Source organism: Anabrus simplex, chromosome 2 (genome assembly GCF_040414725.1).
Source record: "Anabrus simplex isolate iqAnaSimp1 chromosome 2, ASM4041472v1, whole genome shotgun sequence".
Lineage (NCBI taxonomy): Eukaryota > Metazoa > Arthropoda > Insecta > Orthoptera > Tettigoniidae > Anabrus > Anabrus simplex.
In genome coordinates, this window is record NC_090266.1 from 1037433408 (window position 1) to 1037576148 (window position 142741).

At 40.6% G+C, this 142741-nt stretch overlaps 1 protein-coding gene across 1 annotated transcript; it reads left to right on the plus strand.

Moving 5' to 3' along the window:
• Window positions 1-5491: 5491 nt before the first annotated feature.
• LOC136864663 (probable Bax inhibitor 1) lies at window positions 5492-68617 on the plus strand. Its single transcript, XM_067141956.2, has 5 exons — window positions 5492-5699; window positions 5908-6137; window positions 41892-42118; window positions 56436-56606; window positions 67702-68617. The coding sequence occupies exons 1-5, from the start codon at window positions 5653-5655 to the stop codon at window positions 67729-67731; spliced, it is 705 nt and encodes a 234-aa protein (XP_066998057.1). The 5' UTR covers window positions 5492-5652; the 3' UTR covers window positions 67732-68617.
• Window positions 68618-142741: the final 74124 nt, after the last annotated feature.

Sequence of the window (142741 nt, forward strand, 5' to 3'; positions counted from 1 at the left end):
CAAAAATTAAATATATTCTTCTATAATACCTTTGATTTCATAAAATGGGTCTACTATATTAGCAAGACGATATGCAAGTGAGTATAATGTTAACATATTGATATTTTTGGTAGTCTCTAGTCTGTGGCGCTGAACACTTCGAGTGTCAAGTGTTAAAACTAACATACCTTTCCCAAGCTAGCTGGCAGGTCGCCGTAAATTGCTGTCGGGGGAAGGCCGACAACTCCACACCGCTCCCAGGACAAGGAAGCTTCAAGTGCATGCGTCAACCAAGCGACCCTAAATTTCGCTGGGGTAGCTCTTTTCCGCACCGGCAAGGAATCTCAGCACGCTGGAGAACCTGAACTGCGGTAGTGCGAGCGGACTGTCGAGACAGCTGTAGTTGTCTTGGCTTAGATCTTCGCAATTTGTAAAAAAAATTCTAAGGCATAATTAGAAAATGTTAATACGAAGTTATTTACCCCAGCAGAACTGGGGGTGGATGGGGTTCGGTGCACGCTCCTTATTGGATCTTTATGTTTTCTTGCACATATAAATTATATGGATAAAGAATTGGAATCAGAAGTAAGACTCTTTACGGATGATGTTATACTGTATAGAGTAATAAATAAGTTAAAAGTTTGTGAGCAACTGCAAAAAGATCTCTAAAATGCTGTAAGATAGACAGCAGGCAATGGTATGATTAGATGGCGTATGGCTTTTAGAGCCGGGAGTGTCCGAGGACATGTTCGGTTCGCCAGGTTCAGGTCTTTTTGATTTTGACTTGACTCCCGTAGGCGACCTGCGCGTCATAATGAGGATGAAATGATGATGAAAAAGACACATACACCCAGCTTCCGTGCCATAGAAATTAACCAACGATGGTTAAAATTCCCAACCCTGCCGGGAATCGAACCCGGGTCCCCGGTGACCGAAGGCCAGCACGCTAACCATTTAGCCATGGAGCTGGACAATAGCATGATGATAAACGGGGTTAAATTCAGGTTGTGAGTTTCACTAATAAGAAGAGTCCTCTCAGGTTTAATTACTGTGTTGATGGGGGGTGAAAGTTCCTTACGGGGATCACTGTACCTAGATGTTAATATAAGGAAAGATCTTCATTAGGTTAGTTACATAAACGGTATTGTAAGTAAACTGTACAAATGTCTGCACATGGTTATGAGGGTATTTAGGGGTTTTAGTAAGGATATAAAGGAGAGGGCATATAGGTCTCTGGTAAGACACCAACTAGAGTATGGTTCCAGTGTATGGGACCCTCACAATGATTACTTGATTCGAGAACTGGAAAAAATCCAAAGAAAAGCAGGTCGATTAGTTCTGGGTGATTTCCGGCAAAAGAGTTGCGTAACAAAAATGTTGCCTAGTTTCGGCTGGGAAGACTTAACAGAAACGATATGAGCTGCTCGACTAAGTTTATAGGAAAAGGTGTTAGGTATTGGGATAATTTACCAAGGGTGATGTTCAATAAATTTCCAATTTCTTTGCTATCATTTAAGAAAAAGCTAGGAAAACAACAGATGGGAAATCTGCCACTTTGGTGACTGCCCTAAATGCAGATCAGTGGTGATTAATTGAATGAAATTTTTTCAATGCTACACCATTTCAGAATGAAGCATTATTGCTCGATGTCAGTAATAGTTTGGTTGTGGTGTGGGAAACTGAGACGGCGAAGAGGAAAGAGGCTAAATACGCACACGCGGAAGGATACTTTTCTTAGTTCATAAGTTAACTTCCACCGTAGTCGGGCACGTGTAGTTGTTAGTACATTTCTGAAGGGGCTTTGTCTACAGTGTGTAGTTTTCAGTACAGACTGGGATCATTGTCAGGAAGCACTCCTAAGTGCTAGCTCTTTTCCAGGTTTTTATTTTAGGAGAACCAGGATGGATTCGTTACTGGTACCAGTGAGACCGGCCGACAAAGACTTCAAGGCTGCAGTGAAGGACTTCAACGTGAGGTTGTGCTCCGAGGCGTCCCCGTCTTGTGTCTCCCGGCGCTGATGGTGTAAAACCTCTGGGGGAGGTACATCGACTGGCAGAAGATTACTATAATCGTTTTCCTTATAGCGATAGCGGAGCACATTGGAGAGGAGACGGTCACCGAACTTGTCCACGAGTTCTTTGGCTCGGCGGTCATCATCCGCTCCAAGGACCCAAGCCGCATCCACGTTTACGAGAGTTTGGTGTATCAACTCTTCCAGGTCGCCCGGCTACCATGTCTCAGCGAAAAGCCGGACGACACACACAGCCAGGTGGCAGCCACCCGGGCGTCACAGGCGGCAGAGGCACTAGCAGGTTTGCACAGAACCACGCTTCTTGGCTCCCCCTGAGCCGAGGACCGAAGACGACGGCGGCACTCCCGAGTGTCGCGACGGCACGACCCAAGTCAAACGGCTGCAGTTCACGAAGTGCACGCATTCCGACAAGACCGCCAATCAGGATCGTCCACCACCTGCCAGGGCCACCCATGGAAGGCTCACCACCCGGCGCAGACGAGGAAGGCGACCCAGACGGTGGAAGGCGGCACGAAAACGGACGCCCCTGGGCGTTCAAAGGCTGCTACGCAAGCTCGGCCTCATAGCGCCTTGTTCACGATGCAGATATAGATGTGCGCCCCACAGGACAGGGAACGCACCAGGTGTCAGCAATGACCAACGCCGCCGCCGCCAACCAAGAGGAGGGAGATGCCGGTGCTGCAGCGGGGCCACCTGCTACCCCAGGATCATCAGGCCGGGAGGAGGGCCACCAGGACGAGGCCTCTTCCCCCACCGAGAAGACACCCTTACCGCCTGGAAGCAGACGCCACCCGCGGACCAGGAGGAAGAAGATGATGCCGGCCCACCAGGGTAGGGCCAACTTGCCACGACCCAGGACTGCTCTCAGGACAGCAATTGACCATGGAGCTAATCAGGAGAGGTTCTCAGCGGGTAGCGGCAGTCACGTGAGATCGAAACGTCCCGCTCAAAAGCTCTTGCAGTGTTTCTGCTGCTTGTAGTGGGGGGGGGGCACGTCAGGACACGTGTGGGCTCCTAGTGAGGTGCAACCGTTGTGGGGGTGATCTCCACTACTCGGCCTGTGCAGCACCTAAGGAGGCGCCGGTGTATGCCAACTGCGCGGGGGTCACTCGGTCTTTCATTGCAGTTGCCTTCTCTACCACGCCATGGCACCGGCAGAGAGGAAGGAGGCCCGACGTCATGTTCCACCCCCATTCCGGAGGCCCTCGCCTCGGTGGGCCTATTCTCATTCTCCGGGATCGGAGAATGGATACGGGGGACCCTAAGGGAGCCGAGCGATGCGACAGGCCGTAGTGAAGGAGCAGTATTTGTCTGCGTCAAGTGCAGAACAAGAATAAGAACTGAAAATCATATTGAGAGCCTGCTGCAGCAAGAATTTAAAGTTCTGACATAGGCCTAAAGGCCGGTCTCCACTGTTTAACATTTAACACCAACATGTTAAATTTAACATGTTACAGTTGACATGTATATTGTGATTGTGTCTTCCAATTGACTTTGCATGTTAACTCAGAATGTTGAGTTAACACTTTTAACATATTGGCGTGTTTTCCGCTCCAAGTGGAAAACATGTCAAGTCAATTCGTTGTTCGTGCGATGTCGGCACAGCTTCGGCAACTTCCATGATGTTTCCATGCAAACACATAACCTAAACGACGCAAACGACGTGCTCCTCATGTAGTAGGATTATAATTACAACACTTCGCAACACTCCTCTTTGTTATAAGCTACAAATACAGTACACGCACGTGTGTTGTTCTCTCTGCACTATACTAAAATGTATAGTCAGAAATGGAGTAGAGCAAGGAGATTACTCTGGACTTAATTAATGATATAATAGAAAGGCCTTATTTGTGGGATGTCTTATGAGAGGAATACAGATATAAAGCGAAGAAAGCCGATAGTTTCCAGGAACTCGAAAATATCTATAACTGTTCCCGCGAGTAAATCGAAAAAAAAAACTAGCGTCCCTCCGCTCCCAGTACAGTCGAGAATTGCTGAAAGTTCAGTAAATTCGGTAGTCGGGAGCGGACGAAGTGTATACTTTAAAGTGGTTTGCTTTTGAAGCAATGAGCAGAGTGAGGGGAGAAAATGTGCCTAATAAAACTGCATTTCTAAATCATAACAAGAAGCAACAGTGGCAATAACAAAGGCCAATTCCTCTTCATCTGAGTCCATTGTCCTTATTTAAAAATACTAGACACCATCTAAATGTATTACCATAAATTGATATGATGAACTCCCTGTATATAAACAAAGGATGTCAAATCTAACATGTTTATTAAGTGTGGACACAATGTTAAATGAAACAGTTTTTGACATTTAACATGCTGATGGTGTCACCAGTTAACATTTAACACTTTTAACATTTAACATGTTGTTGTTAAATGTTAATCAGTGGAGACCGGCCTTAAGCGTTCTCTCCAAACCTAATTTTAAATCACTCTCCAAAATTTGTCTTTGTTACACTTTGCGTCTGCGCTTTTGTCTAATTATTCTCACTAAAATAATGAAAGCTGCAGCTGTAAGCATTTTCTTCCTCCTCACCCTATCCATTACAACCTCACATACAGCATGTTCTGTGTGAGTGTGTGTGGACTGAATAAGTTGTTAACAAAAAATTATTAAATTAGTTGAGAAATGTTACCAGTAACATTGTTTATGAACTTTATTAACTTTGTTGTAGGCTAGGTTTAAGCCATAAAAATAAGATAACTGATGGAGCCGTTGAGAATCCAACCGGTCTTCGGGCTGAATACTCAGCATACTCAATAAACCGGCGTCTTATTGAAAAGTATCACTGGCAAGGGCGCCCATACCCGGGGGCAAGGTGGGGCCGCCCCCCCCCCCCCACCTCTCAGGGAAAGGCAAAAATTTAGTCTAGTCAGTTTTCCTTTCAAGAAAATGATGTAAAAGTCAGTATTACGTAGAAGCGGTAGTACCGTTCCCCACCAGCAGGCAGGGAACACCGTGGGTCATTCTACCACAGAATACAAGTCGCCATTTATCTTCCAAAATATTAAAAATTCTACGTACCCCCATGGCTCCACCCCCCCCGGTACAAACTGTCATATGGGCGCTGATGATCACTGGAGCGGCGAAAGTATTGAAGAAACAAAGTTTACAACAACTTGTTAAATTTACACTGATAACTATAACTACTGGATTTAAGAAACAGGCTCCTGTAGTTAGTGTTTAGACATACCGAATGACTTTTAAGCTATTTCAGTTAATTTCTTTAGCTGCTACTAATGGCGACTGACTCCAGCGCTCTCACTTGGATAAAGTTGTTACTTGGAAGTAACTGCGTAATTCATCTTTTTGTAGTTATTATCGTTCAATCGAGAAGTAATTTAGTAATGTTCGCTACACATTTTTCATCTTGAATAAAATATGATAGAAAATTAACTCTTTTGCATAATGTTTCTTAAGTCATTCTGTGATAAATAACAAGTGTTTTCGAGAATGGCGCTTATCGTTAGTCAGATGTCCATGAAGACGTGTCCTTCCGGTGGTAAATATCACATCACGGTGAATGTGCTGATTCAGTTCTTTGCCTGATTGTGTGAAGTTGTGTTGTACTTTAAAGATATTGGAGGCGAGTTTCTACTAGTTTCTGGAATACTGTGTGATTTAGAAGCAAAATGGCAGCAACGTTGGGTAGTTTCGTGCGTACATTTAATAATAAGTTGTAAGTATCATGTTCGCTTTACCGATTTTCTCGAGTATATCTGTTGGAATGTGAAACTTTCCTTTCGATTACCTTGACATCTTGATTATTGCGTAGTTTAGTACGTGTAATTTACCATACATCCAATCCCCTTTTAATTGTGTCAGCACGTTTCGTCAATCTTTTAGCATCTTGGCGTATACATTAATTTTTATATTTTTATTTTTAGGGAGGAGCCTGTTCGTCAGCATTTGAAGAATGTTTATGCCTGCTTGACGTTTTCGACCATTGCTGCGGGGGTTGGAGGTTATATCCATGTGTTCACGGAAATTCTTTCCGCCAACCTATTTTCTGTGATTGCTGCAATGGGATTGGTCATGGCTTTAATGGCAACACCTGATAATGGGAAGAACCGAAAACTGAGGCTGGGTTATCTTCTTGGATTTGCGTTCTTTACTGGTACGCCTACGATTTGAATTTACTTACTTGCTGTCACTGTCCTTAGTCTCGTGCATGTTTTAGAATTAGACGTCTCGTGTTCTTGATAAGATCGCGATCGTTCTCGAAATTCTAAGCTGCTCGATAGCTGCAGTCGCTTAAGTGCGGCCAGTATTCGGGAGATAGTAGGTTCGAGCCCCACTGTCGACAGCCCTGAAAATGGTTTTCCGTGGTTTCCCATTTTCACACCAGGCAAATGCTCGGGCTGTACCTTAAGGCCACGGCCGCTTCCTTCCCAGCCCTAGCCCTTCCCTGTCCCATCGTCGCTATAAGACCTATCTGTCGGTGCGTCGTAAAGCAACTAGAAATTCTAAGTTTCTATAATACCTAGTTCTTTATTGGCGACGTCCGCTGCGTAGTGATTAACAATTAAAGAACACTGTGTACGAATTCATAGCCATATGAAGGCAATAAAGTACTGCACTTGTACTTAAATAAGGTTGAAGTTATTATTATACATTACTTTCCGTATTAAACCCAGTCAAGCAATGTAGATGCCAAACTTGGTTGGCGGTATAATTTTTCCTTCCGTAGCCCAGAGTTAATAACATTATAAGGAAGTGAAAATAATGCAGTCTTGCTTGGAATTCCTTTTAGAGGAGAGATGTGTTCATTGCGATGTCAAGGAACCCACCATCCCGCCCCCAGAAGTAAATTTACTTTTATAACCTAATAAGAGCAGCACCCACCATTGGCCATGGCTAAAGTAACTATAGTACGCGAACCTTTTCTTGAGCCCTGGGCTCCATAGTGCTGAATGGGAACTAGGGCTCAAGAAAAGGTTCGCATGGAGCCCAGGGCTCAAGAAAAGGTTCGTATACTATACTTGCATTCTCATGGGTCAATGTGAAGTCATTGCCATCAGTGCTGATAAATACGTTGCGTTACCAACTCTGGCTGAATAAAAGCACAAAGAAAAAACACCATGTAAAGGACACAATGTGAAATACACAACGGCAGTAATTTAATTTAATACTTGCGTTATGTAGAAGGGGATACAGGGCTGTGGCAGCATTGAGGAATTCGTGCACTCTCGCACATCCAGACCAATGTTGCTTCCACACGAAACTAGACCAGTGGTCTTGTCCAGATCCTATCGTAACCATCTGCACGGCAAGAACCAATCCAGACCAAAGGTCTAACCAATGTAACAATCACCACCAGCTATCAAAGTACCACTCATTAGTTCCTAAGTACAGAGGTTGGCAGCACTGAGTGCCTCGTGACAACATCCTTCCCGAGCGTGTAAACAAACGACAGTCGTTCTGCATGAAGCTGAATGTAGCGAGTGCTTGGCTACGGAAGGTAAACTTATAATAATTGGCCCTTTGAATGTAGGCCTAGGTGTTTTTTGTTTTATGATTGATGAGCTCCAGTCTGGTAATTGTATCATGCTTCAGGATCATTCCTGTTCGAGTGCCTAATTTCTCTCCCCAGTGTTTGCAGTTTTCATGCTGATATGTTGTGCCAAAATGTGTAGGCCAACGGATGTGAACGGAGAAGCATGAGGAGTACTATGTTTTTTATTTCCCTTATTGTGACTGATTTAGAAATTTGCAAATTTGTGCCTTATGTATTTTCGTTAAACAAGTAATGTACTGTATTGTCTTCATGTGTGTGTTCTTTGGGTCCTTCAACCATTATGTATTTTACATTGTTGGCAGTGGTATATTGTCCTGTTGAATGGCTAGTAGCCTGAAATATGATCAGTCTTTTGTGTAGGGTATATTTATTTAAAAATAGGTTAGGAAATTGATGCCCACATACACAAGCTAATCAAAGAAATACTGATCTGCAGCACATACCTACATAATTAAGAACGAGAATTCTTTGATATAAATTGCACTATCTTGAACCTTAGAGGCCGGTCTCCACTGATTAACATTTAACACTGTGTTAAATTTAACATGTTACAATTGACATGTATATTGTGATTTTCTTCCAGTTGACTGTGCATGTTAACTCAGAATGTTGAGGTAACACTTTTAACATGTTGGCGTGTTTTCCTCTCCAAGTGGAAAACTCGTCAAGTCAACAATTCGTTGTTCGTGATGTCGGCACAGCTTCGGCAACTTCTGTGCTGTTCCATGCCAATAGATAACGCAAACGACATAGTTACAACACTCCATAATACTCATTCTCTTTGTTATAAGCTACACATACAGTACGCACACGTATGTCGTTCTCTCTGCTGTATACTAAAATTTATAGTCGGAAATGGAGTGGAGCAAGGAGATACTCTGGACTTAATGAATGATATAATTGAAAGGCCTTGTTTGTGGGATGTCTCGTCAAAGGAATAGAGATAAAGGCAAGAAAGCCGACAGTTTCCAGGAATTGCGCAAGAAATCGGCTTCATTTTCCATATCAAATTCTAATCGCAGAGGCTTACAATAATTGAAAATCATCCACCTTTTTGATACTTTTTATTTGATTTTTAGCAAATTAATTAATTATAAACAGTACATGTTTCGTTCTTATTTGAGAACATCTTCAGCTGTTGGTTAGCTTAGGTGAATTACTGAGTTTTTAAGTACATTATTTTCAGGTACCTTGTTCCTCTTAAAAACTATTTGAATATAAATTGAATTGAAATGTTTTTAAGTTGGCTAACTATGTATCCATCCCATCTCATTTCACCCATTTAACCACCACATAGCTTCAATTTCAATTCAATTTATATTCAAATAGTTTTAAGAGGAACAAGGTACCTGAAAATAATGTACTTAAAAACTCAGCAATTCACCCAAGCTAAGCAACAGCTGAAGATGTTCTCAAATAAGAACGCAACATGTACTGTTTATAATTAATTAATTTGCTAAAAAGCAAATAAAAAGTATGATTTTCAATTATTGTAAGCCTCAGTTTCCAGGAACTCGAAATTATCTATAATTGTTCCCACGAGTGCATCACAAAAAAAAAATCTAGCGTTCCTCCACTCTCAGTACAGTCGAGAATTGAAAAAGGTTTTTTCATTGCACTCGTGGGAGCAATTATAATTTCAAGTTGCTGGAAACTGTCGGCTTTCCTCGTGTTATGCTGGTATTCCTTCGATGAGACATTCCACAAAGAAGGCCTTTCTATTATATCATTAAGTCCAGAGTGATCTTGCGCCACTCCATTTCTGGTTATAAATTTTAGTATAGTGGAGAGAGAACGACGCGTGAATGTACTGTATTTGTAACTATAATCCTCCTTTTTTTCACGAGAAGCACGTCGTTTAAGTTATGGAAACAGCACGGAAGTTGCCAAAGCTGTACCAACATCTCACGAACAACTAATTGACTTGACAAGTTTTCCACTCTGAGCGGAAAACACTTCAACATGTTAAGTGTTAACCTCAACATTCTGAGTTAACATGCAAAGTCAATTGGAAGACGTACTGACAACATACATGTTGGTTCTAACATGTTCAATTTAACATGTTGGTGTTAAATGTTAATCAGTGGAGACCGGCCTTTAGATGACAGAACTTTTCCTGTCGAAGTTCTGAGTTTTGCTATTTCACATAGCAGTTATCCTACAAGCAGAGACCCAATGTGAAGCGTTAACGTTAATTTTAAAAAATTCGTGAGTATTTAAGTGGTGAGCTGCTTATACTTCTATTCCTGATTAGTGTATTGTTAGGTTTTCGATGCTTTCATTACCATCTTATTTCCTATTCCACCTGAATTGATACTGGGAAAATACTTTTGGTGTTGTAAGGGTACTTTAATGTTCGTGTGAACACAGTTGTCCCCTCCTTGATTTGGTCCTCATCATAATACGGAACTTAAAAGTAATGAGCTTTGGCAAATTGTGTACAACGATGTAAATGACAAAATGCAAGGTGTGTTCCAAAGTAGGGCCTATTGCAAATTATGCAATATTATGTAACCACACTTTCTAGAATATGTAGAGATCAGACTGTATTCTGGGAGAATATAGCATTGTTCGTAGTACAGTCTGTAACCATTGCAAACTATCAGACGCATGCACACATTCATTTCTATGTTCATAGTAGCGATCATCACAGTTGCTGACTAATAATTTGTTCGTACAATATTTTCAAACTATTGGAAACCATTAGTAAACCGTTGGAACAGTTTCTGGTACTAGACAAAAAAACTTTGTCAGTGAGAATCACGATTGTGATTAGAGGAGAATTCTGTCAATTGTGCAGTTGAGGTAGTCTTGAATCGTCCTTCTGAAGTAGTTCAGGCGTATGAATAAAATCTATTAGTCCAGTGATTCAGATGAGCTTTTTTTTAAGCGAATAGAGTTCAAGTGAAGATGATGACTTAGAGCTGCTCTCAGAAGAGATTACATCAGAAAATGAAGGTTCTTTTGAAGATACGATGCGTAAACAGCCGATGTCGCCAACCACTACTATTTGTAGTGGAAAAAAGCTGGTAAGTTTCAAACCAGTTGCAAACCGCGCATGTGCATATGGATGATACATCAGTCATATACTCGTTCTACAAGCAAAGCTTATGCTGAAGGAATAACTGCTCTGTGAACTATTTTTACTAGTATATTTCATATGCTGGACTCCGTTTAAAACGCAGGCAGCATAACCTTACCAATTGCCAAAATTGTGCACACACTGGTCCTTTCATGCTAAGCTATGTTTGGATAGGGCTAAGGAGTACCACAGCAGGTGGGTTTGCCCTTAAGTTCCAAATTGCTACCTGTCCTGTACATGTTTGACAATATATATTTTTATTCATTGAAGCATAATGAGGGTACCAAATGGGTTATGAAGGGTTAAATAGTTGTGTAAATCTTCAGTATAGTGTTAAGCATTGTTACATTGAATTTTCCTGCTGTCCTCTGCATAATTCAGTTTACTGTGTTCTTGTAGCCCTATTATCTTCTTGAATGTCATGTTGTTCCAATTCAGTTAAAATATATGGCACTATATCCCTGATGGTCCTTGGCCTACCAAATGGCTGCCACTGAGCCCTAAAGCCTAAACATTACGAGATGACGTGTGGTCAGTGTGACAAATCCTCTTCGGTGTTATTCTTGGCTTCTTGGCTTTCCAGGCCGGGACAACTCGGCACACAAGTCTATACAGTAAAAAAGCAAATATCGCTGCCCTGTTCTTTTTTTAATGACTCTTCACTACTGCCAACTTGACTAGTTACATATTGAAATCACGAGACGTAACTGTCAACAAATTAACCTTGATGTATCAATAATCAAGGTTTCCTTATCCAAGTAAATGATCAAGTTTCATAATTGTCTGTTTTCAAGCTCAAAAATTAAGGAAATACACTCACCCTCACTAAATTTAATGTAATATATTTCTGCCTTTGTTTTGATATTCTTCAGTGTTTGCCTGGTGTAAATAATTCATCCCCTTCTTGAAATGTGCTGTTACTTGTTGGACTGGAGTGAAACCATGCTGTGATAATATACGTAAGGAAATATATTACGTGTACATGTTGTTGTTGTTGTTGTTGTTGTTGTTGGAGTCATCAGTCCATAGATTGGTTTGATGCAGATCTCCATGCCACCCTATCCTGTGCTAACCTTTTCATTTCTGCGTAACTACTGCATCCTACATCTGCTCTAATCTGCTTGTCATATTCATACCTTGGTCTACCCCTACCGTTCTTACCACCTACACTTCCTTCAAAAACCAACTGAACAAGTCCTGTATGTCTTAAGATGTGCCCTATCATTCTATCTCTTCTTCTCGTCAAATTTAGCCAAATCAATCTCCTCGCCAATTCGATTCAGTATCTCTTCATTTGTGATTCGATCTATCCATCTCACCTTCAGCATTCCTCTGTAACACCACATTTCAAAAGCTTCTATTCTTTCTTTCTGAGCTAGTTATCGTCCATGTTTCACTTCCATACAATGCCACGCTCCACACAAAAGTCTTCAAAAACATCTAATTCCTATATCAATGTTTGAAGTGAGCAAATTTCTTTTCTTAAGAAAGCTCTTCCTTGCTTGTGCTAATCTGCATTTTATGTCCTCCTTACTTCTGCCATCATTAGTTATTTTACTACCCAAGTAACAATATTCATTTACTTCTTTTAAGACTTCATCTCCTAATTTAATATTTCCTGCATTACCTGTCTTCGTTTGACTGCACTCCATTACTTTTGTTTTGGACATATTTATTTTCATCTTGTACTCCTTACCCAAGACTTCATCCATACCATTTAGCAGCTTCTCGAGATCTTCTGCAGTCTCAGATAAAATAACAATATCATCTGCAAATCTCAAGGTTTTGGTTTCCTCTCCTTGGATTGTGATTCCCTTTCCAAATTTCTCTTCAATTTCCTTTACTGCCTTTTCTATGTAAACGTTGAAAAGGAGGGGGGACAAACTTCAGCCTTGCCTCACTCCTTTCTGGATTGCTGCTGCTTTTTCAAAGCCCCCGATTCTTATCGCTGCAGACTGATTTTTATACAGATTGTAGATAATTCTTCGTTCTCGGTATCTGATCCCAATCACCTTCAGAATCTTGTACGTGTACATATGATGTACAAAAGTGTTAGTGTCATTACAAGCATCATTTAATACCGTATAACTCCGCCTCTGGACTTGTTAACTGACTGGATTCAGTTAGGAAGAGTCCACAAGGTTGTGCAGTAACATTGCATTCAGGGGTAGCCACTTGCTGAGGATTTGATTGTGCAATTCCACCAAATTGGTGGGATGCTGATGTTACCTGCTGTTCCAGCATGTCCCACTGATTTTCAGTGGGATTCAAGTGAGGCGATTTTGCAGGTTAATCGTGATGTAATAGGGTGGGGGAGTGTTCGTAAAACCAGTCACATGCGCCCAGCCCGATGAACTTTGCTGTTATCTTGAAAAATCAGGGTATCGATAGCATACTTGTGCAGATGTTGGCTAAGGCAACACCTGATCATTTAGAATGTTTAAATGAATATGCTGATTCATGTTAGTGTTCACCTCAGTAAGTAGGCCCAATCTGTGATACGAAACGCCGCTGAGACATCAGGTCCAACTCTGGCTTGAACCTGATCTTGCTCATATCCAGGATGAAATGCTTAATTTGGTCTTTATTGAACTCGACAACATGAGTCATTGGAATATAGGCAGAAACATGAATCATCAAGACCCCGTTACGTTCCGCCATTCAGCCGCTGTCCATATCCGATGATTTCTAGACCATTGAAGACGTGCAGCTTTATGTTCCTGAATGAGCAATGGCCTCTTGTGAGGTGACAGACTCCAAACGTTCTTTGCGTGCAGTTCCCGTCACACAGTTCTCTTGCTGACAGGTTGGGATGGACCTTCATTCACTGACTGCAGCAATTCCTGTCTGTAAGAGATTTTGATTCTCAACCCATGAAATGTTTCTCCAGTCTGTCAGACAGGATCTTTTTCAGGCCACAATTCTGACGTGTTTCGTGGCCAAGTGTTCTACACCAGTGGTTGTAGATGCATTGAACAGTCCGCTGCAAAACGCCAACAAATAGAGCAACTTCACACACCTTACAGCCATGGGCACGGTGAAGCATGATTGCCTCTTTTTTTTGCCACACTCCCATCCTTGCATCTACCCATGGTGACGTACACTCTCCGCTTGAAACATCAGTCTCACTGATTGCTACTGCCTTATGCTGATGTAGAGGCAGTGTGGATGCGGTTGAGCTCAGGACTAGTTTGCTGCGCCATCTGTACAGGCTTAATGATCCATCTGTGTGCACATTAGGGTGACTAATCTTCTGTCACCGGGCAAGGTGGGCGTGCGGCTGTGAGCTTGCATCCGGGGGATAGAGTTCAAATCCCACTGTCGGCAGCCCTGAAGATGGTTTTCCGTGGTTTCCCATTTTTACGCCAGGCTGTATCTTAAGACCACGGCCACTTCCAACTCCTAGGCCTTTCATATCCCATGGTCGCCATAAGACCTATCTGTGTCAGTGCAACATAAAGCCACTAGCAAAAAAAAAAAAAATTTTGTCCGTTAAGCTTATGTTCACCGAGGCATACGTAGCAGCCAGACATTGAATCTGCCATCAGTGCAAATGACAACAATTAACCCAAATAATTTCCTTTTCATGGAAATGGTTACAAATCACAAACACATCTTTTGCTGTAGCTCATCGTGTGACAAATGTTTTCTTTGAAATAGTTATTGTCATTCAGGAACCTTGCAGTAGCAAATAGTCTTGATAGACTAGCAACAACTGTACTTTCATGAATTTGAATAGAAAAGACTTGTAATTTTTGTAATACAGTTCTTTCACTGTTGTCTGACATGTCTGATACTTCAGGAATCTATTTGATTACTGGATTGTACTAATTTCATGAATATAGTCCTGTCATAGGATATAAACTTCATAGTTTTGATCTGTATTGAATTGCGATCACAATAATAATTATTAATGTCGTATGATCCACCTTTCAATAATATAGTATTGAAAAGGGTGGACCATCCGTCATTAATTTAATAATATAGTCCTGTCCGTACACATACAGTACAGCGTCTGTTATACATGGAGCTACCAAAACATCAAAAATTGTGGTTTTTACCATGCTTACAAACATGATAGATAATTCTATAGCAGGCTTCAACAGAATTTTCATTGTACTTATTACCTGCCACTAGATATGAAAACTTGCATCATTTTTGTAATATTTTGATGGTCGCTTAGAAAACTTCTTTTTGTACTGTGTTTAGTGTTTAAATGGCGCACAAGTAGAGAGGTTTTCATGCTTCCATTATTTAAACCTGCCCGCACAAAACATTGTATGAAAATTCGTATTTTAAATACTCGTCTGAATATTTGTTCTTTCTGATCAGCTCCAGTACTTGAAATGTGAGTTTTACTACTATCACTTGCATGCGAAACACTCATGTCCTGGGATGTACCCTGGGAAACTAGTTACCTGACCACTAAAGTTCAGCGTTCCCTGTTCGCGGTCGGTCGAGCAAAGGTAGTTGTGTAGTTAAATCCTACTTTGCTACAGTGTGTGACCTTGGCACTGGTCTATCTGAGCAAGCACACCCCATTTGGTCTGACTGATTCGCAGTAGCTGTGACATTTGCTACGACCATGGAACGGAGTCCTTTTCAATTTGCATTACGTCGCACTGGCACGGATAGGTCTAACGGTGATGATGGGATAGGAGTGGGAAGGAAACAGCTGTGGCCTTAAGGTACGGCCCCAACATATGTCCTGGTGTTAGGATGGGAAACCACGGGAAACCATGTTCAGTGGTGTTCGAACCCACTATCTCCTGAATGTAAGCTCACAACTGTGTGGCCCTAAACGCATGGCCAGCTCGCTTGGGAGAACAGGAGTCAAAAGACACTGTGAAAGCAATTTAGTAGTAGTAGTAGTAGTAGTAGTAGTAGTAGTAGTAGTAGAAAATGGTAAACATGTAGGATGTGTCCTGTAAACGTTTCCTTATTGACGTTCGCAACTTATTTACCTTATCATCATCATTTAGACACCTGTCTAAAATGTGGCTAATGCATTGTGTCCAAATATAGTACTACATATTTTTTTAAATTACAAAGATGCTTCAAAATTTACAGTTTTGGCAACTGAATTCAAAGATTTGTGTCAAGAACTTGTTCAGTTGAAGTTAACGTTCAAAAAGCACAAACAGGTGCACATAAAGCGGTGATAGAAGAAAAACTGCCAGAGCTGGGATTATATCCTGAACATATGAAGAAAATACTTGTGACCGATAAAGAAGCAAATATTGTTTAAAGCTCAAGAGCTTTACCACCATTATCCGTACATTGCGTACTGTCTAAACACAGTGCTTAGACATGTTTTCGAATACAAATTCATGGCGGAAAAAGTTGCCAGGATATGAGGAGACAGTCTACGCCGTCAAAACATCTTTTTTTAAAAAATAGTATGCTGATACGAATGAGAAACCAGTTGATATTTATTAACGAATCACGACTATCCCATTGCTTAGTCGATGAATAACAGCACAGAATATCAAAGACTTAACTCTGGTAGCAAATAATCCCTCCACATGTGCAACAGTTTCCACCCACGGCCCTGCAGTTGTTGGAAAAGCTGAATTAGGAAAATATTTCCTATTCCACCCTTCATTGTGGTAAGTGAAAGAAATTTCAGTTCAGCAACCTATATAATACCAATATAAATGGTCCGTTATTGGACATTATAAATTTTCCAGCTAACTCATTCTTGGTTGCCAGCGTTTCGCCCTCGTGTGCTAGGGTGGGCTCATCAGTTGGTACCTAGCACACCTACCAATACGCTGGCTAGTGCATACCGTGGAGGCCACTGCGTAGGCTAACTGGAGCCACCGGCAGTGCCAATGCACTAAGAGACTTTGTCTCATTATCAAAAATTGATGCCTGCTTGGCCATCAGATGATATAGATGTTGATTCCCTATGGCAACCTATATGGTGACAAAATGAGCTCACGTAACGCAGACAGATTGACACCATTCATTCATTCTGTACTTAAACAAAACAATCATGAATGGTTATCACGATGTTAATGGTCTGTGTCTGCTAACATGACAAGTTATCAGTGTGTTTACAGCAAGTTAGGTTTGCGTTTACTTCCAGCTGTAAAGATCAGTACATATTTTGTCATTTGCATGTTTCAAACATTTTATAGGCAGCAACTTCCTTTTCCTTGCTCATCATAACATCGTTCATACTGTTGGTAGATGAGCAGCAGCCCTAGCTCAGAGTACATACTGCTAGCCAATCCACTCAATGTCAGCCAAAATACCGCCAACTGTATTGAGGATCGAATGAGGGAGCAGACAAATGAACGAACTGGATAGTTTGCAAAAGTCTACTGACGCCTACGTACACACTGCAGGGTGATAGTTTCTTCAGAGTTTGTTTTTAACCACTTATCCATAATGGATTACACTCAGTAATAATGTGCCGGGAAAAATCTCTCAATGCTATCTTCTGTAAAATAATAGCCCACACAACTATTATGTATAGACAAGAAAAGACTCCACCTAATCAATACAATTTTATTATTGTAAGAATTAGCTTACAGGACCGGTTTCAACTTTTTAAGTCATCATTGGCTGTACATGAATACCTTTACATTTGTGTGAAGCATTAGTTGGTATGGCCTTTTCTAAAAGGAGATGCCATGGGGAAGCATCATGTCTAAGTGTCCAAATTGGGCATATTGAGTGTTAAATGGTTATATATTACAATTGAGGTGCTTAGGTATAGAGCTATCTCTTTCAGGACTAGAATTTGTATATAAAACCTTACTTAAGCTTAAATCTAGATTAGAAAAACATTAAACACATTAAAATACACAGTACATGTTAAAATCCCTTAAAATAATGAATATAAAACATTTCAAAGAAATTAATTTATGTGTTTTGCGTGTATCTATGTTCTCGTTTGAGTCCAATGTTGTAAATAATTTAGTGCTTGCGTTTGTAAGCAGTGCTGTAGTTCTCTTAGGAAGTCTTATTGTATGATTAAATGTCTTCACTTGTGTGTGTGGTGAAAAGCTTCTATTGTTAACAAAATTCCGTTATATAGACGGAGGTAAGAATGTGCAGCTGTGAGTGGAATATTATCTTCAAGTATTGGAGGAAGTTGTGGTCTTGGTTGTACGTAAGTATTTCTTGATGCAGAGTCTATGTCTATAACTCTATGCTGATATATATTATCTTGGAAGACGAAAATAAAGTATGAGGAGAGTTAAAAGCTGAAGGAATGCCTGTATGTGTTAATGTGTACTTACTATTGCTGTCGTGGTTGGGTTGCATTGGATTTGAGAGCTTGGTGTGTACTGTATTGCGTTCTCCTTAGGTTTGTGTCTGCTGCTGCGAGGGAATGGATAGAGGGGTAGGGAGTTGCTGTTGTGGGGGTAGGGCGGAGTTGGGCGTGTCGTTCGATGGTATTATTATGGCGTGTTATGTTCTGTTTTTTTATTACTCTGAGATAGTCATTTTTTAAAGCGGGGATGGCTTTATTGAAAATGGTACTGGTTTTTCTGTGATTTCATTTATATTGTAATTGGAATTGGCATATTGGTCCAACAATATGTAAAACTCTTCTGTTATATTGAGCAAGGGGCCTTTAGGATTTATATTTAATATTTTCATGTCATTTGCGATGTTCGTGAAACTGTGTTTATACTCTTCGGTGTCCTGGCCTATTGCGGAAAAATGATTTTTTTACGGCATTTATGTGTTCATTATATCGGATTGTGAAGTTTCTACGAGTATGTCCGACATAAAATCAAATCTCGACCAAAAACCAGATTTCAGATAAAAAATTAGATGTATGTTTTTTCAGGCGTTTGCTCTGTTAACCAGCATTTCGTCTTAGGTCTGACACTAGACTCTTCAGAGTGGGATGTGTCAGACCCTACCCACTGATGCTGGGGTGTATGCAGGTGAACTTATCAGAAGCCTTTTATGAGGCACAGTCTGATAACTGCATACGGGAGATAAAACTCCACAATGAAATCAATGCCCGCATAGCAATTCCAAATGGAAATTCTAAGTTTCCATGGAGGGAATAGGGATGTAGGCAGAGAAAGTTCACGCCTGATAGCGCTCGTGTACTACTGGGTAAGCGCAAGGCGATCGTCTTATGTTTCTCCCAGTCAGCTGCGAGTAATGCAGGAATGTGACAGTTTTCTGAGCTAAAGCGGACTGTATCTTCTCTAATTTTACTCGAAGACTATATTAATTAATTGTATAGGTATATCCCCTAGTATATTACGGATGATTTTCAGCGTTTAAGCGTTAAACAGCTGCAAAATGAGCTACGGACCAGAAACACTAAAACTAGCGGGAGTAATGAAGAATTAATTAGAAAATTCTAACATGCTTTATTATCCAAATAATGAATAGGAGTCAGCATGCCTTTTCCTAAAGATTACAATTACTTGAGTGTTGTACATCGATAAATATATAAATGTACCTCCACAAGACTTAAATCATGAATAGATATTTAAACACGCACTTGGTCCTTTTGGTTATAGACTTTGATTCATGTATTTTTTTTAAGGTTGATGGCTTACTTACATGAAACTGCAGATACAGCCTTTATCCACCACCAAAGGCATGTGAATATTTTTGAGTTTCCCAGTGCCGGTTCCTTTGAATATTTGACCATCAGCCATAAGGTGAAGATCATTATCACAGATTTTCATCTGACGGATAATTTCGTATTTAGAAAATCGGAAATAGATGGAGCACCTGTTTCCAACTACAAATCATTGTGTTATGCTGAATACAGACTTTTCAGCGAAAAGTTTGTTTAGTTTATAAAAGGTTAATTTCAATCGGGTGAAATTCTAAAATGCAGTGCTGTGAAATCCGAGTACACAAAACATAAGGCCTATAATGCAAAGCTTATTTTAGGAGTACCTGGTGACATTATAGGAAGGGAATGTGAACGTTTTGCTGGAGCAGGCCCCAAGGCATGTTGTAAGCATATTGCAGCTGTAAGCTACCCATTAGAGCACTTCCCTAAGACTGGTATTATTCAGTGTTCAGAAACATGCAGCCAAGACGTAAATCATGAATAGATATTTAAACACGCACTTGGTCCCCTTGCTTATAGACTTTGATTCATGTATTTTTTTTTTTAAGGTTGATGGCTTACATGAAACTGCAGATACAGTTTATAATTTATAAAACTTTTCAGTATCCCCGTACCAAACGGTTGAGGACAGTTAGCCCTATTAAAGTGGAATGTTTGCCCTTGGAACAAGTTTTGCTATTATAATCTCAGTTGCACCAGTTATAACTCTAGTCGAGGGATATTTCTGTCTAAAAGCAAGGGGGATGTTTTCAAGGGCATTTTCCCTATCAGGCCACATGTTCAACTCTTTAAATTGGCAGTACATGAAATCATTCCAAACATTAAATATTATCCCAACAGTAGTTTCATGGATTCCGAAGTTAAGGCTTAGTTCTTTGTCAGATTTGTTGGTCCTTAGATTCATAACTGTCAAGAAGAAACACAGTCTGGGTTCAAGAGGGAATATCTGTAAATAGTATCTGTTTTCTCCCAGAACAGCAAACACCAAATTACAAGGTTGGACGCCTACAAACCCTGTATAGCGCAATAATATGGCATCAGGATTACGCATTGTTTGCTCGACAACCAAATTACCTCTAGTATTTTTTGAGTGCTGATGTCTTTGAAAATGGGAGTCACAAATGTAACATTCACTTCTTCGGGTATATTCACAATTTCTTCCCGTACTTCAAAGGAGATGATTTCTGCATATTCCGATATTGTAGGCTTATCGTAGTAATCCGGCAATTTTCTGGTGTATGGTCTCTTCCTTGCTTTTGTTGTGTTCGTGGTCCACAGAAAAAGCGATGGAACAGTGCCCGGTTTTAATCTTGCTCTCTCACCTTTAAATACAAACTCATAAATTCAGTGGTAGTTATCAAAATGCCTAATCAGTTTATAGGTAGAAAATATGAATCATTTCCCTTCGTAAATCGTACTTACCCAACAAAATTTTCGTGAAGTCACCGGGTTGAAAATAATGGGAACACACTTTAATATTTTCGGTCAGGTTCTTCTCTCACCGAAATTTTTCTTCTAAGAGCATGTATCCATTTCTTCCTCATTTCTTTATTTTGTGAGAACTGGTGAAACGAAAATGGGCTTCCCTGATTTTTTCAAAGAGGAACACTGTAATAGCTCGGCATAGTCACGAAAATAACAATATAAGCAACTTAAATTCGTGGATATTTAGCGGCATGAGTACACAGGAGACAAATGAAGAGCGCATTACGCTTACCCAGTACAACAGCAGTGCGCTCTATCGGTGCTAGTTCTATACATCCCTATTAGATATTTTTCCACCAATAGAGCATATAAAAAGTCAGATAAAAAATTAGATGTATGGCTTTTCAGGCGTTTGCTCTATTAACCAGCATTTCGTCTTAGGTCTGACACCCGACTCTTCAGAGTGGGATGTGTCAGACCCTACCCACTGATGCTGGGGAATTGCTACGTGGGCATTGATTCCATTGTGGAGTTTTATCTCCCGTATGTAGTTATCAGACTGTGCCTCATAAAAGGCTTCTGATAAGTTCACCTGCATACACCTTAGCATCAGTGGGTAGGGTCTGACACATCCCACTCTGAAGAGTCTAGTGTCAGACCTAAGACGAAATGCTGGTTAATAGAGCAAACGCCTGAAAAGCCATACATCTAATTTATTTGATTTTTGATATGCTCTGTTGGTGGAAAAATATCTAATTCCCTCCATGGAAACTTAGAATTTCCATTCAAAAACCAGATTGACAAAAATAGACAAACCTAAAAAGGATTACGTATTACCCCTTTACTTTCAACAACGCACACATTTATCCCATAACTAACATCTTCAAAAAACATAACTTAAAAATAGCATTCAAAACCACGCACAATAGCATTAACACCTTACACAATACCAAGATAATCAACAGTAACAAGTACAATCAATCAGGAGTATATCATATCAGATGTAACAATTGTGAAACCAGCTATGTCGGATGTACCGGTAGAAACTTCACAATCCAATATAATGAACACTTAAATGCCGTAAAACATAATCATTTTTCCACAATAGGCCAGCACATCGAAAAATATAAACACAGTTTCACGAGCATCGCAAATGACATGAAAATATTAAATACACACAAGTGATGACATTTAAACATACAATACGACTTCCTAAGAGACCTACAGCATTGCCTACAAACGCAAGGACTAAATTATTTACAACATTGGACTCAAACGAGAACATAGATACACGCAAGGCGCATATATTCATTTCTATGAAATGTTTTATATTAATTATTTTAAAGGATTTTAACATGTACTGTGTATTTTAATGTGTTTAATGTATTTGTAATCTAGATTTAAGCTTAAGTTAGGTTTTATATACAAATTCTAGTCCTGAAAGAGAGCTCTATACCTAAAAACCTGAATTATAATATATAACCATTAACATTCAACATGTCCAATTTGGACACTTAGACATGCTTCCCTATGGCATCTCCCTTTAGAAAAGGCCATACCAACTAACGCTTGACACAAATGTAAAGGTATTCATGTACAGCTGATGACTGTTAAAAAGTCGAAACCAGTCCTGTAAGCTAATTCTTACAATAATAAAATTGTATTGATAAGGTGGAACCTTTTCTTGTCCGTACATATATGAACTATCAATACAGAAATGAAACTAGTAAATCAAGACACACAACTATTATGCGACAACGAATATGACCTAAGAATTGTATCTGCAAAATTTCAGGTAGAAACACAAACTTCTGTTTAGTTGAGGTTTACATTTATCTTTTCAATTGGTTTCAATTGGGTTTTCATAATGTGTCTGGGTATTTTAAGAAAGTTCTAGAGAAAGAGAACAGAGAAAAAAAACATGGCTAAAGCAGTTTAGGATTGGCAAGTTTAACAGAAGTCTCTGAGACTTGCATACTGATAAATAAGCTATGATTGGTTTGGGGGAGCCAGATTTAACTAAGATAGGTGAAGGGGAGGGGGTGTGACTGTCCACCTATGGCTGTCACTGAGCGAGCACAAGCGCTTGACTTGCAGAGAGTAGAAGGCAGGTTAACATGGACGATTTGATTGATTGTTACATAGTCAGCCATTGCAGTTCATTTTTTGCGTACCCGAATGATCCGTCTCGTACCCCAGGTTGGGAAACTGTTCTAGATTGTTAGTGAATGGCTTTGTGTTGTCTACCTATATATCTTCCAACTTACCGTAAGAGGAAGTGTAGTGTGTGCTGTGCTATCCTAGGTTTGGATTGAAATTTTAGTTTGTGCAGTTCCTTTATTTGGAAAAGAAATTAACTTAATCTCTCAAGTCATTTGTAAATTCAGCAGTTTGCTAGATTACCTAGTAACAAGACTGGCAGAAAGCATATGAGTTGTTGTTTTATGTGGTATTTTGTACAGAAGTAACATCTTGATCCATAAGAGGACCTGTATCAACGACTTGCATATGTCCGACTCGTTGGCTGAATGGTCAGCGTTCTGGCCTTCGGTTCAGAGGGTCCCGGGTTCGATTCCCGGCCGAATCGGCGATTTTAACCTTAATTGGTTAATTCCAGTAGCCCGGGGGCTGGGTGTTTGTGCTGTCCCCAACATCCCTGCAACTCGCATACCACACAACACTATCCTCCACAACAATAACACGCAGTTTCCTACGCATGGCAGATGCCACCCACCCTCATCGGAGGGTCTGCCTTACAAAGGCTGCACTCGGCTATAAATAGCCACACGAAATTTAAAAAAAACTTGCATATCATTGTATGCAAAAACAACCAGTAAGGTTTTGTTATCAAGGGCACAATATTGTGAGAGTTACCTCAAAGAATTCATTCTACCATGTGGTTAGAGATGCGCAGCTGTGAGATTTCATGCGGGAGATGGTAGGTACGATCACCACTGTCGGCAACCCTGAAGATGGTTTTCTGCGATTTCTCATTTTCACACTAGGCAAATGTTGGGGCTGTACCTTAAGGCCACGGCTGCTTTCTTCCCACTCCTACGCCTTTCCTGTCTCTCAGCCACCATCAGACCTATGCGTGTCGGTAGGACATAAAACCAATTGTAAAATGTAATTTTGTTCTGCTGGCCAGTATTTCTGATAGCATCATTGCACAGCCATGTTCGCAGGTGTAACGGCGTATCCGGTGAGTTGTCTTTGCTGCTACTTGACTGGATTTTAATTAATGTTAAGTTTGACAGTGGCTTTGACGGTCACCTTTTTGGCATAATGGAAGAATAAAGACGCTCTTGAAATAGATTGACCCATCAATGAAGAAACCTTATTTGTAAATAATAGAATTAGGAATTACGTTATGTCAGCTTGTCACAATGTATGGATAATTATATTTTCTTGTACATTTGTTTTACTTAGCACCGAGCTCGATAGCTGCAGTCGCTTAAATGCGGCCAGTATTCGGGAGATAGTAGGTTCGAACCCCACTGTCGGCAGCCTTGAAGATGGTTTTCCGTGGTTTTTCACACCAGGCAAATGCTGGGGCTGTACCTTAATTAAGGCCACGGCCACTTCCTTCCCACTCCCAGCCCTTCCCTGTCCCATCGTCGCCATAAGACCTCTCTGTGCCGGTGCGACGTAAAGCAAATAGCAAAAAAAAAAAAAATTACTTAGCCTCATGGATATTTCCTCATAGACCTTGAGACTACAATACATCAAATTCCATTATCATAGCTGTTCTCTTTCTGATTGTATGCATTTTCAAGATGTTAACAAATTAGTATTAGGCTGTTTCACATCTTCATATCAGCACATTAGGATGAAGATACAAAAATGGCCTATGTATACATTTCTTCAGTATTGGTTAAAAGTTAATCTGGGTGAAAGGAAAACTTCATTTTAATACGTGACAAATATTCCAAACATTAAAATCTTTGGGTGAAAATGTTTTTTTTTTTTTTTTTTTAAACTGTCAAGTAGATCCAAGTTTTCGTTCTATCGTAAATAGATGAAACCATTCACAAAATGTTTGGCAGACATATTTTGTGATTTGTAAGTTAATAATTCTGGAGAGCATATTTCTTATATCCTCACATGCATTGTTGATATGGTTTGGATTATATGAACTGCCACAGGTCCTGTAGCTTATGATAGCAGTATTGTCAACAATATGGCCCAGGCTCCATTCACTGCTCTGCCACGAGTTTTCCTCTTAAAGGGCAGAAACAAATTTATTTTGACAATAATCACGCATACGTATACCATCAGTCTAGTCAATGCTCATAATTGTATTAAATGTTTATTACCACATTACATCCCCTACATATTTCGAGAGCATCAATTCTCTCTTCTTTAGCGGTTATACAAATTGCCAAATATAGTCACATGGTTACAAATTTACTTAACCTGTAAAGCAAGTCATTCTAACATCTAGTTAAATTACAATTTGTGTTAATAATCGAACAATACTTACAATCCAGCCTTGTCAAAATAACTTCTATTCATTGTGCTAAAATAAGTATCTATTAAAACCTTCCACTCAGTTTTCATTTTCTGCCAAATGCAGCTTCCTCTGCTATCAACTGTCCTTGAGCCAACACCAACTAGATATGTGTCTATCCTCTCACCTCTGTTAGCTGTATGCATGTAAACACAATCCACCTTGCTTTCTGTTATTGTTGTAGGGCAACATGCAAACCAGTTGAACAAGTTCCAAACCGGGTCATTACCCTTATCTCATTCCTCCAACTGCAAATTTGGTTGTGTGTATTAGTCTTCTATTCACTGTCATCTATTCAAAATAAATTTTAAGTTGTCCTGTCTTCGACTTCCATGTTGCGGATAGCCATTGTGCACAGGCGTGCACAGATTTTTATGTCTTATGCGTGCACAGATTTTTATGTCTTAGTTGATAATCCTATCAAGTTTCATTGCAATTCATGCCTTCGATACACCATGTTCCATTTAAAGCTGCAGCAACAGAGAACTATTTTTTAAGTATGTAAATATTTTACAGCAGTGACTGTTTCCATTAACCTGTATCGAAGTAGTAGTCGATATCAACCAGTAGAATAGGAAGTTGGCCAGGACTTTCTGTTGACCTGTGTGGTTCTGAGAGTTCTGGGTTGTGAAAAGGATCAATTTTGTTATGTTAACTAAATCTATCAGTGCATTGAAAAGTGAACCGTAGTGACTCTGTCTGACATAACCAGAAGGATATGTTGAAAAATGTTGGCCCTAAAGATTTGAAATTGAAGATATACACAAGTTTAAGGGAAACCTGAATGCAGCAAGGTGAAAAGATAAGAGGGAAGTGTATGTGTTAACATTCACAATCCTCCACCAATCCTCCTCCTCCACTTCATGAATGGCAATGGCAGCTTTCTCTTTTGAGTGTATTGGCAGGGTCATCATATGGTCAGTAGTTAATGGTATTTTCCACTGAACATGGAAATGGAGCAAGAAACTATTTTTCCACTTGCTGAGCATGTTATTTTGAAAGCCTTCATTGTTCACTTGTCCTGTGGTGGTAAGATGTGGCATAGGTGTGGCGTCTACTTCTTGCCCAGAGCAATACGGCTGCAGGGGTTGCCATGCTAACACTGTTGGTGCTCCAATACCTGCAAGCCATCTGGCCGGGCAGCAGTCGTCTTGTCAAGACTTCATGGGCTGTATGTCCTACAGATTTTTTTTTTTTTAAAATCTAAATAGCTAAACAAATTTGCCCTCTTGTTTATTACTATAAACATCATGTAAATCTGTTCCCCACCGGGCTGGCCGTGCGCGTAGAGGTGCGCGGCCGTGAGCTTGCATCCGGGAGATAGTAGGTTCGAATCCCACTATCGGCAGCCCTGAAGATGGTTTTCTGTGGTTTCCCATTTTCACACCAGGCAAATGCTGGGGCTGTACCTTAAGGCCACGGCTGCTTCCTTCCAACTCCTAGGCCTTTCCTATCCCATCGTCGCCATAAGACTTATCTCTGTCGGTGCGACGTAAAGCCCCTAGGGGAAAAAAAAAAAAAAACTGTTCCTGTATAAAAAGGAAAAGGTAGAATATCTTTCAAGTGCTTGTTAACACATTCACTGCTAGGCATTCTGAGGTGATTTAAATGCCCTGTGCCAGAGATTTCTAAGGGAGGTGAACTGGTTTGACATAGTTACAAATAAGTGCATATAAAGAAAAGTAGCACACATAATGGCATGAAAATTTCAAGTTGCCTTCCTCCACCCCCAAAAAAACCTATGGCACAACAGCCCTTGAAGGGCCTTGGCCTACCAAGCGATTGCTGCTCAGCCCGAAGGCCTACAGATTACGAGGAGTCATGTGGTCAGCACGATGAATCCTTCCGGCCGTTATTCTTGGCTTTCTAGACCGGGGCCGCTATCTGACAGTGAGATAGCTCCTCAATTCTAATTATGTAGGCTGAGTGGACCTCGAACCAGCCCTCAGGTGCAGGTAAAAGTCTCTGACCTGGCCGAGAATCGAACCTGGGGCCTCCGGGTAAGAGGCAAGCACGCTACCCCTACACCATGGGGCTGGTAACTTACCTTCAGCAATATTTAAAATGAGCTGAAAGTGATTTTTAGACATAACATCATGAATATGGGAGTAGCAAACATGTTTGTTGTCCTATACATTTCTACCTTAGGCTTTTTTTATGATACCGGTCATAGTCCTAAAAAAATTCTCAACTTGTCCAGAGTAACATGCCTCCAATTATCCTCCATGCCGTATTTAGTAAATTGTCTTGCTACTGTGCTCAAAAATTGTTCCACGTATCTGTTAGTTTCTGTTACGAGAAATGATAGGTGAGCCGGTGTGAAAAACACGGAAGTATGCCATGCAAGTTTCATCACTAGATAATTTCATACCTGCGTTCTTTGAATAATTGGACATGTCAAGGTTAATTGGTGTCTGACCAGTCATCTGAATCAACAGCAGATATATCTTCCGAAAATAAATCTTTAAGTATTGCTAGACCTGCCTGATCAGGTTCAGCACTCGCAACTTCATCAGAAGAATCGCTATCACTTTTCTCCATACAAGGCACTAAATGATTTTCTGACTCAGTCACACACACACTTCTTCTAACATACCCCGTATATCGCTTTCCTGTGCAATTTACAGACCCTTTTACAAGAGCGCAAAGCTGCCGAGAACAAACACGGTTACTCAACAAGTGAAGATAGCGTGTGTTCGGATGTCAACAGGAAGTTACTTTACTAAGGTATGTGGTTCGCATGTTTATCGGTCGATTCATTGATCCTTCATTTTGAATCTGTGAAAGTTAGACTGCATTTGGGTGACATCTGTGGGAGGAACAATAAACTATTTGAACATGTGCAAAATATCGACGTGTTTGGCACTGCCAGCGCACTAGTTTTAAAACGCCGAACTGCGTGCTTGGCACTGAGTGAGTTAAAGGTCAGTAAAATTGTACTGCTTGAAAATGAGGGGAGGCATGATTGTTGGGAGCTCATCTCCTTTGGTTATTGTTGTGGGACAGTCCCATCCTAGGTGATAAAAATGCTGAAGTGTAACAAACCCATGCTGACAGATTTATTGGAGAACTCCTTTATAAGAGAAATTCCTGCACTCCGTCATCTCTTAATTGAAAGGATGGTAAATATCGCTGGTAATTTTTTCGGATAGTGGTGTTGTAGGAATTGAAGCACAGAAAGTAGCAGGGATGCTGATCTTTGTATGATCACTGATAATTACCTTTTAAACCAACCAATGTAAACTTTCATAATAAAATGTTTGTTATATTTTATTATGAAAGTTCACGTTGGTTAAATAGTCTGTTGGCAGTGCAAGTGAAATTTGCTCAGTGTAGCTGTATCTTGTGCTTTGTGAATAAATAACATGGAGTGTATTTTCATAGACTTAAAAGACCTGTAACTTGCAGGCTTGGTCAAAGGTTTAACTTAATAGCTTCCTGTATGTCGGACAAGGGTTTGATTGCCTGCTGTACAGTACAGTCTACTCATTAGTAAGGGACTGGAAGGGGGTGCACTTGACCTCCAATAACATAATTGAGCAGGGAAGGGAAGCTCCACCTGACTTCCATGGTTTCTCAACTTAACCCTTGATGGATGGTGGGATGGTACCAAACTTGGCAGGCCAATCCTAGTCCACATTCTTAACAGCAAGGCTCCTGCTTATAGGTGCATAATGCCTAGTATACATGTTATTACACAAAGAACCAATAGAGTTCATTAGAATACCCTAGTGTATTTCATGAAGAAACATAACTATAGTTATCCTTTAAAATGTTACTGTTTTTGTTTATTGCCCATCTGCAAAGTGAATTGTTAAATGAACAGAAAAGAGAAAATTACCTTGGATGACATTTTTGGAGAGCATTTATAGTTTTGTGTCCAGGATTATATCTTGGCATTTTTTGTGTCAAATGACCAGTATTCCAGCAAATGTATGTATTTTCATTAATATAACCCTAAAAAATATGTTTATAATTAAAATATTAACCCACAAATTAAGTGCAGATTCTTGTGATGGTTTTATCATTATTTGGTTAAGTATTTTGAAAAGTCTACAATAGGATCTCTTGGTTTTATAGATAATTCATTATTTTGAGAAATTGTTCCTTAGGTGATCATACCTAGAAATCGTTAGTAAGAATGTAAATAAAATTCCATGAACCTACTACGCTGGTGTAGCAGGGGGAGAGGTGATACTCCCATGTGGCTTGTCCCAGGTGGCAGATAGGGGTGTCGTAGCCGGCTTGCCAGCAGATTTGAACGAAATAAAATAGCTCTTGCGGACCAAACACACAAACCCCTGTGGGTGGGGGATGCAGACGAAGATTACACCCACAGTATCCCCTGCGTGTCGTGACAGAAGACCAAAAGGGGTGACCAAGGGTTGATCGAATTAGAACCATGGGACTACTTGCAATTAGTACCATCACTCGGAACACCACGAGTCGCCTTTACTTGCAAGTAGCACCACTATGTTGTTTACACAATAGGTTTGTGATTAGTAGCAATGGTGTGAATCAGGATGGATTTTACAGTATCTGTAATTAGTACCATTATGTGAGAAACACCACAAGTCTGGGTGTTGCCTGTGATTAGTACCACTACATGAGTGACACCGTGCGTCTGCGTTGCTTGTGAGTACTGCCCACTATGTGAGGATCACCATGGGATAGTAAGAGTCACTGTGATTATTACACCTGTGTGAGGAACACCATAGCTTTGCGTTGCCTGTAAGTAGTGCTGAAATGTGGGAAACACCATAGGTCTGCAATACATGTACGTATTGCACTACCTGTGAGTAGCACCATAATGTGTGGAATACGAGTCTATGCTACTTTTGATTAGTATCGCAACATGACAAATACCATGGTTCTACTTTACTAGCGATAAGTACCATTATGAGGGGCCAATGACATGGATCTTGGACCCCTTTAGACAACATTGATTCAGGATTTAGCAGTCCTTTGGTCAGTAATATTGTTTTAAGGTTGTTTCTGGGGATGTGGGGCATTGCAGATTGGGCCCACTGATTGTTTTAAATTCATATTCATCCATTCATTCTTCAAGTTTTGAATTTTGGTCAGTGGATGATTTTGTTATTACATTTCGTCTCATTTAATGCCATTGGGGGCCAATGAGCTTGATGTTAGACCCCTTTAAACAACAATCATATAATGAAATTCTCTTCAGTTTTGGCAATAGTAATTTTCTGCAGCAATAGCAACCATGTGAAGAACTCTTTAGTATTTCCTTCAGCAGAAGGTCAATAGATTATCCACATATCCCATGAAATATGCAGTTTTGCTGGGGTTTTATGTGCAATAGTACATTAGCAAAAATACAATCGCCTGGAGGCAATAGAACTGAAATATACCACAATTGGAAGGGATACTTTCATCTAGAAGTATTCAATTGATTTAATAATCCTAAACTCAATCAGGTGTGTAATTACTAGATGGCCAGGTTCTGTAAACAGTAAGTATTTAATAAATCCCATACCCAAGTATGGATTGAAGTGGGGATAAGTTGCTAAGGAATCTTGAACAGCATGTAAAAAGAATTTTCTGTTGGCTTGGGATTGTGATTCATATGTTGATAACTTGTGTTCATGTTGATTTCACGGAGTGTTTTAAAAGTTTGTTGAAACATAATTGCATCAGAGCGTGCTCAAATACCGCTTGGTTCTGCCACTGCCTTCTAGATTCGTATGGTTTGTAACTCTTGTCAGCTAACATTTCTTAGGATAAGTTTAAGGAAACTCAAGAATCTTCATGCAGTGTTCAGTAACAACTTCTTAAAATATAGATTGAATCGCCTAAAATTTGCACCCCAAATATTCTTGGAATGGAAGGAATTGTCTGTGTCGGGCTGAGTGGCTGAGACTGTTGAAGTGCTGGCCTTCTGACCCTAAATTGTCAGGTTCGATCTGGCTCAGTTCGGTGGTATTTGAACGTGCTCACATATGTCAGCCTTGTCTGGTACGTAAAAGAACTCGTGTGGAACAAAATTCCAGCACCTCAGTGTGTTCAAAAACCGCCAAAAGTAGTTAGCGGGACGTAAAATCAGTAATATTATGAATTATTTGTGCTGTTTCCATAAAACAGAAGTGTAACAAATGGCTTACAATTGTAGCCCATACACAGATTTTAATGATTTTTTTTAGGATGTGTTATTTTAGGAAGTTACATATTTTGGATGGTACAATGCCTATTGACATTAACAAATAACTTGGGTAGATTAAAATGTCGGTGGTGTTCTTTTCAGGATTCTAGTACAAGTAGTTTGAGCTACCAGTTGAAAATATTATAAATACAGACAATAGTCTGCTCCATTGAACTGCTTAGTCATGAGACTTACGTTCTTGTTTGCTTCCTTTACAATACACTGATTGCATTGAGATTTCCTAGACGGTTACTTTGTGGTAGTTAAGTAGGACAGGGTGGAATGTGGTATTTACCAATGCCAGAAAAAGCAGACATGTTAATGGTGTATTGAGAATGTAGGAAGAATGTTGTTCATTCATAGAGGTGCCAACTGTTACAGATTTCACCTTGCAATTACAGCATTACAGTCTTTTGTATGTATGTATATACTATATACTTGGGGACAAAACATGACGGCCTCGGTTCCTGGAAGCGAGCTGGAAGCCATCAATCACACCCTGCAACCTGCTGAGTTAATGAGTTCTGTGTGATCCGTGTTTGGTTTGGACAGGTTGCCAAACCACTTTCTTCCACACTCTCGTCAGTCTTTACCCTTTCTTCGTGTCGAGTGCAGTAGACAATTTGGCAACTCCGGCTACAGTAGACATAGTAAATTCTATAAGCCGCTAATAGACACTGGGCTGCCGCTGGAGAGTAGTGGTGTGAGGTGAGGTCGTCGTGTTTTATCCCCAAGTATACATATATATCTGAAGCAATCTCCCTTCAGTTTCGACTTAAAACTTTTAGGTTCTTAGTCTATCCAAACTAATTTTGAATAAATAAATTTACAAGCTACGAGGAAAGGGAAACGTAATAGAACTATTACCTGGAAAAGGAACAACTTATTTAAAATAGTGACATGTTTCATTCTTGAAAGATAATCAGATTCTGTCAAATCACACTCAGAATATATAGAAATGTGTAAATATGTGTTCTGTTTAAATCCTTGGAATTTGGAACTTACCCTAATGAAGTCCTCCCTTCTCTCCACTCTAGCAGAAAATGAGTTGTTCGGAAATTGTTGCTCTGTCGTTGGGCCGAGATCAACTGGCTAGTCTTTCTGTTAAACTTTTACCGTGCCATGCCCATGCCCTGGCTAGGTCATTGACATGCTGTATTTTATTTTTAGTGCTCCTGTTGTTGTCCTTGTCAAAATTGTTTTGTGAAGTATGCAGGATTTCTTAACGAGCATCGAATGGGCTGCCTATTATACTGGGCATTTTCCATTGTCATTTGGAGACAATTCTGGTGAATTTCAATTTATTACTTGATAAAAATAACATTGCGCTTCACATAATCACGTTGGCACGTGATGCAATATGTCAATCTATGCATTTGCTGAGTAATGGCATCTAACTGCACGACTGATTCACACGTGTGGAGCACGAGTTTTCAGAAGGCTTATCAGAGACCGATCATCTCACTCACATACTTCCTGTGAGGAAAGTGTTATAACATATACCATACTACTGCTTTATTGCACAAGACATGTAGAATAATCAGTTTTGACCAATTGTATCTCCTAATTTTTCCTGATTTTTGTTTTGTTAAATTGGCAGGTTAATGTTATATTATCGTAATTTAAATGGTTTTTGAAAACTATTTAGGGGTTGTTTAATGAAATCATAATGGGCTGGCTAGTTTTCCTTTAATTTTCTGACATTTTCATTTGTGTGAATGGCTTTTGTGGAACCATATTCATAGTAGTGTTATTATTAATACTGTTGTGTATTTGGGATTAAATTTATGTTAAAAATTTGATTCAGCAAAGTATGGATTAAATTAAATGATCTTGTAAAACATCTGGAGTGGCCAAGACTCTGCATAAATTCAGAGAATTTAAAACAGATTCTAACCCACTTTCCAGAACTAAGTCAGAGTAAACTCCTAAAGTGCTAATGCAGAAAATGTGTGTTTTTCAGACATTAAGTAGGGTGAAGTTCTTACTGTCATAGAGGTGCCAACTATTACAGATTGTCCGTAATTATTACGGATTTCACCTCACGATTCAGAATTACGGTCAAAGGGGAAATTATTACGGAAAAGCTGACATTATCAGGAAAAATTATTGTCAAAAGGAAAAAGGCTTGAAATGATGGAACATGTCTCCTAACTCACCCTAGTTTCAATGCTTGTGAGATGGCGACGATACTTATTCGATCGTGACTTCCTTTTGGTACCCATAAGCGTTGTAAAATTGTGAATGAAGGAGCTCAGGAGCTACTCTTCTCCACTATAAATCCTTCAGTAATGTTGTATTTGCTGTGTTAAGTGTACCTAATTGACAGAAAGACTGAGAAAGAAGTGAGGCCTACATTTAGCACTCTGCACTGGAATCTCTTATAGTTCAGAAGATGAAAATGTCATCGCAGTGGGAAGGATGCTTCAAGAAAAACTACACCGAAAAGCGGCTGCTGCGTGAGAAACAAGCTACAAGGAATGTCTTATCACAGAACTAACAGGTTGTGTGCAAGTGTTATTGTTTATTATGATATACTTTGGAATATATTGCTAGAGGGAAGGGCAAAAGGGGTGTCATCGAGAAGGGAGGAGCATGCCTTGGGCTTGACTCTTAATTTTTCTTGGGGGAGGAGGGCGATTACTGCTAATCCACTTCAAATGTTGGCACCTCGGCTGTCAGTTTTTTATAATGGGCACTCGGGTTTAGGCTTTAATTACCAACTAACCGATAGACCTATTGCCAAGTAAGTTATACCAATATTTTCTTTGTTTAATTTTGCATTAGTGTTTTAAGACAAATTGCTTTTCAAGTTCATTATTTTTTATTTGTGGTTGCTCCTGTTTTTTGGTCTGACTTTTGACCTTGAGCATCTGTGTATCTTCCTCGCACCCCATCCTCTCTCTGATAACGCAGTAGTCTGCTAACCTTGACTGATGGTTTTTGCATCATAAAGCAATTTATTCTTGTGGATCACAACTGTGATCCATGCGACCACTAGAATGACTTTTGATTTTGTTTTCTTATTACGGTGTCTAATCTCAGTTCATGTGCATATATCTACTGTTTTATGAGTTTATATTAATTGTTGGTATATAAGTACAAAATGGATGACTATGAGAATATAAATCAATGGCTGAATGAACCAGACAGTGAGGTACCTTATGGAGGGTGCAAGTGAGACAAATCACAGTGTCTGGTAATTTTTCAGGGATTGTTTATAAATGCATGCATAATCATATTCATTGAATAAATAGCATAGAATAACCTTATATTACAACTTTTCTTCGTGCAACCACTGGAGTGTTAAAAATATTCGTGGAAAACCACTTATCTGTTGGAAATGAAATTCTTGTTACAACCACATGTATTCATGGTGTAATACTCAAGGTATACTTTTTTCCAACCACCCCAAAGCAAGTTCTTATTTTGCTACAGCAACTTTTTCTCAGCCCAGCATAAACATACAACAGGAAACGTGGGCTTGTTTTGAAGCATTCAGTTGTGGTTATCAGAAACTACAACCACTGTAACCATACAGTGTGATACTGAATGTATGAAGAGTTATATTGATGAGAAGTTGTGGGATTAACAGCAGGCGGGTTTGTGAAATTGGGTACAGCGTTTCCGCGTTCAGTAGTATGCACGGCACGCAACAAACACAGCTTTTTGTTTACTTTGAACCTTTGATTTTATTTCCTTGTACAAATACTTCCAGTCATTCTCATAAGGACTTTGGGCGTTCAGTGCATGTTTACAAATGGTTGGCTTCCTGATTTTGAAATGTCACACTGTACAATTTTAACGTTTACTTTTATATCTTTACAATATTTGTCAGTATTCTTCGTCTGAAAAATCACTATGGAACTATCATCATTCATGCTATGACTGGCTCTAAATGTGGGACATTTTCAGACAGTCCATCTTTCTCCCTGTGGTAATCTTCCATTTTCTTAGGGTGTGTTTTTACATTGTTTCCAGAGTTTCAAAAGCATAGAAATTGACATATCAGCAAAATCCTTCATATATTCCAACAGTTTCTGGTGGGGGCTTTTAATTGTAGGGAATGCCTTATTCATGTAAAAATTGTGCGTTTTCTTGTATTGTGGCCAAACTAAAATAAAGTTCGATTTTTGAATGCCCTGGCCTCAAATGTTGCTACTTTCTTGGATGATATTTCTAATCATTCTCAAAACGCTTGTAAGTTCGCCTGCTGACAAGTGGTCTTGGAGCTTGAAGTCATGTCGTTAACGTGCAGAACATAGGCAGACTGCCCGGGGCGAGTGTACGTGGTGCGGCAACCCTTCACCCGGTTTCACCCCCTTGCACATTGTTAATCGTACTGTTCAGCGTGCACAAAACTTCCCATCAATATAAAGGCCACCACACACAGAAAGCTAAGCTACGCTAAGCAATGCCAAGCTGTGGTGTGCTATGACACGAATAAAAAGCTAAGCTAAACTACGCTAGGCAGCACTTTTATTGTCTCACTGTTGTAAATAATTACTCTCTCTGCACTACTGCTCGGTGGCTTGATTTTTTTTCGAAGGGGTTCGACTGGCTGAGATTGTGTAGGTGTGTGGGCGGACGGAACAGATTATGAATCAGATATGTGATAAGGAGTGTAGGTCATCACATTCCGGACTCTCGCGTTCATCTGGGTGGCTACTTCAGTTACCTCTTGACGTTGATATGTTTCCTGTCTGTCAATGTTTGAATGTGTGCTGTAAGGAAACTTAAGCTATTTATGCACATCCAAACGTATATTAAGAAATGACACGTCGAGATCTGTTTATGGAGAATGAGCATTTTGAACTGTCCTAGTCCTTGTGCTTCAAACGCAGTTATGTTTTTCATTTTATTAGTGAAATGTTTGTCTTAGCTGCAAAACATAACAAATCGAGACGGTCTTTTCTGTGTCTGTTAGGTCATCAGCCCAGAGGCTGGTTGGATCCTCAAATAGCACCACCAAAAGTTATGCGGTTATAAGGAAACAGCAAAAACCAATGGTCTTATTTTCTTATAACCTCAAATGAATTGCATGCATTTTAATTTATAATATACTCAACATATACATTCACTTATAATTTCATCAATTTTTAATATTTTAAAAATATTTTAAACATTAGTGATACTGCGTGCGTTAAAATGACAGCTCATCTTTTTGTAGGAATATAAGCAAACCAAACCCCATGGCACTACAGCCCATGAAGGGCCTTGGCCTACCAAGCGACCACTTCTCAGCCCGAAGGCCTGCAGATTACGAGGTGTCATGTGGTCAGCACGACGAATCCTCTCGGCCGTTATTCTTGGCTTTCTAGACCGGGGCTGCTATCTCACCGTCGGATAGCTCCTCAATTCTAATCACGTAGGCCGAGTGGACCTCGAACCAGCCCTCAGGTCCACGTAAAAATCCCTGACCTGGCCGGGAATCGAACCTGGGGTCTCCGGGTAAGAGGCAGGCACGCTACCCCTATACCACGGGGCCGGCTGTAGAAATATAAGGCAGAAGGAAATCCATTAGTTTGTGGAATCTCCACTCCATTTTTTCCTTTCCTGCCAACTTTACTCTCTTTTTGTCTCGTTAGTGCCTCCCTAAAACAGTCTCTCAGTCTTTTTGATAAGTTTTTAATTTCCTTACCTAAAACAATATATGCTATTATTTTACCTTTCACGTTCTTAGTAACTGTTGATATATTTAGGAATATGGCATACAGTTGCAGAACAGGCGCGTCAACAGTATCTGCTAAATTGTAAATGTGTGTAAAGCCATGTGAAAAATGTATTCTTCTCAAACAATTAGAACTGTCAAAATTTTGATTATATACTTAATTTATAAATGGTAGCCTACCTACAATCAATTTAAAGTACTGAACTTATTTCCCACCAGCAGTTTTCCTTATCAAATCAGGGTAGTAAATTGATGACATATCAGAAAGGCAGGGATATATTTTTACCTCAATTAGTCGTTCTTCTTTTGGCCCGTTATCCATTGTATTAAAATATCGAAGTGCTATACCAGAAGAGACTCACACGACACGACTAAACACACACGACAGCCCGCCAGACCAACTGCTCAGAAATGAAAAGCACATGCGCCAGGCCAGCTACAGCCAAGAAAATCGCCTGCCTAGCGATCTGTTTAGCTTAGCTTAGCTTAGCTTAGCAGCCTGTGTGTGTCATCGTACTTAAATGCATTGGGAGCGATATTTTTCACAACACCGCATAGCTTAGCTTAACCTAGCTTTCTGTGTGTGGTGACCATAACTCTTCATACATTCAGCATCACATTGTACAGTTAGTCATTGTAGTGTCTTGACTGAATGCTTCAAAACAAACCCAAGTTTTCTGTTCTATATTTATCCTGGGCTGAAAAAAAAGTTGTTTTAGAAAAATAAGAGCTGTTTTTGGGGTAATTGAAAATGATCGTAACTTCAGTATTACACTACGAATACATGTGGTTATAACATAAAATTTCATTATCATCGAACAAGTAGTTTTCTATGTATATGTTTTTAATTGAGCGGTTCCTAGAGAAGACTAAAAACCCGGAAATTATTTACTGCAACTATGAATGAATGAAAACCATAACGGTATAAGCGACATTTTTTTAAAATGAGTTAAGTGCAGGATGTAACTCCGGGAGGATGTATCTTATCACCAGCAAGGAGATACAAGTGATAGCGGTAATATTCTGCGCTCTAGTGATGGGTGGTATAACTACAAATAACATGCTTTATATGAGTGGTAAGATTTTTAAATGCCTTTTTCTCTGAATGACCAAAATGCTACTTAAACCGTTATGGTTTTCATCCATTCAAATAAGAGCATGAACTTCAAAAAAGATTTGTTTTAGATGCTATAATGCAGAATTAAACAAAGGAATGTTAAAGTATCAAACATTATATTTTAAGAAAAGCTAAGTCAACCTCATTAGAAAAATAGCTTTTTATTCAGGTTACATTTCCCACTTTGTTTTTTTGTGATGCGTTGCTTGTTCTGAATGCTACTTTAAATCCTTCCTTTTTGAAAAGTTAGCTATTTTGTAGGTATTTTTATTCAGAAAATTAATTTGGGTAAGGGTTTGTTTGTGTGCTTTCTTAGTTTTATTTAGCCGATCTACTTGGTTTCTACTGAGATTTGTTTTATTATATGTATTTTGTTAAAATCGGTTTGGTTCGTTGGTATAGTTATAGCTCTGTACCATCGCGTTCAGTCCCACTAATTAGTCTGAGGTTGGGTGATTAGAAAGCCGATTGTGTGAGATGTTTGTGTTGGTTTCCTGTATATCTTCTAAGACAGTTTCTTTACTTCTACTGATCATTGTCCCAAAGGTTGATCCATTTGTTTTAGTTTCCATGTGAACTTGATTGCGTTGTGTAAAGAGTTCAGTGTGTCTTAAGTTCTGAATTTGTGACATACACACACGTTATGTCATCTACGAATCTGCTCCACTGCATTATTCCTTTGGTGCTTTCGTTGGTTAAAAGTTTGTTCTAAAACCGTTTAACAATATGTTTGCTGTTATTCCCATTAATGGTAAACCCATGGCTAATCCTTCTTTTTATGAATATATTTTGTTTTATGGTTGTTTTTAAAAGGATTATTTCTTTTCTTTGTGTTGATTTGCTGTCTTTTAGATGTTTTCCTATAATTTTAATTGCTGTCCATCGTGTAGTGCACTATGTACTATAGCTTGTCTTTGTCGAATGTTTCCACATCGTTGGATTGGACGGAAAGGACCTGTACCTTGGCTAGCCTAAACAGATTTGACCAGTTTTAGATGACACTGTTTACAAGGATACATAGAATACACCAGATGATATGAAAGGATGTGTTACTGTTGCCTATGCTGAAATTTCAGATTAAATGCTGGAATGTGTGAATCACTCTGTACATGGCAAGCTGGAAGCTTGTATTGAAGCTGGTGATTGTCGTTTTTGAACACAACGTTTGAAGGCCAATATTTTTTCTTCAGAATAGAGAATTTGTTTATTCACTTTTTTTCTTAAGTTAGTGCTTACTCGGAGCAGACAACTGCTGGTATTTACAATTTTCATACTGCAATAGCTTGTAAAATACTTGTATTAGAATCCTTAAAAAAATTATTCTAATTTAAGCCTACTGGAATTTCATTTTTTAATATCAATGGGCATTGTTCCATTTGAAAAAATGTAGCTTTCTGAAATACACATTGTAATAAATATTAAAATCTGTGTAATGGCTACAATTATTAGCCTATGAGTACACTTCAGTTCTGTGGAAAGAACGCATCGATAGAATAACTCTGTATATTTAACAACTGTTGATGAAACTGGCTCTGAGTCTACCACTATGGCAAAAACTTGTTTATGGCAGTTTCTAGTATTTTTTGGAACTTCCTATTAAGTCGATAATGGGCATCTTCTGCTTTACCAGCCATATTAACTATGCAGGTGTAAGCCATGGTTTATTTGCTTGAATCAAGAAAAAACAAAGATATATGTTTGCTTACATTTGGGTAAGTATGGTACACAAGATATTACAGTGGAAAATAAAATATTTTCTCTTGCAATGACAGGAGAACTATCAGTTAATAGGTGGTCATCGTGTATTGTTGGCATTCGTAGCTTGCTCTAAAATTGGACATTGATAAAAGGGAGCAGAAAGAATTTTGAAGATGCCTTGTTGAGATGATTGTGTGTCTGGAATTTTCAGATTTTATAATGTTGTGGTATCGGAAGGCATCTCTCTTCAGTTTTGACTTCGATAATTTATAACTCTGGGGTTCTTCAGTCTGCTGAAATTAATGTTCAATAAATAAATTCATAAATTACCTGGGAAAGAAAGCTAACGGTAACAGATTTGTACCTGAAAAAGGATGATTGACCAGTCTGGATTTTGTTCCCAATATCAGTGCATCCCTTTCTTGTGTCAGTCAGTCTAACTTCACATTGTGTAAATGTGATACAGAACATAATGATTATACACGGTGAAAAATAGATCTACTTTTGGTAGAAATACAGGGACTTGTTTGTATAATATATTCCTCAAAGTCCAGGGTTTTTCATTTTCTTTCAGGGTTCCTGTTAGTTCTAGTTAATATCACAGCTTTTCCATGTGGCCAATGTAATTTTCCATATCCTCCCATACAAATATTCCTTGCCTGAACCATTAACGCTTAGCAAAATATCTGCGGTGTCACTAGATCAGAATAAATGAATCATTCCTTCATTAGTTGCAAAATGTAAAGTTTCTTCTTCCCTGTCTCTGAGACATGCCACAATATAAATGGCTCAAATATCTGAAACCCGAGGAATTTTCACAATATTATATGCAATGCCACTCATTCATTTATACAGTCAAGTTGTTAAGTTTATCACTGATCTCGTGACACCTTTTCAACACTCGATACTTTCACTTATGCACAGTTTCTGGAATGGTGAGAAATCTGTCCGATACCTATTGATTTGTTACAGTTGTAGACTTCATAAATCTTCGCTGCGTTTCATAGCTCAATAGCAGCTAACTTATCAAACTGATGTTAAAGTTTCGTAACTACTTCCTAGGTGTCGCCCCTCGCACTGCTTTGTTTTTGTACGTTAGATGTGTTCCCTAGACTGTTAGGTACATGCACCCAAGTAGTGAATCCTATTTGAGCATTCGTGCATCGAGAAATTGGAATTAGAACTAGTGTTCTTGTAGGCGTAGGTGTCAGTTTTGTAGGGTTTAAGAACAGTCGGAAGAATTTGAAAACATTTGAGGATTTCTAATAAAATATGCACATCAGCAGCACGTGTCATGCATGATCAAGTATGCACTAAGCCTTATAAACACAGTATCTATTGGTATTTCAAAATATAAACATTATTTGACCGCAGTATAGCAATAAATACTGCACGATTAACATACTAACGTGTTAGTTCTTGTAATGCAATATCGTTAATTAAAACCAATCTCATGATAGAAGTGTGTGTTCACTGCAGATGCATGTAGGCCTTTCAGTACTATGATACAATGTAATTATCTGTTATACTCAATTCGGCTACTGGTATCGGTGCTTCTATGGACACAAATACAGTCGCAGATACAAATGCAAGACTCGGTATATTGAATTAATATTTGATCAAGGGGCGATAGAAAGCAACTGGCACAGGATGCCGCCTGTACCCTCAACCAAACATATGGCAGTATTTGTTTAGCCTGAATCTCTTCCAATTCATCCTCACTACACATAAGAACATCAGGGTGGCGATGATAACCTTCAAAGTTCTAGAACGTTAATCATTGTCTAGAACTTCATCAAAAAATTTAGAAAGAATGAAAACGGTGTATTTAGCTGCCGTATACAATATGGTACTGATATAGTTCAGTCCAGATATAGTTCATGTGGTTGTAAAGAATAGATTTGTACAATTTTTTTTCTTTTCTGTTGTAGTTTTCCACATCAAAATCAAAGTTCAGCAGTATTATAATTTTTTGTTTCCTAATTTTCTGTTACTGCAATGTTTCAGTTAAAATATCTTTTTAAAGACTAAAAATGCAGTGACTGTTCTTGTCCTACCAGGTATATGAATGTTATTAGAGATTTGACCTTGTTCCATTATATTACTTTCTTTTTACAGGACTTGGAATGGGCCCTCTTTTGCAAGTTGTTATTGATGTGGATCCGAGCATAATTGTGACAGCATTTTTTGGGACATCCCTTATTTTTATATCATTTAGTGCATGCGCCATGCTGGCTGAAAGAGGTCGTTGGCTGTACCTTGGCAGTACTTTAATGACACTTTTGAGCACACTGGTTATTCTCACTCTTGCAAATATTTTCTTCGGTTCAACTCTAGTGTTCCAGGTCAGTATGAAATATTAACATTTGCCCAATGTCATTATCTTCGTGTATATACTGTAAATCGGGGTTACTTTGCACAATCTTTGAAAAACTTTTTGTGACATTTGAGGATCCAAAATGTATACACATGACTTATGTGCAGAACAAACTGATTTATCTCAAATGCCACTGCAGTGCCACAAAATGTTCTAAGACAGTGCAAAGTTACCCTGGTGTGTGGTAATCTTAGTGCACATTTATTTATTTTCGTGTGGGTTGGCTATATGTGAAATAATTTTGGGGAGTCTCTTCCATGCTGAACGTCATTCGGTTGAACACAGCCCTAGGTTTTTGCAGATTTCATGTTGTAATGATGAATGTTCCATTGTGGAATATAACTGCAGTACCCATCTCATACCTCTGGACCAAGTACACTGGGGTAATTTTCATCATGGACCAGTGCCTTGACAGTAGAAATGAGACCTCCAGTTCCTACAGTGTCATATGGAAAACAGTTACTGGACCTGTGATCCGTAGAATGCAAGTGACTGGGAGTGGGCTTCCTGTAGACTGATGTTTTGTTTTCCTAATTGATTGTTTTAATTTGCAGATTATTAAACTCGACTGAAGTACAAAAATATTTTATTCTAGAATTTTGTGCATAACAACAAATTATTTTTCTTTACTGTCCAAAAATTTTACAAGATAAAATTGTATTCTTATAAGTTTGGCAACATAGAGTACAGTGCTTCCTATAGACTTTTCTCACATAATTGTTCAATGAATGCAAAGTCGATGGTAATGATACCGAACATCGTATAGTCTGTAGAGTTGGTTTTTCTCTCCTGGTATTTGAAGATTTCCCCTTCACTGCAAAAGGCAAAAGTGGGGAATTCCTACCACCCCTAGTGGACAGCTACATGGAGGGTGAAAATAAACAGCTATAAAGAGCCATACTTTCACTTGCCTAGTATGCTTTGGTCTATGTAAAACAGCAAATTGTTTAATGATAACAAGTATTTTTTTTATATACCTTAGGCAATTTCCTTTTAAATATAAGATAGCACTGCTGTACTTCAAGAAGATAATGCTTTATTTAATCGCTGTTCTGTGTTTACTTACAGGTGCGAACTAGTTCATCTGATATGAAAGAACTGGTCATATTTGTGTGTACATCAAAAGAGAATACGAGAATGCAAAAACTTAGACCACTAGTTTCTGTTTTTCTGGGGAAGTACTATTAAAGTTACGGGATTGTCTGAGAGTGTAATAGGAAATATTTTACATGAGATGCACAAAGAACCCCCTCGCCAAAGCAATAAGATTTTGATAATTTTGGTTGCAACTCACGGCAACACTCATTTTAAGTCTGTCTAGACGAGGGTTTTTTCCACTTTTGACATACTTGCTTCCTGTAACAGTAAGCTAAATCTTGAAAATTAGTTCCTCTCTGTAGAAAATTGAGTGACATTGCATTCCATTACTAAATTGAATGCTTCAAATAGCCAGTTTTCAATGGAGCGCATTTATCATAGTCAGGAGGAATTTATTATATAACATGAAATACGGGATAGGAAAACAGGAAAGCCTATAATTCTGTCCGTTTCTTGCGCTGCTTAACTTGATCCATGAACTCAGTAAACAGAAGTGGACTCGGGCTATTTCCCTGTTTAACACTCCCTATCAATCTCAAACTCATTTGACTTGGTTTTGCCAATACAAACAACGAAGGAAATGCAGAAACTATCTGCATGCGTAGTAATAGCAGAGTCATAACTCATTCTAATTATTTCAAAATCACAGTGATAGTTATGCAGCAAATCTATGAGTACACATCAACCATTATCTTTGCTCCCTCTCCACACAGTTTAGGTCTCATTCTACCTGCATGGTTTAGCACACTAGTGCAATGCTAGCTCAAACCATTCAACATCTGATGAGTAAAGAACTGCTGAAATTCTGTGCAGGTATGGGTTTGAACAAGTTGAGAGAGATTGATATTTCTCCACCTGACAAGTTTTCAGCAGCTACAAGGAGCCAGTTTCTCTAATTTTAACGAGTGCTTTGTTCGTTCAGTCCAAGTACCTACCGTAGGAAAATGCTTAAGTTATTCCTTCACATGTAATACTTAATGCTAGCGCAAGCCAAAATTCGTAATTATTCATACAAATTCCTCCTCTCCTCTCCCCCCCCCCAACTTTTTTTTTCTTAATGGATTGTAAGTCAAGTGGAGTGGAATCTCGATTATCCGTTCCCAGAAACTACATTTTCCCAGCTTATTCGTTCAGTTTTAATGGTTGCATCAACCGTCCAGAAATGTTGGTCCCATCAACACTAAATTTTCAAACAGTAATTTTCAAGAAACTGTATCTAACCAAGGAACGGCTATGACATGCCTGTGGATCTTGCTGTTAACATAGGGTTGCCATACATCCTGAAAAAGCGGGATTGTCCTGAATTTAAGCATGTCTCGGCATCCTGATGGGATTTTTATAAATCCCTACATGTCCTGAATTTTAAAAATCAGAGCAAATTATTTAAAATTTTGCTCACATGGTTTTTGAAAGGGAATGGATTTTTTTTTGGTTCGTCGTCCTGAAGCAGTCCTGACGTCATGGTAAAAGGCTTGACCTACGCTAATGCTATCTACTTCTGCCTGGTAGCAGCGTGTTGAATAATGAAAATTATTTTGTATCCATGCTAGCTAGTAATAAATGGGTTCAGTTTTTAAAGCATTGTAAAGCTGGTGAACAATATATGAATTGCTTAAATTCACTCAGTTCTGTTTGTTTACCTGGCCATAATGCACGCGTGGAAATAATTTTTCTCTAATGAATTCACAATGGACAGATGACAGAAAGACTGAAAGAATGATTGGTGTCAGATCAGGTCACTTCTGTTTCATAAAATATCTTTAAGCAAAGGTAAATAAATGCTGTTTTTAGTTTTCATTTATTCGTGTAGCTGGTATTGTGTACGGAAACCTCAGAATCAGGAAACAGTGTGGTCGCAGCAGTTGGTAGGAGACGGTGCATTTTGACAACTCTGCTTGAACACTGAACGAGTTTCGTCAAATATTCATACTTGTAAAATATCTACATTATGTCCAGGGTTAGACTTTTGATACTTCAGATTGTATCACTGAACAGGTTGTCGATATTTCTCTCAGGGCACTATAGTCACTGGGCTTTCCGACAGGAATCGGAACTGCTCCTTCCTGACAAGAATCTAGTATTTTAATATGATTGGATATGATTGTTCTCGAGACCAGAACAGGTGTTGCACCTTACATGTATAAAGCCATGAGAGGTCTTGGGATTGCTTATTACTATTTTTGGTCCTACTATACGATGGGGGTTTTTAATGTTGAAATTGCCTTATACTCCCCCCCCCCCCCCACCCCCGGTCATTTTATATGTTCAGCGTATCATTTAAAATGTATCATTTCTCACTCGTACTGGCTTGTGCAGCAAATGTCTCGGATGCGCTTTCCAGTTCAGCTGAAGGTCAGAAATTTTGGTTTATTCGTGTACTTTTGATGATAGTTTTCCTCTTCCACTTTGCTTGTGGTTCGTGATAGATAGAAATTTTTGTATCAGATGTGCTTCATTTTATTAGATTAGAGAATAACTACTTGCCATTGATTTTTGTTTAGCTTTGTGTTATTTTATTCGATAGTTTTCGATGAGCTTGGGTGAACAAAGACTGAGAGAGTTGGCCGTGTGGTTAGGAGTGCACAGCTGTGAGGTGTTGGCAGCTCTGAAGGTGGTTTTCTGTGGTTTCCCATTTTCACACTGGGCATAGGCTGGGGCACCTAGCTCAACACAGGGAAAATAGGCCAATATTCATTCGATTGTTATATATGCTATAGTAATCGCCACGTAACGAAATACCCCAGAAAGTAAATATCGCCGCCCGATGCTCTTCTTTTCTCTTTTTTGTAATGGCTGATCACTGCTGCCAACCTGCCTGGTTACATATTAAAATCACCAGACATAACCATAACAAACTAACCTCAATGTAAACACCGATAATGTTTCCCGACCCTAGTAAATGATAAAAGTTAAGATGAAATAAATCAAGATATTCATAATTAAGTCGGTTTCCACGCTCAATGAGAAATTAAGGAAATAAACACCCTTTCTCACTCAAATTAATGTTACATATATCTGTCTTTATTTTGATATACAGTAGGCGTACTATAACCATATTCTTGAAAAGAGGGGCGTGTTAAACGATGCAATTTATTTAATAAGACTTTGCAGTGTGATTTTCGAAAGTTCCAGTCATCCAGTGACTTCCCTTTCTTTTGCGCGAACATTTCCTTCTCTCTTCAATACCGGTAACCAGTAAGGTTTTCAGCCTGCAGGCTGGTTATATCTTCACGGTTTTCAGGAAACATATAGGAATACTGATGTGCCAAGCTACGTGAACGGAAATTAGGTCAGGTTTCAAGCTCACTGCAGAATTGAATATTAGTTCTACTATCTACTTCTATCGTTTTCACATACACCGAGGTGTCAGTATTTCGTCCCGCAAGAGTTCTTTATGTACCAGTAGATCTAGGCATGAGGCTGGCGTATTTGAGCACTTTCAAATACCGCCAAACTCAAATCCGCCAACCTGAGCTAGTCTTACATTCTCTCCTTCACTTGCTTAAATTATAAACATTTCCTGCCTTTATTCTGATGTATGCATTACTATGACTGCATTCTTAAAGGAAGGGGAGAGGTAATATAGATGGTATAATCCGTTCTGCAAGTTCAAGGACTTACCACATAAGACATATGTCCTTCCTTTTAATAATAATGCTAACAGCATCCCACTAAGAACTTTTACGGTTTTTGGCATTTGGCATTTTAAACATATTTTCAGCTTACAAGTTGGTGTATCTCAAGCTTTCAACATTACAGAAACCAATGTACAGGAGCACTATGAGTCAAACATTACCAGATTTTTACATATATATTGGCTTAAATCGCATGAAGACAGGTTGTGAGGCAAGAATTGGATAGGAAAGAGGGCTAGGATTTAAAATGTAAATAAGCGTACAGACACAGCACTAGCCTGAAATGAAAATGACGGGGGTGGGGGGAAAAAAAAAACCACTCAGACCTGCCGACTGTGGGGTTTGAATCCATCACCATCTCCTGAAACCAAGCTCACAGCAATGTGATCAAACTGCACAGCCAGTTCACTCAGTTTCCTATGATGCGTAATAGGCCTACCACATGGGCAACCCACTTACCTGTATATGGATCTTCAATTCTTCAATTATACATGTATGCAAAAACATTATGTACCTTAGTAAGAGGTACTTCCCTAGTTGGTTCTGATTGGTGCACGTATAACAAATATGTTTGGGAAGAAATACTTTTATTTTATTTATTTATATCATAAAGGAGTCATGTTGTCATAGCAAAACGAATATGCAACGAAGAAATGAATCCGAAGAGATAAGCATTATTTACTGCATTAAATATTAGTTTATTTACATGTTAAGCGATATGTAGTAGTAATAATAACAACAAACGTGTGCAATAAGGAAAAAGGAAATAAATACAAGTAAATATAAATATAATTTACAACATTTAGAGCCATTCCATGGTCACTGAATTACAAAGCAGGGGTATGAATAAACAAACATAATAAACACGAATACTAATATTTAAAAAGCAAACAGCAAAGTCATCTCCGTACAAACCATGAAAGCCATTGGAAGGGTGGAAGGTGAAGGCTTCCACTATCCATAACGTTGGCACTTGGTGGGGTGGAGTGGTTAGCTCTACGCATGACCGCCTTTGCCCCCAATAGTTAACCTGGTACTCATTTACCATACGCAAAACATTCCTTCCAAATTACGTTAAACCCCTGTCACTCATTATTATTATTATTATTATTATTATTATTAATAATAAAGTATTAATAAATTGCAAATGGGAAATATCCCGGTGGCAACGGTCACTTACAGTAATGTGATAATAAAGTTAACGTAATTACCCAACTACAACAAACAAACAGAGTACAAGAAGCAGATATATGGAAGGAAAATATAACAAAAATTACTGCTAGTTTAATATTCTAAATCGAGCAACATCATATACAAATTCACACACAACTTAAGCATTTACAGTGCTTAACAATATGCCTTACAATATTATAGGTTGACCTTACTACTAGCTTAACATTATAAGTGATAATAAAGTGAAGTTAAACCGTAATTACCCTACAACAACAACATTACAACAAGCAAGAAATACTACTAATTTAACTTTCTAAGTCCAGTGTCATTATATACATATTCACACACAACTTAAGTATTTCCAGTAGTTAACTCTACAAATTACAATACTATAGATTGAACTTACTACTAGCTTAACACTATAAGTGATAATAAAGTTAAAACATACTACCCAACAACTACAACTCGAGTACAAAAAGGAATTCCATGGAAAAAAATATTACAAGAAATACTACTAGTCATCTAAATCCAGCATCATGTACAGTTTCGTACACAATTTAATTATTTCCAATACTTGCCACTATGGCTTACAAAACTATAGATTGAGCTTACTACTAGCTTTATGTTAGGAGTGATAATAAAATGAAGTTAAAAACATTGTTAATTAACCAAGAACAACAACAATTACAAAAACATGAGTACAGCAAGCACTTCCCTGGAAAGAGAGTACCACAAGAAAAAGCCTCCCAGTTTCACAATCGAAACCAAGCAGAAAATCACAAATTCAGTGCCCGTAATTTAAAACTTTTACTTTTCATTTTACACAAATGGTCTTCTTAAATGACTTGATACCAGAAGGGAATCTATCAAAGACCGCCGCAGGTAATTTATTCCAATCCCTTATGGTCCTGTTGACGAAGGAAAACCTGCCCACATCCGTATGCTGGTTTCTGGCCCTAATTTTATGCTTATGATAATTTCTCGATAAGTATGAGGGAGGTTCTAACCTATTCGTAATACAACTCCAAGCAGCCATTCCCGTATAGCTCTTATAAAAACCACACAGGCGAGTTCTAGTTCTTCTAGATTCAAGACTTTCCCAATTAATGGTATTCCTCCTATTCCCAGTTATGAAACGCATCGCTCTTCTTTGAACTTTCTCTAGGGAATTTATTAAACCCATCCTGTACGCATCCCAACATGCAGATCCATGTTCAAGAATGGGTCTTACAAAGTATTTATAAGGTATATTTGAACCTACTAGGGTGGTGAACACATAAATAAGAATTCCAATGAAAGTATTTTCCTTCTGGACCTTCATGCCAGACAGATGTTTTTTTTTTTTAAACAAATTTTTTTCACTATAATACGATTTATCTATAGAGCAAAACCGCTATGCAGTGTGCGTCTCATAGCAATCGAGATGTAATTGGTAATGTACTATGTATCTGTAGAGCCTATATATGACTTTACAATTACCTCTAAAGTGAATTTCAGCTGTGTGACAACGTTAAAAAGACTATGGACTTTGAGATTGGCATTCCTGAAGAGGGTTTTATTCTTCCTATATAAAGACCATGTAGCCACCTTCATTTCAGCCACATAAATATTCAGCAAAAATTGCAAAATCACGTTAGAGGACAAATACAATTTTTTAAGTAGAAATAGTCTGGAACATAGATTAGTGAGGTTGGACATCCTGCCCGTCATCATTCAGAAGTCGCTGTTCAACATACTGTACTTGTCAAAACTAGTAAGTTTCTATTTTACACAATAATAGTGAAATGTTGATGAAGACGACATACACCCAGCCCCCGTGCCAGAGAAATTAACCAACGGTGGTTCAAATTCCCCACCCTCTCGGGAATCAAACCCACACCCTGTGACCAAAGGCCAGCACGCTAACCATTTAGCCATGGGGCCAGACAATAATAGTGAAAAAGCATGTTCACTGCAGCTATTGTTGACTGGATATTTCTTCCCTTTAAAGAACAGTGAGTACCACGAATTAATATCCTGTTTTGTTGATTCCTGTAAACTTTGTATGTACGGTTTTGGTTCGCCAGTTCCTAGCGTATCTACTGAATGAAAACTTTGTAGACCAATGGATTCAGTTTTATGTTTATTGCCTTCAGTCGTCATGACATTGCTTTCAATGACAACAGTCGCTCAATTACAAATCCTGTCGAACCTAACCTAACCCTGCGACAATCGGTGGTTTTCGATGGATCAGTACCTAACCGGTCATTATAATTTGTTTTCGGTGGATCACAACCAAACCTGCCCCTATCAGTGGTTTTCGGAAGAATACAGTGGTCTTGTCACAAGCCAATACAGGCTCTTGATTGGGTATCGTGGAAATTAAACTCAATTTCGGTTTCATGTACATTACAATTTCTCTAAGATATATTGATAGTAATTCAGTCATGTACGACGACAATGTATTTCATGGTAAAGACAGCTGCCTCTGTGGATCAGTGGTAGAGTGACGGCCTCCGAATCCCAAGATAGCGGGTTCAAACCCGGCAGAGGTAGTCGGATTTTTGAAGGGTAGAAAAAAGTCCATTCGACACTTCATGTCGTACGATGTCGGCATGTAAAAGATCTCTGGTGACACATTTGGTGTTTACCCGACAAAATTAATTAAATCTCAGCCACAGACGCCCAAGAGAGTTTCGGTTTACTCGGTCTGCCATCTAGTGGGCCTAGAGTATAACGGAACGTCAAAATTGACGAGCAGACAACCAGATGGCGTCAACTTGAAATGTCTGAAATGTGTGAAAATGGGAAACCACGGAAAACCATTTTCACACCAGGCAAATGCTGGGGCTGTACCTTAATTAAGGCCATGGCCGCTTCCTTCCCACTCCTAGCTATTTCCTGTCCCATCGTCGCCATAAGACCTATCTGTGTCGGTGCGACGTTAAGCAAAAAAAAAATGTTTAATCAGAAAACCAGTGGGCTACTGTACATCTCCTGTAGCCTATACAAAATATGATGATTTTAAAAAAGCCTCTGCTGATAGAAAAAGACATTTTCAAAGATGACGGAGTTAGATGGCCGTGCGTTTAGGGTCGCGTAGCTATGAGCTTGCATTCGGGGAATGGTGGGTTCAAATCCTACCGTCGGCAGCCGTTAAAATGGTTTTCGGTGGTTTCCCATTTTCACACCAGACACGTGTGTGCTGTACCTTAATTAAGACCACAGCCGCTTCCTTCCCACTTCTAGACCTTTCCTATCTCTTCTATCCTTTTTGTCGCCATAAGACCTATCTGTGTTGGTGCGACGTAAAGCAAATTGATTTATATTTAATATGTGGGCTACTTATTGTGGACACAGGTATTTTTATATGTAATTCTCTCTATATATATACAGTATGTACGCGAGTTGTGACTCACAGAGAACTGTGGAAAACCATTAGATAGTGTATAAAATTTGAGTTATGTCAGTATTTTAACAGGCGTACAATGTTTACATCGTGTATTGGTGACAGAGTGCTGTCTCCCTCTCTCTCCCCTCCTCGCCCGCTCCTCCTCACATTGCGCCACAGCAGTTCTAGATAATTTCACTCCGATTGGACACTGATCCCCACCTGCACATCTATACTGCCCTGTAACTTGTAGATACACAATTCCCACAATTTTTAAATGTAACTTCGTTATATCTGAAAGGACGGGGCAATCAGAAATGTATTATTTCCGAGCAAAGTTATAACATTCTTAATCTCATGGAATGGTTCTTACAATGGTACAGTTAACTCCTCGGCTTCTCTTCTTTCTTCTTCTTCTTCATCTTCATCTTCCTCCTCTGATTCACTGCTTCCATGATGAATGACTAGTTCCTCCACTTCAGGAAGACCTCTCACCTCATTATTGTATAACTCTACAATCTTCTTCTCAGTGTGTTTCACTTCATTTCTCCACATCTCTGCTGTCACCTATAAGATATATTGAAGTATCACAACCTGACAAGTATATTATAAACTCCACTTGCCTATATCCAGTAAATAACATTTCCACTTGGCCTACCTGATCAAGAGATTCTTTCCACACAGCTGTAGCTCTGTCCAATCCGTGACCAGGTCTTGAAGCCACTGTTTTGTTATAATACTGTTTTGCCACAGACCATACAAATTCGATGGCATTGAAAAATGAGTGGTATGGAGGAAGTCGTAAGACAGTATGGCCTTCACTGTGCAGCATCTCGTCAACAATGTACCTGGTTTTAAAGAAACAGAAATATTGTTGTGCATACATGAAGTCAAATACACGAGTGTAAACAACTTATCTAAACTTATGTTTACGTGCTTCTGTACCCCTTTAAGTGACTTCGATTCATATTACACAACCTTTGCAGCTCATCTTTTGTAGCATTTTCTGGTGGAGAAACTCCATTCTGCCTTAACCATGACTGTAAATTAAAGGAAAAATAAAAATTAATTTCTGTAACATCATTAAACATCATTCAGTAGAAGGAAATATTCAGTGAAGTATAATTATCACTAATTGATCCTTCCTCCATTGTGTTGTTGGTTGATGCTCAACAAGCTTACAGTGATATGGTGCATTATCCACTACAATAACACAGGGTCCTATATTTCTTAATCCTATGATTAATTGCATTTTCACCCACATCTGAAATTTCTCGCTGTTCATAGCAACATGGTAATCCTGATTTCTTTTCAAGTTTGTAGCAAATATCAAATCAGCACCTGTAAGAATTTTAAGTTTTAGTATGAAGTTATTTCTTCTAAAAAAAGTATTCCCTAAAAATATGAGATCACCCCTCTACAAGGATAGGCCTATTAATTGATAAAAAAAGTGATTTCTGTTGAACGATACAAAAAGCTGTCTGATTTTAAGTGAAACCAACTACTATGTAGCAAAGTCACCTGATGATGAAGTCAATGAATTACTACTTACACTACTTTATCGTAACATCTCTCATGAATGTATCTCCATTAGTAGGCCTATTAGAAGTCCACGATCACTTGCATTAAAGATATAAGTATAAACACCCATTTCAATACCTTAGAACAAATGTAGTTGCTGCGAACACTGAACCTATATCAGGCAGTAAGAAATAAGAAGCTTGGAAGGTGTTTAACAGTCAGGTATCAAGCACTGATTCAGGTGGAGATTGTCGAATGCAGAATAAACATAATAAATAGGCCTACAATACAAGTAATTTACTGATACAAATATCCAGTAATATTATATGAAAATACACTGAGTAAGTTTTGATTGAAATACCTCTCTAAGGTTAATCATTGGCCTAAAGTGAATACCTGCAAGTCTTTAATAACCAAGAGATCCCTTAACAGTGGAGAAGTCAAAATCAAAAACCTCATACAGAGCTCAATGAGCGGTAAGTTATAATGCCACTTCCGATCTAGTGCCAGTCAATTTCAGTCAATCAATCACCATTGATCTGCACTTAGGACAGTCGCCCAGGTGGAAGATGTAGTTTCAGGGATAGGCCTAGTATTTTCTTCAATAATTGCAAAGAATTTGGAAATTTATTGAACATCTCCCTTGGTAAATTACTCCAATCCCTAACTCCCTTCTTAAAAAACAAAAACAAATATTTGCCCCACTTTTCATCAACTTTATCACTGTACTGTGATCTTACCTACTTTTAAAATACCACTGAAACGTATTCGTCTACCAATGTCATTCCACACCACCTATCCACCGACAGCTCGGAACATACCACTAAGTCCAGCAACTCGTCTCCGTTCACCCAAGTCTTCCCAGCCCAAACCCGACAAAATTTTTGTAACTCTACTCTTTTGTCAGAAATCACCCACAACAAATCGTGCTTCTGTCTTTTGAATTTTTCCAGTTCTCAAATCAAGTAATCCTAGTGAGGGTCTCATACACAGGAACTGTACTTAAATTGGGGTCTTATCAGAGACTTATGTGCCCCCCTCCCCATACATCCGTACTACAAACCCTAAATACCCTCATAACTATGTAAACAGAGATCACCTCACTATAATAAAATGAAGTAAAATAAAGTAAGAACATACCAGGTACAAAGCCATCTTTCGTTCCAGCATGAACAATAACCAGTCTTCCTCCCTCACACAGGTCGACGAATTACTCCTTGAACATCATGTCCAGATTTGTGTGGTTTATTCCAGGAGTATGTGGGTGACCCTGAAAGAGAAATGCACAATTGAAACCAAAGACACTTGATGAAGATAAATTATTCCAAGATTTTTTTATATAAAATGTAATATATAACATATATATTCACCATTCATAAAAATCCAAGTCTCATCCAAGAAAACAACAGGTTTTGGTTTCTCACTGTCCTTATTACGCATGTATTCCCTCAGAAAACAGGATCTCTTAAAACAAATGTCTTCATTTTCTCTAACGTACACATAGGGATCACCTTTACTCCACACAAACCCCATGGCCTTCAAAATTCATCTTAATGTTTCGGAGCCCTTGTACAAATAAGTGTCTTAATTTGCTTTCATGTGGTCGAAAACCTTTCTTACAGTAACGACTTCTCCTGTGGGAAGAAAAAAGAGTTACAAGGGACTCAAAAGAGCTGTATGACAATACATGCACAAAGCATTTCTGGGAGCTTATCTGACCTGTGTGCCAATTTCTATAAATAATGTTGCAATATATTCCTTATGAAGTCGCCTTACCTTTATGCAATTTATCATAAATAAACCTTGCTATCGCTTCCTTAGAAAAACTGTCTATGCCGGTCACTGGATGTTCACGCTTCCGGCGTTTACCTGGTGTAGAAAACTCAACTCCCTTCTTGAAATTTCCTATTACTTTTCGGGCTAAACCGAAACTACACTGTAAGAATACACACACAGAAATATATTACATACATGTCAACAGGAATACACAAAGGTTAAATCTACAAACCGTATCGAAGTCGAAACAAGACATGGTATAGGCCTAGGCCTACATGATCAGGTTAGGTTAGGTTCAGAATGAAATACTGCTCCATTTCAACTGATTGTCATTATGCCAGAAACTTATCATAGAAACAAGATAAAAACGAACACTTACCCCAGTTAATAATACAACTCTTGCCATTAGCTTCGTATCACTACGACTGATACCTTCTTCGTCGTCTTCGTGTTTCAATTGCTCGTAGCAATGTACAAGCATTTCTTGACTTGATGCTTGTAAAGGACGTAACCTTGGTTTCCTTTTCGGAGTTCTTACAGATTTTTCTTCCTTCTTAGACATCCCAATCGAATTCTGTTCGTATAAGTATGGGACGAAATAGGAACGTAATTAATAAAATGATGTGCTCATCATTTCACACAAACTATGTTATTAAATGCATTATCCGAACATGCCACAATTCTGCTTACCTGGTATTAGCCAGATAGATTTACAATCCCACAGAAAAAGAAAATATACTTTAAACATTCTCGCAAATGTATCGCTAGTGACTTTAAAGGCAATGCGGTGGCAACACGCAATTCACGCTGGAACAGATACTGAACGTTGCCAACGTGCCAGATTAACGGTAACAGTAAGACGTCGTATCGGCAAGTAGGGTCCCTAAACTGTATGGTTACCGACACTGAAAAAGACCCAACAGCAAGAAAAGTCACTATAAATCAAAACCTTAATATTACAGGGGAGAAAGGGTAAGGTTGCACCCTTAGGGTACGTCCTTACACGGGGACGACTATACAAACGTTGACAAATGCTGGTCATATCCAAGGATTGGCATGCCTAAGAGCAATCAGAAGCAACTTCAATAATGTCAAAATTCTAATTTTAACATTTTAAAATAAAATGTTCAAAATTTCCCACCTTTTTTACAATATATCACAGTTTCCTTCATAACTCTCTCACTGATTCACGGATAATTATGATTTTTTTTCAGAGTTTCCTCCCATAATGTTGTACTACAATCTGTACTACCTCATTCAGATCAATAGGATTTAAATTTGATTTTATATAACATTTTTATTTAAAAAGCTATTAATATTTTCTGGTACTCGGAATAAAAACGCGACAAAAAATCCAAATCGCAGTCTATGTTAATGATTGAGGTTCCTTTTGTAGCTGGAGTTTTGATACACACTTTAAGAAAGGAAAAGTACGAAAATTCTAGTAAACTTGGAATTTATAAGGGAAACAGTGATATACTGTTAAAAAGGCAGGAAATTTTGAATATTTTATTTTAAAAAATTAAAATTATTAAAATTCTGACATTATTGAATGTCTTCGGTGTTGATGGACAAGTTAGCATTCAGATTGGTTTAAAGTGTCATGATTATTGGGTAAAGTACCGTCATGTTGATACTGTGATTTTTGTGTATAGGAAGTATTCTGCTTGTATGGCCATACATTTTTTAATATATCTTATTTAATATTGCAGGCATATCTCTATGTTGGACTGGCCTTGATGTGTGGTTTTGTACTTTATGATACTCAACTCATAATTGAAAAGCGGAGGCATGGAGATAAAGATTTTATCTCTCATTCAGTAGACTTGTTCATGGATTTTATTGGCATCTTTCGTCGGATTCTTGTCCTTCTCACACAGCGGGTATGTATTTTTTAATTTATTTTATTGCGTTTTTAGTTATGTTTTGATGGTATGATTTAATCAACTTGCATATTCCTCCATTGTAGCTTTTACTATATTTCTAGTTGCTTTGGGAATGTGTTGAGATTTGCCCACCCAATATGAACCCTGTATTCTCATGCCTATTTGCCTGCCCAATTTTTTACATTTCAATGCAGAAAGACATTTTTAAAATGCACCTCGCCAAAAATGTGAAATGGTGCCATAAAGTACATGTCCATATTACAAAGACACAATTCATTGCACTATTTGACCTTGCACAGGGGACAGAGATTTTTCTCTTTACTGGTTCATCTTATTGAATCTGAAGGTATCCATTGGTGGGAAGCAAAGAAAAGCTATTTTCATATAAATTGGCTCTGGGTTGTCAATAGCCTGGTACCACACCACATTGCATGTGTCTCATGAATGCAAATTTTGGTGAAATTTGGTAATACAGAGTTGTATAATAATTTAATGTGGTCCCTGTGAGTTCTATTATTTGGATGAAAAATAACCTTAAAAATGTATTTGCAGGAAAGTATAGGCATGTAAAATTTTAAAAGTATATTTATACTCTGTTAATTACAACCTTTCATCTAATGGGCTGCATTTAATTTGAGGAAACAATGTAATTTTTTTCTGCATATTACACAGCTCCGTTCTGTGGAGTCAACTTTAACAACTGACCTATTTTTCAGTTCATGGAATTTTACTCGTCAAAGAATCGCTCTAATATTTCAGCGAGTACTTAACACCAGAGTGAGGAATAGCCCTATTTGGGAAACTCTTAAGGATTCAGTCTGGAGATCATCTTGGTTCTAAGTTGAGGTTGGATAGCGGGGTCCTAACCGGCTTGCCGGTGGACTTGAGCGAAATAAAATAGCTCTCGCGGACCAAACACACGACGCCCTGTGGGTGGGGGACGCAGACGAAGAATACGACCACAGTATCCCCTGTCTGTCGTAAGAGGCTGCTAAAAGGGGCGACCAAGGGATGATCGAATTAGAACCATGAGACTACCTTGTAATTAGTACAGTCACGGGGTGAACACCATGGGTCGCCTTTACTTCGGAGTTGTACCATTATGTTCAGTATACAATAGGTTTGTGATTAGTAGAAACAGTGTGAATCAGGATGGGGTTTACAGTACCTGTGATTAGTACTATTATGTGAGCAACACCGTGGGTCTGCGTTGCCTGTGATTGTTACCCACTATGTGGGGAACACCCTGGGATAGTAAGAGTCCCTGTGATTAGTACACCTATGTGAGGCACACCATAGGTTTGCGTTGCCTGTAAGTGGCATCGCAATGTGAGAAACGCCATAGGTCAGCATTACATGCGCGTATTACATTACCTGTGAGTAGTACCATAATGTGTAGAATACCGCGAGTCTACGCTACTTTTGATTAGTACCGCAACATGACAAATACCGTGGTTCTACTTTACTAGTGATAAGTACCATTATGAGGGGCCGATGACCTGGATTTTGGACCCCTTTAGACAACAAACATCGATTCAGGATAGTGTTTCAAGAGCGGTCCCCTTTGGTCAGTAATACTATTGTTTAACGCTAGTTTCTGGGAATGTGGGGCGTCGTGGGTCAGATCCACTGATAGTTTTAAATTCATATCCATCCATTTCATTCTTCATCACATTTTGAATTCTGGTCAGTGGATGATTTTGAACTTGTCATTACACTTCATACTGTTAGATGCCGTTGACGTAGATGTTAGGCCCCTTTAAACAAGAATCATCGGCATCTAAGTTGAGGTGACTTTCGAGCCTTTTGTCAGGTTCGTGGCTGAAAACTAGTTTTTGCACAACTGCAGTCATGTGAGATTGTGTACTAAAACCTCTTCGTTCTTCCCTGCAGAGTACTTATACAGTATCAGAATTTTTTTTCTTTTTACCTCTTCCAGTACATGAAATACTTCTAATATGATGCCACTGGAGAGCAAAACAAATTGTTTGAAACTTTTTACAAATTAACAAGTTACTATGCTTGAATTCCTGAACACACTGTACACTAGCTGTTAAAATATTTAATAATAATTTGTACAGGTCTTATACATTTATGAAATCTAACGTTTGTAATAATCCAGTTCTTACTATAAAAATGAGGTAATAATCATGAAATGCTACTCTACCATATGGTCCCAGTATGTTTCTTCTGCTCCCAGATGAAGCTAATAGGAAGTTACAGTATTCTTTGGTATTTCTGACTTTCCTTTCATCTACTATAAATGTATTGAATGCGTTGAAATGTACATTTTCTTCTACAATCAAGAATGCTTATTAGCCTTTGGCAAGCAGCCAGAATCACTACATATAAAGAATATGTCAATTCAGAGCACTGTTGATTAACCCCTCAGCACGGTGGATTTAATTGCCCGGTTGTCTGTGCTGCGGGTGAAGTTCTGAGCGTGGTATTTAAACTTTCTCAGATTTGTGCAAGGCTTTAATCAAAACACAACTTTTGTACTATTTACGGATTTCAAGAATATTTTCGGATGTTCAGAAAACTCCATTCTTTTGGAAAATATGATATCTTAACATAATTGTTGAGTTTTGTGTGGAACGTCTTGGAGCATCCCTCAACGCAGAGATACGCTTCGCAATCTGGACACCAAAACATTGTCTCGCAAAGTTTTCTGTTTGTAGCACACGACACATCATTTGGTTGGTCTACCGTTTCCCTCAGTTTGTAGGATTTTCTCAGGGAAATGCCTTTCAGTGAGATGGGGCACATTTTTGTCCAAGGAATGATGTCCAGGTACATTCCTTTCAAATGAACCCGAATGTTCCACAACCAGTGCCTTGATGACATCCAACCTAAATATCAAATGATCTGCTGGAGTTTCGGGTGAATTTCTCCAGCAAATGATCATTGCGTTTAGAATTGCAACATTTATTAACCTCCTGAATAACTTGATGTACCACTTCATCGTTTTCCTCTCTAAAAGATAGCCATAAAGTAGCTGATCTTTCAGATCGACTCCACCCATATGATCATTATAGTCGGCAACAGAAACAGGCTTTTCTTTTTCTTGACCACGTTTTGTTTTCTTTGTGACTGTTTCTGCCCCATGGAATATTGTAATCATTGTGACATCTTTATCACGGTGAGAACTCCACAGCAATAAAATAGCATAAGTTTTTGTTTTGCCCATTGATGTATTGTTTCAAATACGATATCTTTACCTGTGTATATTAAAAATGACCAAAGATAGCCTGAAGTTGACTCGCATAATTCGTACCATTTTATGCCAAATTTAGTGGATTTTAGAGGTATATATTTCCTAAAAGACAACCTACCCTGCCATAGGATTAGTGACTCGTCAACTCCGATGTTCTGTTCTGGTAAGTACAGTCTGGAACTTATTTTTTAGGTAGGACATAATCGGATAAATGTTGAAAAGTTTGGAGGGTCCTGATATGAATAAACTGCCTCATTGTTGCTGAAATGCATGAATTTACTAATTGACTCGAATCTATCATTCAAATAACAGACCCAAAAGTTGGCGTAGACAATAGTTTTTAGACAAATAGCTTTGTAACGTAGGCTTTTGTATTATACCCATTAACATTAAAGAACAATCGCAACTTATATCTTGTCCTTCGTGACTGGTTTCCAATCCCGCATTCTGGAACGAAGTGGTAATTAGCCCCTAGATCGGATTCTTTGCTCAGCATTTAAATTTCTTTCAAGAACTATTATTTCCACTAACTCGTCTCTAAAGAACATCTTAAAAGACATTTACACTATCACATTCCCCAACTGCTTCGTTTTGAAGTCCTGGGTTCCCTATAAACAGTTCTATTTGACCCATGTAATTAGACACGTTTTCCCATTGAAATGTATTAGCTGTACAGCTCTTATAATTTTGGTCCACCTTATTCACCTTATAAAAGTTGTAATCTTGGTTCAATACGGCCAAACAATGAAGTTGATTAATTTAAATGTATTAGCTGTGGCATGCGCATTGCCATTTTGCGCACTGTCACTCATCTCTGATTCCGAACAGAGGACTTCGCATACAGCGATGTCATCTACATCACTCAAATCACCGTCGGAATCTAACAAACTTTGCCAGACTGTTAACATCCTCTATTTCCACACTCGATAACCCGCACTTCCTTACAGAAATCATCTCCACTCACAACCGACAGAATGCAAGGCAGCGTGTGATAAGGAAAAGTTTGGGGAAAAGTCTCCGGAGCCCTAAATAGATAAAATGTATGATTCTGTGTTGACAGCCAGGTTCTTCCCTGGGAGGAAATTAATGTATAAAGTAAGAAGTGTGCATAGTAGTCAGATAGCAAATAAAAAACGGTGCTTTCCCCTGATGGCAGAGATAAACATTCTTTGAAATATCACTAATTTCAGTGACAAAACGCTATCAAAATAGGGATCAAGGTATATTCAAATAGATTCGTTCTCTTCAGCAATAATAAAATGCATGTCAAAATTCCTAAGGAGATGCTTGGTTTTATAACACAAAACCTTAAAATGAAATATCTACTTAAAAAAAGTACATAAAAAATCCTACAATTCTATTTCCTGTTATCTAAAACACATCTTCACTTCGTTTCTTCAGGAAAATTATTCAGTGTTAAAACCCTATAATTTGTGCACTGAATACAGCATTCCAATTTTTGAGTTTTGTTGAATGTTATTGTCTAAAACTGTTTTTGAAGAGTTCAAAATATTTTTATAACTAAAAAACAAAAGGTGCTTATAACCCTTCGTAGTCACGGAACCTATATGGTGAACTAATAAGGTATGTAATTTTTTAAGTAGATATTTCATTTTAAAGGTTTTACATGTTATAAATCCAAGCATCTCTTTAGGGATTTTGACAAGAGTTTTATTTTCGTTGAGGAAGACAAACATTTCTCGAAACATGTATGTTGGTGGTATGAATTAAATAATAGTTGTATTGACAGGCAGACCTTTATTAATCCTGTTTCTCACTGGTTGATTAATCTTTTTTTGGCTTACAATGGAAAAGAATGGTGATTCCTTTATTCTGTCAGGTGAGTTTAGGTGGTATCACTGTAGCATGAACGGGCCTATGGTCTTGTTCTTTTTAACAGAAAAGTGTACCTGGTGTTGTTGTTATACTGTTTTCCACTTGGGAAACTGTTAATCTCTTAACAGGGCATGACGTATACATTCGTACGCTGAATGTTACAGGGTAATGGACATGACGAATATATACGTACTTGTCTTTTACCACGAATATCTCCTGGGTACGACGGGCTACTTTACCGCGTCATGTAGTCTCCTGCACGATGGCAGCAAATTCCACGTCACACTTCTTGAAGCTTATTTGTTTTTATTTAAAACCGTGCGGTGCTACTTGTCCGCAGTAGGCCAAATATGGCAGCATCTAGTTCAAAGCATAAGTTCGAAACTCTCGAAGACTACATTTTTCAACACTTTCAGAATGATTGTGACGATTTATCTTCTCAGAAATCCAATGATGAGTGGTTTGATACAGATGAAGGTGGCTCAGAGAACAGGAATGAAGATCAAAGTGAAAATCATTACGAATCTGATGAAGGCGAAGTGCTAGACATGTTTCAACCTTTCCCGCCGCATGGGTGTTTCACATCAGAAATTCTTATTTTCTGGTGCTAGTGGTGTAAATGTGGACTTCGACGATGAATCCAATATCTTGTAAAATTTTGAACAGTTCATAGGTGATATGTTTCAACTTATTGCCGAACAGACCAATGTGTATGCTAAACAGATTTTAGAAGCCCATGCGAACTTGAAACCACGGTCATGAGCGAGAGATTGGGTGTATACAAATCCAACTGAGATAAAAACACTAATTGGACTTCTAATGCTGCTGGAGATGCTTCATAAGCCAGAAAACGGTACGTACTTCTCAAAACGGGAAAGAATTGCAACCCCTTACTTTTCAAAAATTCTCGGAGACTGCAGTTCTAGTGAGGTCAATGACGTAAATGACCGTGAAGTTAATGTAAAATCTTTCTCAATGTCAATAGCATGATGTGCAATTCGTAAATATTCCTTTCTTTTATTTGTTTTAATTTTAGGTGCTAATATATGAACAAAACACTCAAATTTCAACCAGGTAAATGACCCTGCAGTTAATTCAAAAATGGTTAAACATTTCTCTAAAATTAATTTAAACACCTTCATTATACTTTTTTGTATCACAGATGATATTAATGATATTACTAACTTTTCTTCCTATCCTGCCGTATAACAACCTGCTGAAAAATACACAGGGCAGGTTACACGAAGCACATCAATAACACCCAGTTGAGAGGTTAATGCATGGAATACTGAGGAAAACTAAGCTACTCATTTCACCTGTCTGTATTTGAGATGACTTACTTTACTCAGGTCTTGTAACTGTGTAGCATAGGGAATCAACGAACATCAGGCAGTGGACACTATTTTTTCAACACTGCCTTGATCTCAGGCCAAGGTCTTCCCTCCTTTTTCAGTGCCTTCCGCTTCTACGCTCCTTCAGGTGTTCTTCGGTCTAACTCCTTGTCTTGTGCCTTGCAGGATTAATTCTAGTGCTTCTCTGCCAATGTTGTTCATATTGCATCACAACATATGCCCAATCCATCTCCACTTCCTGAGGCGCACCTTGATGGATGTTTTAATTCTGCCCCACAGCTCTTCGTTGGACCTGTAGCCACCGTGTCCTCAGGATGTTCCTCACTCCTGTTCACGAAGGTCTCATGGTTCCTGATATGTTTTTTGAGAGCAGGACAAACTTGACACTCGTATTAAAAACATGCAGTATAGTGTTGGTGTGTAGCCCCCTAGCTCTCCAGATCGACCTGAGTATCGCAAGGGCATCTTTAGCCTCGTTGATTCTCTTTCTAATACTCTTCAAAGTTCTGCATCTGTTGCAACCATACTCTTCAGGTAGCAAATGTATTCAGACTTGTTTTATTTCCTCGTTGTCTAGGAACAATCGTGCATTCTTGCCGTTCTTAAATTGAATCTCCTTGGTCCTTTTGGCATTAATCTTGTCCTCCCTCTGCTGCTTCAACTCTCAGATCATTCAGCTTGGTTTCCATATCTTTAAAGCAATTGTGATGTTTGGGATATCACTGCATATTTTTAATTATTGAACTATGTAATTAATTGATAAGATGTGTATATTTAATCACTGATAGGTCATGTTTAAATTAATATATATAGGGTTTTTATCATCCATTTCAATCATCATTTCATTTCTTTGTATCGCGGCTATAACGTATTCTGAACGAACAAATTATTGGGTAAAGTATTTCAACATCATGCACATTTATAACTTGCAGTAAATTTTCCAATAGCCGTTGTGAGGTGACCAGAGTCAGCAGGCTAATTTCAGCCCAATTCCAGGAAAAGTACGTCATCTAGGTTACGAGAGACCTTACCCTCTCTACCTCATGAAGAGACAGTTGATACATTATTAACACCCACTTTTCAAACTCCGCTTCGGGACGCTTTATTTCAGCGGGAGAGTTCAGCCTATGTGAATGAACGTAATGAAGCAACGTGATGGATTCACAGCAATACATCGGAGAAGGGTTGAGACCTCGAATCTTACTGGACCATGTGGTATGGCTGATGGAAGGAGACTTTTGAACCGATATATACCACCGACAAGAGCTGGAGTAGACATTCAGATTCTTATTAGCATTAGCAGTCGTTTTCACACTCATACTCTTATTTTTACTCGTGAGCAGATTGTCACTTGTATTCGGACATTCTGATTCTCACTCTTGGAAGACACTCTTACTACGATTCTACGTCTGCACATCGGAGAAGATTTTAACTTAGTTCACTTCGCATCTGAGTATATTCTACTCAAAAGTTACTCTCATTGGGACTTGTAATCTCAATGACGAGAGGTAGTCAACGGGAGACCAGTTCTGACTAGTATAGGGCAGGAGAGCTTTTATGAATTTAGCTACGCTACTGTTCCGTAATACGGAAGAATACGAATGTATTCTCTCCATGAACATAACCCATGGTGGTTTTGCACTTAAAATTAGGACTCATTACGACTTTATGTAAGGAGTACAGTAGGAAGTGTTAAGGACAGGAAATGTAGACGTAGGACTGGAATCCAACGACAGAGAAGGCAGCCGGTACGAGATCCACATATCATCAGCTTCAAGACAAGTCTACATATGGTGAGCTTATGGCATAAGTTACTGCAAGTCTTCGCGCAACAGTTCATTTTAAAAATTAATTTCATTCAATTTTTTTTTGCTTCCGTAAGTTCAGATTTCGTTAACCCGCCGTTACGTCATGTTTTTCATCCTAATAAATAGCTGTTTTAATTTGTATTTCATGAAATTATTATTAATGATCCTTAAATTCCAAGTTAGTGTACTTAATGATTTGTGTTCCGTTCACCTCACCCCTGGGAGTTTTTGAGTCTCGTTACGTATTATTATTATTATTATTATCAACTTTCGTTTTCAAGCCATAAGCTTGAAGACTGGTGCCCATGGGATATTGTTTATGGAGAAACAAGGAGATATCTTTTATTTTAATATTAAAGTGACCCGCCACGTTAAAATTTTGTCAAACATCTGTGGGCCAAGTGGGTACGTCACACAATTAGATAGCGGGCACAAGTCGTCGGCAGCATTTATCTCCTGGCTTGTCCGTTCACATTGTATGCCAGTGTCCATTCATCGCCTTCATCAGATCTAATGCCAAAAGAAACTGTATTGGTGATAAGACAATACTGGGATGAGCACTGGTAGCATCCCCTGGTTCTGAACTTAATACGTATAATGTTGTACATCTCTTGACAATATTAGCACATTCAGGTCACAATAAATGGCCACATTGTTGACTGTGGAATCAGATTTAATTTGGCCACCGGTAGTTTGAATGTACCTGTCACACAAAAACATGCATAAAATAACAAATGCAGATGATTCAAATTTTACATTCTTGCCATAGAAGGTTAACTTACCATTCTTCATTCCTTGAAGACTGCTGGCTGTGATACAAATGTTTCATTTGAAATAATTTCAAAAAGTGCGGATTCATGTACTCAAAACATAGAGTTCAGGCGGTGAGTGGACTATAAATTTTTTTGTACTTCTGAAACACAGCTGTATCCATGAAATTGATATATATCAGTTTTTTGCTATTTCCAATCACTAGAACCTGACGTGAAACCTTGCACTCGCTTACTTCAATGGTCTGCTCATTTCGGTAACTTTCACTGTTGCTATCCCTATCTTCGAACTGATTCCTTTTCTAAATTGCCATGATTGCCATCTATAACAATGTATACAAGCGCTTTCATTCTCTCATTACCATGAAACTGGTTCTACTGCATACTGAATACTGATGAAAGTAAACGGTTGTTCAACAATCCCAGTGTCACGTAGAAATACTGACAGCATTGTTTACCAACAGTACATGCCTTTAGTTCCTTACAGTGTGTATTGTTAGAAATTATATTGCAAAGGGAATCTGTATATAAAGTAACATATCCTGACTGACTGATTCATCACAGAGTCAAAACTACTGGACATAGACATGAAATTTTGGGGCTAATTTATATTACATTAAGGGAGGATTTTTGTATATTCCTTTGCTAAGGGGGGTTAGAATAGGGGTGAATTTTTAAAATGAGTGTGTCTATATCAGAAACTCTACAGTTTGACTTGAAAATTGGTACATGGAATCTCCATTAAAAATAAACAGTGTTTTTTGGAAAAAACACGGGGGGGGGCGGCAGGGGGTAAAAATGAGTGAAAATGGAGTCGAATCACTTTGAGGATACATATAACCAGTTCTGTGTCCCATTTTCCAAACTTAGCTCTGCCAGTAGCCTGGTCATCTTGGCCCCAAAAGACAATACCACATGTGGTTTGCAAAGGGGTTCTGGGGTAAATGAAACCAAATTTTTCGATGAGTTTTTATACTTTAGGGATTTTCAGATAGTGTCTTAGTGCAGTACCGAGAAACGATTACTTTTTATCAAATTATGAAATTCATGTGAGCTAAGCTGCGGTTGGCAGCTAGTCTAACATGTGAAGATAAGGTAGGCACTGCATCATGGCGAGCCGAGCTTGTCATTTTATTCATGCTCCCAAACACTGTGCATGATCACAGCTCACCATGATACAAATCGGTTAATGATTTTTCCATGTGATCCCAAACTCATTCGTGTCTTTTCACATCTTTTTCCTCATGACACAATTGAACACCTTGGAAGTCAACAGATAGCATGTACAGCAAAAATTAGAGCTCTGTGAACTGTTCCATAATTGAATTGTCTAGATTCTAAACCCTCTATGGCAACTTTTTTCAGTATTGGGTTTATTGCACACCCCAGTTTTTCCCATGAGCATATGAATTGAGGACCCGTAGGAGCAAAATCCACTATCTTCCGATAATTACAATTTAGAATTAAGGCTTTTTGCTTATGGGTAATTTTCATCCATCGCTCATTCTTGCATCTTGACAGAGCGGATGTACTGCTGGGTTAAAATAATGTAACAATTAATAACTGAAGGAGTTAAACTGAAATTTTTAAAAAATACTTTGAGATAGGATAAAGTTAATGTTGCTTTTTAATATGACTGAGAAAAGTTTCCTTTGCCAAAGTTACCGGACCATTTTCACACCAGGCAAATCCATGGGCAGTACCTTATGCTACGGCTGCTTCTTCCCAAGTCTCGCCCTTTCTCATCCTTGCACTGCCGAAAACCTTCAGTATGTTAGAACAAAGTTAAACCACTAGTAAGAAGAAAGACCACCAGAAATTTTCAAAAAGGAAAACACAAAGGGATTAGTTTTGCTTGGCACATATATGCAAATCCTGATACTAGACTACAATTGAGAGTTGCTGGAGTATTATGTTGTTTGTAAACAATGTCTTGACTTTCTTCTGATTAAATCTTTTAACCTTGTCTATTTAAATGGCTCCTTCACTTGCCTCCCCCCTCCTCCAACTGCTATTTAACATTGAGCCTGTGGAGTTTATTTTAGACTTTCATTCTGTCATATATCAATTAGAACTGTTGGGTAACTGTGCATATATTTTTCTTTCCAGGAGGAGCAGAAGCGTAACCGTCGAGACTGAAGCATTGCTAGAGTGGATGACCTGAAGAATCCAGTTTATCATATTATTAAGTGATTCACATTTGGGTTATCTCTCACAATTTAATTATATTTTATTGGCCAGTGACTAACAGCAGACTAAGGCCTTGAAACTAGAGATAGTGTGCAATTGGTGTCAAGGTGTCTTTTGTATTGTCATAATATGCAATTCGGAGTGAAACTGTATTGGTTGTTAGTTAAAATAGAGATCGATTGTACTTTTTATAGCGACTTTGCATTGGAAATTTTTGCTAGATTCATTGCCATATGTAAATGCATTTTACCAGGTTCTGTGATATACTTCCATCTGCATTGTATAGGCCTAAAGTATACATGTACTCTACAGTTCAACATTATTGTTGGACATTCATTTCTTTGATGTTAATAGTTAATGATTTTATAGAAGGTGAGTTCAAGCAGACAAAAGGTATATAACTTGTGTAAGAGTTTTTAAAGTAGTTTAATATATATAATACTGTAAGTCTCAAATTTTTAGAATTTTGATGTTGTTACTCTTACATGGCAGGTGTACTGCAATACTATCAACTCACTATGAAAAGAAATTTTTTTCCTTGTTCTCAGGGATGAGCTAGTCCGTGCATACGTAATATTCTTTCCTTCAGAACTTTGAATAAGGGGTGTATCAGTTGCCCTCTTAAATTGATGTTGCCATTATAAAACATTCAGTTCAGAATTGGCAGAATTTTCCAATGCAAATTCATAACATATTAGTGTATGGTTCAAACTGCAACTGTTGTTGAAGTGTACAACATGTGCGATATTGTCATACTTTTCATTGATATCTCTTTGTACTGATTTGGACGTACATTTTTGAATAAAGACAAATCAGTTTGATGTTTGAGCTACTATCATATTTGTTCTTTGAAGAAATTCTACCTGCTCATAATTCATTATCTGAAAGTAAAGTTTTGTCTGTTAATACTGTGTTGATATACTGAAAAGTTGTGAATGCATGAGTGAATAAATCCAATAATTACTGGCTGTAATTTAGTTTTGTTGCAGAGGTTATAATTATTTTTCTACAGCATTCAATGAGCTAACATTGTAGTGCAGTTTGGTTGGTCTACTGTATTTAAATGTGAGTGTAGAGTTAGTCACCTTAAAACCAGCTTGTTTCTAAATCCATCACTGTAGTTCTACAAACAATAGTTCGAGGGGCATGATTGTTGTTGAGGCTTGGTGTGAACTGTGCCGGGGGACTTGAAAGGTCAGACTCCTGTCCAGATCCAGACCCCAATGCCCTTTTTTCCGGACGTGCACGGTATATACAATGTTGAGGGTAAGAAAGAAAGAGAACAAATTAAGACTAAAATGGTAAAAATATTTTAGAGAGTAATGTGAGATTTACATCCCCTGGCCCAGAATAATATTTGCTCCATTGATGGTAGTGAGTGTTAACTTGGTTCTTGTCAAGTCTGCAGCTTCTTCCGTCTTTCAGTTAGCACCCCCAGTGGGTGGGGGACACATGTAGAATACACCCGCGGTATCCCCTGCCTGTCATAAGAGGCGACTAAAAGGGGTGACCAAGGGACGATCCAATTAGAACCATGAGACTAATTAGTACCATCATGCAGGGAACACCATGGGTCGCATTTACTTGCGCGTAGTACTACTATGTTAGGTACGCAATAGATTTGTGATTAGTAGTGACAGTGTGTGAATCAGGATGAGGGTCTTATGGTACCTGTGATTCGTACCCCCATGTGAGCAACACCCTGGGATAAGTGACACCATGGTTCTGCCTTGCATATGCTTAGTTCTCACTACGTGCGGAATACCACGGGATAGTTTGGGTCCCTGTAGTTAGTCCACTTATGTGGGGAACACCCTAGGTTTGCGTTGCCTGTAAATAGTGCTGCAATGTGCAAAAGACCATAGGTCTGTGTTACATGTGCGCATTAATAGTACCATAACGTGTGGAATACCGCAAGACTAAGCTACTTTTGATTAGTACTGCCAAATGACACATAGCATGGTTCTACTTTCCAAGCGATAAGTACCATTATGAGGGGCCGATGACCTGGATTTTGGATCCCTTTCGACTAAAAGCATGTAAGGCACTGTGGGTCGGTTCCACTGATTGTTTTAAATTCATATCCATCCATTCATTCTTCGTCCTCGTGCTTCGAATTCTGGTCAGTGGAGGATTTTGGACTTTTAATTTGTCATAAACATTTCGTCTCATTTCGTACCATTAGGGGCCAATGACCTCGATGTTAGGCAGCTTTAAACAAGCATAATCACAATCATCATCTTCTTTCAGTCAGCAGTTAGTTACTTTCAAGTTTGTGTGCGGAGCAAGCAACAGCTAACTTAGATTTCCGTAGTCAAGACTTGGAGGAAATAATTAATGTTCTGAAACTTCCTTCGGTATGAAAGTTTGTTGCAAAACTTTTCAAATTTTTTGTATCAATTGAAGATAGTTTGGTGACCAATCTGGACCCCAGGGGAAAATAATTGAAGAGCCCTGAACCATGCTATTAATCCTTTAAGCGGGGAGCTTGGTACATACCGGCTCACTTCCAGGTGGGAAGCGATTTGCCTGATTGAAGAAAATGTGTATTTACTTGCTTAAAAACAATCTTAGATTAAAATGAATTCTAGAAGGGCCATAAGAGAAACATTTTCTTGAATATACTGTAGTGTATTTAATTGTTGAAAAATCCTATTTTAATTTTTCAATGCTTTGTACAAGAACGTACTAAGTGTTAAATACCGAGCATATTTCTTCCTAATAGCAAAGTTCTGGTTTTTGTTTATACAGTAACTTATACCGAAATATTTTAGGCACTTTACTAACAATCTGTGCCTGGAAATAAGTTTATCTGTATGTGTAAATTGTAGATTTACAAAGTTTACATGTTTCCATTAGTGCATAGCATCTGAAAAATCTAACGTCGTAAAAAAATAAATTTGTGTGGTATTATGCATGGTTTTAAGCCCTTGATACTTTCTTGTGCTTCAGAAAGCCTGTAGCTAAAAAGAACCAAGAATATATCTTTCTTCGTTCTCATCATTCATTGTAGAATCACACTTATGGCGAGCATGGCGGCAAGATAGTACAGAGTAGTGATGGGCAACGCTCTTGCTCGAGAATCTCGAGACCGATCCTCCCGCATTGCAAGCTGTGCGACGTACTAGTAACTACGACTGTAAACTTGATAGTATATCATTGGCAGTTATTGTGTGAAATAACGTTCTCATATGAAAACGTGTGAGCCAATACATTTTGTCAAAAGCCTGGAAAAGTACGGCATGTTCAACTATGAACCCCATAATACCGTTAACGAAAGTGAAAACAGAATGTCAGTATCTTAAACTATTCACGACTTATTTGGGGTGGACATCTTAGCTGAATAATCTTGCCTAATTTGTGAATAACTGTAGATAGGATGTACACTTACTTGGATACTAGAGGCGTGCATTATTCCAACCTGAGACGCGGAAGATGTGCTTTGCTACATATGCAACCCCCATTGCACATGAGTGGAACGTGTAATCTAAAATATCCGACTTTGCTCCAATTCTTTCAGCAGGGGTGATGGGCAACGCTCTCGAGACCAGTTCTCGTGTGCTGCAAGCTGTGCGACGTCCAATTAACTTCGAGTGAAATCTTGATAGTTATCATCAATTCTCATATGGAAACGTGTATGACGATAAATTTTGTCAAAAGCCTAGGAAAGCACTGCATGTTGAACTATGAACTCCTTAATACCATTAACGAAAGTGAAGACAATGCCAGTATCTTAAACTGTTCAGGAGTTATGTCATGTGGACTTCTTAGCTGAACAACCCGTATAATTGGTTAATAACTGTCATTATGATGTAAACCTACCTGGATGCCTCACAATCGTTGTTGGCAGGGTAACTTCTTGTGATTCAGACCGGGCCGGAGGTGTTCTGTGACTATTCCTCTTCATTTATAATATGTGTTTTTAAGTGTCGGATTATCCCAGAAGTATTTCTGCCGACGTATTTTACTTCTTTTGAATAAGCGAAACAGCGGGCTGTTCTATGTGTCATCTCTTCAAAATAAGACATCCACGACTTAGGTTGCGTTTCGGACATCGTCTTCAAGTTTTCGCTTACAACTAGACACAATTTCACATTGCACCGTCATATATCGAAGCTTGTAATTATGGTGCAAATACTCAATAACATTGTGGGGAATTATTTCATTCATCACCAAAATATCAGTAAACACAAGCAATGGTCATATGTTATTGAATGTGGGGTCTGATAACGATGTACGCCTACCTGTTGAAAGAATTGGAGCAAACTGAAGCATTTTAGATTACACATTCCACTGATGCGTAATAGTGGTTGCATCTGTAGCAAGGCGCATCTTGCCTCGTCTCGAGTTTGAATAATGCACGACTCTAGTATCCAGGTACGTGTAACTACAGTAGCTGTCAGGTTCTGTACTTAAACCACTCATTCGTGTACCTACCAGTGCATAGAATGCCAGAATTCGTATCCTTTATAATTGTTAAATCTCGAGACCTCGTCTCAGACTGCCCATCACTAGTACAGAGTTTTGTGCAATAGTAGAGATTATTTATGAATATTCATGAACAAATATTTCCTCGATGATGATGATGATGATGATGATGATGCTTGTTTAAAGGGGCCTAACATCGAAGGTCATCGGCCCCGCACAAATATTTCCAATAATTGTAAACTTTGGTATGCACAGTATTGCTGACACACCTACGAATCTACCAACATACATAGATGTCGATTATGTCTTATTATTGACATGGCAGAGGCTTGTAGCTGGCCTGAAAATCAGACACTGTGCACGGGGAGTCCTATTGTTTCAAACACATATATTCCCTTAGTAGTATAATGGTGAGTGGAATATTCAGTGTTCTGGAGGAAGGACTGACATTTGGAGAGCAGCACATCAAACCTCAAATTAAATGACTGATGTGAAATGGTTGATGACAGATGAAGTATGAGGGTAATCTAAATTACCTTGATAGAAACCTACTTCTGAGAAAATTTGAAGGGCAAATTGCTTCAACAGGATATGAAAAAGGGAAGGCTAGGTCCTGTGGCAGTCAAAATATTACTGCAAGTTCTACAGATGGAAGTGAAAAACCGGAAAACCATTCAAAAGGAAGCTGTCGTATGAAAATGTCGTACACAAGATTTGCGATAATACCGCTGTTAATATAAGGGACATAAAAAGTACTTTACTACCACCTATTCAATACAATTCAAAATGTTAACGTATGAGTTAAAATATAAGTTGAGCCATGTTTTGCCCCTTATGGGGCATCCTCAGTATCAAAACCTCAATTTTGCCAGGTACCTGGTTAAAAATTATTCTAAAATATGTTGCAAAATGACATATATTAAAGCAAAATTTACATTTTATCACAATGTTTCTAAATTAATTAGAACTCTGATACGATAACGAATACTTGTACAAAAATTCACTTGAAAAAGGTGGTGTCACGTGATTAAAAATAGCGATATTGATGGCTTGAAGCCATAGTGCCCGTAGTCGATGTTTGATATGAAGATATACATGTTAATACAAAACGGTAAAAGGGGTAAATAAAAACAAATGCGTTAAGTACGAAATGGTTAGGAAAAGCATTCCGATACAGTCCTGATGTAGTATGTGACCTTGGCGCGTTTTACTCGATACAGTCTATGTAAGATTAGTCAACAAGTTGTAAAGTTGTGTTTGTGGTTAATGTCTAACCCAGAAAATGTTGCATCACGTTGCAGTTCGACGGGTTACTTATAGTTGGATTGATCTATTGTAGCCACTTTCTTGTTTAATGGAGTAAATTGACGCGAAGAGAGCGATAATGTTTATTGCTACAAATTGGACACTATGTTGAGTAATGGAATTGATTTGTAGCGATAAACATTATCGCTCTCTTCGCGTCAAATTACTCCATTAATCAAGAAAATGCACAATGGCGAGAGATGGTCTAATGTTACTTCGGCAAACTCGCACAGTTCGGCCTACAATAGATTAGTCCAACTATAAGTAATCTGTTGCATACCTGCCAACTTTTACGGTTTACCCGTAAAATTTACTAAAATTGCAGCGTTTTACGGTGGACGGTGTCATTTTATGACTTCACGGATAGAAATTTGAAATAACATTCGATAATCGCTCTACCTCCGTAGAATCGGTTGTTTGCGTGGGTTGAAGCACGCTCGATCTTGGTTGAAGCAAGACCAACTACAATACTCGACGTTAGCCCCTGGCGGGACGTACTACGGCTCCACTCTGAAGCTTTACTGAAGCCTTACGGAGCAAGCCGAAGCTTTCCGAATGGCATACGCCGCCATCATGAATCGAGTAGTTCAGATTTGGTTCAGATAACTAACTGATCTGAACTATTCTGAAGAACATTTATTGCTGTATGTTTATTTTCACCTACTGCAGCTTCACATGGTCAGCGCTATTTCTATTATTTTATGCTCAGAGTATTAGCATATGTGTATATAAAGGTGACTCGTGTGTTGAGAATGCCTTGTGAGAAGATATTGGATAGTGCTTTCGGTCTCTGGAGCTCAATGATTTTTACTGTTATATCTCCGAGTGGTACATGTGATCTACTACCCGTTGCTTGTGAGAAGATATTGGATAGTGCTTTCGGTCTCTGGAGCTCAATGATTGTTACTGTTTGTTGTTATATCTCCGAGTGGTACATGTGATCTACTACCCGTTGCTTGTGAGAAGATATTGGATAGTGCTTTCGGTCCCTGGAGCTCAATGATTGTCACTGTTGTTATATCTCCGAGTGGTACATATGATCTACAACCCGTTTAAAGCAAGCCCAGTCTTTTAAAATGTACAGGCTTTATATAAATAAATGCGTAAAAAAAAATTGTGATTTTAAAAATATTATATTTGACATTTATATTGTATATTTCAGTTCAATATTGCATCGAGTATTATAACCTCAAATTATATATTGGAATGAATGCCCTATTTTACCTAAGATACCGATATACAGTTTGATTAATCAATAAGAATTGCACTAATAATCGGCGATCTACATTAGGTGCTGTTGCCCAGGTGGCAGATTATACTTTCACTTTTAAGTCTCAATTAATACAGTATAGACCTACGGGATTGGTAAAATTAGCCAAAAGATAATTATAGTACAAGGTAGTGAAACTAAGGCTGTACTTTTATTCCAGTATTGCTGATCTTGATGGGTATATCCATTAGTGGTTAGTGAATTTGCTTGAATCTATATCAGAAAGTCAGAAGAAAGTGACAATGAGAAGGTTGAATATAATCCCATCAAACTCAGTACCTCTAGGTTATAGAAGGGGTTATGTAATTCCATAGGCAGAACTGACAGTGAGCTGATATTGAAGAGTATTCTTTTTTTTCTGCCAAGCATGAGATAATAAGATTCAAGCAAATTCGCCAACCACTACCGTAATGGCTATAGGCTATCCTTCAAGATCAACAATACCAAAATACAAGTACAGCCTCAGTTCCACTACCTTGTATTATAATTAATTAATCTTTTGGCCAATGTTATCAATACCATATACTGTATTAATTGAGACTTATAACAGTATTTCTAGTGAAAATATGATCTGCTACCTGGGTGACAGCACTAAAGATAGTCTCTCATCCTAAAGGGTCAGTGGTACACTCCTGTTTCTATTGTAAAAAAGGTCAAATCACATGACATTTTCGAGCATGATGTACTATGGTATGATTTTTTTTATCACACTCCATGAACTGTGTGACTGGTTTATGATAATTACCTTCCTGAAAGCTGCAGGTAACAGCTAAATCTGTTCTCAAGATTGTTGGTTTGCAGCTTCCCTGTTGGTACATGGTAGTAATGCTGAAAGTGTCAGTCATTAGTGTGCTATGGCTCAATTAAGAGTTCTACAACTGTTAAGCCATGATCAGAAATTTGAAAGAAAAGTGAGTTGTCATTTGCATAACTGAAATTTGCTTCCAGAGGATTCCTGTGCAGAGTAAACTTTACAAATTTCTTACATCCATACATCATCTTCAAGCTCCAGTTTCCCAGGTGTGGAGTACAAGCGCTTGCTACTTCATCCTGTTAAAGTTTAGTTTCTGTTCCTCTATATCTTCCCACTTGGCATTCCTCTTGCTGACCCCCGATTTCACTGTCTCTATCCATCAATTCCTTGGCCACCCCCTTTCACTTCTCTGTCAAAATAATTCCTTGCTGTTCTCGTTCTGTCCATCATAACATGTCCAAACCATTGTAGCCTGCCTCTTCCTAAACGCTTGGTAACAGGCATTTTGATGCCAGCCTCCTTTCTATTTGCTTCATTTCTAATCTTGTCCTTCCTGGTCTTTTGGTTCATTGTTCTGGTGAATTTCATTTCTGTTGACTGGATTTTGCTATTTGCCTTGTTATGCAGGGTACATGTTTCAAGTCCATATGTGAGAAATGGAATGAAGTAGGTATGAAACATGGTCAGTTTTGCTTTCTGGGGTATATTATCTTCCCAGAGTAGGTTTCTCATTTGAAAATGAAATTGAGAAGATTTCTGAGTCCTGTTAAGTATTAATTTAATGTGTTACCTTTTGAAGCGATTCTTCCAAGGTAGCCTATTTGAAGTTAGAACCAGACTGCAATAGACTTCCCTCCAGGAAATTGTTTGAATCTGTGCCTTTACTGTTAATAGTCATTTAAAGAGCTTTTGTTTTAATGATTTTTTTAGTCCATATTCTTTAAATTGCTATTTCAGGGATTTAGGTTCTCCTGTACGTCTGCTTCATTTTCTCCCCAGATCAGAACATCATCTGCAAATATTAGAGTGTTAGGCTCTTTGCAATGTTCTTTGTTGGATTTTATGATCCAATCCATGTCAATGATGAACAGGAGTGGTGACAAGGCACTTCCCTGCTGGACTTCTCTTTTGGTTTCAAACCAATCTGATCTTCCATCCAATATTTGGACACAGGTTTAGCACTTTTGGTAGAGCATCTTTTCTTTATCAATCAGGATGTCTGGCAGACCTATACCTTCTAGGTATTCCCAGATCTCTCTAGGCACACTGTCGTAGGCCTTCTCAATGTCCATAAAAACCATCACTAAGTTCTTAACATAGCCTATTCCCAGTGCTTCTCCGTTATCATTCTGATGGCAAATATCAGGTTTGTAGTGCTTCAGTTGTTCCCGCGTTGCTCCTCCTCCAATAACGGTTCAACTATATTCCTAATTCATTTTCAAATGATCTTCTCCAAAAGTTTGATTGAGAAAGTTGAGTAATGCCCCTATAATTTCTGCATTTCTTCCCGTCTTCCTTTTTATACAGGGCAGTAGCGGCGATTGTGGGGGGGGGGGATAAAAGATTACATTTTTATTCCATTTTAGCCAGCTGAAACTAGGAATTATAGAAATTATTTTTAAACAAAGCAATTTGTACAAGCCCTGTTGTCTTATCGGCTAATTTTTCCCTCATCTTATTTAATTATTAACAGAATGATTAGAGGAAATACGCACAGAATATCGTTTGTCCCGGATAACAGATTTGTATACCGCCACAGCAAGTAGTGGACACTGCATGTGCTATGAGGAAGGGTAGCAAGGGTATACTTTTGCCAAGGTCATGGGCACTGAGGTATGGTTCACCCGCTTGCCGCGTGCATTCCTCAGTCTGGCAGTCTCTTTAGTATCTGTTAGTTTCTTAGTGTGTAGTCAAATACTAAATGATTTTAATTGTATAATCGCACCGTACTTTATTTAATTGCACTAAATGTGTAATATTGTTCCTTTGGTGAAAGTTTTATTGTATGGTATAGTATTGAATCGACCACCTCTGTGGTGTAGTGGTTAGTGTGATTAGCTGCCACGGTTCATGCAGACAGTTCTCATCCTAATTCCTCCAACGGCTAAATCTACCCAAGTCATCTCCTCATTTACGAGCCTAACCAAAATTATGTTGTGTGCAATAGAACTCCTGATTAAACAGTCCTTCCCATTTTAACACCTGTTAAGAACACTTTCTAATCTATCTCTTCCTCATTATCTCCACTTACCTGAATATCTTTAACTCCTAGCACACCCGGATGCACACTCTTTGCTGACTGCCAGTTCTACATTCTTTCTTGCATAAGCCTCATTGATATTGATGGATCCGCATTGAATTCCATTTTATTTGCCAAGTAGTTTCCATGGTAAATGCCCAGAAAACAAAAGCAATGAATATCAACGTGAAGAGCAAACAGAAATTCATTGTCAGTGATGAAGACATTCAAGAAGTCGAAGAGTTTACATACCTTGGCAGTATGGTTACGCAGGATGGAGGAGTGGCTGCTGATGTCAAAGTGAGAATCCACAAAGCAAATGTGGCATTCATACAACTCTATCCGATATGGAGGGCCAGAGAAATCTGAATGAAAACCAAACTTCGCATTTTTCGAACAAATGTAAAAACAGTACTGTTACATGGTTGTGAAACCGGGAAAGTTACCTCAGAGATCACTCATTAACTACAGGTATTTATAAATAGATGCTAAAGGAGAATTAAATGCATTTTTGGCCAAAAGTATTTTCAAAGGAAGATCTCTGGAAACAAAAAGAGCCCATTGGCATACAAATAAAGCGGAGGAAATTGAAATGGATCGGCCACACACTGCAGAAGCAGTAGGTTGCAGTGGAGAGAAAGGCTCTGTTTTGGAACCCCCAAGGATAACGGAAGAGAGGTAGATCCAGAAAGTCATGGAGAGACAGTGTGATGGAGGAGGCAAAACAAGAAGGGAAGACCTTTGGGGAACTGAAGACCCTAGCTCAAAATAGGATACTTTGGCACTCCGTTGTCAAAGTCTTATGCTCTCCAAAAGAGTAAAAGGACATAACTAAGTACACTGACTCAGAGCAAATGCAACACCAAGAAGGAGTGGTCAGAACTTTATGCCAATTGCAGGGTAGACTGACGTCACTGAGGTATGCTCATGATGTGAAATGCGCCGCTGTGCTGCGTACGTAGCGAACGATAAATGGGACACGGCGTTGGCGAATAACCCACTTCGTACCGTGATTTCTCAGCCGACAGTCATTGTAGAACGTGTTGTGTGCCACAGGACACGTGTATAGCTAAGAATGCCAGGCCGCCGTCAACGGAGGCATTTCCAGCAGACAGACGACTTTACGAAGGGTATGGTGATCGGGCTGAGAAGGGCAGGTTGGTCGCTTCGTCAAATCGCAGCCAATACCCATAGGGATGTGTCCACGGTGCCGCGCCTGTGGCGAAGATGGTTGGCGCAGGGACATGTGGCACGTGCGAGGGGTCCAGGCGCAGCCCGAGTGACGTCAGCACGCGAGGATCGGCGCATCCGCCGCCAAGCGGTGGCAGCCCCGCACGCCACGTCAACCGCCATTCTTCAGCATGTGCAAGACACCCTGGCTGTTCAAATATCGACCAGAACAATTTCCCGTCGATTGGTTGAAGGAGGCCTGCACTCCCGGCGTCCGCTCAGAAGACTACCGTTGACTCCACAGCATAGACGTGCACGCCTGGCATGGTGCCGGGCTAGAGCGACTTGGATGAGGGAATGGCGGAACGTCGTGTTCTCCGATGAGTCACGCTTCTGTTCTGTCAGTGATAGTCACCGCAGACGAGTGTGGCGTCGGCGTGGAGAAAGGTCAAATCCGGCAGTAACTGTGGAGCGCCCTACCGCTAGACAACGCGGCATCATAGTTTGGGGCGCTATTGCGTATGATTCCACGTCACCTCTAGTGCGTATTCAAGGCACGTTAAATGCCCACCGCTACGTGCAGCATGTGCTGCGGCCGGTGGCACTCCCGTACCTTCAGGGGCTGTCCAATGCTCTGTTTCAGCAGGATAATGCCCGCCCACACACTGCTCGCATCTCCCAACAGGCTCTACGAGGTGTACAGATGCTTCCGTCGCCAGCGTACTCTCCGGATCTCTCACCAATCGAACACGTGTGGGATCTCATTGGACGCCGTTTGCAAACTCTGCCCCAGCCTCGTACGGACGACCAACCGTGGCAAATGGTTGACAGAGAATGGAGAAACATCCCTCAGGACACCATCCGCACTCTTATTGACTCTGTACCTCGACGTGTTTCTGCGTGCATCGCCGCTCGCGGTGGTCCTACATCCTACTGAGTCGATGCCGTGCGCATTGTGTAACCTGCATATCGGTTTGAAATAAACATCAATTATTTGTCCGTGCCGTCTCTGTTTTTTTCCCCAACTTTCATCCCTTTCGAACCACTCCTTCTTGGTGTTGCATTTGCTCTGTCAGTCAGTGTATATATAATACACATCCTATACGACTTAAAACAATTAGGTTTTACTATGACGCTTATTTGGATACCTGCACATAAAGGTGTACCGGGAGGTACACCTCTACGCCGCAAGTTTAAATACTGCGCCAATAAGTACTCCTCTATAGGAGATAATCTGAACTTTAAAAACTGGATCAACTCATTAGTTTCTCAGAAGATGTCACTACAATAAATTTTGTGATTACGAAGTTGTCAATACTGTGTGGATTTCAACTTGTTTTGTTTTCCATTGATCATAAGTGTGGACATTCTCTTATAGATGTCTCTACGAAAAACTATGATTATGCACCCTGGCGCGAAGTTAAGGAACCTTTTAAAGAAAATTTGTATTCGTAAGTTTTCTCTTTACTAAATTTCGTTCTTTCATTTGTGGGTTGGCAATATTAATCTTTTCTTTCCGCCTGTTTTGAATTGAGCCAATCCAGAATTTCTGTAATTAATTTTTGACCAATCATGTATTTCTTCTTCGACATTGAGTGTATTTTTCAAGACGGGCCAATAAAGAAAGAGGGTGTGGCTTGATTATTCATGAAAGGTCTCGAATCTTCCACGAGGGTATAAAACTGCTGACTTTCTTGTCTCTGGGTCACTCGAACATCTAGCATAGTGTATGGAAGTGTAGCAGGAGGCGGGAAGCGCCTCTTTCATCCGGCAGCAGCTCTTTAACAAGGTAATGACCACTTAACATCTTTATTTCTTGCTAGCTCAGCAGTTTAATCCGCGGGGAAGGTCCGAAACCTTTGCTATGTAATAAACATGTATTCTCCCATCGTTTTGTAAAACTTCAAATATCTTTAACTGTAATTCGTTGATAGAGAGTGCTTTACCTCTCGAACTCCCCTTCATACTAGTTTTAGGTGACTACGTTTTATAACTCTTTTTCTTCCTTTCGGTAATGTCTTAAATTTTTCTTATACGAGTCACCTCCATAGTTTGGGAATAGCCCCTGTTTCATCAGCCTAGTGCCTCTTAGGTTTCAAAAGGCTTCATGTAGGAGTGCAACCAACGCGTCCATTCATCTTGGTATTTTGGGCCATTTACTTAATCTGTTGTTTTTCCACTGAGGCCCAGTAGGTTGGGTACGAGATACCCCCGTTTCATTTGATGTAAGCTGTGCCTTGATGGCAATTTAGTGTAAAAGTCTGGTATTGCCTTTAATAGTCTGGAAAAATTGAGAGCGTGTCAGCTCTTTCTAGTATTTGGATATGTGCCTCTAGGAGGCCTGACATTACTAGGTGGGAGCAAGTGCTCCATGTTATTAGGGGGTTTTCTGCTCTTTGTTAAATATGTGGTTGTGAGCGGAGAGCTCAGAAATTGTATAAAGTGGGGCTTGTAGCCCAGTTTGTTAAATTATCTCATTATCTTGATTTTACCTGGTCTTGTATCTGATTCGTTAACTTGTTGTTATTTGTTAAACTCTGAAATTCTATGTGAAACTTGTTAATTTTTGCTATTTGCTATTTTCGAAAATATAACCTTTAATGCAATTTTAATCAATATCTCAGCTTTGTAGTTAGACCCATCCCAGCCAGCACCTTCTTTCACCTCTGCTGTTCCACGGGTAATTCCGTATAACGAAAGAGCCGATAGGTTAGCAAAAGATGCTTCTATGTCATCTACATCTCCCCTAACAAATGCTGCTCCAGCATCCGATTTCTCAAACTTATCAAAACGACAATTGCTAAGCTCTCGGCAAAATTTATGGACCGAATACGCAGTACATAAAGGGGCCTTCTATTATCGTCTATAACCTATCTTACCCACAAAACACTGGTATGACACTACTACATAGACACATCGACACATTATAAATATCATTCGACTTCGTTTTAATCATTCGTTAACCCCTCAGTACAAATTTAGATTTCATTTTCTCGATTACTCAATGTATGTGGCTTCTCAGATGCCGATGCTAATCATTTGATCTTTCAATGTCCTAAATACAGCTCTCCCCGACGAGAATTCTGTTCGAGATTAATCAATTTTAATCACATTCTTGCGACGTGTGTGACGTGTCTTGTTTACAAACCCTATCACGAGATTCTACGTATTCTAAATCAATATTTAGAGGATTCAAATATTCAGTTATAATGACGTATTTCTCGTCTGCTTATATGTCACGTACTTCTTTCTAATCATTATGTCAGACACGGTTTCATCACACTTACTATACACTTTGTCTTGTTTACATAAATTGTTACTGACATGCCCCCTTCCCCATCTCGACCGTCTTTTGTAACGCTTACATATCACGGATTGCGCTCTCTGAATTAGTCGTCTTAATCGTCGCATTTGTTTTACAGTGGTAGGTCAGCTGTCAGAGCTGACGTCAATTATTCGAACGCTCTCCTTCCTGCGACTCGGTATGTACGTTTTCGTAGATCTTGGATATCATAATCCCAATTCCCTACAAATCTTTCCCAACAGTATTTATACCTACCCTCCTGTTATAACCACTTAATGTTGATCCGTTCATGGTTGTCTAGTAATAAGTCGCCGAGGAGGATCACTCTGGCGTTAAGATTTGCACCTTGCATCCTTGTGTTTTTCCTGTTTCTGTAGAAACTATTTTCAATGTAATATTTTATATGAGCTCTTCCTATGTCTCCTAGTAGATACTCGATTCCCTCACCACTTTGTTTATATCGAAACCCAGTGTTGTACATTCGACAAAGATGAGCTGTCATATAGTATATCAATTTGAGTGTGAATTGAGCGAGTGATATAATATAGAACTCTAATAGTTATTGGAACTGGGTAACATTCAGTGCCCATTAACGTTTCGCGAAGCAGAAGAGGAAGATTACATTCCAGTAGGTGGGAGCGGGACTTCAAGCTCGTCTTCTTCTTTCGTGAGGCTTATGGGCTCTTTTACTGTTACCCAGTCACTATACCTTTTAATAAATGGAATCACACGCAAAATAGGGGCTTTAAGCATATATCAATCAATCAATACTGATCTGCATTTAGGGCAGTCGCCCAGTTGGCAGATTCCCTATCTGTTGTTTTCCTAGCCTTTTCCGAAATGATTTCAAAGAAATTGGAAATTTATTGAACATCTCTCTTGGTAAGTTATTCCAATCCCTAACTCCCCTTCCTATAAATGAATATTTGCCCCAGTTTGTCCTCTTGAATTCCAACTTTATATTCATATTGTGATCTTTCCTACTTGTATAAACACCTTTCAAAATTATTCGTCTACTAATATCATTCCACGCCATCTCTCCGCTGACAGCTCGGAACATACCACTTAGTCGAGCAGCTCTTCTTCTTTCTCTCAATTCTTCCCAACCCAAACATTGCAACATTTTTGTAACGCTACTCTTTTGTCGGAAATCACTCAGAACAAATCGAGCTGCTTTTCTTTGGATTTTTTCCAGTTCTTGAATCAGGTAATCCTGGTGAGGGTCCCATACACTGGAACCATACTCTAGTTGGGGCCTTACCAGAGACTTATATGCCCTCTCCTTTACATCCTTACTACAACCCCTAAACACCCTCATAACCATGTGCAGAGATTGGTACCCTTTATTTACAATCCCATTTATGTGATTACCCCAATGAAGATCATTCCTTATATTAACACCCAGATACTTACAATGATCCCTAAAAGGAACTTTCACCCCATCAACGCAGTAATTAAAACTGAGAGGACTTTTCCTATTTGTGAAACTCACAACCTGACTTTTAACCCCGTTTATCAACATACCATTGCCTGCTGTCCATCTCACAACATTTTCGAGATCACGTTGCAGTTGCTCACAATCTTGTAACTTATTTATCACTCTATAGAGAATAACATCATCCGCAAAAAGCCTTACCTCCGATTCCACTCCTTTACTCATATCATTTATATATATAAGAAAACATAAAGGTCCGATAACACTGCCCTGAGGAACTCCCCTCTCAACTATTACAGGGTCAGACAAAACTTCACCTACTCTAACGCTCTGATATCTATTTTCTAGAAATATAGCAACCCATTCAGTCACGCTTTTGTCTAGTCCAGTTGCACTCATTTTAGCCAGTAGTCTCCCATGATCCACCCTATCAAATGCTTTAGACAGGTCAATCGCGATACAATCCATTTGACCTCCAGAATCCAAGATATCTGCTATATCTTGCTGGAATCCTACAAGTTGAGCTTCAGTGGAATAATCTTTCCTAAAACCGAATTGCCTTCTATCGAACCAGTTATTAATTTCACAAACATGTCTAATATAATCAGAAAGAATGCCTTCGCAAAGCTTACATACAATGCATATCAAACTTACTGGCCTGTAATTTTCAGCTTTATGTCTATCACCCTTTCCTTTATACACGGGGGCTACTATAGCAACTCTCCTTTCATCCGGTATAGCTCCTCCGACCAAACAATAATCAAATAAGTACTTCAGATATGGTACTATATCCCAACCCATTGTCTTTAGTATATCCCCAGAAATCTGATCAATTCCAGCCGCTTTTCTAGTTTTCAACTTTTGTATCTTCTTGTAAATGTCATTGTTATCATATGTAAATTTTATTACTTCTTTGGCCTTAGTCTCCTCCTTTATCTGGACATTATCCTTGAAACCAACAATCTTTACATACTGCTGACTGAATACTTCTGCCATTTGAAGATCTTCACATACACACTCCCCTTGTTCATTAATTATTCCTGGAATGTCCTTCTTGGAACCTGTTTCTGCATTAAAATACCTATACATACCCTTCCATTTTTCACTAAAATTTGTATGACTGCCAATTATGCTTGCCATCATGTTATCCTTAGCTGCCTTCTTTGCTAGATTCAATTTCCTAGTAAGTTCCTTCAATTTCTCCTTACTTCCACAGCCATTTCTAACTCTATTTCTTTCCAGTCTGCACCTCCTTCTTAGTCTCTTTATTTCTCTATTATAATAAGGTGGGTCTTTACCATTCCTTACCACCCTTAAAGGTACAAACCTGCTTTCGCATTCCTCAACAATTTCTTTAAACCCATCCCAGAGTCTGTTTACATTTTTATTTACCGTTTTCCACCGATCATAGTTACTTTTTAGAAACTGCCTCATGCCTGCTTTATCAGCCATATGGTACTGCCTAACAGTCCTACTTTTAAGACATTCCATTCTATCACATTTATTTTTAACTACCACAAAAACAGCTTCATGATCACTAATACCATCTATTACTTCAGTTTCCTTATAGAGCTCATCTGGTTTTATCAGCACCACATCCAGGATATTTTTCCCTCTGGTTGGTTCCATCACTTTCTGAGTCAGCTGTCCTTCCCATATTAACTTATTTGCCATTTGTTGGTCATGCTTCCTGTCGTTCGCATTTCCTTCCCAATTGACATCTGGCAAATTCAGATCTCCCGCTAAATCACATTTCTTTCCATGTCGTTTCCCACATAGCTGACTATCCAATCAAATAATTCCTAATCCGCGTCAGTGCTACCCTTTCCCGATCTGTACACTCCAAATATATCAAGTTGCCTATTATCTTTAGAAATGAGCCTTACACCTAGAATTTCATGTGTCTCATCCTTAACTTTTTCGTAGCTTACAAATTCTTCTTTCACCAGAATGAACACTCCCCCTCCCACCATTCCTATCCTATCTCTACGATACACACTCCAGTGCCGTGAGAAAATTTCTGCATCCATTATATCATTTCTCAGCCATGATTCAACTCCTATTACAATATCTGGCAAATATAAATCTATTAAATTACTCAATTCTATTCCTTTCTTTACAATACTTCTACAGTTCAACACTAACAATTTTATGTCATCCCTACTTGATTTCCAGTTCCCTGTTCCCTTATCACCGCTCCCTAGGCCATCCCGTTTCCCTGAATGTACCTCCCTATTACCCTTCCAAACAAATTTCCTAACTTATATGTACGACTGCGGTGTAAATGAAGGCCATCTGAGCGCAGATCCCTATCTCCTACCCACCCATTAGGATCTAGAAATTTCACTCCCAGTTTCCCACATACCCACTCCATAGTCTCATTTAAATCCCCAATCACCCTCCAGTCAGTATCTCTCCTACACAGTATTCCACTAATAACAATCTCCGCTTTCTTAAACTTCACCCGTGCTGCATTTACCAGATCCCACACATCTCCAACTATGTTGGTACTTATATCAGCTTGCCTTACGTTGTTGGTACCAACGTGAAACACTACCACCTTCTCCTTCCCCTCCTCCCTTTCTTCTACTTTCCTCAACATCTTCCTCAAACTAATTCCTGGATAACATTCTACCCTGGTTCCTTTTCCTCCACACACTTTCCCCACGTGCCTAACGATGGAATCCCCCATGACCAGAGCCTCAACCCTCCCCACCTCATCTGATCCCCTCCCCTCCTGGTCAGCCCTATCTTCTCTCACTGCTGCAGAAGCTACTTCCTCCTCCCTTTTCTCCTTCCCATGACCCTGTTCCACCTGTCTTTTCCTATCCTCTACTCTACATTTCCCTTTCCTACCTTTTCCCTTCCTCCTACTTCCACGCATCTCAGCAACAGTTCCCTGTCCCTCATCTTCCCTCTGTTGTTCTACCTGGAGTGACTCGTACCGATTTCGCACAGACACCTGTCCTGAATTCTGATCCTGAATAGAGCCCTTAGCCTGCAATCTCCTTCCCCTTAGAACATTAGACCACCTGTCTTCTACGAATCCTCCCTTTCCTTCCCCTCCCTCTTGTACACCTACTGTAACCTGTACATTGTTTGAGAGAGTCCTATCTTCCTTCCTGTCTTCTGTGAGAATCCTAATTATCTCCCTCAAACTTTCCAACTCCTCCCTCATACCCCTCAATGCCGCACCACACCCACAATAAGTACACTCGCGCTCCTTAGCCATTCTTTACGGGAAAAAAATTAAATTAAAAAATAAAATAACTTATTTGCAAAAAATAAATGAACGAAGGGATATATTGTCTGGGATAGTACACAACAATAAGGTAATTAATATACGACTACACTACAATACTACTTAGTCGTGCTCTATTTTTAAAATTCTACAACCCCTAACAGGATAAAAACTGCTGTTAATTACTGAATATCGAAAGTAATACACAAGAACTACACAATTCCAAACTGCAATTAAGCGTATCCTAATTACAACAACAGTATTTTAGTAAGAGTTTGTACGGATACCTCTACTACACCATTACTACACAAATATTTTACAATAATAAAATAAGCACACTCAATTCTAATAGGATATTACTCGTATACTACTGTACAGTATACAGTATACAGATAGAATTTTTCACTTATTGAATAAGATACACTGACTGACAGAGCAAATGCAACACCAAGAAAGAGTGGTCAGAACTTTATGCCAATTGCAGGGTAGACTGACGTCACTGAGGTATGCACATGATGTGAAACGCGCCGCTGTGCTGCGCACGTAGCAAACGATAAATGGGACACGGCGTTGGCGAATGGCCCACTTCGTACCGTGATTTCTCATCCGACAGTCATTGTAGAACGTGTTGTCGTGTGCCACAGGACACGTGTATAGCTAAGAATGCCAGGCCGCCGTCAACGGAGGCATTTCCAGCAGACAGACGACTTTACGAGGGGTATGGTGATCGGGCTGAGAAGGGCAGGTTGGTCGCTTCGTCAAATCGCAGCCGATACCCATAGGGATGTGTCCACGGTGCAGCGCCTGTGGCGAAGATGGTTGGCGCAGGGACATGTGGCACGTGCGAGGGGTCCAGGCGCAGCCCGAGTGACGTCAGCACGCGAGGATCGGCGCATCCGCCGCCAAGCGGTGGCAGCCCCGCACGCCACGTCAACCGCCATTCTTCAGCATGTGCAAGACACCCTGGCTGTTCCAATATCGACCAGAACAATTTCCCGTCGATTGGTTGAAGGAGGCCTGCACTCCCGGCGTCCGCTCAGAAGACTACCATTGACTCCACAGCATAGACGTACACGCCTGGCATGGTGCCGGGCTAGAGCGACTTGGATGAGGGAATGGCGGAACGTCGTGTTCTCCGATGAGTCACGCTTCTGTTCTGTCAGTGATAGTCACCGCAGACGAGTGTGGCGTCGGCGTGGAGAAAGGTCAAATCCGGCAGTAACTGTGGAGCGCCCTACCGCTAGACAACGCGGCATCATGGTTTGGGGCGCTATTGCGTATGATTCCACGTCACCTCTAGTGCGTATTCAAGGCACGTTAAATGCCCACCGCTACGTGCAGCATGTGCTGCGGCCGGTGGCACTCCCGTACCTTCAGGGGCTGCCCAATGCTCTGTTTCAGCAGGATAATGCCCGCCCACACACTGCTCGCATCTCCCAACAGGCTCTACGAGGTGTACAGATGCTTCCGTGGCCAGCGTACTCTCCGGATCTCTCACCAATCGAACACGTGTGGGATCTCATTGGACGCCGTTTGCAAACTCTGCCCCAGCCTCGTACGGACGACCAACTGTGGCAAATGGTTGACAGAGAATGGATAACCATCCCTCAGGACACCATCTGCACTCTTATTGACTCTGTACCTCGACGTGTTTCTGCGTGCATCGCCGCTCGCGGTGCTCCTACATCCTACTGAGTCGATGCCGTGCGCATTGTGTAACCTGCATATCGGTTTGAAATAAACATCAATTATTCGTCCGTGCCGTCTCTGTTTTTTCCCCAAGTTTCACCCCTTTCGAACCACTCCTTCTTGGTGTTGCATTTGCTCTGTCAGTCAGTGTATATAGAACTGATGAACACTGTTAGGATTGCCAAGTTATTCATAGGTGAGGCACGAAAAGGATCTTGCACTCAGTTTAAATTGAAGCAGGTGCGTACTGTCTGATGCCAGGCAAATGAAGTATGAATGTTACAAAATCTTCATCGTCTGGTAATTTGAACTGACTTGGCAGTTGTCACCCTGTTCCATTACGTAAGTATTAAACACTTCACTACACTATTAACCACAATTTATGTTGGTTGATAAAACACTGTACCACAATTTCCGTATGTGACAAAACTGCGAAAGTCTGGGTAAAGTATGTATACGGGATCCCTCATGAAAATGTAGGATTAATGCAACTATTCGGAAAGTAGTATGACCCAAGAACCTCTAAGAGTAGTGAGAATTATCAAAATAGTCATAAGGGTAAAGGAACATAGGATAAAGCACATCGACACTAGGTACTAGTCTTCACGCCGAAGTGATACATCTCGGCGTCTTATTACCACACGAACATGACCGGAACTACAATTGGGAATAACGATAAGACATGGATCAACAACATTAAAGGAGGTCATTTTGGGGAGGGGAAAACACTAATAGGAGGGTTGACATTTATGGAGTGATTAAGGAATATGAGGAAAATACCGGAAGGGTATGATTTAAGATAGACGTGATAACCTAAACCCGTAACGCGCGATGTTTGGTCTGGTTGACAAAAGAAGAACTCACCAAAACACATGTGGTAGGAATCAAAGAGAATGAGTAGTAGGAATTGCACCAATAATGGCAGTGGAAGTGGAAGTAAGGAAGGTGCGGGCTTTAAGATCAGAGCCATTACCAGTTTGCAGTAAGGTCGATAGAAAAGTTAGCGCAAACTGGGGCCGTCTGCTATGCTAGATATTTATTAACATAATGCATTCTACCAAAAACAAACATTGTTTACAACCGGCGGCCTGCCCCTACACTATACAAACTCTCTATTATTCCTTTCATAACATGAGTGGGGTGTTTCTCGAATGCGTTCTCACTCGAATACCACAACACAATTCTCAAATATTTAACCATTTTAAAGGCATTTGCCCACATACAAATTCACTTCATTGAGGGCGAAATAATATTGACTGCCAAATCTGCCCTACCATTTTGATTTTACCAAAGAACAGAAGCTCAGCCTCGTAAGCAACGTCCTTAAAACGCAGTATGACAAACTAGATTAAAACAGATCCCATACATTAATATGTGATTCGGAAAGCTTATTCTTTGCAACACACGAGGGCCGTAGCCTCTCTTAGTACAATTAGCAAATACATTACATTTTCAAGATTTAAGAAACTCCCTCCCTGTGCCCAAAAGAAGGTTGACGAACATTTTCCCCACCTCCACACGCGTAGATGAAGTGAGCGGAACACGCCGCTACTTTTCGGTCAGATAACTTGCTCGCACCGAGCGATCTGAGAAACTCCGCACAAGAGGCACTGACCTCTGTCAATACGCGCCACCCCCCCCCCCTCTCGGGAGAAGCGGGGCGAGGCGGGAAAGCGACGAGACGGGTGTGAAGATCGGAGGAAGGCTTGCCAACATAAATATGGGGAAATCCCCCAGGGCGGAAGTAGCTTCCCTTTTCCCTGGGGTCATAAGGGGAAAGGTTCAAAATATAATTTATTAAGGAACAAGGAAGAATAGCACATACACAAATATAAGCATACACACAGATAGATCTGGGCAAACAGCTAAAGCTGAAAAAAGAAATGAACGGCGAGGGAGAGTAATTCATGGAACAGACCTCCCTCCCTAAGTTCCCAATTCGGTTGGGAAAGTTTATTTCTTACACATGAGAGCTCTTGATGAAAAAGTTCAATCTTTCATTATATAAATAACTGTTTGCTTCACACTTGAAAACTCTTGAAGAAAGAGTCCTTCCTTGCAATAAACAAACATCAACTTGCTTAACAATAAATTAGATTGATACACATATATGTTGCTTGGCGAATAAATTATGAAAGAGAGTCCATAGGAATCAACGTCCCGGGATAGATGATGTCTAATTTTTCAAGATTAGAAGGTGTCCAATACACTCGCCGGGTGAGCTACCGGCTTCCAAGTCCAGGTTAAGACAAACAAGGCATGGCTCAAAGACAGTGATAATGCCGAGCGCGCGGCAAATAGCCGCACAAACATGCAGAAAGATAGAAGATGCGTGCAACAACTGGCGGCGGATACTGGCCAGCACAGAGCATGCAGAAGAAGGGCCCAGACGGACGGCCGACGGAGTCAGTGCACGCCAAGACACGCCCGCATGAGGGGCCCTTCTCACAGAGCGACGGGCGAAGGTGGAAACTCCATAATGCTGAAACACAGACATTTATGGCCAGTAGTTTTGTCTCACAAAAGCCGATAAGGTCAACAGGTCGAGATGAAAAGAAACGACCCAGGCCAGCGCACCGGGTGTGGAGGCGGAAGGCAAGGTAAGGCTGCAGGAGGGCCCACACAGCAAATTCAAAAACTTACAAACTAAGAGATATAACAGTCCTAAATACAGGAGTTAGTAAACCAATAGAGAAAACACACCGCAGGAGATATTAACATAACAGACAGCACAGGTTCTCGTGAAAAATCAAGGCAGAGGAAACTCACTGAGCAGATTGAACCTGCGAAAGGTGAATGCGAAAAACTCCCTCCGTCACGGGGTCCCTCACCGGCGTAAGGAAGTCAAGTATCTGGAATGGACCGCGGAACCGAGGAGCCAGCTTCCCAGTGGGAACGAAATTTTAATAAATACATTATCCCCGACGGCCAGGCTGGTAGGCTGACGTCCCTTACCATAGCGCTCCTTTTTTCCTTTGATAAGAAGCCTTAAGATTCTCCTTAGCTTTCTTCCAATTAGACCGGATTTTGAGGGGATCCCCCCTTTCGGGCAACAAATCATTAATATGCCACAAATTAGAAAGCGAGCAGTTCGGAACAAACGAAAACTTGAAGGAAAAAGGGGAAAACTGGTCCGCCTCATGCACAGCGGAGTTGAACGCATAAGCGAGCCACGGCAAGGAGGTGTCCCACCTCTGAACATCGTGGTGACGGAAGGCGATGAGGGCAGAGCGTAAATTCCTGTTAACCCTCTCTGCGTACGAAGGCAGAGGATAACAAGGGGAAGTCGTGACGTGAGAAATCGAAGGGCTAAAACAGAACTTCTTGAATAGATTAGAGGTGAAAGCTTTAGCATTGTCCGAAACCAAATACTGACTAGGAACAGATGATGAAAATATAGTCTTCAAACATCTAGTAGTTGTCTCAGCGTCGGAAATCACCACGAAAATTAGTGAAGCCATCAACGCACACCAAAATAAACCTATTTGATTCGGACTTCGATCTCGGAAGAGGTCCTACGAAATCGATATACAGACGTTGCATGGGACGGGCAGCTTGCGTGGAAGACAACAACCCAACCAGGGAATTAATAGATGGCTTACTAATCCTACAAATCTTACACGCCTTCACGAGCTCACGAACTTCTCCGTCCATTCCCTTCCAGATAAAATTTTCTCTGATCTTTTCCCTGGTTTTAAATACTCCCTGATGACCTGCAAGGTGAGTTTCATGAAAGTACTTATAGCTCATAGGTACCAGCACTGATGGAATTACGACGTTCATCTTACGATCATGACGGGAGGGACAACAAAGAACTCCGTTCCTCAATACATAAGGATCAACGATTTTCCCATCTTTCAAGTCTTGCATAATAGGTGCCAAGGCCGGATCTTCCAGTTGGAATTTACCTATGTCGTGATACAGGAGAGGGGTATCAGATAGAATCGCTCCAACCAAAGGTAATGAGGGTGAGGACTCAGAGAGGCAGGGCTCATCATCAAGAATGGGTTGATCAGAAAACATACGGCTGAAGGAATCCGCTATAATATTTTCGAAACCTCGAATATGACTGACGTTAAACTGAAAGGCGGAAATTCTTACGGCCCAACGAGCCAAACGACCAGTTTTCCATGGTTTCCCAAGCACCCAACTTAACGCCTGGTTGTCAGTTTCAAGCTCGAACTTAACGTGCTCTGTATACATACGAAAGCATTCTAGAGCAAAAAGGAGAGCCAAACACTCAAGCTCGTACACGGAGTATTTAGCCTCAAGAGGGGTAAGAGCGTGCGAAGCGTAGGAAATAGGGCGCCTCCCTAGCTCAGAATCCTGGAGCAAGACGGCTGCTACAGCTGACGAAGAAGCGTCGGTTTGAACAATGAAGACCTTAGTAAAATCCGGCATGGCCAAAACCGGGGCGTTGGAAATGGCTGGCTTGAGGTCGTCAAAAGCAGCCTGCTGAGAAGCTCCCCCCTGAAACTTTACTCCCTTACGCCGGAATGCGTTAACAGGCGCCGCGTGACTGGCAAAATTTGGCACGAACTTTCGGAAGAAGTTAACCATTCCATCAAAGCGGGAAACGCCTTCACGTCCTGCGGAGGGGGAAATTCCTGAATGGCCTGAGTCCGGGACTGATCAACCGAGACACCACTTGAAGATACAATATGCCCCAAAAAGGACATCTGGGGTTTGGCAAACGCCACCTTGGATAATTTGACTATCAAGCCAGCCTTCCTCAGGCGCGACAATACATCACTGAGGTGTTGGAGATGATCCTCGAACGTCTCAGAATGTACGAATACGTCATCAAGATAGTGATAGAAATAGTCAAACTTAATGTCAGAAAACAACTGATCGAGGAGCCTAGTGAGGACGCCAGCACCCGTCGAAACGCCGAAAGGGAGGAGGCAAAATTCATAAAGTTTCCATTCCGTCGCAAAGGCCGTAAGATTACGAGATTCCTCCGCGAGCTGAATCTGGTAATACGCTTGATTGAGATCCAAGACGGTGAAGTACCTAGCCCTCTTAAACCATGAGAAGCACGTATGTAAATCTGGGAGTGGGACCGACTGCAAGACCACCTGATGATTAAGAGCCCTGTAATCCAGCACAGGCCTGTAACCTCCCTGGGGCTTGGGCACGAGGAATATGGGGGATGAGAATGCCAAGGTAGAGGGCCGGATTATCCCTTCCACAAGCATTTCGTTAATGATCTCCTTTAATGCCTGCATTTTTGGAGGAGATAAGCGGTATGGTGGAAACCTGACGGGAACAGAATCCGTAACCTCTATCTTATACTCTAAGATATTCGTCATCCCCAATTTCTCAGTAAACACATCCGGGTAAGCCTCGTACAACTCCCTAATACGCTGCGCCTCATCCTCAGTCAAATGACTAAGATCTGACACCACTTCGTCCTGAGGCGGCGATGCTGACAACGCTGAAGCAGAATTACCAATATGCTAAGGGATTTTTGTCATTTGAGAAAACTTGAACCAACATGTACGTTCCTGTATATCTAACACTAAACCAGAATAATCGAAAAAATTTGAACCAAGAATGACAGAATACGGTAACTTACTCGCAACATACAAAGGCAATTTCCAAGTGAAATTGGAAACACGGATTTTACATTTTACCACCCCCAGAACCTCAATCCTGGAAGAAATAGCTGACACAAATTAAAACGAAACCGAAGATAAATCGGGAAGTTTACAGACAGCTTTATGCAAAGCGAACCATCTTTCACTAATAAATGACACTACACTGCCAGAATCAAGAAGGGCCGAGACAGGCTCATTATTTATTTCAACCTCAACCAAGAGACTCAAACTTTTAACTTCCGTGGATATCCCTAAACAGCCCGCGGGGCAAATGGGAGACGGTTCACCAAACGAAAAAGATTTATGATGGTCAACAGGGGAAGGTAAATCGACACCATTGTCCTGAACCACCTCCCGCTGTAGTCAGGAACTATTCGGAGAGGTCACACAATGCCGCGCGAGATGACCGGCGACTCCACACCGAAAACATATAATATTACTAGTTCTAGACGGAACCTCTACCATAGAACCGGCGCTAACACCCTGACTGTTACGAGATCGAGAGGGACATTTATTACGCAAATGATCGGAGGCACCGCAACTATAACACTTCTTTAATAAATGAGGCTTACGAACAGCCGAAGACACCCTCACATTAGTATCAGTGGGGGGCAAGCTAGTAACTCGAAGCGAGTCCGCATGGCGAACACCTTCGGCAGATACCACCCTCGCTTCCAGCTCCGCGAAACTATGAGGTTGAGTAGCAAAGCAGAGACAGGAGCGGTATGACGGGGAAATGCCCTCTACGATCGTAAGAACGATCTCCTCCTCAGTATAATGTAACGCAAACACCCTGGCGTAAAATTTGACATCAGAAATAAATTCTGCTAAAGGCTCGTCCGAGCGTTGAACCCTGAAATAAAATTTCAGCACTAAAGTGTTGAGAGCCCTAGCCGGAATAAAATGAGTAAGCAAATGAGCATGAAACTGCTGAAGTGACAACTGATCAGAAATGGCATTGACTATTTCATTAGAAAGCACTCCTGTAGTATACGGATAAAGAATTTGCAAAATTTGGATGTGAGTTAGTTCGAAATTGATCCTGCAATTCAACAAAAATTCGCAAAAAGGTGACTACATCATCCGAGGAATTTACCGAATAACGAGAAACGTTTTTGGACATACTATTTAATGGGTGAGGGATACTAGAAAAAGGCAAGTTCACAAAGGGCAAGATTGATTGTTGAATTGGGGAATTAGCCTGGGGAAGAATCCTAGGTAAGGAACATTGCTGCGACTTAAGCAAGCCTTGCGGCCCATCAGACTCAAGATTACAAATACCCTTATTTGATTCCTCCTCAACCCGATTGACAGAAGGAATAACAGGTTTAGATTTAATGGAGAGTGCGGCCAACCAAGCCTAAACCTTTCCTAAACGTTGGACAGCCTTGTCCTTTAAAGCTCCAACTTGACTTTTTAATTTCTCCTTTAATTCTAAGGAAAGTAAATCTTCCGTCGGATGAACGTAATGGGTTAGACGTCCTTGTACTCGTTTTAACTGATGTAGGGACGCTACACCATTTACTAGAAAATCCATAACTGAGGATATGCCAGTTAAATTGGCTTGAATAAGGGACGCCGAACTCGCAGCCCCACTGTCGGAGAACTTGGGCACTACGATGACTTTGCCTAAATTTGTTCGCAATAATAGCTCTTCCGCTTTAACTGTTCCTTTAGACTCTAAATTACGAATTACTAGTTCGTATAATAACACCTCTTTTCGAAGAGACCCAGGGTAGGCCACGTCTCGAGTAGCCATAGTGCAAATATTTCCAGCCACCAAGCTAAATGGGGAACACCGTAACCGAGAGAGACCTCGCGCACTCAAAATTGCCCGAAAGCACTGGTAGGAGCTCAAACCACGCTCTGCTAACAGAATGCTGCACCAATAATTGGCAGCGGAAGTGGAAATAAGGAAGGTGCGGGCTTTAAGATCAGAGCCATTACCAGTCATGCAATAAGGTCGACAGAAAAGTTAGCGCAAACTGGGGCCATCTGCTATGCTAGATATTTATTAACACAATGCATTCTACCAAGAACAAACATTGTTTACAACCGGAGGCCTGCCCCTACGCTATACAAACTCCCTAGTATTCCTTTCATAACATGAGTGGGGTGTTTCTCGAATGCGTTCTCACTCGAATACCACAACACAATTCTCAAATATTTAACCATTTTAAAGGCATTTGCCCATACACAAAGTAACTTCAATGAGGGAAAAATAATATTGACTGCCAAATCTGCCCAACCATTTTGATTTTACCAAAGAACAGAGGCTCAACCTCGTAAGCAACGTCCTTAAAACGCAGTATGACAAACTAGATTAAAACAGATCCCATACATTAATATGTGGTTCGGAAAGCTTATTCTTTGCAACACACGAGGCCCGTAGCCTCTCTTAGTAATATTAGCAAATACATTACATTTTCAAGATTTAAGAAACTCCCTCCCTGTGCCCAAAAGAAGGTTGACGAACATTTTCCCTACCTCCACACCCGTAGATGAAATGAGCGGAACACGCCGCTACTTTTCGGTCAGATAACTTGCTCGCACCGAGCGATCTGAGAAACTCCACAAGAGGCACTGACCTCTGTCAATACGCGCCACGCCCCCCTCTCGGGAGAAGCGGGGCGAGGCGGGGAAGCGATGAGACGGGTGTGAAGATCGGAGGAAGGCTTGCGAACATAAATATGGGGAAATCCACGAGGGCGGAAGTAGCTCCCCTTTTCCCTGGGGTCATAAGGGGAAAGGGGCAAAATATAATTTATTAAGGAACAAGGAAAAATAGCACATACATAAATATAAGCATACACACAGATCGATCTGGGCATATAGGTGAAGCTGAAAAAATAAATGAACGGCGAGGGAGAGTAATTCATGGTACAGGAATGACAGAAGACGGTGGCAATGCAACGAGAAGCGCAGTAGCTACAGTGGCTATGTCGAACAAAAAATAAGATAAAAAGAACCGACACAAAACCAGAATTGACGTTGAATCTGACTGAAAAGTGTGACGTGGTCAAGAAAAAGACTATGAGTGAGCAATGGTAATAAAATCAATTGAGCGTCATCAAGAAATTGATTAATAACGTTTATGTTCGCGAGGGAGCGGTCAGATAACAAACAGGTAATACAAGTAGGAAAAGGAATTTTCATCCGTGTAAGACTAGTGATTAATTTGCGATGAGAGAGAAAATACGCAGGGCATAGGAAAAATAAATGATTAACATCCCCGTCTGAATCACCGCACACACAATTAGGCAGATTAACTAAATGAAAACGGAATTTATATTGCGGGGTAAGAGCGTGATTGAACCTTAAGCGAATTATGTTAGTAATATATCGACGTGAATATGTACCCTTGGAAATTCAAGGTTTCATTCGAATGTATGGTTGAAGCTGATAATAATAAGTACCTTTAAAACGTGCGGATTGGTTCCACTCGTCTTGCCAAGACCAGTAAGTAGTTTCTTTAAGACGAGGATAGAAATCAAGAGGCGGTATGGCTACTGTAAGAGGAGGGGTGTGGAGACGGCTGGCTTCTTTGGCAGGAAAATCAGCTTGATCATTACCGGTAATGTTAGAATATCCAGGTATCCATACAAGCGTTATATATACTCCATCTTGTTCAAGTTGATAGAGTAGAGATTTGAAATGTTATAAATACGAGTTTAAAGAGGGGGTAAATGACGATAATGCCTGTAAAACGCTTTGAGCATCTGTATAAATGGTAACTTTTGAGAAGGAATATTGTTGTGTATTAATTAAAGATTGTTAGGTGACAAACAACTCAGCAGAGAAAATAGAAAAAGTAGTCGGGAGATGGAATCGTTCAATCGTGCGGGAATTGCTAATAAAGAAAGCAGCACCAACTCCTTGGAAATGTTTCGAGCCGTCAGTGTAGATATTAGCAGCACGAGCAGAAGGGGTTACGCGTAGTTTTTTCAACGGGGGTAAGGGAAGATCAGAATAAGACTTCATTCCAGAGAATAAGGATTTATGAGAAATTATGATATTGGGGTATAGTGTAGGCTAGCAAAGGGAATGGAATACATTGGGAGTGAAGGAGTCTTGGGAAGCGAAGTTCGGAATCCGTTTAGGGTAATGTAAGCAGTGTATATAGCAGGGACGCGTCCTGAACGGGGAGGGCATTGTTGATACTATTCCTGTAAGAGCTGTAACTTCGGTATTAAGGGGGAAGACGAAGAGGCATGACGTTTAAGCAAGTATTTCTGTGCAAACATGTGCCGTCTGTAATTACAAGTGGGAATTCATCTGTTTCTACCAGTAACGCGATGGTAGGAGTAGTCTTAAGGGCTCCAATGCAGAGACGTAAGGCGTGAAATTGTAAATTATTAAGCGGCGTAAGAGATGTGACTGATGCTATGTCTATTATATGAGCGCAATAGTCCATATAGGAGCCGATAATCGCATTATATATAATGAGGGGGCAGTGTTCGGATCTACGCCCTATTGACGACGTACGACAGTTTTTTTTGCTAGGGGCTTTACGTTGCACCGACACAGATAGGTCTTATGGCGACGATACGACAGTTTCAAGAATTTTGAGATATCCATCAGCTTTATGACATATCGATTTAATATGACGTTGCTAAGTGAGTTTATTGTCACAGTTTATGCCAAGATATTTATGATGAGTATTAAAGGAAATGTCCGCCTCTGTGGTGTAGTGGTTAGCGTGATTAGCTGCCACCCCCGGAGGCCCGAGTTCGATTCCCGGCTCTGCCACGAAATTTGAAAAGTGGTACGAGGGCAGGAACGGGGTCCACTCAGCCTCGGGATGTCAACTGAGTAGAGGTGGGTTCGATTCCAACCTCAGCCATCCTGGAAGTGGTTTCCGTGGTTTCCCACTTCTCCTCCAGGCGAATGCAGGGATGGTACCTAACTTAAGGCCACGGCCGCTTCCTTCCCTCTTCCTTGCCTATCCCTTCCAATCTTCCCATCCCTCCACAAGGCCCCTGTTCAGCATAGCAGGTGAGGCCGCCTGGGCGAGATACTGGTCATACTTCCAGTTGTATCCCCGACCAAGAGTCTGAAGCTCCAGCACACTGCCCTTGAGGCGGTAGAGGTGGGATCCCTCGCTAAGTCCGAGGGAAAAACCGAACCTGGAGGGTAAACAGATGATGATGATGATGATTAAAGGAAATACTATAGCCATCGAAGGTAAGTGGAGAACGGCCATAAGAACGCTTATGAGTAAAAGGCATTGCAGCATATTTATCAATAGAAAGTTGAAGTCCATTATCATGAAACCATGTATCTACTTTACTCATTACTTCTCTCATCAGTATTCTTGCATCATCGATGCTATCATGAGATGTATATAAAACTATGTCGTCCGCGTAAATAAGCACTCGGGCATACTGCGAAATGAGAAGTTGTAAGTCACTAATACAGAGTGCGAATAAAATTCCACTTAATATGTGTGCCCTGGGGCAAACTATTACAAGAATAGCGGCTAGATAAATGATTATATGAATATTTCATTGTTTATGAACGATATGGATATCATTTTTGTAAAATGACGACAAAGGCGGGAGGTAGGCGTTTCGCAGCGAGTTTTTCCCAGAGAAGATGTAGAGGGACAGAGTCGTAGGCACATTTTATATCCAGAAATACTGCAAATGTACTCTGTTTGCGATGCTTCGCAAGGGGAAAATCTATAGTCAAAATTTGATGGGATCTTGTGTACTTCTTCCTTTTAGGAAGGCATATTGGTAATTGGGAATTAAATTATAATATTCTATAGTCCACAACAACCGTTGTAGGAGGATTTTTAAGAAAGTTTTGCGAATGCATGATCCTAGGACAATTCCACGATAACTGTCCGGATCCGTAGGAGGTTTTTAGGTTTGAGAATAGGGATTAGGGACCTGGGGAAGATCTGGATGCTGAATGAAGGACAGATTTTACTTCACTTAATTGGATGGGTTTTAAAAGTGTGGAGTATTGAATGTGTGGATTATAGGTGGGGAGTTCATATATTGGTAAAGAATAATCAGGGGTCAAGGAATGAAAAATAGAAATGATAATATCACGTGGTATGACCCGTTGCACTTTATGTTGGGAGGCACGCGACAGCATTCGGATGGCGTTCCATAAATGAAGAGCAGACATGTGCGAATTGAGGGAAGATATAAACAACCTCCATCAGGCGCGGTTCTGCCTTTAGGTCACATGGTCACGTGCCCCTCTACCGATTAAAACTATTATAAAAATCAGAACAACGTTATGCACGATTACTGTCACGACCACCTTCAGTGAGTTCAAGATTCTATGATTCACCATGGTTGTTCTTGTTCTAGCAGCCCTGGACTAAACTAGGCAACATATTAACGGTCTAATCCTGGATGGGACCGACTCGTTCTTATGCCTGAACATCATGCCCTCATTCTGCGAGCTGTGAGGGGTGAAGGGGGTTATGGCAAATTCCATCGACTCGGTCACAGTATTTCTACGACGTGACACTTCAGCGCCTGATCGTATTTTGAACTTACTTCTCCTACAGCCTACTAGATAGCACCCAGCTACACTTTCTTGTCGGCATATGTATTATTAACGCGCGCAAAAGCAAACCTATGCTTACCTTGTACGTCTGTTAAATGAATAGTGTCCATCCGTGTCGATGTTCATTGTAAGTCTGAAAAGTGTGTGAATATTAGTGTGATGTATCCGAGTGTATTCCTGTGCAAGCATACGTGTATTTAAAATGAATCAATAGAGCTACTTACAAACAAACAAAAAACAGATTATTAGCTAAAGAAATGGGCCGACCAAGACCAGAGCTTAGCATAAATCAAGTGTTCAAGGATAAAAATAGTACCTACAATCGCAGTTTTAATAAGAACGTGTACGAAAAGTGGGAATGGCTGTGTGATTGTCCAATAAGTGATTCGCTATTTTGCTTCCCATGTATATTATTCGGCGGAGAAGAAACATGGAAAAAACGGGAGTGAAAGACTTAAAACATCTACCAGAAAAGAGCAAGAAACATTGTTTGTCGAAAACTCATTTAGATAACGAAATGAGTTTTGCGGTATTGGGGAAGGCTGACATCAGGTTGCAACTCGATGATGGATATAGGGTGTCTGTTCGAAAGCACAACGAGCTTGTAGACAAAAAGATATATATTTTGTCGCGTATCATTGATGCTATTAAATTTTGTAGGGAATTTGAGTTGCCCTTGCGTGGTCATGACGAGAAAGAGGATTCAGATGACCCTGGTGTTTTAAAGGACTGATTAATTACACCGATGCTCTTGACAATCTTTTGAAGGACCACTTAAAAAATTCAAGTGTGTTTAAGGGAGCATCCAAGGCCGTTCAAAGTGAACTTTTGGAAGCAATGTTGGGTGTTTGTAGGAAACATATGGTATCAGAAATAGGAGATGTAGACTTTTTATCCATCCAGGCTGATGAAACTACAGACAATTCATGCAGAACACTTTTATCAAAAATTTTGAGGTACCAGATCGAAGGGAAATTGTTTTAAAGTTTCTGGGGTTATTTTGGGATCAGTGATAGAAGTGCCGGTGGTGTAGCAGCGACCATTATTGAACAGTTGCGTGAAATTGGAGTAGAAAAATTCCCTGAAAATTAGTCTGTCAAACATATGAAGGAGCATCAGTTATGAGCGGTCAGAAGTGCGGGGTTCAGTGTTTTGTCAAAGAAAAATATCCCACCGCAAATTATATTCACTGCTACGCTCATCAAGGCAATCTTATTTTTCAGAAAGCAACATCTTCATCCTCGCACAGCAAAATATTTTTTCAGGACTTGCAAGGTATAGGGACTTTTTCAAGATCTCCGAAAAGAATGCATTACCTGATCGAGTGAGTTCATAAGAAGTTAGGCAGTGTTCCACCTTCACGATGGTATTTTCAACATCGCACTGTGAACACTGTTTATGAACATCGTGATAATTTGCTAAAATGTTTTGAAGATATCAGAGACCATGAAACAAGTGACAGGAAATCTTCCAATGAAGCTACGGGATTTGTTCGAATTCTGAATGATCCTCAGTTCACCTACTGGCTGAATTTCTATCACGAGATTATGCCACATGTTGCAATATTCTTTGATCGCATTCAGAAAAGAGACATTGATGCTGTGAAGATGAGAGAGTTTGTCACAAATTTTGTTAATGTGTTAGCCAATGTTCGCTAACTCTACGAAACGTAATAAAGCCTTTCAACAGAGCCACTGAGAAAACGACAGTGCGTTGATCATGCAAACAGTTCAAAAAATAGGCTGGCAGCCGTGGAAGTTTGTGATGTTATTATAAGTAGCATCAATGATAGATTTCAGTTCACTGATAATCTGTGTGCATCTAAGCTTTTTTCATAGATAACTTTCCTCAGTACTGCAATTCATTCCCTGAGCATGACTTCCAGACGACCCTGAAGCTGTATCCAGCGATAAACGTTCCAAAACTGCGAACCGAATTAGAAGTGTTGTACAGTCGTGAAGATCTTCGCTGTGCATTCGGTGCATTGCCTCTTTTGCAATTTTACCATGAAAATAGAATGACACGAACATTTTCCGAGTGTATGATTGTTTTAAAAATAATAGTCACCATACCAATGACGACTGTTGAATCTGAACGGTCATTCCCCACTCTGAAAAGAATAAAGACATTTTTGCGAAGTGCCATGGGGAATGAGAGGTTGAATGCACTGGCGATGTTATCGATCGAGAAGAAAATGGTACATTCCATACCGGACTTCAATAATCGAGTAACTGAAGAATTTGCAACTGCCAAAGACAGGAGAATCGAGCTGATATACAAGAAATAAAAAGGTAAGATTAATTTTGTTACCGTGGTTTGGTGGATTAGCAGAGGTGAAAGAAGGTGCGGGGGTGAACAGGTCTCAAAAATACGAAATTAAAGTTAAGATAAAATTTAACAAGGTTATATTTTCTTTGCAAAATCAAGAAATAACAAGAATGGCAGGTACAGAGTAGCAAAGTAAAAAAACGTGAATGTACAATGACAGTGTTACAGGATTTGGGCTCCGAGAGCCAGACACATAATTCCTGAGCAATGAGCCCAACTTTACTTATATTCAAGGTTCAACAAAGGGGCAGAAAACCCCGATCATGCCTAGGAGCACTTGCTCCTATTTACATGGTAAAGCCTCCTCGAGGCATACAGCAACTCAATTTTCAAGAAAGAGCAACTCGCTCTCAAAATTTAAGCCTGTCAAAGGCCACACCAAACTCCACTTTCAAGTTGTCCTCGAAGGACATGAAAACAGGGGTAAAAATACCCAACCTACAGGTCAATTATATGGCCTCTAAAATACCAACTTGAGAGGAGGCGTTCTTGCACTCCTAATACACTTTATATAAAACCTACTTGGCACTAGGCCGTTACTGCAAGGGCTAATCCCATACTAAAGAGGTGACTTATAGAAGAAGACAATTTACATTACGTTAAGGAAGAAACGGTTGTGAAAATAAGTTCACCTCAATGCAATATGAGTGGGAGCTCGAGAGGGTTAAGCACTCTCTATCCCAATATGTAGTTTAAAAGATAGAATTGATACTAAGTGTCTTTACATTTTAGGGGAAAAGTTACATGGTGAAAAGGCTTCGGACCTGCCCCGAGAGTTAAACTGCTGAGCCGACAAGAAAAGAAGTTATTAAACGGCCATTACCTGGTGGCTGAACTGCTGCCCGAAGAAAGAGGCGCTTCCCGCCCCCTGCTACGTATTTTACGCACTGATAGATGTTACTGAAGTGGTCAGGAGACCCGAAAATCAGCAGTTTATATACCCTCGTGGAAGGTTCGAGGCGTTTCAGGAATGAGAACACCCTCCCACAAAAATTTTATTGGTTAACGACGAAAACCCCTACACTAGATGAGGAAGAAACACCTTATTGGTGGAAAATTAATTACAGAAAATTATGATTGGCCAGTTTCAAAACTGGCAGAAAGAAAGGGTTAATATTGCCAACTTAAACAATAACTGAAATAAATTTAACAAAGAACAAACTTATGAATTCAAAATTTCTCCAAAAACATAGTTCTTTCACTTCGCACTAGGGTGCACAATTGTAGTTCTTCAGTAGTGCCATCTGGAAGAGAATGTCCACACTTCTTACTACAGGCAAAACAAAAATACATCGAAAACGACCCAGTTCAGAAACTTCAAAATTTCCAAGTAGTGACATCTTCTGAGAAACTTGAAAATTAACACAGTAGATAAAGTTCAGACTTCCTCCAGTAGAGGAGTTTCAACTGGCGCAAAGATTGAATTAGCGGCATGGGGGTGTACCACCCGGTACAGACCTCCCCCCCCAAAAAAAAATTCCTCCAAGGGGTAACACCGAAGAACATAAACTTTTGTTTCAAAATAAGGTCCAAGTTATGATGTTGATATAGAAATAAATTGCAGAAGCATTTATAAAAAAAATTCTAAATTTGGTTTGATTCAGTTTCAGAATTCTTTATAGTAACTTTAGATGTAAAGTCTTAAAGTCTTTATGCTTGCAGAGGTTGAATTCAGAAGGAAACTTTCAGTTTTTAAAGTTGAGGAAAAATTTTCTAAGTCCACCAGATATTGCAGTTGGGTTGAAAACTGTAGTAATTGTTGATATTAAATGTCTATGTAGCTGATTGAGTACATTCAAGGTCGATTAAGTTAGACGGCCAGACCGGCCGCTGCTGCTTGTGTCCAGAGGAGGCCGCTCGGACCCCTCAAGTACCCTGAGATACCGCTCGCCCGCACTATGAGAGGAGTAGTGGAGTTGAAGCACGCCGCGCCCGCGGCGAACATGGAGGTCGCGGGCCAGTTACAGGTTATGCGCCGCACATCAGCCTTGGCCGGGAGGAGGACTCCGGCTCGCCGTACACTGGTTGGCCTCACTGGAGAAGGGCGGGCCCATACCCTTCCTCAGTAGCGGTACGGCGCCGCGCTGCTGCGGGGGCACTGAAACATTAAAGCTCGGCGGCAGAATTTTGTTGGACCATAATTATTTTAGGGTACAGTCTTTGTGGCGAGGTTGAGAGGCCAGCGGCGTGGAGATATTTATTTAATTCCCATAAGCCACAGTTTGTAGTTGAGCAGGAGACGGGAGCGTGGTAATGGCCGAGGTAAGGACAGGATGGCAGTTTAACTGGTCGGGGAAGGTTTACAATAAATGGTTACACACAAAGGAAACAGATTCCAAGGGCAGAAGGCCTTAAAAGTGAAACCCCTCAAACAAAAATATAACCTTCATATTTCTTTCAAAATTAAATGAAGCAAGTTAACACAGAAATTACACCGGTTTCACCTGTGATAGGTGAACCCTAAATATCCTCTCGGTGGCTGGATTGCTTAGCAATAAGGTAACGGGAGTAAGGAAATCGAGAATAGTACACGTCCCATGAAATCTGGGGCCAAGCTTGCCCGCGGGAACAAAATTCTTGACCATCACCTGGTCGCCTACCTTCAAGTTGGTGGGTCTCCGTCCACGATCATATCTTTCCCTAACCTTTTCATGAGACACTTTAAGATTGGCTTTAGCCTTCTTCCAAAGATCTTTAATGTTATCGGGATCTATTGTCTCAGGTGGAATGTCACTCAGAGACCAGAGGTTAGAGAGCGGCGTGTTGGGAACAAACTTGAACATCAACGAAGCTGGAGTAAATTTATGTGATTCATGAACAGCCGAGTTCAAAGCAAAAGCTAACCAATGCAGGGAAATGTCCCACCTAGAATGATCTTCATGATGATAGGCAATAAGCGCGGACCTGAGATTATGATTAACCCGTTCAGCCAGAGATGGTTGAGGGTAATCAGAAGTTGTCACATGAGAGATGGATAGGTCAAAGCAGAATTTACGAAATAGATTAGATGTAAAAGCCTTAGCATTATCAGACACAATATATTGACACGGACCAAAAGAAGCAAAGATTGAATTTAGACAAGTAATGGTGGACTGAGCGGTAGCCAGCTTAGTCGGAAATAACCAGGAAAATCTTGTAAAACCATCCACACATACAAAGATGAGCTTGTTGGCATTTCCCTTTGACTGGGGGAAGGGTCCTACATAATCAATATACAGGCGTTCCATTGGGCGCGAAGCCTGATGAGAAGACAAAAGTCCTACCTTGGTGGACATGGTGGGTTTACTAAGCAAACAGGATTTACAAGCCTTTACTAGTTCACGGATTTCACCGTCCATACCCTTCCAGATGAACCTTTCACGAATCTTTTCACGAGTTTTAAAGATGCCTAGATGCCCCCCTAATGGGGTCTCATGATAGTACTTAAAGATCATAGGTACAAGAACAGCTGGAACTACAACCTTCATCATCTTATCATGCCTCGAAGGGCAACATAAAACACCATTCCTCAGTACATAAGGGACGACGTGTTCCCCAGAAGAAAGGGTTTCCGTTATCGGAGCCAGCGTCGGATCTTCACGTTGGTATTTCTCGATATCCCTAAAGAGCATGGGAGTATCTGTTAAGATGGCATTAACCTCAGATAGTATGGAGTCGGGAGGTGATGAACTATCGACCGATTCATGGGTCGCGATGTCATTGGAAAACATACGGCTGAGTCAGACTGCGACAACATTTTCAGTACCTCTGATATGCCTAACGTCAAATTGGAAGGCATAAATTCGGATCGCCCAACGGGCTATACGACCAGTACGACGCGGCCTACCTAAGACCCAGCTTAAGGCTTGATTATCCGTCTCCATGTCGAATTTGACATGTTCCAGATAGAGACGGAACTTTTCTAAGGCAAATAAGACTGCCAAACCTTCGAGCTCATAGATGGAATACTTGGCTTCTTGAGCCGATAGAGTCCTAGATGCATAGGCGATGTGTCGCCTCCCTAGTTCAGTCTCTTGAAGAAGGACTGCAGCTACCGCCGACGACGACGCGTCGGTTTGGACGATGAATTTCTTCGAGAAATCTGGCATAGCAAGGACAGGGGCATTACAGAGAGCTAATTGCAGGTCTTCAAAAGCGGCTTGTTGCGAAGGCCCCCATTCGAATTTGACGCCTTTCCTACGGAGTAAGTTCAAGGGCGCCGCTCTATTAGCGAAATTTGGAATAAATTTCCTGAAGAAATTCACCATACCAATGAACCTGGCAATACCTTTTATGTCCTTGGGAGGTTTAAAATCACGGATGGCCTGTGTTCTAGAATGATCGACTGCAACACCATCGGGCGACACAATATGCCCTAGGAATGACATGGAGGGCTTAGCGAAGGCAACCTTGGACAACTTCACAGTTAACCCCGCCTTACGAAGGCGATTGAGAACTTCTCGCAGACGATCTAGATGTTCTTCGAAAGTCTCCGAAAATACGACGACATCATCAAGATAGTGATACAAGTATTCAAATTTGATGTCGGAGAAGACCCTATCTAGCAGTCTAGTGAGTACAGCTGCTCCCGTGGGGAGCCCGAAAGGCACGCGTTTGTATTCATACAAATTCCAATCCGTGGCAAACCCTGTAAGGTGTTTAGACTCTTCGGCTAGGGGAATTTGATTGTAGGCCTGATTCAGGTCCAAGATGGTAAAGAATTTAGCTTTACGGAACCATGAAAAACAAGAATGAAGGTCAGGAAGGGGCACAGATTGTAACACCACCTTCCGATTGAGAGCCCTATAATCAATGACAGGCCTGAAGCCCCCTTGGGGTTTCGGGACTAGAAAAATAGGTGAAGAATACGCCGACTTAGAGGGCCTAATAATACCATCCTTCAACATTTGATCAATGATTTCTTTCAGAGCCTTCATTTTAGGTGGAGATAGCCTATATGGTGGAAAACGGACCGGAATCGAATCCGTGACCTCAATTTTGTATTCAATAAGGTCAGTAACACCAAGAGTATCAGAGAACACCTCTGGAAGCGACTGACACAACTTACGAATACTATCAGCCTGCTTCTCAGGTAGATGTCTAAGGTCTAACAACATCTCATCCTGGGTAGGCGAAATAGAGGAACATGATACAGAATTACACTTTAACAAGGGGATTTTACAATTGGAAGCAAATTTGAATGTGCACGACTTACTCTGAAGGTCGAGCACTAGACCGATGTGAGAAATTAAGTCAGCTCCCAATATAATGGGGCAAGACAAGTGCTTTGCCACAAACAATTTAATTTTCCAAATAAATTTAAAAATAAGAATTTCGACATATAAGGAACCTAAAATTTCTAATGGAGAATAATTAGCCGAAACATATTGAACAGACGATGAACAATAGTCAGGAAGTTTACAAATAGATTTCAATTTCGAATACCATTGAGCCGAAATAATTGAACAAACACTGTCTGAATCTAAAAGAGCTGTTAGAGGTTCATTATTTAACTCAATTTTGAGAAAAAGTACGGGTGCGGGGGAGTCCGCCGCAATCCTAAGACATTCTTTGGGGCATTCAAAACATGAATTTTAAGACTGAATTTTCCCTGAATTTTCGACCTGTTTACCAGGGGCTGAGCCTTGGGAAGCTGAATTAGTCGACTCAGCCGAAGCCGCTAGTCACTTATTATTAGTGACATTGGTGGAAGTTGCACCAGAAGTTGAGCAGGAAGGGGTGCTATTCGAATTTGGGCAATTCTTGGCGATATGTGAGAAAGCCCCACATTTAAAACAACCTTGTGATGAACCAGCTCCATTATTTGCCCTACTAGATTTGACCAATGGACATTTATTGCGAAGATGGTCAGGCGACCCGCAAGCATAACATTTACGGGGTGTGACTGGTCGGCGAGGTGGAGGCCGAGGATTACTAAAAGAAGGAGGGGGTTCTTTCGCGACACGCAAGGAATCGGCGTATCTAACTCCTTCCGCTGAGACGGCCAATGCTTCAAGTTCAGAGAAGGTTTGCGGGCACGCCGCGAAACACAAATATGACCTATAAGATGGTGAAATGCCTTCCACAATAGCCTGTACAATCTTATCTTCAGGGAAGTGAAGAGCAAACACCCTAGTATAGAACTTAATATCTTGGATGAAATCTGCCAAGTTTTCATCCAACCGCTGTACACGATAATAGTACTTCTGAATAAGTGAGGACCTTGCCCTAGCTGGAATGAAGTTAGCTAGCAAGTGGGCGTGGAAGTCTTCAATAGATGATTGTTCGGCAATGGCTCTTACTATTTTGTCTGAGAGAACACCAATTGCATAAGGATAAATTATCTGCAAAATTTGACATGGAGAAAGAGAAAAAACAAGAGCATGGTCCTGAAACTCAACTAAAAACCTTAAGAATGAAATTACTTCACTGGTGGTATTAACAGAAAACTTAGAGATACCTCTGAGCAACATTGCTAATGGATGAGGCAAGCTGCTGAACCCAGGTGACATAGTAGGTAAAGGCTTAAGTGGCAAAGAAGTTAATTCAGAACGTACATTATTCAACGAGGTACGGCGTTCAGACTCGTTGTCCAATGGGGCAGAGATTGTTTGAGCTCCAACGGTTTTCCTATTGACTTCTCCCTTAGGAGGCTCTTCCTCGCTACCTACATTCACCGTAGTGGGTTGATCAGTTTTGGGAGGAACTTCCCCAGTTAACAATTGGGTAACCTTACTGGACAATTCAGAAAGATTTTCAAGAACCACACTAGCTTCCTTCCTCTGAACGTCATTCAACTTCAGAGACAACAGATCGTTAACTCTATTAGATAAATGAAATAACCTGGCTTGCACACGTTTAATTTGATTGGGAGAAGGATCATTTTCTTCAAAAAAGGTAATTACAGACGCCAGCTCAGTAGTATTGTCCGTGATCGTGGAGAGAGAGTCGTCAGTTTCTTTCTCTCCCAAAGTGGGGATGGAAATGGGCAAATCAAGGGACTCTCTAGGCTTATGTGTGTCTACCGCAACCGTGCCTCCAGATTGCACGTTTCTAATAGTTAATTCATAGATCAACTCCTCCTTGCGCAAATAGTTAAGATGGAGAACATCGCGAGGGCCGGGCATGATGACAAAGCAATTTTGAAAACAAACGGAAAAATCAAAAAATTCCAGCAACTGAGAAAATTGTTAGAGTTCGAAAATAAGGCAATGTTTAGCCGTCAAAAGGGGCTAAATTGAGACCCATTCAACCACGCTCTGCTACCACTTGTTACCGTGGTTTGGTGGATTAGCAGAGGTGAAAGAAGGTGCGGGGGTGAACAGGTCTCAAAAATACGAAATTAAAGTTAAGATAAAATTTAACAAGGTTATATTTTCTTTGCAAAATCAAGAAATAACAAGAATGGCAGGTACAGAGTAGCAAAGTAAAAAAACGTGAATGTACAATGACAGTGTTACAGGATTTGGGCTCCGAGAGCCAGACACATAATTCCTGAGCAATGAGCCCAACTTTACTTATATTCAAGGTTCAACAAAGGGGCAGAAAACCCCGATCATGCCTAGGAGCACTTGCTCCTATTTACATGGTAAAGCTTCCTCGAGGCATACAGCAACTCAATTTTCAAGATAGAGCAACTCGCTCTCAAAATTTAAGCCTGTCAAAGGCCACACCAAACTCCACTTTCAAGTTGTCCTCGAAGGACATGAAAACAGGGGTAAAAATACCCAACCTACAGGTCAATTATATGGCCTCTAAAATACCAACTTGAGAGGAGGCGTTCTTGCACTCCTAATACACTTTATATAAAACCTACTTGGCACTAGGCCGTTACTGCAAGGGCTAATCCCATACTAAAGAGGTGACTTATAGAAGAAGACAATTTACATTACGTTAAGGAAGAAACGGTTGTGAAAATAAGTTCACCTCAATGCAATATGAGTGGGAGCTCGAGAGGGTTAAGCACTCTCTATCCCAATATGTAGTTTAAAAGATAGAACTGATACTATGTGTCTTTACATTTTAGGGGAAAAGTTACATGGTGGAAAGGCTTCGGACCTGCCCCGAGAGTTAAACTGCTGAGCCGACAAGAAAAGAAGTTATTAAACGGCCATTACCTGGTGGCTGAACTGCTGCCCGAAGAAAGAGGCGCTTCCCGCCCCCTGCTACGTACTTTACGCACCGATAGATGTTACTGAAGTGGTCAGGAGACCCGAAAATCAGCAGTTTATATACCCTCGTGGAAGGTTCGAGGCGTTTCAGGAATGAGAACACCCTCCCACAAAAATGTTATTGGTTAACGACGAAAACCCCTACACTAGATGAGGAAGAAACACCTTATTGGTGGAAAATTAATTACAGAAAATTATGATTGGCCAGTTTCAAAACTGGCAGAAAGAAAGGGTTAATGTTGCCAACTTAAACAATAACTGAAATAAATTTAACAAAGAACAAACTTATGAATTCAAAATTTCTCCAAAAACATAGTTCTTTCACTTCGCACTAGGGTGCACAATTGTAGTTCTTCAGTAGTGCCATCTGGAAGAGAATGTCCACACTTCTTACTACAGGCAAAACAAAAATACATCGAAAACGACCCAGTTCAGAAACTTCAAAATTTCCAAGTAGTGACATCTTCTGAGAAACTTGAAAATTAACACAGTAGATAAAGTTCAGACTTCCTCCAGTAGAGGAGTTTCAACTGGCGCAAAGTTTGAATTAGCGGCATGGGGGTGTACCACCAGGTACAAATTTAATTGATTTAATTGATTCCTAGTGTTCCTAATATGTTGAATGTGCCCCACCCATTTTTATCATCACGAGCCGCCACTGACCTCCACGCGGCACGGCGTTTCTGATTGAAAATGAGTTTGGTTTTAGCAATATGGTGTTTCAGCCGTAAATACTTGTGACGGGTTAAGGATCGCCGAAACGTGCGAAATAAAAGCTTATGTGTTAGTATAAGTTGGTGGCACTCATTATCCCACCAATGAATATATTGGAAAGGGCGGGCGGCGGAAGTAACAATGGGTTTGCGGGGATAATAACTATCAAGATATTGGTTAAGAAGTGTAAGAATGGACTGGTACGTGAAAGCGGGTTCCGAGTCGCGTCGAAGGTGATATTGGGGGTTTATGTCTGGTCATAAAAAAAGCGCGTTGATCGAACATTACTTGCGGCCAGGGGGGATGAGGGGAGGGTACGGTTCTGCCAACACCATATGTAATCCAGATAGAATAGTGGTCACTGGTGAATGTATCTGAGATCGTTGTCCACGTAAGCATGGGAGTCAAAGTTGAACGACAAATGGTTAGATCAACAGCACTAGGTGGTGATCCAGGTAAAGCGATTCTCGCGTGTGATCCATCATTAAGAAGATAAGAGGAGATATGAGCCCCATGCTGTATGATGCAGGTTAAAGTCGCCTAAGAAGATGATATTCGATAAATGATCGAACTGATGGAAAAATTGAGACCATTGTGTGCTCGTGATATGGACATCGGGGGGACAATAAAGATTAATACGGTGTAGTTATTAGTAAGAAATGCCGACAAGAAAGGTATGTGGGATGTAATAATGAATGGAGAAGGGTTGGTAAGGTGTAGAACGATGAATAAAAAAGGCAGACCCACCGTATCCTGGGCCGTCATGACGCACATGACGTTAACCTGGTAGTGAAAATTCTGTTTAGGTCGTGAACTACGATTCCTGCAAAGCATGTATATGTGCACCGGTGTCATTTATAATTGATTGGAGTTCGTGCTTTTTATTAAAGACGCTCCTGGCATTCCACTGACGTATATTGACTTTATGCTCATCAAACCACGTCTTACCAAGCCTATTCAAATATTCAGCAGAAGAAGTAGAAATCACGTCTAAGGATGCGGCTAGTTAGTGCATTTGCTTGAACTAGTTCATTCGATACTGTTCGTCGCATTGAGTCGCTCTAATGGACTAATTCAAATGAACGAGGTAGTTCATGAGATGATGTCATAGAAACAGCTCTCATGGCTCTTCCTTCAAATGAACGAGTTACTTTATTATGATAATGAGCAGAAAACAACTACCCAATACACAGCACCGCCGCCAGCCTGCCTAAGTGAATAAATGGTATATACGAGAGACGGAGAGTCAGATAATCTTTCTGATTTTGTATAACTTCTTCCCCCCCATCCTCCCCGTTGAGAAGTGTGAGAGGAGATGTGCTGTCATGTCGTGGGCGCGTGATGCATAGAGCCTTCGCGGATGCGGATATCCGCGAAGTTAGTGTATTGGTGGATACAAACTGTATGACAGTGCGAATAATTTTGCTGATAATATCTAAATAATGACGTTTACTGATTTTCACTGAGGTATACTCTTGTTTTTGCGTATGGTTAGGCAACCCTTGACATTGGTATGGGAGAATAGTGATATATAAAGAGTGTTGAAACCATAAAGCCGTAAAACTGACCTAGGCCCTAAACCCAACTGGGTCCTACCCGCAATTAATGGAAGAAAGGAACAAAGGTCAATACATCGGTAGTTGCCGCAAGAGAAAATCTCTCATACACATGTGGCTGTACAGGTTCTGGTGCCACGTGTCAGGCCTATTGCATTATGTTAACTGTGTTTGGAAATATTGGAATATGTATTGCTGTGTGCTTTTTTGTATTTCGATTGGAGAAAAAGTGCAAAGGGACACTATCATTTCACGAATTCTCTGTAAACCAGGACAAATCTACGGAGTGGCTCAAAGCAGTTAGCACTTTCATCATAGTTTTCCGTTTCTATTTCGGGTATTTATCTTCTTTTTTTCTGTCTTCCTTTCCTAATCTGTTTACCCCTCCAGGGTTCACTTTTCCTTCGGACTCAGCGAGGGATCCCACCCCTACCACTTCAAGGGTAGTGTCCTGGAGCGTGAGACTTCGGGTCTGGCGATACAACTGGGAAGTATGACCGGTACCTCGCCCAGGCGGCCGCAACTGTTATGCTAAACAGGGGCCTTTTGTTAGGGATGGGAAGATTGGAAGGGATAGACAAGGAAGTGGGAAGGAATCGGCCGTGGCGTTAAGTTAGGATGGCTGAAGTGGGAATCGATCGCCTCTCTACTCAGTTGACCTCCCAAGGCTGAGTAAACCCCGTTCCAGCCCTCGTACCACTTTTGAAATTTCGTGGCAGGGCCAAGAATTGAACCCGGGCCTCCGGGGTGGCAGCTAATCACGCTAATCGGGTATTTTTTACACCTAAATTTTCTTTAATTGAATAATCCTTTAGGCGGAGTCGTATTTGCCATATCACAGCCACACAACACATTTTTATCCAAGATAATCTGAACTTTAACATTTAAACACTGCTATGACAGTAAGGCCAACTCATGAAGTGTTGTTACCTGAGCAATGAACAGTTTACAATGTATTTACTCAAAATACATTTCTCTCAGTGAAATTTTATTTAAAATTCTTCTCCTCCTTTTTTGCTATTTGTTTTACGTCGCACCGACACAGATAGGTCTTATGGTGACGGTGGGATAGGAAAGGGCTAGGAGGGGCAAGGAATCGGCCGTGGTGTTAATTAAGGTACAGCCTGTTGTGAAAATGGGAAACCACGGAAAACCATCTTCAGGGCTACCGACAGTGGGGTTCGAACCCACTGTCTCCCGGATGCAATCTCACACCTGCGCGTCCCTAACCGCACGGCCAACTCTCCTGGTATAAAAATTCTAGTGCAAGGTATGAATGAAATGTCATCTTAAACGATATATATTGAAATTAAAATTTAAACATGTTTGAATCAAAATACTAATGTTATCCATACAACGAATGTAGAAAAAAGTAAGACTTTTATGTTTTGTCCAGCCCCTTCCAGAGAGCAGCACTGAAGAATTTTAAAACTTTAATTGAACAATGACTCTTAATAAGATTAACATCAGAAGATGAAAGTGTTGTGGTAAGTTCTGCTATGTATGTATCTAAATGCCATGATGATAAAAGCGATTACTATTATTCCTCACAGTCAGTCAGGAAGTCAGGTGGACTACTCCATCTCTCCGCAGTTTCATTTCAGGATGGTATTTTGACACATATCAATAAAAGTAGCCTTTAGAATTAATCATTTTAACAGTGTTAGTCAATGTAACATACTCCTTTATTCCCTAAATTAAGATAAATCAGCAATCAGAGTCAATATCAGAACGCCAGCTTAACTACGCCATCCCTCCGCAGTTTCATTTCACGACATTATTTTGGCAAATATAATCGAAGGTAACCTTTATGATTAATCATTTTAACAGTATTAACCTATGTAACACTCTCCATAACTCTAAATTACGATAAATCGGTAATGAAAGTTATTATCTTTTCCATAAAAAAGTATGCATTTCTACCCCAAATACGTAGTTTAGGCCGCCAGCACCACGTGTCGAGCTGTGTAACTACTCCGATTACAGTGCGTGGACCCGATTGTCAAGGCCAGTAAGAAGCTAGCTAGAGCGACGCATCAAGTTGTCCTTGGTATAACACACCGTGAAACTTGTGTCTAGGGAATGACGAGGTGCAACCATAATCGGCTGTACTCGGAACTGCTCGAGTAATCTCGGCACTTAGCCCGTCCCACCAAGCATTTCGGCGAGGTGCAGCCAGCAGCACTCACAATGCGGACGAGCTTGACTGCGTTAGCGAGAACACGTACGTGCCCCTCGCTCCGCTGTCCCTCTCCTCGCCAGGCGCTCTGTACTTTCTAAGTGCTAGCCAGGCAACTGTACTTGTTGGTACACCTCCGAAAGAGCTTTTGTCTGAGCTGAGCACTTTTCAGTGCTCGCTTTCTCTCTTTCAGGATTTCTTTTCAGGAGGACCAGGATGCAGAAGCTATCTGTTCCAGCGAGATCAGCCGACTACGACTGCGGTAAAGCCGTAGCGAAACTACAGGCGGCGCTCATTGCTGCGGACGCCCCCGATCTTCGACGCCCGGCGCTGTTGGTGTACAACCGGTGGGGGAAGCACACCTACGAGGAGACGATTTACATAATCGATGTCCTTAAAGCGATCGCGAAGTTCATCGGAGAGTCGCTCTTCGAGATCATCAGCGAGGTGATCCCTGGCTGCGCGGTCATCATCCGCCCTAGGCATGCAACCAGCCTCAGGAGCTACGAGGAGCTGGCGTCCCAGCAGCACCAAGTGGTCCGACTACCAGGACTCAGGGAGCACCTGGACGTCTCAGGCTACCAGGAGGCAACCACTCAGAAGGAGCCAAGGACCACGACGGCGGCGCTCCCCGGCGCCGCGACGGCGCGCCCCCAGTTGGACCGCTGTACTTTACGAAGTACACGCAGACCAACAAGACCGCCAACCAGGATCGTCGACCACCTGCCAGGGCGAAGGGGACGCAGACGCAGACCTACCAAGAAGGGCCTGTTACCCGGGCGCAATCCAGGAAAGCGCCCGGGACGGCGGGCGGCTGTACAGCAGTGGAGGAGGACGCCCCCTGGCGTTCTGAGGCTGCTGTCCAGGCCCAGCCAGCCAGTGCAACTGTCGAGCTGCAGACGTCGACGTGCGGCCCACAGGACTGGGAACGCAGTCGAGTGTTACCACCGACCGACGCCACCGCCGCCAGCCAGGAGAAGGAAAAAGGCGGCGACGCAGTGAAACCATCCGCTACCCTAGGATCACCAGGCCGGGGGGAGGGTCACCAGGAAGAGGCCTCTTCCCTGCCGAGAAGAGATCCCCCGGGGGAAGAAGATGCCGCCCCAGGACTAGGAGGAAGAAGAAGACGCTGGCCACCAGGAGAGGGCCAACCAGCCGCAACACAGGACAGGACAGGACTGCTCCCAGAACAGCAGCCGAGCGAGGAGCCAATCATGAGAGGACCTCATCGGGTAGCGGCTATCAGGTGAGATCTAAACGTCCTGTACCTCTTCTCAACTAACACTACCACTGGATTTATCCAGCCCACATCCTTGCATGTGCTATCACAAGATGTCAGGTTTTACGTGTAGGCTCTTTTCTGACTATGTGGTTTTTCCCTGATCCTTCAATACCACACCTTAACACTATCCAACCAATACAACCTCGCCTGGTAACGTGTCTGACATGGAAACAGGCAGCTGTGGTAGCGAGTTTACTCGGAAACCGGGAGATAGTTCTCGTATCACTTCCCACTCTTCCCTGCTATCTCTTCCTTCTTAGAAACTAATAGCATTTCGGAGGCCATGTAGATTGAGTCGATGGTCACGCGGGGGGAGCGGACTTCTCCCCCCGAAAAAAAGCAGCACTCACAATGACCAGTAGCATGAATGCGAACAGCTGTTACTTTTTAGAATTAGGTACCGGTAATCAGTTTAATAGCCACAGAATCTCTTATGATAGTGTAAATTATATAAGTATATTTCAGTTATTCCTATGTTGGTCTCGTCATTCTCTAGACACATGTGAGAGAGTACATTCTATTGCATTTGACAGTTTAACTCGTAGGTCACTTGGAAATTTGGAAAGCGCTGTTGTTATTAACTGAAATAAGAAATCATACTATGTGAGTACATAATATATAGTAGATCAAATAGAGTGAATGTGATAGTATGAAACTTAACTTACCTAAATAAAGTTCTGGGCCCCTTCAGCTCAACAGGGCTGCTTTTTCGAGAAAGCTTTTTCAAGAAATAAATAGGCCTACATTAAAAAGTGACTCTGACACAAGAGACTTTGGTATTTATTTCGAGGCAAATTATAAACAGTCTGCAACAAGCTAGGCCTATTGTAAACGTCTCAATGCCGGGATCAACACTAACATGCATCTAGAGCGCATGAATGGAGTGATAAAACACATATACATGGGGGGTGGGGGGATAAGAATCCTAATAGACTGGACATCCATATCCTCATGTCATGCGATATGTGAGAGATAAACTTTATGATCGCCTTATTTACATTAATAAAGGCAAACTTAAAAATTAAACCCGCACAAATAAGACTAATGCATGCCAATTCATTATTATTACAACCACGAGAAGTTACTTGCGGCAAGGATGTATGGAAAAATGAACTATATCAGGTCCGAAGAAGGGTGAAACGAATAACAACTCTCACTTGAAGTGTATAGAGTGCAATACCTGTTTGTACATGCCACGATTACTCCATTAAATTCAATATGTGCAAATATATACACCTAGTGGATAAATATATTGGTGGTGCTAATGAACAAAACTTAGAATCAGGCACAAATTTAGTCATTCAGGAAGCATCTTCAAACGAAGAAAAGGAAATTATTCTGAAGGAACTGCGTAATCCGCTGAAAAGAAGGCTATATAAGTGAGGATTGTCCGGCCCCGCGGTGTAGAGGGCAACGCGTCCACCTGTCATTCGGCGGCCCCGGGTTCGATTCCCGGCTGGGTCAGGCGTCCTTAATTGTAAATGATTAATATCCCTGGCCTGGGGACTGGGTGTTTGTGTCTCCGTAACGTTCCTTTCCTCACATTCAACACTATACACTTTCTCCATTCCAATTACACGCAGGTGCAAGTAGGGGCAAAAGATCTTTATAGGTCGACGCCCCGAACAAATTTCATTAAAACAAGTGAGGGCAATGCCAAGCTCCGAGAAAAATTTGAAAGTATTTTTGCAGCAACAGAATCATCAGAACATGTAGATATAATTGAGAAACACCTCCAACCAATAATAATAGCACGAAAACAATGATCAGCACAGCACAAATACCTTAAAATTCAAAGAGAATAAAATTTGAAACACAGTGACGATTATTTCCATGAACAAACCCTGGTTCTTGGTTCTTCTGCGGGATCCGAGTCCTCTTTAGTTTGGCCATTGGATAGAGTTGTTCAATTTTTTCCTGGGCAAGATAAAAGGATTCGGGTGGTAAAGATCCGCACTAGTAATGGATTCTTTGTTAGACCCATTACGTCAGTGTGCCCTCTCCCTCTTGATATTTCTTGATGAATTTGTAATCTTTGTTATTGTAAGCCCCGAAAGAATATTTTTCTTTTTTTTCGCCCTCCTCTCAGTATGGTTCATGCGTTCATGAACGTACGATTCGTTGGTAATTTTCGCTATTTTCGGTACCTCTCCTATTTTTCTGAATTTATGTTATATGTTGTTCTTACCTTAATTGTTTCGGTCTGGTTACTTTTCGTTAATTTATTAGAAGTTCCCTTCGACGTGCAATCATGTCACACGTCATGCGGACACTGCTTGCATATTTTGTTTCTTTTCTTCGCTGCCTTACGTCATTCTTTCTTGGCTGTTGATTGGCTGCATCACCTTGACATGAATGTTTGCGTCACCGGCAACTTTCTTTTTGATTGGTACCGAGAATGTAGTCTTCCGCGCTTTTTTAATTTTTTTCATTGGTCATTTCAGGTATTTCCCTTTAGTCTTTGTTATATTAATTAATTGGAAATTTTTAAAATATTCTTTCTGGGCTCCCTTTTCCTCACTATTTTGATTTTTTTTGTTAAGATTTTCATGTACAGGTTTGTAATTATTTCCGTTAGTTTTACAGCACTATATTGCGTCCTATCTGGAACTTTCTACAGCGCTATTTAAGGATCAACTCCACAGGAATGCTGTCTTCGCTCTCCGGGTCTGGCCGGAATTGGGAACATGCATCATTTTCAAAAATATTTTTTTTGAAAAGTACACCAATGAAATAGTACGTAAACGTATTACATTGTGGTATGTTGCCTTGTTTTCTACCATTAAAAAATATTTAATAGTGCCTTTCCGCAAGGCGAGTGAAACGGCCTCTGACGTAAGCGGCGCGCTATGACGTCACAATCCAGTACCGCATGGAGCTCTACCAGCCGTTGTGCATCAGCCGTTGCTAAAAGCCGATTGTTTATTATTCATGACCGCGAATAACTTCGAAATGACAGAAGAAACGTTCAAAACAGCACAGTCAGACAATCTACCATGTGTAGATGTCATCATTCTTGAAAAATGTGACTGTTGTGGCCGCAGAAATTCGCGGATAACAAGCAAGTTTGTACGTGGCGTCTTTTATATACGTGCAATGTACTGTAACCCATAGTATTAGGATAACAACGAACCTGGATAGATATCACATCACTTTCAACATTTCCTTCTAGACTGATTCCCCTATTAAAGAATAACATTACATTTTCGGGCTTTCAGCATTAGTAAAGTAAGAAATCGGATTTCAGCACTAACAAACATATAGGTAGCATTATAGTACTAGTCCGCTTCTGTGGTGTAGTGGTTAATGTGTGTCACTCCCGGAGGCCCGGTTTCGATTCCCGGCTCTGCCACGAAAGTTGAAAACAAATAGTACGAGGGCTGGAACGGGCTCTACTCAGCCTCGGGAGGTCAACTGAGTAGAACGGTTTCGAATCCTACCTCAGCCATCCTCGAAGTGGTTTTTCGTATTTTTCTACTTCTCCTCCAGGCACCTAAGGCCACGGCCGTTTCCTTCCCTCTCCCTTGTCTATCCCTTCCGATCCTCCCATCCTCCAACAATGCCCCTGTTGAGCCTAACAGGTGAGGCCGCCTGAGCGAGGTAATGGCCCTCCTCATCAGTTGCATCACCATACTCAAAGTCTCACGTTCCAGAACACTGTCCTTGAAGTGGTAGAGGTGAAATCCCTCGCTGAGTCCGAGAGAAAACCAACCCTGAAGGATAAACTGATTAAGAAAGAAAGAAAGAAGGAAAGAAAGAAAGAAAGAAAGATCATAGTACTAAAGGGCTATAATCTATCATCCCCCCCCCAAAAAATATTTATGGTTGGGACAACTGGCCTACCCATTTCCGGGGCCCATGAAAGAGAATTAAATATCTTTGTGGAGGGAAAAAATTAAACATGATAAAGATAAATATGACTTCATCTAGTTTTCACAAGTCGGGCTGAGTGGTTCAGACGGTTGAGATGCTGGCCTTCTGACCCCAACTTGGCAGGTTCGATCCTGGTTCAGTCCGGTGGTAGTTGAAGGTGCTCAAATACGTCAGCCTCGTGTCGGTAGATTTACTGGCACGTAAAAGAACTCCTGCAGGACTAAATTCCTGCACATCGGCGTCTCCCAAAAATCGTAGAAGTAGTTAGCGGGGCGTGAAGACAATAACATTAATTACATCTGGCTTTTAACAAGCTGAGCATATCAGGAAAGAAAAGTGTCCTGGTGACATTTTAGTCGCTCAATACAGGAATGTCTTTGGGTGCTGTGACTTTTACTTTTTTTCTTCTGTTTGCTTTACGTCACACCGTCACATATAGGTCTTATGGCGACGATGGGACAGGAAAGGCCTAGGAATGGGAACAAAGCGGCCGTGGCCTTAGGTACAGCCTCAGCATTTTCCTGGTGTGAAAATGGGAAACCACGCAAAACCATCTTCAGGGCTGCCGGCAGTGGGGTTCAAAACCCACTATCTCCCGGATGCGAGCTCACAGCTGCGCGCTCCTAACCGCACGGCCAACTCGCGCAGTATTTTTACCATTCGGTTTATTGACTTGGCTTGTATAACCTAAAACTTTGGCTAAGTAGGATAATATTTTAAACACCTACATCACTATTTTCACCTGTGTGCAATTATGTTATTTATTTCATTAATATTATGATAATTATTATAATTGAGCATTGTTAACTTATAAGACAAGCATTGGTTTTGTGTAGTTATACGTTTGTTAAATTCAAGTTGTTTCCTTTCATGATGTACACGCCTATTCTTTGTTACATTATAGAGTATTTAGATATAGCCTAAATTTCTTTACCAATTAAGCTCTTCAATAAAGACATACATAACTGTCCCATGCCAAGATATATTGGTAGAATTAGAGCTGTCAAAATGGCTCATAACCCTTTTGATTTATTATCTTGACATGGATCACCCAAAACATAGGTTAGGTTTGGAGAATACTTTAATAATCAGCATTATTTAATGCACTGTTTATTACTTTCATATTCCAAGATGTAATTGAAGCATTTAAATAAAGCATAATACATTAAAATTTAAAGTTTTACCACTAGAACAGCTGACATGGAAAAGTGATTTGAAAATTCAAACAAATTCATCTTACGTTAAAATCTTCAAAAAAATAAACTGTAGACTTTTCCGATATATCACCAGCATTTCTCCGGCTCGCCAAAATCCATTTCTGCCTAGTTTTAGCGTCTTTGGAACATTTATAAACAATTTGTTTGGTATGGTATGCGATGTGCTATTGCACATCGGAACTCTACACCATTTATAAGTTTTCTGCCTCACTGTCTGCGCAGGATTCATTTTAAGTCTAAAATATACCACTCAGATTATTATCCAATGTATAGACCTCGAATTTAACCATACCAGACACTAACATAAAGTAGAAATACGCGAAGTGTATCCTGCTTCTCACAGCACACTATGTGTTATTTCGTCTGCTAATTCAGTCAACCTGTACGATGACGTCAGACCAATGAGATCGCGTACTTGCGTGACGTGACATTTTCGTAGATTTTTATCATGTTTGGAGTTATTATTTGTACATTCTGATCCCATTTTTGAATTCTGCATGAAATTTTGAATCAGATTAGCATATTTTTAATTAAAACCCCGGATCATGCATGTTCCCTATTGCCGCTACTACTCTACGGCAGCTCCTATGCTGCACTTTCATTTTGGCAACATACTTGTCGGCACGCATTTGGAATAGCGGCTTCTCGTCAACATGTACTTCACTACATTCTGCTCGAGGTCAATCACCTCGCCCTTCGCTCATGTGTTGAGCGCTAAAGTATGCCTCGTCAACCAGCGTACCTGCACTTGATGTTGCCTTGGTCAGCCTTTGTATTTTTCACTTCAGACCTGAAATGAACGCCAGCCTAGGCTTTGGTTTTCTTCTTAACAAGATATGCGCTAATCTACTGAGATTTTATTGACTATTTTAACCAGTCGTGTCTGATACTTGGCAAGGACACCTTTATTCTATATGTCGGCTGGTTCGTCTTTGAAGGTTATTAATTGCAGCTCACTACCGGATAATGAAGTTGCTGGGCTAAGGTCTTTTTCAATTTTCTTTGAACTTTTTAATCCCTGACGGAGAACTGAGTGCTGCAAGATTCAACTTAAGAATTTCTGATCCAAACTGTAACCTTACTTTTGTTACCGAAAATTTAGTACATTCAACTTTGTTACTCCTTTGATAACTTTAATATTTATATACTTATTCACGTTATTTAACTTCAATTATCGGTCTGGTTTCGACCAGCGTTCAGATTAACATGATTACTCAGATATTCCGAATTTATCAGGAGTCGTAAGGCACCAGTCTTACTTATATTAACATTTTATACGCACAGCCGGTGGCTACCTGATTCCCTTTTCTTATTTCCCGAGAAACTTGGAAACCCCTTCCGGCTATTCCTTGTTTTCTCCATTTTGGTGCCGAAACCTGGGAACAGCAGATTTCTTTTTCCTATTTTGTACTAACTTAAATTATTATTATTGTTTCAGAAAATCATTTTGAAGTTACTTTCTAATGGTTCCTGATGCAGCCTGCAGTTGCCCCAGTTAAACCGCATGCCAGCATGCTGCCCGAGGACAAACTGATAGGAGCTCATGCTGCGTACAAGTGACAGCTAAGCCTGTTTCGTAAGTTCCTTACCAGCTGGGAAGACGAGACTTGTAATGTTGACAATCTTGTCCAAAGGTTGAAAAATTATGAGGTGGCTTACAGTCATTATCATGAAGCCCAAACGAATTTAGAAATTCAATGCCCGGAGCAGTCAGTCGATCGGGAGGAGGTTGAGAACCTTTATTATGAAGGGCACGCTCAAGCAGTTCAAATCATTAGACGTCTTACTCATTCCTTGAAGCAGGAAGAACTTTCAAATTCCACTCCCAGTTCAGGATTGTTGAAAACTCTCGATAGTTCCGCTCAGGTCTCTTTGCCTAAAATTCAGCTTCCTCAGTTTCGCGGCAATGAAGACGAATGGGATTCCTTTTTTGAATTGTTTGACTCTTTAGTCAACCAGAATGAGTCACTTCCTGACATTCAAAAATTAATTACCTTCGTTCTTCGGTACAAGGTTCGGCGTTGAAACTCATTGAGTCTCTTTCGCTTACTGGTGATAATTATAAAGTTGCTCTAGGGTTATTGAAGGAACGTCATCCTAACCCCCGTCTGAGGATACATCGACATATGCAAGCGCTATTTAATTTGCCTGTTACTAGAGTAGATATGGTTCAAACATTCAGAGCATTATTAGACATTGTCGAACTGCATGTTAAGGATTTGGCGATTTTAAATCAACCGGTTGAACACTGGGATACCTTTTTAGTATATTTGATGTCTTCCAAATTTGATCCAGATACTTTAAAAATCTGGGAGTTCGAGATTTCCAATTCTCAAAGAGTTACTTATAAAGATATAATTCAATTTCTAAAGCGGAGATGTCAGATTCTTTCAGCTGTCGATTTTCAAATGAATGGCCAGCCTTTAAAATTAACGAATAAACTTCCGCTGGCCTCAAAGGTCGCTAAGTTCAAATCATTTTCAAAACCTCAAGTGTTGAATGTTCAGACCCAAATTTCGAAATTCGGGTGTGGTTCAGAAAGCCATTTGTTGTATTTGTGCCCTAAATGTAAATCGCTGTCCATAGATGACAGGAGGCTATTTCTTCAAACAAACAATCGTTGCTTTAATTGCCTATCAAGCAATCATTTGCTAAGCAAATGCAACTCTACTAATCCTTGTAAGCATTGTGGCTCTAAACATCACTCTTTAATACATCGCCACAACAAAACAGTAGTTAATAATTCATCGGAAGATTCTGTTCAAGACAGTATTCCATCTGCTAGTGCACAAACTCTTACTCAAGGTTCACCCTCTTTGCGAGGTTCTCAAGTATTGCTTTCCAGAGTCATTGTTCAAATAAACGATTCCGGAGGTCAATGGGACTCGGTTCGATGTCTGTTGGATAATGCCGCCACTCACGACTTTATCAGTGAGAATCTGAGAGAAAGGTTAGGATTATAAAAAATTCCTACCGATGTGGAAGTCACAGGCATCAATAACAGCAAAGCATCTTCCACTAATTTTGTGAGGATCTGTATTAGGGATTCTATTCAAAGCAATGTACTTTTTAATTTGATTTGTTTACCTATGAAAGTTATCGGTAGTAATACACCTCCTTTTTCCTTTGACATTAAAGACTGGGCCATTCCCCTTCAAGTTAAATTAGCAGACCCTAGTTATTTTGAAAGTGCATATATGGATCTTCTATTAAGTGCTGATATTTTTTGGCAAGTATTATTACCTGAGAAGGTACAAATTATGCTTAATCTGTTTGCCCGTAAAACTAAGCTGGGTTGGATTCTCACTGGGCGTCTTCGTAAGTATTCTATGACTAGGAAACCCCAATGTCATTTCATTTCCGCTCAGGATCAACATAATCTGGAAAGATTTTGGAAATTGCAAGAATGTTCTTCAGATTGCCTTCTGCTCTCTGAGCAGGAGCAAGTTTGTGAACAACTTTATAAACAAACTACTTTTCGTAATTGTGATGGTAGATTCGTAGTTCAACTTCCTCGTGTCTCCAATTCCCCTCTCTTAATTAATACTAAGCCTCGTGCTCTTAAGGCCTTCATAGCTATTGAATCGAAATTTAAGAATGATCCCTGTTTTAAACTTCAATATACTCAATTCATGGAAGAGTATGAAGATTTATACCACATCGAGGTAGTAAAGAAAATTGAAGACAATAGCCCTACAGATTCTGTCTATCTTAATCATCATCCCGTTTGGAAGAGTGAAAACGGAAAATCTAAGAGATTCGAGTAGTATTCAATGGTTCAGCCCTGGATGATCAGGGAATTTCTTTAAATGATACTCTTTTGACTGGTCCTTCTATTCAAGTTGATTTATCTATTATCTTTTTGAATTTTAGATTATTTCCTGTTGCGGTGATGGCCGACATTCAGCAGGTGTATCGACAAATTCTGATTGATCCCGCTCAGTGTGACCTGCAAAGGATTCTTTGGCGCGATGATCCTAAGAAACTACTAATTGTCTACAGGTTGAAATCTCTAACATATGTATTGAAATCTTCTGCTTTTCTGGCGATCAGAAATCTTCACCATCTTGCTAAATTGGATGGTCATCTCTTTCCTCCTGAGGTAAGTCAGGTTCTAACTACGTCCTCTTATGTGGACGATTTCTTGTCCTCTTTTTCTTCAGTCTCAGAGGTTACCCAGGTTGCTAAGGGTTTGGTTCAAGTACTTGAAGGTAGTGGATTCATCTTACACAAGTGGTGTTCCAATCACGACCAATTTCTGAATGCCTTTAAGGATAGAGATCTTATTAATGATTGCGTAGAATTGTTGAAGGAAGAATCTACCATCAAGGCTCTTGGTGTATATTGGAGTCCTAAGCAGGATATATTTACTTATAAATTGACACTCTCCGCAGAGTCGCCTACCACTAAACGTCAAATCCTTTCAGAAATTGAAAAAATCTTTGACCCTTTGCAATATTTCGCTCCCATTATTGTCCTGGCTAAACTTTTCATGCAGGAGTTGTGGACATTGAAAACTACTTGGAATGAAATTGTGCCCTCTAGTTTTCTTCAAAAATGGATTAAATACAGAGACAGCCTTCTTGAACTTTCTAATATTTTCATACCTAGAGTTCTTATTAAGCATCCGCCTGCTGATATTCTGGAACTTCATTTGTTTTCTGACAGTTCTGAAAAAGCATACGGGTGCTGCGCTTGCCTTGTCTCAAGAAACGAACCATTTTTTTCCAATCTTGTGTCTTCGAAATCCAAGGTGGCTCCTTTAAAGTTTGTTTCATTACCTCGGTTAGAACTTTGTGCTGTCCTACTCGCTGCAGAATTGTCCGATAAATTACTTCAAAATTTAAAGGTCCATATTTATCAAACCTTTTCTGGACTGACTCAACTATCGTCTTGTCTTGTCTTGGCTCGCTAAGCCTTCATATCATTGGCAATCCTTCGTGTCTCACAGAGTTGCTAAAATTCAGGAACGAACTTCAGTGGACTCCTGGCGTTACGTTTCTACTCGCGAGAACCCTGCTGATGTGATTTCGAGAGGTTGTAGTCCTAAGCGTTTAGCTAACCTTGCTTTATATTGGCACGGTCCTACTTGGCTTATTCAATCTACTTCTCTGTGGCCTAGCTATCCTAATTTAGAGTCTGTTGAGCAAATTCAAGTTCGCAGAACTTTAATTTCTGCGCATGTTGTCATTGCAACTTATCCATTGCTTCAAAGATTTTCTTCTTTCCACAAACTCGTACGAATCATGGCTTATGTTCTCAGATGGAATTTTTTTATATTAGATCAACCCCTAAGGCCTCGAGAATTTCTAACTGCCTTGGAATTAAGGACAGCCACTAATAAAATCTTGTTTTTAGTCCAACAAGAACCATTTCTGGAGGAGTTTCGATTACTCAGTAAAGGTATTCCCTTGAAAAAGTGTAGTAAGCTTTTGTTGTTGTCCCCTTACCTTGATCACGATAATTTTTACGAGTGGGTGGTCGGTGTTCTTCTTCCATTTTATCAGAGGTTAAGAAACATCCCATAATCTTACCTTCTAAACATCACGTTACCAAATTTATTATAAGACAATTTCATTATCAGAATTTGCATGCCGGTGCTCGCACTTTGTTATACCTTATTCGTGAACATTATTGGATCATTAACGGGATTCAGGAGGTTAATTCTGTGTTACGTAAATGTGTAAAATGTTTTCGTGTCAATCCCATGCCTTCATCTCAGCTTATGAGCGATCTACCCTCATTTAGATCTCAATCCTGTCGCCCTTTTGAGTTCACCGGTGTTGATTATGCTGGTCCATTTTCCTATAAAACTAATCCTCTAAGGCCTGCCTCTAAGACTTTAGGTAAGCCTTATGTTGTTCTGTTCGTTTGCATGGTTACTGGAGCTATTCACCTTGAACTTGTTACCATTGCTTCTACTTCATATTTTTAGCTGCCTTCTCTCGACTCTCTTCTCGTAGAGGGGTGCCCTCAGAAGTTTTTTCTGACAATGCTAAAACTTTTAGTGGAGCTTCGGAAGAATTAAAGGGAGCTATTGCTTCTTCCTCAGCTCAGCAGTAAATTCAAAATTTTGCCTATCTAAAAGGATTTAAGTGGAATTTTATCTCCCCATATTGACCCCACCATGGAGGCCGATGGGAATCCTGTGTCAAACTTCTCAAACGTCATTTAAAGAGAACTTTGAATTCATCTATCCTTTCTTATGAAGAATTTAATTCACTCCTTGTTTCGATTGAAGGTGTAATAAATTCTAGGCCACTTAGCCCTTTATCTCAAGATCCTCAAGATCTTCACCCCCTTATTCCTTCACATTTTTGATAGGGAAATCTGTGGCCTCCTCTCCTCCGGCGCTGCTCCGGAGACTTGATTTTTCTCTGCCAATTTTCTGGAGGAAGGTGGAGGCTGCTGGTGATAAATTCTGGCAGCGTTGGCGCCTGGAATACCTGGGTCAGCTTCAAGTAAGGAATAAATGGAAATTTGAACAAACCAACATCACAGCAGGCGACTTGGTTCTTCTGCGGGATCCGAGTCCTCCTTTAGTTTGGCCATTGGGTAGAGTTGTACAAATTTTTCCTGGGCAAGATAAAAAGGATTCGGGTGGTAAAGATCCGCACTAGTAATGGATTCTTTATTAGACCCATTACGTCAGTGTGCCCTCTCGCTCTTGATATTTCTTGATGAATTTGTAATATTTTTTATTGTAAGCCCCGAAAGAATATTTTTCTTTTCTTCGCCCTCCTCCCAGTATGGTTCATGCGTTCATGAACGTACGATTCGTTGGTAATTTTCGCTTTTTTCGGCACCTCTCCCATTTGCCTGAATTTTTATTATACACTGACTGACAGAGCAAATGCAACACCAAGAAGGAGTGGTCAGAACTTTATGCCAATTGCAGGGTAGACTGACGTCACTGAGGTATGCTCATGATGTGAAATTCGCCGCTGTGCTGCGCACGTAGCGAACGATAAATGGGACACGGCGTTGGCGAATGGCCCACTTTGTACCGTGATTTCTCAGCCGACAGTCATTGTAGAACGTGTTGTCGTGTGCCACAGGACACGTGTATAGCTAAGAATGCCAGGCCGCCGTCAACGGAGGCATTTCCAGCAGACAGACGACTTTACGAGGGGTATGGTGATCGGGATGAGAAGGGCAGGTTGGTCGCTTCGTCAAATCGCAGCCGATACCCATAGGGATGTGTCCACGGTGCAGCGCCTGTGGCGAAGATGGTTGGCGCAGGGACATGTGGCACGTGCGAGGGGTCCAGGCGCAGCCCGAGTGACGTCAGCACGCGAGGATCGGCGCATCCGCCACCAAGCGGTGGCAGCCCCGCACGCCACGTCAACCGCCATTCTTCAGCATGTGCAAGACACCCTGGCTGTTCCAATATCGACCAGAACAATTTCCCGTCGATTGGTTGAAGGAGGCCTGCACTCCCGGCGTCCGCTCAGAAGACTACCATTGACTCCACAGCATAAACGTGCACGTCTGGCATGGTCCCGGGCTAGAGCGACTTGGATGAGGGAATGGTGGAACGTCGTGTTCTCAAATGAGTCACGCTTCTGTTCTGTCAGTGATAGTCACCGCAGACGAGTGTGGCGTCGGCGTGGAGAAAGGTCAAATCCGGCAGTAACTGTGGAGCGCCCTACCGCTAGACAACGCGGCATCATGGTTTGGGGCGCTATTGCGTATGATTCCACGTCACCTCTAGTGCGTATTCAAGGCACGTTAAATGCCCACCGCTACGTGCAGCATGTGCTGCGGCCGGTGGCACTCCCGTACCTTCAGGGGCTGCCCAATGCTCTGTTTCAGCAGGATAATGCCCACCCACACACTGCTCGCATCTCCCAACAGGCTCTACGACGTGTACAGATGCTTCCGTGGCCAGCGTACTCTCCGGATCTCTCACCAATCGAACACATGTGGGATCTCATTGGACGCCGTTTGCAAACTCTGCCCCAGCCTCGTACGGACGACCAACTGTGGCAAATGGTTGACAGAGAATGGAGAACCATCCCTCAGGACACCATCCGCACTCTTATTGACTCTGTACCTCGACGTGTTTCTGCGTGCATCGCCGCTCGCGGTGGTCCTACATCCTACTGAGTCGATGCCGTGCGCATTCTGTAACCTGCATATCGGTTTGAAATAAACATCAATTATTCGTCCGTGCCGTCTCTGTTTTTTCCCCAACTTTCATCCCTTTCGAACCACTCCTTCTTGGTGTTGCATTTGCTCTGTCAGTCAGTGTATGTTATTCTTACCTTAATTGTTTCGGTCTGGTTACTTTTCGTTAATTTATTAGAAGATCCCTTCGACGTGCAATCATGTCACAGGTCATGCGAACACAGCTTGCATATTTTCTTTCTTTTCTTCGCTGCTTTACGTCATTCTTTCTTGGCTGTTGATTGGCTGCATCACCTTGACATGAATGTTTGCGTCACCGGCAACTTTCTTTTTGATTGGTACCGAGAATGTAGTCTTCCGCGCTTTTTTAATTTTTTTCATTGGTCATTTCAGGTATTTCCCTTTAGTCTTTGTTATATTAATTAATTGGAAATTTTTAAAATATTCTTTCTGGGCTCCCTTTTCCTCACTATTTTGATTTTTTTGTTAAGATTTTCATGTACAGGTTTGTAATTATTTCCGTTAGTTTTACAGCACTATATTGCGTCCTATCTGGAACTTTCTACAGCGCTATTTAAGGATCAACTCCACAGGAATGCTGTCTTCGCTCTCCGTGTCTTGCCAGAATTGCCGCTACTACTCTACGGCAGCTCCAATGCTGCACTTTCATTTTGGCAACATACTTGTCCGCACGCATTTGGAATAGCGGCTTCTCGTCAACATGTACTTCACTACATTCTGCTCGAGGTCAATCACCTCGCCCTTCGCTCATGTGTTGAGCGCTACAGTATGACTTGTCAACCAGCGTACCTGCACTTGATGTTGCCTTGGTCAGTCTTTGTATTTTTCACTTCAGACCCTAAATGAACGCCAGCCTAGGCTTTGGTTTTCTTCTTAGCAAGATATGCGCTAATCTACTGAGATTTTATTGACTATTTAACCAGTCGTGTCTAATAATTCGTAAGGACACATTTATTCTACATGTCGGCTGGTTCGCCTTTGAAGGTTATTAATTGCAGCTCACTACCGGATAATGAAGTTGCTGGACTAAGGTCTTTTTCAATTTTTATTGAACTTTTTACTCCCTGACGGAGAACTGAGTGCTGCAAGATTCAACCTAAGAATTTCTGATCCAAACTGTAACCTTACTTTTGTTCCGAAAATTCCGTACATTCAACTTTGTTATTCTTTTGATAACTTTAATATTTATATACATATTCACGTTATTTAACTTCAATTATCGGTCTGGTGTCGACCAGCCTTCAGATTAATAAGATTACTCAGATATCCTGAATTTCTCAGGTGTCGTAAAACAAATGTCTTACTTATATTAACATTTTTATACGCACAGCCGGTGGCTACCTTTCTCTCAAGGCCATGCGTTTAATATAATATTCAATCATTAATTATTGTTAAAGTCCCTCTAGTCTTTATTGTTGTCTTTACATTATTACTATAATAAATATTAAAAAAATTGTATCCTCTTCCCGAGGTGGTAAAGCTCTTTTCAGGCACACCCCCATTGGAGGTGAGCTGCATATACCATTTCAACCACATACCAGCCCTCCTGCCATTCTGCCATTCTTAATTTTTTCTGGCACTGCCGTGAATCGAAACCGGGCCCCCGAGGACGGCAGCTAATAACACTAACCGTTACTCTACGGAGGTGGACATAATAAATATTGTAACTACTGATTCCCTTTTCTTATTTCCCGAGAATCTTGGAAACCCCCTCCGACTATTCCCTGTTTCCTCCAAGACCCACAAGAAAACTTCTTCGTCCTTGTCAAGGCTTGCCGAGAGCGAACAACAGGTGATGGCTGCAAATTTGTTACTCTGGTAAACAAAATATATTATAGGCCCTAATTAGGTACAATAAACTGTCTTATAGGAGCAATCCTAAGTACTACAGCTACGGTAACAACTACTGTATGGGTGAATTTTGTAAATCCTTTGTGAACTGTATATATACACTGACTGACAGAGCAAATGCAACACCAAGAAGGAGTGGTCAGAACTTTATGCCAGTTGCAGGGTAGACTGACGTCACTGAGGTATGCTCATGATGTGAAATGCGCCGCTGTGCTGCGCACGTAGCGAACGATAAATGGGACACGGCGTTGGCGAATGGCCCACTTCGTACCGTGATTTCTCCGCCGACAGTCATTGTAGAACGTGTTGTCGTGTGCCACAGGACACGTGTATAGCTAAGAATGCCAGGCCGCCGTCAACGGAGGCATTTCCAGCAGACAGACGACTTTACGAGGGGTATGGTGATCGGGCTGAGAAGGGCAGGTTGGTCGCTTCGTCAAATCGCAGCCGATACCCATAGGGATGTGTCCACGGTGCAGCGCCTGTGGCGAAGATGGTTGGCGCAGGGACATGTGGCACGTGCGAGGGGTCCAGGCGCAGCCCGAGTGACGTCAGCACGCGAGGATCGGCGCATCCGCCACCAAGCTGTGGCAGCCCCGCACGCCACGTCAACCGCCATTCTTCAGCATGTGCAAGACACCCTGGCTGTTCCAATATCGACCAGAACAATTTCCCGTCGATTGGTTGAAGGAGGCCTGCACTCCCGGCGTCCGCTCAGAAGACTACCATTGACTCCACAGCATAGACGTGCACGCCTGGCATGGTGCCGGGCTAGAGCGACTTGGATGAGGGAATGGCGGAACGTCGTGTTCTCCGATGAGTCACGCTTTTGTTCTGTCAGTGATAGTCACCGCAGACGAGTGTGGCGTCGGCGTGGAGAAAGGTCAAATCCAGCAGTAACTGTGGAGCGCCCTACCGCTAGACAACGCGGCATCATGGTCTTGGGGTGCTATTGCGTATGATTCCACGTCACCTCTAGTGCGTATTCAAGGCACGTTAAATGCCCACCGCTACGTGCAGCATGTGCTGCGGCCGGTGGCACTCCCGTACCTTCAGGGGCTGCCCAATGCTCTGTTTCAGCAGGATAATGCCCGCCCACACACTGCTCGCATCTCCCAACAGGCTCTACGAGGTGTACAGATGCTTCCGTGGCCAGCGTACTCTCCGGATCTCTCACCAATCGAACACGTGTGGGATCTCATTGGACGCCGTTTGCAAACTCTGCCCCAGCCTCGTACGGACGACCAACTGTGGCAAATGGTTGACAGAGAATGGAGAACCATCCCTCAGGACACCATCCGCACTCTTATTGACTCTGTACCTCGACGTGTTTCTGCGTGCATCGCCGCTCGCGGTGGTCCTACATCCTACTGAGTCGATGCCGTGCGCATTGTGTAACATGCATATCGGTTTGAAGTAAACATCAATTATTCTTCCGTGCCGACTCTGGTTTTTCCCCAACTTTCATCCCTTTCGAACCACTCCTCCTTGGTGTTGCATTTGCTCTGTCAGTCAGTGTACGTTGTGGCAAAACTAAAGTATTCGTGAAAAGAAATTAAAAGTGATGAGCTGACGATGTTAAACAGCAAGCATTGTTTAGCTGAAGGGGCCCAGAATTGTATTTAGGTAAGTTTCATACTATCATATTCACTCTATATGATCTACTGCATAGTATGTACTTATATAGTATGATTTCTTATTTAATAACAACAGTGCTTTTCAAATTTCCAAGTGACCGACGAGGTAAACTGTCAAGTGTAATAGAATGTACTCTCTCACTCGTGTCTAGAGAATGACGAGATGAACATAGGAATAACTGAAATATACGTATACAAATCATAAGAGAGTCTGTTGTTATTAAACTGATTACCGGTACCTAATTCTAAAAAGTAACAGCTGTTCGCATTCATTCCACTGGCCGTTGTGAGTGCTGCTGGCTGCACCTCGCGGAAATGCTTGGTGGGACGGGCTAAATGTCGAGATTAGCCGAGCAGTTCCGATTACAGCCGATTATGGCTGCACGTCGTCATTCCCTAGAGCGTTGCCTACGAGATGTACAAGGCCGGGACATAGCTACTAATTTGTCGCTGAAAAGGCGGTCCTACCGTGTTCACGGTTTGGCCGCTAGATGTCAGGTTTCCATGCTCTTCTTGGCGGACTTTAACATTGTGATATGCGGAGTAAGTAGGGAGCAGTAGGCGTTCTGAATCACTGGTGTCAGTATTTTTCTCCTAGTCAGTACCCGAGGTCATTGACCCCGAGGCCATTGACCCCGGTCACGTGACCGTGACGTCAACACAACGTGCTCTTGTTTGCAAACAAAGCCACGTGCTCTTGTTTATAAACAAAGCCGCGTGCTTTTTTGACAGCCACATGCTTTTTGACAGCTGTCATCGACAACAACGCATCGCTAACCTCACTTCTGCCATCTAGACGGGCCTAAACCTCAGTGCTGCCTACTAAACCTTACTAGCGTGAGATTTGAATTAGTAAAAAAAGCCACGTGCTTTTTTGACAGCCACGTGCTTTTTGACAGCTGACATCGACAACAACGCATCGCTAACTTCAGTGCAGCCCTCTTTACGACACTAATCCTTACTAGCGCGAGATTTGAATTGGTAAACAAGGCTATGTGCCTTTTTGACAGCTGTCATCCGCCATCTTGCATCGCTAACCTCAGTGCTGCCCTCTTTACGGCACTAATCCTTACTAGCGAGAGATTTGAATTGGTAAACCAAGCTACGTGCTTTTTGACAGCTGTCATCCGCCACATTGCATCGCTAACCTTCGTGCTGCCCTCTTTACCGCACTAGACCTTACTAGCGCGAGATTTGAATTGGTAAACAAAGCCACGTGCTTTTTTGGCAGCTGCCATCCGCCATCTTGCATCTCAAACCTCAGTGCTACCCTCTTTACGACACTAATTCTTACTAGCGCGGGATTTGAATTGGTAAACAAAGCCACGTGCTTTTTGACAGCTGTCATCCGCCATCTTGCATCGCAAACCTCAGTGCTACCCTCTTTACGGCACTAATTCTTACTAGCGCGAGATTTGAATTGGTAAACAAAGCCACGTGCTCTTTTGACAGCTGTCATCCGCCATCTTACTTCGCTAACCTCAGTGCTGCCCTCTTTAGGGCACTGCTGGTAATTTAAAATCCACGTGCTCTTTTGACAGCTGTCATCCGCCATCTTGCATCGCAAATCTTAGTGCTGCCCTGTTTAGCTACTACATTTTGTCATGTAGTGGTGGGTAATTTCAATTCCATGTGCTTTTTTGACAGCTGTCATCCGCCATCTTTAATCAAGAGAGCACCGTGCTGCTATCTTTATCGTAGTAGTGGACAATTCCACGTGGAACTGCGACCATCTTTAATCAACAAAGGATCGTGCTGCTATCTTTAGCTACATACCTTTAACATGTGGTGGAGGGCAATGTGCTTTATTGACAAGCTGCCATCTTTACTCAACAGAGCACCGTACTGCTATCTTTAAGTACATACCTTTGCAATGAGGTGGCGGATAATTGAAAAAATCCATTAGCTATCATCATTAAACATTAGCGCATGCGCGAACCTAACCTCTCATCTACCATCTTGAAGGAGACTATCTTTAGTTTACGACATGATGCCCTTCCCGACGCTAATTAGCGCAAGATAGTGGTAGCTGCCTAGGCTACCTCCTTTACCTCCTCCTCCCCTACCTCCTGCGCCTCCTCTACCTCCTCCTCCTCTGTCAAGGCATAGCCTTATCGAACATGTATCGCGAAGGTAAGAGTGTGCAGCGATAACATCATTGTGGATGATTAGACTTGCGGATTACAAAAGAAACATAACAAGACTAAAATCGAACACTTTACTCGATGTTGTTAATTTCAACATGTCATTCGAGCATTGATTGATGTGTTGAGAACACTAAATAAGCGATCAAGACTAGAATCGAACACGATAAAACATGTGTTTAGAACACGGCAAGGAATACCTTTGTTCTAAGAAGATCAGAATGAAACATAACAAGACTAGAATCGAACACTGTACTCGTTGTTGATAACTTCAACATGTGATCAGAGCATTGAGTGATGTGTTCAGATTACTAAATAAGTAATCAAGACTAGAATCGAACACTGTACAATATGTGTTTAGAACATGTTAGGGGATACCTTTGTTCTAAGAAGATCAGAATAAAACATAACAAGACTAGAATCGAACACTGTACTCGTTGTCGTTAACTTCAACATGTGATTAGGACATTATTTGATGTGTTCAGATCACTAAATAAGTGATCAAGACTGGAATAGAACACTGTACACGATATAACATGTGTTTAGAACATGTCAGGGGATAACTTTGTTTTAAGAAGATCAGATTAAAACATAACAAGACTAGACTCGAACACTGTACTCGATGTCGTTAACTTCAACATGTGATTAGAACATTGTTTGATGTGTTCAGAACACTAACTAGAATCGAACACTGTACAACATGTGTTTAGAACATGTCAGGGGATACCTTTGTTCTAAGAAGATTAGATTAAAACATAACAAGTCTAGAATCGAACACTACACTTGATGTTCTTAACTTTAACATGTGATTAGAACATTGATTGGTGTGTTAAGAACAGTAAATAAGTGATCAAGTCTAGAATAGAACACTATTCTCGATACAACTTATGTTTAGAACATGTAAGGGGATACCTTTGTTCTAAGAAGATCAGATTAAAACATAACAAGACTAGAATTGAACACTGTACTCGATATCGTTAATTTCAACATGTAATCAGAACATGAATTGATGTGTTCAAAACACTAAATAGATGATTAAGACTAGAATAGAACACGATACACGATACAACATGTCTGAGGATACCTTTATGCATATCGCGTAACTGCAGCGATGCATATTTAGACTTGAACACATACTGCTGTTTAAAACATATTACAACTAGAATCGCATTCTACAGTTTGATGTTGTAGAACACTGCATTGCAAGACTAGAATTGACTACTGTTTAAAAAAAAATTCATTCTCAACATACTAAGCTGCTCTTCTTCCTCCTCCACTGTCAATGTACTTCTCGATCGAACATGCATTGCAAAAGCAAGAGTGTGCAGCGACAACGACAATGTGCATGTTTAGACTTGAACACATACTGCTGTTCGAAACATATTACAACTAGAAACACATACTATAGTACGATGATGTAGAACACTGCATTGCAAGACTAGAATTAAACACTGTTCAGATATAAATTTCTCTTCTCAACATACTTACTAAGCTGCTCTTCTAAGACGATAACATACTTACGAATCTGCTGAACACCTTCTTTCTTCACATACTTACACTTCTTCCTCGAGTGATATAGTATTAAACAAAACTCTATCTTGCAAATAAGAAGCGGGAGGAGGAGAAGGTAATACCTAATCTAAAATAAAAGAATATGCTAATTCTACATTATTTATTTACATCTTGTATGTACAAGTTTCATCTTGAATCATTTTACCGTGGTAATATTTGCGTACTTCTCCTTTTTCGATGCAATTCTTGTATGTACAAGATTTATCATACAATTAATAATGCAATTCTTGTATGTACGAGTTTTAGTTGATGCTGTGACCCCTATAGAACACTAGTAAGGGAATCGCTATCCTATACACGTTTGAGGAAGCAATAAACATATATTTTGTTCGATCGTATACATAATGTTTACATAGAGCATTTCTAGAGGTAAGTACATCGCGAGGTGTAAACGGCTAACGTACACCTTTTGCTTTTTTGAGTGTTATAGACATGCAATAGTCAAGAAACCGACTAAGCAGAACGTGCTAATATAAAAACGTAAGAAGAGCAAAAAAACGCATGCATTCTAAGAAAAAAGTTAAACCTGCAGAATTTTTTACTGCAAACTCTAGGACACATAATGTTTTTCTTCTATTACTTACAGGACAAAATTGCGGCAGTGCAATGCATGCTGCAGCAAACAATACTATATCAAAAAACCGATCGATATAAAACTTAGAATGTTTGATAGTGAATATTCAAAAAACAACACTTGCAGGACAAAATTCCGGCACTACAATACATGCTGCTGCGAGCAATGCTATATCAAACAACCAATCAATACGAAACTCAGTTTGTTTGATAGTGCATATTGAAAAAACAACACTTGCTAATAACCAGGTCTGTCGGATGGGGACCGTCAACAAGGCATCTAGTGGGTTTTAGCTGACTAATAAGAAAAACTGAATTTCGTATAACACGCCGGATAGAAATACTTCGAAGTCCTGACAGACGCACAAAATTCTTTCATCAAATTTTTTTTTCTATGCAGTTAACAAAGCCATATTCAAGAAACCAATCGATAAGAAACTTAATTTTAAGCTGCACACAAAAACCGACTAATTTGTTATTTAGGTTTAGATTAAGCGCTATATGCATAAACCAAATTTTTCTACAAAAACATTATAGCAAATAATTTCGATCTAACACAATAAAACATGTATGTATAGTTTCCTAATCTATTACACATCAACAAAACTAATAACACAAGATTTGTTCTCTATTCCGCGATATATAATGCAAATAGAAAGTTGATTTAGTTCTTCTATTTCTAAATCAGTTAGCACACTATATCTATTGGGTAGAAAAACTTGAAAGTCTTTGCAGACGCATAAAATTCTTTCTCCAAATTTCGTTTTTAATCTTCGTAGCGAAATCACTTTAAATTGCTTATATAGCGGTAGACTTGTCGGAGGCTTGGTAGTTGGAGTTGAAATATGACCTATCTGGTTAATCTTTTCCATGGTTTTTCTACAAAAAGCGGAATACTATTTTTTAGATTTAAAAACCCATGTAAACATATAAAATCGATATAAAAGATCGAAACACACCTTAAAAATGTTCACGTTGCAGACTACAAACTGTTACTCGGATGAATGGCGATAATTCTTAAAATGCGCACGTTCAAGCCTTTCAAACTGAGACTCGAATAAATGTCGACGATAATTCTTGATGTACCTAGGAAAGAACAAAAATATATGAATGTAGCGTTAGCACTTGCATCGCAAATAGTAATAGGAAAGAGCAAGTCGGTTCGTCAACAGCTAGCCTGTTATAAATATCGTCTAACTGCCTGAAAGTAGCGTTAGCACATACTTATGTTTGCACACACAGCACTTACATCGCACGTAGTGATGATAGGATAAGAAAGGGTAAGTTGGTTTGTTAACAGCTAACCTGTTATAAATATCGTCTAACTGAAGGTAGCTTTAGCACATTCTCATGTTTACATACACAGCGTTTGCATCGCACATCATGGTGATAGGATATGAAAAGGTAAGTCGTTTCGTTAACAGCTAGCCTAGCTACCTTTACAAACATGCAACTCGAAGATTTTATTACCTAGTGTAGAAGCACTTGCATCGCACACAGTGATGATACGATAGGAAAGGGTAAGTCGGTTCGTTAACAGGTAGCCTAGCTATTTTTACTGAGTTAAAAACATGCAACTTGAAGATCTTTTTGCCTAGCATGGAAGCACTTACATCGCACATAGTTATGATGGGATATGAAAGGGTAAGTCGGTTCGTTAACAGCTAGCCTAGCTATCTTTACGAACATGCAACTCGAAGGTTTTTATTACCTAGCGTAGAAGCACTTGCCTCGCACATTGTGATGATGGGATAGGAAAGGGTAAGTTGGTTTGTTAACAGCTAGCCTAGCTATCTTTAAAACATGCAACACGAAGATTTTTATTACCTAGCGTAGAAGCACTTGCATCGCACATTGTGATGATGGAATATGAAAGGGCAAGTTAGTTCGGTAACAGCTAACCTGTTATAAATATCGTCTAACTGTCTGAAAGTAGCATTAGCACATTCTCATGTTTACACACAGAGCACTTGCCTCATACATAGTGATGATGGGATATGAAAGGGCAAGTCGGTTCGTCAACAGCTAGCCTAGCTATCATTAAGAACATGCAACACGAAGATGTTTATTGCCTAGCGTAGAAGCACTTGCGTCGCACATTGTGATGATAGGATAGGAAAGGGTAAGTTGGTTTGTTAACAGCTAACCTGTTATAAATATCGTCTAACTTTCTGAAAATAGCGTTAGCACATTGTTATGTTTACACACAGAGCACTTGCCTCATACATAGTGATGATGGGATATGAAAGGGCGGTTCGCCAACAGCTAGCCTAGCCTTCTTTACACAGATCTTTATTAGCTAGAGTAGAAGTTGCTTTCGAACAAAAATGCAAACACTAACCAACAGTTTGGGCTTACAATAAGTTGAAGGCTGCAAACTGAAGAATGGTTACTGGAATAATATTCACAGCAGACGGTAATTTTCTAAAACAAAGGAAAAAGAAATCGTAAATAATAATAATAATAATAATAATAATAATAATAATAATAATAATAATAATAATAATAATAATAATAATAATCAAAGAATTAATCTTACCTTTTGTTTTACACAAGACGGTAGGCGATAAAGTAGAGGAATTGTACATGCACACACACTTAACACACACGGAGAAGTGCGTGGGCTTCGCACAGACTTCTTACTAGGAGGGCTATGCAATCTGCAGACGTGCGCACTACAGTTGTAACGTCTGCACTACAGCTGTAACACGTTAATGCACCAAGAGTTCTCTGTAAATTTACCGAGAACCTGCTGTTTTCGGAGACGCCAAGGTGCCGGAATTTAGGAGTTCTGCTAGTAAACGAGGCTGGCGTATTTAAGCACTATCGACCTAAGCCAGGATCGAACCTGCTGTTTTCGAAGACGCCGAGGTGCAAGAATTTAGGAGTACTGCCACCAACACGAAGCTAACGTATTTGAGCACCACCAAACTGAACCAGGATCGAACATGCTGTTTTCAGAGACGCTTAATTTAGGAGTTCTGCAGGCTGACGTATTATACTAGCGGATCGAACCTGGGGTTAGAAGGCCAGCGCGCGATCCTCGACCTCTGAACTTAGGAAGCGTAGACGGGGCACTGAGCTGAGCAAAAAAGAAAAGCAACATCTACGGTATCCCCTGCCTGTAGGTAGAAGGGGCACTGAGCTGAGTTTTATGTAAAAGCGATCCTCGGGCACTGAGCTAAGCCCACATCTACGGTATCCCCTGCCTGTACTTAGAGAACGTAGACGGGGCGCTGAGCTGAGGAAAAAGAGAGGGAACAATCATCTACGGTATCCCTTTCCTGTAGGTAGACGGGGCGCTGAGCTGAGATTTATGTAAAAGCGATCCTCGAGCACTGAGCTAAACCCACATCTACGGCATCCCCTGCCTGAGATTAGCGGGGCGCTTTGCTGAGCGAAAAGAGAGGGAGTCATCATCTACGGTATGCCTTGCCTGTAGGTAGACAGGGGCGCTGAGCTGAGTTTTATGTAGAAGCGATCCTCGGGCACTGAGCTAATCCCACATCTACGGTATCCCCTGCCTGTACTTAGGGGACGTAGACGGGGCACTGAGCCGATCAAAAAGAGAAGGAGTCATCATCTACGGTATCCCTTGCCTGTAGGTAGACGGGGCGCCGAGCTGAGTTGTATGTAGAAGCGATCCTCGGGCACTGAGCTAAGCCCTCATCTACGGTATCCCCTGCCTGAGCTTAGCGGGACGCTGAGCTGAGCACAAAGAGAGGAAGTCATCATCTACGGTATCCCTTGGCTGTAGGTAGAGAGGGGCGCTGAGATGAGTTTTATGTAGAAGCGATCCTCGGGCACTGAGCTAAGCCCACATCTACGGTATCCCCTACCTGTTAGCGACCTTTGAGCTAGGATGAGAACAACACGAGGCATCGAGGTGCCGGAATTTAGAAGTTCTGCCAGTAAAATCGAGGCGGGCGTATTTGTGCACCTTCAGACTGTGCCGCGATTGAACCTGTTATGTTAAAAGGCCAGCGTCTCTGAGCTACTCTGCCGGCCCGAAAACAACACTTTTAAGTCTTTAGAGCTGTGTGTGTAATTAACTTATGGTACAGTTAGCGAGCGAGCGTTTGGACATTGTACCGGAAGAGAGTTGCTAATTCATCGCATTCCTGCGCCCGCGCTGGGCCGACTCTTGCAGCAGCTTCAAGCTCAATCTAATACAAAGTTTCTGTAAAACACACACACACCTATGATATTTCTTGCCAAGTCGGACTTACGCATCTCTAACCCTTATTCGAAACCCGGTACTGGCACATAGCCTAAATACCGGGGTTCGAACTACACTGTAAATGCTAGGGAGGTGACTACGACCGCTGCCCTTTCTTCTTAACAATCTGTTTTACGGCCGGATGCCCTTCTTGACACACAGACGGGATTTTAAATCGCAATTAAGGTCGGATGCCCTTCTTAACGCCAAAAGTCTATGGACCGGGTATTTTAAATCGCAAGAATATGTTTCACAGTCGGTTGCCCTTCCTGAGCCAAGACTGGGATTTTAAATCGCAGGAATCTGTTTTACAGCTGGATGCCCTTCCTGACGCCAAGACTGGGATTTGCAAACAGTGTACGCCTATCACGATCAACAGCGTTATGAAGTAGCGGGCTTCAAACTACACTGTTGTCAGCTCTGCTAATTTTACACCAGGCAAATGCTGGGGGCTGCTTCCTTTCTACCTTTCCTGCTTAGCAAGCATCTTTTTTACGGCCGGATGCCATTCCTGACGCCAAGACTGAGATTTTAAATTGCAAGAATCTGT

Bases quoted from the DNA above. Each gene is read 5' to 3' on its own strand.
- LOC136864663 (XM_067141956.2), top strand. From the start codon at position 5,653: ATGGCAGCAACGTTGGGTAGTTTCGTGCGTACATTTAATAATAAGTT. The intron at 6,138-41,891 runs GTACGCCTACGA...TTCTTTTTACAG, and splicing joins TGGATTTGCGTTCTTTACTG to GACTTGGAATGGGCCCTCTT. The intron at 42,119-56,435 runs GTCAGTATGAAA...TTAATATTGCAG, and splicing joins GTTCAACTCTAGTGTTCCAG to GCATATCTCTATGTTGGACT.